Here is a 144,179-nt window from a genome sequence, read left to right on the forward strand (position 1 = left end):
GGCTCCAGCTCTTGCAAATGCAAGGCATCTTTGCTATTGTCATCAGCCTGAGATCTGAGCTCTGAGGAGGAATTCAGGTTCTAGGAACCCTGCACCTAAGGCTCAGAGAATGTCTTCAGAGGCTGCAAGTAGTCTTTACAATATGCATTTCCTTAATGATTCATTTCTTAGTACTTGGTACTCTCTGGTTACGGGCACTCAATTTCTTATGTTACTTGTGTCAGACCCTGGGTCCATCGTGGTGATAACTAGAATGTAGCAGGAGCTTGATACATGTCTGCTAAACGAGTGGCCGCCCAGCACGGGTCAGCCTCCTTTCCTTTCTTTGCTTCCTGTTAACGTGGTGAAGGGGATCTTGACTGCCATCACTGTTGCCAACTTAGGCATGAGTCACATTGAAGACTCACATACATGTACAGCCCAGCTAATGACTGACTCTGAGCCTTCGTGGAGCTGATTTTTCAGTTTGTGGCCTTTAACTCTTTCAATAGTCCCATGAATAAGGTTATGTTATCCTCTTCTGCTGCTCACTGAATTTGGAGGAGGTTTGCTGTACATGGTTTTGCATTAGTGAGACTTTGAGAGAGAGTACCAGCGGGACAGAGGGCTACATGAATAGTTGGCTGTATGTAGAATGGGGCTGAGAATTCAGCAGAAGGGGAAACTGAGAGCTGCGTAGGATAAATGGAAGCCTTCTCTCACCTCTGTATCCTAACTCCCAGAGGCTTCAGGAGGTGGTGTTTCCCATATTATATAAAATGGAGAACTAAGCCAGTCTTGCTAAAATCTTGAATAATAATGAGAATTCTGAAACCTCAAGCAAATTTAGCTGACATTTGGATTGTAACTATTAATATTATAATCAGAAAGTGAAACATTATTTTGACTCCAAAGGCATTAAAAAAAAAAAATCTGTTGGCCGTGCTACACAGCATGTGGGATCTTAGCTCTCTGATCAGGGGTTGAACCCACACCCTCTGCATTGGAAGCACACAGTCTTAACCACTGGACCATCATGAAAGTCCCTTGACTCCAAAGGCATTTTCTTTCAGGAGTGGACAAAGAAGCTTAGCAGCCAGGCACGCACAGCTGCGACTGCGCCAGTGCCGCGCCGTTCCCTTCTATGGCCCAGGACGGGCGTTTCCGATGTGCTCTCTCCACTTGTCACATCTGATACAACTGTTATCTCTGGGAAGCCCTGCTATCTTTCACTTCTTTCTTCTTCTTCTTTTTTTTTTTTTTTTGCTATTTGGTCTCTTTTAGTTTGGTGGAGAGGAATTCAGAGAAGGATTAAGACAGTGTGTGGCTTCCTGAACCAAAAAGAAACCAAGCACCATATGTAAGTAGGTGGTGGCCTAAAAATCGGAAAACTAGAAGCTATATAAAGGAACGCCCCCTCCACCCTGCCCTCGTAAAAGCTTCAGTTTAGCAAAACAGTTGCCTTAGGGGGAAAAAAAATCACCTCCCTAATTATCCTGTCTTTATGAGTGAGACATGCTATTCACATCAGGGGGCTTGTTACTTAATTTTAATTCATTTTCTTTTTTTTTCTCTGTGTTTTCTGGTTCTGGATTAAATTCAAATTGATAAAATGCTTTTGCTAGCCACATTAGTGCCATAAAGACAGAGCTGTCTGCTGTCAGGACACACTTTTATTCTTTTAGAAAAACAAGTAGGAAATGATGAAAACCATTTGGAAACTGAAGTGGGGGAAAAAAAGAAATAAATACAAATAATAAAAACACACTACTGCAGGCGATCCGTGAACAAGAAGTGGGGGAAAACACCAAAAGATCCCTGGCTTTGATTCATACTTTCAGAGAGGTTTCCTTAATGACTGCTCTTTTGTGTCGCCAAAGCAGTGCTCATTTATCAGTCTGTGGTTTAATCCAAACCTATCAGGATGAAAATTCAAGGAGGATGAAGGTTAAATGACAGACATCCTGACTTGGAAACTCCAGAGTTGATAAATGTGTACAAAACTTGACTGAAAAGGCTGAGAGGGAAAAACATCTCTCTTTGGAGCCCTTGAAAAGGAAGAGGTATTTTGGGTGAAAGAATAGGGAGGCAGGTGGAGTCAGTTTTACATATATGAGCACATTTTACTTAATTTAATTTTTGTTTCATATTGGGGTATAGTTGATTTACAATGCATTACTTTCAGGTGTATGGCGAAATTATTCAGTTATACATATACATATATTCATTCTTTTTCAGATTCTTTTCCTATATAGGTTATTACAGAGGTAACTTGACTCAATATTATTTTATTTTATTGTTTGTGTCAGCTATTGAAGTTTAGTTGATTTATAACATTGTATTAGTTTCTAGTGTACAACAAATTAATGATATGTATGTGTGTATGTGTGTAGTCTTTTTCAAATTTTTTCCATTATGGTTTATCACAGGATATTGAATATAGGTCCCTGCGCTATACAATAGGACCTTGTTCTTTATCCATTCTGTATATAATGATTTGCATCTGCTAATCCCAAACTCCCAATCCAAACCCTTCCCAGCTTTCTCTCCTCCTTGGCAACAACAGCTCTGCTTTCTATGTCTGTGGGTCTATTTCTGTTTCAAATGATATCATATGGTATTTGTCTTTCTAACTTATTTCACTTAGTATGATAATGTCTAGGTCCATCCACGTAGCTGCAAATGGGATTATTATACTTTATGGCTGAGTAATATTCTTGCATGTGTATACACGCATGCACACACACACACACACACCATATCTTCTGTATCCACTCATCTACTGAGGGACATTTAGGTTGTTGCCATGTCTTTACTATTGCAAATAGCACGGCTGTGAACATAGGGGTGCATGTATCGTTTCAAATTACATTTTGTCCAGATATGTGCTGAGGAGTGGAATTGCTGGATTAGGATTATATAGTAACTATACTTTAGTGTTTTGAAGAACCCTTCATACTGTTCTCCATGGTGGCTACACCAATTTACATTCTCATCAACAATGTAAGAGGATTCCCTTTATCCACTCTTTCTCCAGCATTTGTTATTTGTAGATTTTTAAATGACAGCCATTCTGATTGGTGTGGGGTGGTACCTCATTGTAGTTTGGATTTGCAGCTCTCTAATAATTAATGAGGGGCTTCCCTGGTGGCTCAGAGGTTAAAGCGTCTGCCTGCAATGCAAAAGACCTGGGTTCGATCCCTGGGTTGGGAAGATCCCCTGGAGAAGGAAATGGCAACTCACTCCAGTATTCTTGCCTGGAGAATCCCATGGATGGAGGAGCCTGGTGGGCTACAGTCCACGGGATCGCAAAGAGTCGGACACAACTGAAGTAATGATGTTGAGCATCTTTTCATGTGCCTGTTGGCCATCTGTATGTCTTTTTTTGAGAAATGCTTATATAAGTCTTCTGCCTATGTTTTGATTGGGTTGTTTGTTGTTATTGTTGTTGGTATTGAGTTATATGAGCTGTTTATTTTGGAAATTAAACCCTTGTTGGTTGCATCATTTGCAAATATTTTCTCCCAGTCTGTAGGTGTATATTTATTTTGCTTATGATTTCCTCTGCTGTGCAAAAGCTTTTAAGTTTGATTAGGTCCCATTTTGGAGAAGGCAATGACAACCCACTCCAGTACTCTTGCCTGGAAAATCCCATGGGCGGAGGAGCCTAGAAGGCTGCAGTCCATGGGGTCGCGAAGAGTCGGATACGACTGAGCGACTTCACTTTCACTTTCATGCATTGGAGAAGGAAATGGCATCCCACTCCAGAGTTCTTGCCTGGAGAATGCCAGGGACAGAGGAGACTGGTGGGCTGCCGTCTATGGGGTCACACAGAGTTGGACACGACTGAAGTGACTTAGCAGCAGCAGCAGGTCCCATTTGTTTATTTTTGCTTTTATTTCTGTTGCTTTGGGAGACTGATATAAGAAAACAGTAGTATTATTTACATCAGAGAATGTTTTACCTATATTCTCTTCTAGGAGTTTTATGGTATCATGCCTTATATTTAAGTCTTTAAGCCATTTGGAGTTTGTTTTTGTGCATGGTGTGAGGGTATGTTCTGACTTCATTGATTTACATGTGGCTCTCCAACTTTCCCAACACCACATGCTGAAGATGTTTCTTCATTGTATATTCTTGCCTCCTTTGATGAAAATTGACTGTAGATGTATAGATTTATTTCTGGGCTCTCTATTCTGTTCCATTGATTCATATGTCTATTTGGGGGGCACATTTTGTTTTCAACAGAGCATTTAATTGTTTGTGAGTCAGATGGAAATTTTGAGCTGTGTCTCTCTTATGTATCAGTGTGGATAAACTTTTGTTGATAAGTGTACTGTAGCCCAAAGAAAAGGGATTAACCATGGAAAAATAAGTTTTAACAAAATAATAAGATGTTTGCATGTCTTTCTTTCTGATCCCCAGGAGGCTTGTTGGATCCCACCATCTCCTCCCTTTCTCAAATGTAGTTAGTCTCTCCTCCCAAAGGTGTGTATGTGTTCAGTCATGTCTGACTCTTTGTGACTCCTTGGACTGTAGCCCACCAGACTCCTCTGTCCATGGCATTTTCCAGGCAAGAATACTGGAATGGATTACCATTTCCTCTTCCAAGGGATCTTTCTGACCCAGGGATCAAACCAGTGTCTCTTGCATCTGCCGTGTTGGCAGGCAGATTGTTTACCACTGTGTCACCCCGGAAGCCCCCATAAAATGCCCCTTGTCTATCACTTTTGCTTGTCCGGACATATAGCACAATGTCTGGTATATAGTAGGTGCTCAATAAATGCTTAATTGACTTAAATTTATTTGGAGATGCTCTTGTATATTGGTTGCCTCCTAGGATATTGCACAATGATGAAAACTTATCATTAGACACAGCTTTTACCTGGCTATTGAAATTGGTGTAGTAGATAAGAATTTGACTCTAAATTCAATCTCAATTCCCCCTAAGATCAGGAACAAGATAAGCATGTCCACTTTCACCACTATTATTGAACATAGTTCTGGAAGTCCTAGCTACAGAAATCAGAGAAGAAAAAGGAATAAAAGGAATCCAGATCAGAAAAGAAGAAGTAAAGCTCTCACTGTCTGCAGATGACATGATACATAGAACACCCTTAAAATAGTATCAGAAAATTACTAGAGCTAATCAGTGAATTTACCAAAGTTGCAGGATACAAAATCAATACACAGAAATCACTTGCATTTCTATATAGTAATAATGAAAAATCAGAAACAGAAATTAAGGAATCAGTCCCATTCACCATTGCAACAAAAAGAATTAAATATCTAGGAATAAATTTACCTAAGGAGACAAAAGATCTGTACATAGAATATTATCAGATGCTAATGAAATAAATCAAAGATGACATAAACAGATGGAGAGGTATTCCATGTTCCTGAGTAGGAAGAATCAGTATTGTGAAAATGACTCTGCTACCAAACACGACCTACAGATTCAATACTATCCCTATCAAATTACCAATGGCAGTTTTCACAGAACTAGAACAAAAAAATTCACAATTCATATGGAAACACAAAAGACCCCGAATATCCAAAGCAGTCTTGAGAAAGAAGAATGGAGCTGGAAGAATCAACCTTTCTGATTTCAGATTATGCTACAAAGCTACAGTCATCAAGACAGTATGGTACTAGCACAAAAACAAATATAGACCAATGCAACAAGATATAAAGCCAAGAAATAAACCCATGCATGTATGGGTACCTTATTTTTGAGAAAGGAGGCAAGAATATACAATGGGGCAAAAACAGCCTCTTCAATAAATGGTGCTGGGAAAACTAAACAGCTACATTCTTTTACAGCTAGATGTAAAAGAATGAAATTAGAACACTTCCTAACATCATACACAAAGATAAACTCAAAATGGATTAAAGACCTAAATGTAAGACTAGAAACTATAAAACTCTTACAGGAAAACATAGGCAGAACACTTGATGACATGAATCAAAGCAAGATCCTCTATGACCCACCTCCTACAGTAAGAGAAATAAAAACAAAAGTAAACAAGTGGGGCCCGATTAAACTTAAAAGCTTTTGCACAGCAAAGGAAACTATAATCAAGGTGAAAAGACAACCCTCAGAATGGGAGAAAATAATAGCAAATGAAACAACTGACGAAGGATTAATTTCCAAAATATACAAGCAGCCCATACAACTCAATGCCAGAAAAACAACCACCCAATCACAACAGTGGGAAAAAGACCTAAATAGACATTTCTCCAAAGAAGACATAGAGATGACTAACAGATGAAAAGATGCTCAACACTGTTCATTATTGAATAATGCAAGTCAAAACTACAATGAGATATCACCTCACACCTGTCAGAATGGCCATCATCAAAAAGTCTACAAACAATAAATGCTGGAGAGGGTGTAGAGAAAAGGGAATGCCCTTGCACTGTTGGTGGGAATGTAAATTGATACAGCCACTATGGAAGACTGGAGAGTCCTTAAAAACTAGGAATAAAACCAACGTATGAACCAGCAATCCCACTCCTAGGCATATACCCTGAGGAAACCAAAATTGAAAAAGACACATGTATCCCATTGTTCATTGCAGCACTATTTATAATAGCTAGAACATGGAAGCGACCTAGATGTCCATCGACAGATGAATGGATAAAGAATTTGTGATACATATACACAACGGAATATTACTCAGCTATAAAAAGGAACACATTTGAGTCAGTTCTAATGAGGTGGATGAACCTAGAACCTATTATACAGAGTGAAGTAAGTCAGATAATAAATATTGTATTCTAATGCATATACACGGAATCTAGAAAAATGGTACTGAAGAATTTATTTACAGGGAAACAATGGAGAAACAGACATAGAGAATAGACTTATGGACATGGGGAGAGGGGAGGAGAGGGTGAGATGCATGGAAAGAGTAATATGGAAAGTTACACTACCATATGTAAAATAGATAGCCAGCAGGAATTTGCTGTATGGCTCAGGAAACTCAAACAGGGGCTCCGTATCAACATAGAGGGGTGGATGGAGAGGAAAATGGAAGGGAGTTTCAAAAGGGAGGGGATATATGTATACCTATGGCTGATTCATGTTGAGGTTTGACAGAAAACAGCAAAATTCTGTAAAGCAATTATCCTTCAATAAAAAAATAAATTAATTAAAAGTAAATTCAATCTCAGTGTGCTCTCAGGTAGTTACTTAATCCTTCTGGCTCTGTTTTCTCCATTTATAGTAGTGCCTATCTCATGGGGCCTTTGTGAAGTCTGAGTTCCTATTTACAAAAGCGCTTAGAAAGAAGAAAAAAATGATTATTCTGGGAGAAAGGGCATGTGTGGATAAAGCTTTTCAGACTGTAAAAGAATAAAACTCTGAAATTCTTTAAAAGGTGAAATTTACAAGTCTCTGTAGAAGTAAGAAATAAGAAAAACGAAGAATTTGTCCTGAGTGATGCAGTCCTCTTCTCTGCCCTTCAAATATTAATCTCAGAAAGTATACTAAAAACATACAAAAATTGCTTAGTATTTAATATTCAAACATTTTGGCCAAAATGTAGGGTCTAGCGTATCACCCACACATCATAACTGGTCCCCCAGCAAGACACATGTAAAAAGGATGACCTGTTTGTAAAGGAGTGCATGGAGGAGGAGGTTTTCGTAACCGGTTCCTTTTTAGAGCCAATACTAATGTGTTTATCTGATTCATGGGTTGGTTTCTTGGTTGGCTCACATCTTGCCAGTGGATTCTCTCATTTTTCCTTTTTCATATTAAGGAATATTTTGCCCAAGGAAAAGACAAGATCTTGAATCAGGATGATGCTTCTTTAGCATGTAAAGCACGATAAACAAGCTTTTCACTGCTAACATGCCACTGCTGCTGTTCCATTTTTTTTTAATTGAGTAGGTCATTGGGTCTGTCATTACCTCTGATTTATAGTAGGAACTTAGATGACAAGTCCTTTCAGAGAGTACCACATGTGCACAAGTTTGAGCAAGATGGTCTGGTGATAGTTTGGAAGTGGTCACTGGGAAGAAAGAGTTGGAGAAGTGACTTACATTCATCTCTCTCCAGATTCCTAGCTCCAAGGCTCTGCCATGGGGTTGGGCATGGTCCCAAGGGAGGTGTTGTAGAATCTCACTGGTCCTGAGCACTGGATTGCTGCAAGAAAAGCGAAGGCCTCCACACTTGGTGATTTTCATGCCATCCCCAAAGGCCAGGGTTTCCCTACAGACCATCAACAGGAAGGGAAACACACTCAGCATCCTGTTCAGTGACTTTCCTGACCCTCACTTGCCAATTTCCAGTCAAGGGAAGAGCATTACTTGAATTTGTCCTCTTTTTCTTCAACTGTGTCATGAGAATCTATTCCTTTAAGTCATTTTCAGGAACATAATGTCCTATATGATTTTCCAACATTCTCTTTTAATTTCCTTTGGAAGCTTTATATTACTTTCCTGTATGCAATTCAGGATCTTAGTATTTAGCTTTTTTAGAGAGAGAAACAAAATATTATGATAATGACAGCCATCAACAAACAAGTGATAATAACAGCAGAGGCCTAAATACAAAAATTAATTAACACAAAACAGGCAAAAGACCCAGCTGTCGTGAGCAATTTTGAAGGCATAACTTGAAACATGAAAGATGTTCAAAGGAAGACTTCAGTGGAGGGGAAAACAACACGTGCCATTAACATATACGCTGCAGATGTGAGCTTTGTTAGCCGCCTCTCTCTCTTCTTACTGTAAATCTGAGCTTAGTTTTATATGATCACATCAATTATGTCAAATTAAAAAGTACCACGTGACCCAAGAGAGCTAGAGGGAGAAATTTCACTGGTAAAGGCATTGGGGATAATTTTATTAGCCTAATCTCCGCATCATGTGATGTATTGTTCTGCTGTCCAGTTGTGAGGCTAAACCTATTTATTGTTTTATGTAACATGGTTTTATATTTAGATGTTTTCTATTTACAGAGAAACTCCCTTTGCCTTTCAAATAAGGAGTAACAAAGCACTTATAATTCAGCAGAAACCCTTTATAAGTAATATGTCCATGTAATTGTCCAAATGGGTCACTTTGGAGAATGAAAGAGGATGCTATTAATAATTATGCTGGGCCAGTAGGCAGGAATGAAAACTGTCTCAGGTAAATCAGGAAGTGTGGTTATCTGACTCATATAGCCAAAGCACAGAGGCTAGATTTATATCAATCTTAGGAAGATAACGAAAAGGTCTATCAGATTTCTATTTTACATCTTACTGTATTTTGGGAGAGATGAGTTGATTTATAGTAGAGCCGATTGATTATATTTCACTGTACTTAGCCACTTAATTGTAAGTAGATAATGGTATATTTCTCTCCACTGAGAACCTTTCCTTGGTTCTTAACCAATTTCTTAATCTTCTGGTGCCTGCACACTTGATTTTACTTTCTTTCGATAATTTGTCCTCTCAGTAGAGAGTACTGGAATATCAATTTCCCCCATGATTCTCTAGCATGCCTGATGGTGTCTGAGGGTCTCACTGCAGCAGTCACGGGCCTCACACAGAGAACTTCTAGAATAATATTTGTAGTCTTCTAAGAATGACAGCAGCTGATTTCTGTGAAGGTGAAAACCTATAGTGCTCTGCTCTGTTTGACCGTCCATCCAGTTGGTTCACTGATGAATGGGGTCATCAGCTCACTCTCTTGGGCCACTGAGAGCAATGCATTTTGGTCACAAGAGTTTGGCTTCTATCTCACCTCCCTGTAAATGCTGAATCCCCACCATCAGCACACGATGAACTTTGACCATTCAGGAGAATGTCACTGGATTAGGCTGAGACCCCGTCTGTGCCATCCACTTAATAAAGAAGTAGAAATCTTCCCGAGATGCTGAATGGCTCGGTTTGACCTCTCTCTCTTGAACTTTGGTCTCTTTCATTATTTTGAATGGAGAGAGTATGGTTGACTGCACACAATTGCTGACCATTTTATGAACTGAGAGACACCTGGCCTTGTTAAAATTGTGGGAGGACTGCTGAGGATGACAGACAATTCTCTGTTGGCTACTCTTGTTCCAGAGCGATTTGATAGTGCTGACTTTTCTGCCCACCTGGAAATAGTTCTCATCTAAACTGCCACCCCAACTAACCCTGAGCTCTGTGCTGTACCTTGGAGACTTCTGGGGCTTCATCTCCAAGGGCCACTTTTTCAGAGAGGTTTCCATCTTGGCTGGAGGGAGGAAATTTTATGACTTTCTTTTTAGACTTCCTGACAGCTGAAAACAGCAAGGGAACATTTAAACTTAGACATAAATAATTCAGCACTGATTTTCCTTGAGTTTCATAACCAATATTAGTTTCTCTTTCTGGTTCTTACTCCCATGTCCTTTACTGGGAGGAATAACTTTCTGCTTGTACCCACCATAGAGTGGGGTGGGTGGCATATTTGGGGCAGCGGCAAGGAGAAATTGATGATTTTTGTCTACAACCTTTTGCGCTCCCCAAAATGTTCATAAGCTTCTTCCTCTGATTTTAAAGCTACATGTCAAAGGGTTTGTTTGATTTTTTTTTTTTACTTAAAGAAATTTTAATGTTTTATTATAGTATGTTGCTGGGGCCATTTTTCCCCAACAAGAAAGTGCATTTGTAATAAAGAAGGCCTGACATCGTTTTTATGGATACTCTTCTCTACTGGGGTTGGGCCTTAGCTATTAGATCTCTGCCAGTTCATTCTTTGGTAGCATTAGTAATGTGGGTAACCAAATATGTTCTTTTTCACCTCTTGAATTTCCTTTTATAGTTAACTGATTGATGAAATATAAATAATTATGAAAATGCGGGCAAAAGAGCTAAGAGGAAGAAAAGATGCTGCCTCCTTTTCATCAACCTGCAATGAACTCTTTCCTTTTATAGATTACCTGTCAGCTCAAAAAAATTATTTAAAAATTTCTGCATGACTCAGTGAGAAAGATGATTGAATTAATGCTTTAAAAGGAAGCTATGCTTTTCTTGGAAGGGGAAACTACAGTTCCAAGTTATTTTCTCTATGAGAGAAGTCAGAGCTGTCTAATTTTTCTGTTTTCTTGATTCTTTCCCCACTGCTTTCCTAAGTTTTCTTCCTCCTCCTTCTTTCCCTTTTTGCTTTTTTTTTTTTTTAATCATTTATTTATTTGGCTCCGTTGAGTCTTAGTTACAGCACTCAGGATCTTTGGTCTTTATTGTGGCATGAGAAATCTTAGTTGCAGCATGTGGGATCTAGTTTCCTGACCAGGTATCAAACCTGGGCTCCCTGCATTGGAAGCGTGGAACCTTAGCCATTGGACCATCAGGGAAGTCCCTCCCTCCTTGCTTCTTATGATTATTGATGGACTTCTGAATGCCAGGAATTCTCCAAGTTATAGAGCAGCGTAGGATCAGGGCTGTAACGATGAAGATGAGAGAAACACAGTCCTTCCATTAAGTGGGTTGTCAGGAGAATGAGTGGAAAACACCCTGCAGTTGTGGCAGATGTGAGCACTGAAGCATAGGGTGGGAGGAGGAGGGTGAACTTTGCCTCAGATGGGGGAAATCTTCATTGAGAAGGTGACGGTTGAGTTGGATTTCGACTAATGAGTAGGAACTACTTAAGGGTTGAGAGACATAGTTTAGAGGATGGAGACCTCATGGTCAACTAATACAGCAAGACATGGTATTGCTGAGTAAGAAGGACTTCCATTTAAGAAAGGCATTGTGGCATGCAGAGGGAATCTTGGCTGAAAGGAGGAACAGGGGCCAAGGTGCAGTGCCTGGAGAGCATGTGGAATGTTTTAGGGGTAACAGGAATGCTAGCAGACATTAGAAATTATTGCTAATGCTTGTGACAATCAGGAAAAGTTGCTCTAAATAGGCACATTTCAAACAAGAGAAAATGGAGGCTCAAGGAAGCCAAGTGATTCAGCCAGAGGGAAAGAGCTGCTAAATGGCAGAGTCAGGACTCAAATTTGGATCTGTCTGACTCCAAAGCTAACCCTCCCTTCATGCACCAGTACAATGAGAGCGGGAACTTGGAAAAGGCAGAAGAGGCCGTTAAAAGTCACTTATTGCATCAGGGGACAGGCCAACTCCAAACCACAGTGGCCCCGAGCTGCAAGAGCTTACTGTTTCTACAGAAACTCAAAGCTAATGGAATAGCCCCTCTGCAGCCTTGTCTTCCTGGCTTGTGTAGTGCACTTCTAGCTTGATTTGGCAGACTGTAGGCAAGGAGGCCAGGGACGGGTTTCTGAGGCTATTAAAAATGCTCTTTTAGGGAATTGTGCCAGGGCGAAGTTAACTATCAAACACTAGTTCTTTAAGACAAAAAAACTCACAAATCTCTCATGCCACAGGTCCAGTTGGGGTTGGAGGAGTGCCTTCCTCTGTAAAGTTGTCAGTCAAGGGCTCAGATGGAGACAGGTGCCTCCATGATCTTCTAACGCTGACTCCTCAACATATAGGGTGTTGGGATTAGCCTGTGCTGGACAAGAGTGTGCTGGAGGGTTGAGGCACGGGTATGAATGAGCTTCAGCTTCTAAGTAAAACACATGATTTCTGCTCGCATATTATTTTCCGAGACCAATCAGGTGGCTACACTTAACTTCTAAGGGCTGAGGGATCATAACCCTCCCTGTGCTGGGGAGGAGACGAGAACCAGATATTGGAGTGTGTGAGTCATGCCTGCCGCAGGGTGCAGAAGTGACAGCGCACTCCAGTATACCTCCTCCAAGACTGAGGCATAGTGAAAAATTAACTCTAGATGGCTTGAAAGCAGGCACGTTTCTTATTTCTATTTATTGTTCTCGTGTTCTCTACTGGCGAAGCCACTAGCTATGTGTGGCTGTTAAAGTGAAAATTAAATTGAATATTTAGTTACTTAGTTGTACTAGCTATGTTTCAAGTTCTCAGTAGCCACATGTGGCCAATAGCTCCTGTGATAGAAGATGCGGACACAGAACATTTATTTCAGAAAATTCGACTGAACATTGCTGTCTTGACCAAGGATCCACAGGCTTACTCTGAAAAGGGCCAACTAGCAAATATTTTGGGCTTTGAAAGACATATGGTTTCTGGAGCAACTACTCACATTTGCTGTTGTAGTGTGCAAGCAGGCGCAGGCAATATGTGAGTGAATAGGCAGAGTCCTGATAAAACTTTATTTCAAAAACAGCAACCGGCATGATTCGGTTCATGTTCTGTTTATTTTCCAACCCTGGCCTAGACCAGTTGTCTTCAGTGGGAAGAACAGCCATTTTTATGTGATCAATGAATATGGTAAAAACACAAAAAAAAGAGAACTTAAGCTTATATCTATATTCAAAATAAAATTTATGCATCTTTACTTACATCGTTATCCAGATTGGCATTGGCTCCTTCCTTCTTTCTTGGCCCGTTTGTTGAGTGGTCACATGTCATGTATGTCAGGTAGGAGTTTCGTATACTGTGCTGCTCACAGGCGTTCTGCTGCTTCTTCTAATACATTGTGATGCAATGCAGACTTTGTAGCCTAGTTATGTGATGCTATGAATTACATTGCTTCATTTTAAGTAAGATAAGCCTCACAAAATGATCAAATGGTTTAAAAATACTTCTGTAGAGACACCACTGGGTATCATGCTATTGTTTCCTGCCTCATACCACACCCTGCTTTGGACCATGGGAGTTGGGAGGCTGCAAATCCCATTTCTGCTTTGTTAGTGTGCTGCTTCAGGTTTTTTGACAACTAGAAAGGCAGGAAGCAGGAGCAAGTACTTGTTCCTTCCAGTTTGTCTGCTGATTTTGCCATCACCACCCCAGTAGGTTCCAGTGGCAACTGGTTTCAGTCCCTAGCTTCTTTCCACACTCCCAAACCAGAAGCTTCATGCCCCTTATTATCATGCTGGGAGTGTGAGTCCTGACCTGTGGATCCTTCCTCCAGGCATCCGAGGAACCAGCAAGCTGTCTCGGAAATCCAGGTCCCCAGACTTCTGGGTCTGTTAAGCTCATTTTCTTCCCTTTGATCCCTGGCTCCGGGAGTGGATGGAAGCTGCTTCCTGAAGTTACTATCTCTGTGAGTAGAGTCTTGTTTTTCCTTTTCAGTCTTCCAATACCCCTTGAACCAATTTCTTCTATTAAATTCTCTGCTAAAATAACTAGAATGGTTTATTTATTGCTTTGACTCTAATTTATAGAGACACCATGAGTTAACTTCATCTTAATAATGCAAACATATTAGTAAAGAAAATAATAGTGTTGACAAAACAATGACCATCTAATCAGATGAGTAATAAATTGAAAAAAGGATGATTGAAAATGGATAGTCATCCACTACTGTTAATGATGAATCTCACCCCAAGGTTGTATTGTTCCCTGAGATATGAATTAATAGTAATAATTCAAAGCACTTAACAAGATGATTAAAAATAAACAACAAAAACATGAAGAAAAACCTGTAGAATTTTTAGTGATATTTAAAATCAAGAGATACTTGATCTTTTACTAAAATTTACTTCATGTTAGATGTTTAGAAACATCTTTTGATGTTTAAAGAACAGTTTTCTGCATGCAGGCATTATTTATTATTCTACTTGGTTCACTGCTACACCCTCAGATCTTAGAGCAGTATATGGCATGTAGCAATTAATAGATTTGTTAAATTAATAGTAAAAAATGAAAATTTCACATATTGGGAAATTCCCTATTCTTGTAGTTGTGGTAAAAATGATTACTGTTATGTATGGCAAATAATATGGTGATAAATTAATATGCATTCATTTGCCTTTGAAAACCCAGAGAAAACATTGCTGATCATTTGAAGAAACAAGTATTAGACCAAACGTGGGATGTTTGTTATATGTCCTGTTTCATAGTGCAATTGGCTATATCCTGTCTCAGTTTATGGTATGTATTAGATTCTCTTTCAGTTAAAAAAAATGACTTTGTAATCCATAGAATAGAATATATTCAGTAAGATATTTTGTATAGATTAACTGATTTCTTTAAAACAATTATTTTCTGGAAAAGCTGTTGCTGCTTTGACTAGAATTTTAGAAAAATAAAGGATTGTGAAGATAAAATCCAGAGAAAGAACCACAGCTGAAACTCATTCTCTGCACCATTCATAAACAGGAACATTGCAGCAAAGACGTTGAAACTAGATATGATCAAAATACTGCATTATGACATTGTTGTGGCTACTTTTTTCTTTTAAGTAAGACTTTTAAATAGTGCACCTATCAGTGCAATTCTAATGAAATGGAGAGTGACTGTGAAAATAATTTAACCGTATGGAAGTTTATTCTTAATTCTGTGGCAAATTGCCTAAAAGAAATGTAAAAGTATAAGATGAGCTATGCTTTATTCTTTCACAAACACAACTGCTCTAGATTTGCTGACTTTTAATATGATAGCAAGTAGCTCTCCTCAGTGTGTTACTTAAAAGATATTTTAAAAATATGCACTCTTAATTGGTCCCTTCAATGGAAAGGTGCTGTTTTAATAGCGAATGAGGAGTTAAATGCTTTTCAAAACAAACTCATGTTATGGAAAGAACACTTTTGAAAATGGCATTTGGGTAAGTTATAATTGTTCTGTGATTTTGTTACTGAAATCATCAAAATAGTCAGTATACTTAAAATTGGAAATAATGTTTTCTGACTTGTTGAACAATATCACATGTGTTCAAAACAATTCTTTAAAAATAAGAATGCAACACTTTTTAGTTAGTTTGTAAAAACTAATGATTGAATTCAGGGAGGATAAAAAATGTACTTGCTAAATGTTCACACAAATCTTTGCCTAATTGAAGGATGAGATTGAAAAACATGTCAGATCTTAGTAAGTGTGAGGAGCTTTTCCATTTGGATCTACATACCATCCTGAAGTTACGGTTTTTAAGAAAGACAGCCAAATATTGAAGTAAACTTGTTAAAAAAATGGTATTTTAAATATTGTATTTCAAAGTGTTAAACCTGGGTTTTCATAGATAGTGAAATATTTTAATCACGTCATTCTAACTAAAAATATCTCTGTTATGTTTAGTGAGAATAAATATACCTTTATATTAAAAATTTAAAAAAATCAAAGGATTAATGTATATTATACATCAGTAATTGAAAATATATGTTGTAACTTCTGGGAGGACCTTCATCTATTAGAATAAGTATATATACTGAACAAGCTAATTGAGAGAAAAATATAGAATAATACAAAATATATGATTAACTTGAAATAAGAAGGAGAGAAAGAGGATCATAAATATAGAGAAATAAATAGAAAGCAAATAGTAAGATGGTAGATGTGAACCCAAATATATCAGTGCTTTTATTAAATGTAAATAGGTGAAATACTCTTCTGTTGACTAGATGCATAAAACGCAAAATAGAAAAATTCTACTTTATAAAAAATAGACTTAAAATACAAGGATGCAAAAAGAATGTCACAAAACAGAACAAATCTAATTTTTTATGCAGTGTATCATCTCTGCCTTTGGTTTCTCTCTCTGTTAGTATATCTCTCTCTATAAATGTCTATCTATCTACCTACCTACCTACCTACCTACTTACTTGCCTAGCAAAGACAAATCCAACTTAGGAAATTTTAGCATACCTATCTCAGTAACTGAAAGAGCAAAATTCCAGAAATCAATAAAGTTATAAGATTTGAACAACATGTATAATATGCCTGATACATGTATATAGAATCTTATACCTACAAATGACAGGATATAAGATAAATTCAAGTGTACATGGGTCACTGACACAATTATAGATCAAGTCTCAACAGATTTCAAGGGATTTAAAACATTTAAATTCTACAGCAAAATTAGAAATCATGAAAAGATAACTAGAGAAGTACTTTTATGTTGCTGCTGCTGCTGCTAAGTCGCTTCAGTCGTGTCTGACTCTGTGCGACCCCATAGATGGCAGCCCATGAGGCTCCCCCGTCCCTGGGATTCTCCAGGCAAGAACACTGCAGTGGGTTGCCATTTCCTTCTCCAATGCATGAAAGTGAAAAGTGAAAGTGAAGTCATTCAGTCGTGTCCAACTCTTCACGACCCCATGGACTGCAGCTCACCAGGCTCCTCCGTCCATGGGATTTTCCAAGCAAGAGTGCTGGAGTGGGGTGCCATTGCCTTCTCCACCTGTACATTAAGCACTTTTAATTATCTGTGGATCAAAAAGTAAGTCACAACATGAACTAGAAACATATTTTAAACAGAATGATAATAAAAATGACATATCAGAACTTGTGGAATATAGCTAGGGCCATATATGGAAAATGTATAAATTATCTAAGAGTGTTCTTTTAAGAAGTCAGCAAGAGAGTAGCAAAGTAAAAGTTACTGGGTAGAGAGAATAATAAAGTTAAACTTAGAAAAATAATAAAAATTAAAGTAATATACAATAGAGAAGAATCACAAAGCCAGTTTTTTGAGGAGACTAATAATATTTGCAAGTCCCCACCAGACTTTTCAGCTGTTAAAAGACAGAACAACAATTGAAGAATGAAAATGGTTCATCAGTATACAGTTTAATGCAGTAGTTTGAAGATAGTGATATGATAGAAAAATTTGTTGAAAAATTCAACCTATAAAATTGACACTAGAGGAAATAGAAAGCTTCACACAGTCTGTTTTTAATAAAACATTGACAATATATGGAAGACCTCAATAGATGAAGGAATTGTTCTCATGAATTGGAAGACTCATGAGATGTCATTCTCTAAGTTGATCTATAGATTCAAGTCTTTATTTGTCAAAACCCAGAATGTTTTTCTTTTTAATGTGTGCTTGTGTGAAAATTAAGAATCTAACCTAAAATCTTTATGGAAATGCAAAGAACCGAAAACAGGGACTGTCCTGAGTAGTTTGAGATTATTTTATTCATATGAAGAAGTCTAGTAATCAAGATAGTGTGGTATTGATATACTGCTATATGAATATGTTAATAGATTAGAACAGAGTCCAGAATCAGATCCATGAATAAATGTAGACTAATTTATTACAAAGTTTGCAGTTAAGGTCTGTGGGGAAAGGAGAGTTTTGTTTTCAATAAATGATGTGCCAATTATATATCCATATGAAAAATAGGAAACCTAACTTCTACCTCATACCAATGCAAAAATCAATCCATGCAGATAATAGACATAAATAGTAAAGCAATAGTCAATAGCGTAAGAGAATAACTTCATGACCTGAGAGTAGGCAAAGATTTTTGAACATGATACAAAAGCTCTGACTCTAAATGAGATTGCCAAGTTTGGTCATAGCACATCAATTTTAAGAATTTCTATGTATAAAAAGTTCCAATTTAGGGATTGAAAAACACCAGCCACATTTGGAAGCAGGTACTTGAAATGCAGATAACCAAACAAGGATTTGTATGATCAGTTCCTATAAATCAATAAGAAAAAGACAATCTAGTGGAAAAATGGCTCAGAGAACCATAGCAGCCCTTCACAAAAGATGATCTTCAGACAGAAAGTAAAGATACAGAAAGGTTCTGAATTTCATTAGTAATTGGGAAAATGCAATTTAAAAATCACAGTATTAAAATACTGTGAATCTTGAAAATCTCAATTCATGAGAAAGTCCAAATTTAGAGACTAACACTAATAAGAGTTGGAGAGGACGTAGAGCAGCCAGAGTTCCTATAAGTGCTGGTAGGAGTAGAAGTTAGTCAACCACTCTGGAAATTATTTGGCAGTATCTACCTATATGTACATAATTGCTGACTGATTAATTTCACTCTCAGGAATAAATGCAACAAAAAAGAATGCTTATGTTAGTGATGGGATATATAAGATATTCATAGCAATATTTTTTGATAATAGAAACTGAGAAGGACTCATATTCATCAGTGGAAGAATAAATAAATACATAATCAAACAAATGTAAGGTTTGGCAAAAGGAATTAGAGTCAATATGTATTATATATTTGAAAGCAAGTTAAAATTAATCTATGGCATCAAATGTCAGAATATTTATTACTTTGGTAAAGAATATACAGAGGTTTCAAAGGGACACAAGCAAGGCTTCTGGGGAGGGGGCAGATACTATTATCTTTCTTGGTTAGGGCAGCAGTTATATGGATGTGTCCAATTTCTGATAATCAAATGATGGACTTGATATTACCATCTATATTCTTTAAAATATTGATTTCAAAAGTAGAGAAATGATGGAGCATTAGGCATTAGAGTGTGCATATGAATTCTTTCACATCCTTGTACTTCTCTTTAAACAATCCTCCTTCAATTTGTTCTAGTTGTTCAGTGTGGATTTGGGTTCTTGGAAAAATGCTGTGCAGTGGTGGTGGGGTGTCCTTTGTGGCCTGATGAAGCCATGACTCCTGTTGGGAGATCTATTAAGAATTCTGCTGGGGAAATTCCCTGGTGGTCCAGTGGTGAAGACTCCAAGCTCCCACTGTAAGGGGTGAGGGTTCCATCTCTGGTCTGAGAACTAAGGTCCCACGTGCCATGTGGCACAACCAAAACAGAGAATTCTGCTGGGAGACATTAGAACTTGGTGCCGAAGGAAGTAAAACTTAACTTGGGGCTGGTCTTTGAGACCAGGTGGTTTTGGTAAAGTTGTCTAAAGACTCGAAATTGAGTTCTGGGAAGTAGTGGTAGGTATAGCAATCACTGCATATAGTTCTCTTGTTCTTGTTCAGAAGTTTTTGATGAGTTAAATATAGGGTGTTATGTAAGAAGGAGAAAACAGCTTGCTATAAAAATTGCTGAAAAAATTGAAGAAAAATGTAAAATTATTGACAAGCTTAGCCTTTAAAAAAAATGAGAGTATGAAGTACTAGGATTATCTTTAAATGGTCTCAGCCTTGAGAGAGTATCATCAAAATTCCAAGTCTGGATGAAATTTAGGAAAACGTGGAATGATAAACTTTGTACTTAAGCATAAAACATACTTCCTTGAAAAAAGTTGAAAGAAGAGAAATCCAAATTCTCAGAAAACAGGTGAGTTGATGGAAGCCATTATAAACATGAAGAGGATATAAAACCCATCATTCAATGAGTGGCTTTCCAAATAGAGCATTTGGCAGCAAGTGTTTTGCCTATGGTCTCTCCCCAGTGAATGAGTTGATCTTCTGAAAGGCAGACTTCTCTTGGCCTCTCACTGTTGCATTCAGGGTATGTTCACTCACCTCCCACTTTAATATGAGGTCCAGTGATGCCATTCCATCCAAAGAAACATTCATGGGAAGGAGGCTTGCTTTTGACTTTTCTCCTCCAGGAGTATATTCAAGGCCTGAATTTGCCACCATTCAAGATTACTTTCCACTAACAGATTTCCTGGGGCATCTTACCCAGTCTTAGCAGTGAGAGATGACTATCCAGCAAGAAGTTTTTCTCATCCTTTTCCCCACTGGCTGGACCTTGCTCTACTGCTGTAATTTAACTTTAGAAGTGAATTGTCAGCAGGGTTGACCTAACCTTCAAACAAACCAATTACAGAACATCAGAGCCCCATCAAGAGACTTAAAGACTTTCTTTCCCCTACCTTGTTTCAAAAGGAATTTTAAATGGCTTCCTTTCATTATCAGCTTATGCAACTGCTGTTATTTAAGTGATTTTTACTTTTTTCTAAACTAAGACCCTGACAGTTACATGAAACATACTACCTTGAGAAAGAGTTATGGTTTTCAGGGTAGATATGCTTGTAAATATGCTTTATAAATGAATCTGATGAGTAAATTTCTGTGTATTTTCTATTGTGAATACATTTGATTTTAATTTAACCAGTTCATTATACTTTAAAAGTTAAATGAGCAAAACATACAGAATTCAACAGATATTTTAAATTCTAACGGCTGCTTTTGTATGTCAAGAGCTATATTTAACAAGTTCTAATATGAATGTGGAAGAAAATTATTCTTAAAAGTCATATAATATAAATTGGAGGTACACATGTAAGAACTTTTTATTTTAATATTTGTTCGGTAAAGTATAGACATTCGGAGATCATGGTCCACATATCTTGCGATATCTCCTTTAAAGCAATATTTCTTAAAGTGAGTTTCAGAGGATACTGGGCCCAAATGATGTTCAGAGAGATTAAAAAAATGCTTTCTGGTCCAAACAATGATGTGCTGGAGCCAGCTCATATTAGATGAATTGATCATTAAATGTTCATGAATTTATTTTTATTTTCCTATTATATAAATTTGATTTAACTTTTTCCAGTTTCATTGAGATATATAACTTTCTTAGGTATACAATGTGATGATTTGATATATATGCAGATTATGAAATGATTAATGCAATGTTATTTAAATTATCCATCAGTTATGAATATTTTGTGTGGTGAAAACTTTATGATCTACTCTCTTTCAAGAGAGTAGAAACTTTCAAGTATATAATAAGGTATTGATCTTTGTATATTGATTTTGTGTCCTTTAACTTTGGAAGTTCACTTATTAATAATATCAAGTTTTTAGTGGAGTCTTTAGGGTTTTCTATGTATAAGGTATGTCATCTTTGAACCCAGTTTTCCTTCCTCTTTTCTGATCTGGATATCTTTTCTTTCTTTTTCTTGACTGTTTGCTCTTTGAGGACTTAGAGGACTAGGTTGAATAGGAGTGGTGAGAATGGACACCCTTGTCTTACTCCTTGTCAACGTTTCACCATTGAGTATAATGTGAGCTATGGGTTTGTCCTATGCATGCCCTTTATTGGACTTCCCAAGTGGCCCCAGTGGTAAAGAACCTGCCTGCCAATGCAGGAGATGTAAGAGATGCAGGTTCAGTCCCTGGGTCAGAAAGATTTCCTGGAGGAGGGCACGGCAACCCACTCCAGTATTCTTGCCTGAAAAATCCCGTGGATAGAGGAGCCTGGTGGGCTACTGTCCATAGGGTTGCAAACAGCTGGATATGACTGAAGCGACTTGGCACACACACACACACACCCCTTTTATTATGTTGCAGCACATTTTTTTCTATACACAGGTGTTTGAGGTGTTTTATTGTGAAAGGATGTTGAGTTTTGTTACATATGTTTTCTGTATCTGTTGCTATGGCTATATTATTTTTATCTTTCATTCTATTAATGTGAAGTGTCATACTTACTGATTTGAATATGTTGAACCATCCTTGCAGTAGGCTTGAGTTCTACTTGTTTATGGTGGATGTTTCTTTTAATGTGCTGTTGAATTCTAATTTGTTAATATTTTTTGAGAATTTTTGCATCTATATTAATCAGAGCTATTGATCTGTGGTCTTTTTTTCTTGTAGTGTTCTTGTCTGAATTGATATCAAGGTAATGCTGGCCTCGTAGAATGAGCTTGTGAATATTTCCTCCTCTTCAGTTTTTTGAGAGCTTGAGAAAGAATGTATTAATTATTCTGGAAATATTTGGTGGAATTCATTTGTGAAGCCAGCTTATCCTGGCTTTTCTCTGTTGGGAATTTTTTTGATTATTGATTCAATGTCCTTACTCATTATTGGTTTGCTTAGATTTTCTCTTCTTCATGATTCAGTTTTGGTAAGTTATGTGTCTCTAACAATTTATCCATTCCTTCTAGGTTGTCCTAGAAGAATTTATTTTCTTCTAGGACAATTTTATTTTCTTTATAGGGCAATTTTATACCAATACCAATCTCTTTTAATCCTTTGTATTTCTGTGGTTTCTGTTGTTATGTCTCCTCTTTTATTTTGGATTATTTATTTGAGTCCTCTTTGTTTTTTATTTTTTTTTCCCTTGGTTAGTCTAGCTAAAGGTTTGCTAATTGTATCTTTTTTAAAGAAGTGACTCTTAACTGTGTTAATCTTTTCTATTGCTTTCCTATACTTTATTTCATTTATTTCTGCTTTAATCTTTATTATGTCCTTGCCTCTGCTAACTGGATCTACATCCAGGCAGGGTGGCTGTATGGGTGCCCTGATTGCATGAGGTTGCTGCTTGTGTTCCCTGGTGGGGTGGTGCCAGTGGTTGGATTCTCTGATAGGGTGGGGCTGCAGGATGTGTTCTGCAATCAGGCAGGCCTGAAGCCTGTGCCCCAGAGTTGAGCATGCCTGAAGACTGGGCTTTGTGATCATGGAGGCTATTGGCTGTGCTCTGCTGTTGGGTGAGGTCACTGAGAAGTCTCTCTGGTTGGTGGAGTAGCACACTCTTCTTTCTGATTGAATGGGGTCACAGGTGGGCTCCTGGCCTGAGTGAGACCACATGCTGTGTTCAACAGTTAAATAGGGCTGTGTGCTGGGCTCCAGTGATGGTTGGGGTTTTAGGCTGCAATCCATGGCTAGGTGGTACTAGAGACTTGGCTCCAAGGCTGCTGAGCATCATTGTTAATGCTCCCTATTTTTATGGGTCCAGAGGATACTATTACTGAGTATTTGGACAGAGCTGCTAACTTAGATCTCTGCCTGAGTGGCCCTAGAATGTGCTGCACAGCTACTGGTCATCTGGAGCAGCACTTCCCACAGGCGTGGAGCTAGAGGCTATGGTCAGAAGTTGAGTGGGATTGGGAATTTGCTTTCTTGCCCTGGTAGGGTTTTAGACTGGGCTTGATGCTGGTATGGTCTGTTGGCTGGGGATCCAAATCAAGCTGAACTGCTTACTGAGCTCCTTGAGTCCACTTGGCTGGCTCTGCAAAAATGCAGACCCTCTGGTTGGAATCTCTACTTGAGTGCTGCTGTGAGCAGGAATACAATCCAGTAAGATCACTGGAGATGGTGACTGCAGCCATGAAATTAAAAGATGCTTGCTCCTTGGAAGAAAAGCTGTGACCAACCTAGACAGTATATTAAAAAGCAGAGACATTACTTTGCCAGCAAAGGTTCATCTAGGTTCAACAAAGCTATGGTTTTTCCAGTAGTCATGTATGAATGTGAGAGTTGGACTGTAAAGAAAGCTGAGCTCACTGAAGAATTGATGCTTTTGAACTGTGGTGTTCAAAAGAGAGAAGATTCTTGAGAGTCCCTTGGACTGCAAGGAGATCCAACCAGTCCATCCTAAAGGAAATAAGTCCTGAATATTCATTGGAAGGACTGATGCTGAAGCTGAAACTCCAATACTTTGGCCACCTGATGTGAAGAACTGACTCACTGGGAAAGACCTTGATGTTGGGAAAGATTGAAGGCGGGAGGAGAAGGAGACAAGAGAGGATGAGATGGTTGGATGGCATCACTGACTCAATGGACATGAGTTTGAGCAAGCTTCAGGAGTTGGTGATGGACAGGGAAGCCTGGCATGCTGCAGTCCATGGGGTCGTAAAGAGTCGAACATGACTAAGCGACTGAACTGAACTGAAGATCTGAGTGCTGCTTATTGTAAGCTTAGCCTCCCTTCTTAACTCTTCAGATTCCTTAGTGATCCCTGTGATGTGATATTTGAGAGGGTCTCCCAGGAAGTATCCTGCAGTGCTGGGGAGGCTGGATGTCCATCCTGGGTTCTCTTTTTCCCATGGAAGAAACTGTAGACTCGGGGGGGCCTTGCCTATATGATGCTGGGCTGATGTGGGGAATGGGTAATTCATTAAAAATGTAGCTGCCTTTCTTACCCTTATTATGTGGTCATCCTAGGTCTCTGTTGTCCAAGGTGGGTACTTCAGCCTTACCGCTATTTCTGGAACTTTCACAATGGTGTCTGTCTATGGATAGTTACTATTTGGTCTTCTTGTAGAGGGGACTGCATTTGGGAATGACCTATGTTGCTGTGTGAATGATATCACTCCAATGTTAGGAGTTTATCGAGCTGGTTGTTCAATATAGTCATTATTAAATGTTAAATTATATAAGCACAATTGAATGTTATATTAAACAAAAGTAATAAAATTTTAAAACTCACTTCTTCCTGATTATTTTTCTGTTTTGTAATTACTTATACCTTGATGTTATTTACATCTATGATGTTATTTACATCTACTATATCTATTCAATGAAAAATACTTGTTATAATTGCATACTGCTGTACATCTCTTTCCAGCTCTGCATCCAGTGACATCATGCTCATAGGCTGAAACGGAGCATGCTGAGAATATTTACACCATAGACAGCAGAAGACACTATAAATCAGGCTTCAGTTTGTTTTGCTGATTGTCTAGACTTAACTAAGTCATAGGGAAAATATTAGCAAAGCAAATTGAACTTAAAAATGTACTGTTTAGGTAGCCATCATATTGTGAAAAGTAGAAAAAACTGAAGAAATAGTTTTCTAGTGTTCAAAACTGTTATCTGTTTGAACAAAAATTTTTGCTCAGCATATTCTGATATATCAATTCATTGTTTCTCTTTCATCTCACTCATAGAAAACTAAAATATCAACCAATATTTATTTTGGAGCCATGCTTGTTCAGTATTTGCAGCCATAGGTTAACTATAGATCTAAGAGTTTGCCAAAAATTAAAGTATTTTGTGAGGATTAATTGACTATATGAAATTTGTAATGAAGTGTTGTATATTTTATTATTTGTTGTGTATTTAAGATAAACTTATGTTTGTACATACATGCATGTATTTTTTTTTTTTTTTGCCTCTCAGGTTTGTTGAAAGTTCACATTACTTGTTATACACCATTTCTGATTATTTACACAGCGTAATTAGAATCGCATTCCATTCTCTGCCTTATGAGATTATTTCTTCAAAGCATACTATAGTGGTGCCTTATTCTAAACATTGAGTATTTTTTGTACATTGTCTTGGAGATTTCAGAGGAAACAGTCAAAACTCTGAGAAGTCCTTCAGTGGGAAGCCAGTTTAGCTTTATGTTAGTACAGTGTTTTCAAAACATTTTAATCACTGTTTCTTTTCTCTTTCTCTGTAAATACTGATTTCACAGTTTGGAAAATGCTGCTTTAGAGATTGATTAACGAGGCTCATTTGATGCTGATCTTTAATGATCAGGTCCCATGGCTTCAAATATGGTCTGCTATTTACCTTGATCTTATGATTAGTGGTTAAAATGTATATTTTTCAGTAAGTGCTCTTATTTTTTTACACAGAAGAAAATATATAATAATGGGTTACAAGTAAGTCAGTTCAATGACTTTATTCATTGGAAGGGCTTAGATTCCCCTTGGGAATTCTGTTGCCAACATCCTGAATTTGGCTTGTTCTAGTGGTTCCAGTGCTTTGGATCTTGAAATCTTCATGTGAATTCATTCCATTCCAGGAAGTTTTAGGCTTGTGCTGAGGAGTGGAACATCTCTATGAAAGAGCAATGCACACACTCATTGCTTGGGTTTTAGTAACATCACCTATGTGACTTTTATTAATATGGAGATATTTAAATAATTCCTCAAAGATGCAGGGAAAGGTACGTTCATTAATGATTTTTGTGATGTAACTGGAATTGTCTATCTCTACCTTCTACCATAAATATTTAGAAAATAGTATCTTGAGGAACTTTTTCTTAACATTAGCAGGTTAATTACAAAGCTCTAATAGTTTATGTAAAATCTCAAGATGAGAAAAGATTGTAAACAACAACTGATCTAATCCTAGTGCAGATAATAGCCTCAGTCTGGTGTCTGATCTGAGTTTGAACGATTCATGTGACAGGGCACTATCTATAGACTGAGGAAGCCTGTCTGTTTTACAATACATCTCATTGTTGGAAAGTATATTAGTTCATAATTCACCTTTAACTTCTACCCATTGCTTGTAGGGCTCCCATCTAAGACTAAATAAAAAGACAGTTTGTCCCTCTTCTCCTTAGAAGTTTTGTAGTATTTGCAAAGGCCACTGTCCAATTCTCTAGTTTCTTTTTTCCAGCTCAGTGACCTCAAATGTCTTTGAATTTCCTCATATGACTTCTTGCAAAACTGTAAATCTTGTCTGCCAGTATTTCAGTTTGCAATCATTACTCTTGATTTGGCCCTGAGGACAAAATTATTCTAGGGAAGATCCAGTCTGTGCATTGTAGAAAGAGATCACTGGCACTCTTCTGTGAGACACCAAAATTCTTCTACTAGATTTATACAAGGTTATATTGGATCACCAGGCTTACAGCTGAGATCTCTAGTATTTAGCATAGTATAATAGCCATTAATTGTACCTCTTTTTCCCATCTGCTGTACTTTATATTCCAGCAGCCAGAGTTTCTTTGACTTCTGGAATGCGCCATGTACTACCCTATCTTCCCTCACTCCCTTTAAGAGGGCAGCAGTATCTCCTGGGCCTGGCTTGAAAGTGATAGTTGCTCAGCTGTATCCGGCTCTTTGCGACCCCATGGACTATACAGTCCTTGGAATTGTCCAGGCCAGAATACTGGAGTGGGTAGCTGTTCCACTCTCCAGGGGATTTTCCCAACCTGATCTTCGACTAAGGATTGAACCCAGGTCTCCCACATTGCAGGCAGATTCTTTATCAGCTGAGTTACAGGTAAAGCTTGGCTTAGTGCTTCTATTGATGAGGATGAGACATATCTTCCTCATCCTATCCTTTTACTGGTGTCTTATTTCCATCTGATAAGGTTTGACCTGTCATCCCTGTACACTGCTCTGTTTTGAAAATTTGCTTCTTCAGTCCCACTCAGTACTTAGCTTTTCGGTTTTGTTTCATCTGCAGATTAGATCAGCCTGACAACAATGTCTTTGTCCAAGTGATTAATAGAAACATTAAAATTGAAAAACTGTAATGATATTCTTTTCTTTCTCATTTTTTATTAGTTGAAATTATAGAAATATATTTATGTGGAACTTTTGCAGCCAGTTGTTTTTATTCTATTTTATGAGATTATATAGGAATTACATTAATAAGTTGAATGGTTTATATATTTTGAACCCTTAATAACTTTTCAGTATAATGCCTCAGAATGCTAATCATTCATTAGTTCTAGAATTTAAATATTGAACTTCCAAAAACTAAATGAAAATGAATAGGTCAAATATTTATTAACAAGTATTTAAAGAAGCATAATAGTTTGGAATCCACATTTTTAAAATAAAGAATATTGAGTGAAATTTATAGTATCTTTGTCAGGCTGTTGATATTTCTTGGTAAAATTTGAATTTGAAAACCATCTTGATGGCCCTCTTGATTATGAATGGAAAATATGATAAGTTTTCCATTCATGATTTCTTAAGTTTTCAAATCAATCCGGGAGAGAGGACTTGGCAAAAGATCTGATGACAACTGTGCTTTATAGTTTGAATTGACTGGATGGCGAGAAACACAGCCTGTTACTGGTCAAGGTTTTCACTTTTATTTTCTTCAAAATAAAAGGACAGTTCTTAGTGTATGAGGCACAAGAAGCAGACTCACTGATAGTGAAAACTGTATATGTTTTAGTTCCTTTTTTTAAAAAAACACAAGATCTGCTCAAGTTTTAGGATGAAGATTAAGTTTATTGTTTTCTAGTAAGAAGTGAATCAGATCACATTGCTTCCTTACTTAAATCCTCTAGTGGCTAGACACTTTGATAAGCAAGAAATATAAACTCATCTTGACTTTCAGGAGCTAATAGTATCTGTCCTTACTTTCTTCTCTTAATTTCCTTTTCTCCCCTCTGCCTCAACCATGCCGCTCCTTCTGAACCTCAAACAGGATGAGTTCATTTTGCCCAAAGACTTGTATCAACTGCCGGTCTTACTGTAGACTAGAGTCAAGAGTTTCGAGTGGCCCCTTTCCACATTTTCGGACTCCGCTCAAAAGCCGCCTCTTCAGAGAAGCCTTCCCTGACCCTGTGTCAGAATAACTCTTCATTCCTCCTCAGCTGCTCTTTGTTATGCTAATTGCTATTAGTATTAAATGGACTACTGCAACAGTTGTCTTACTGGTCTCCCTGTCTATAGTATAAAACCTCCAGTCTGTTCTTTACCTCAATATCAGAGTGATCTTTCTAAAACATTTTCCTTCAAAAAGACTTTTAGTGGTTTCCCTTTGGTCTCAGCATGTTTATAAAACCCTGCATGGTCTTATTCTTCACTGGCTTCTCTCATGAAATTCCATCTTGTACTTTATATTCCAGCAGCCAGAGTTTCTTTGACTTCTGAAATATACCAAGTACTACCCTATCTCCCCCCACTCCCTTTATGAGGGCAGCAGTATCTCCTGGGCCTGGCTTGAAAGTGACAGTCACTCAGTTGTGTTTGACTCTTTGCTACCCCATGGACTGTACAGTCCATTGAATTGTCCAGGCCAGAATTCTGGAGTGGGTAGCTGTTCCCTTCTCCAGGGGATCTTTCCAACCTGATTTTCAACTAGGGATCGAACCCAGGTCTCCCACATTGCAGGCAGATTCTTACAGGTGAAGAGTAACTCGGCTTAGTTCTTCTATTGGAAATTGGGTATGTAGCAGAGTATGTAGGTTGCAAGCAAGAGAAACACACTCTGGCTTATCTACTAAGTAAGAATTGTTTGGATGGGCACAGGATATTATTGCAAAGAAACAAATGAAGGGACAAAATCTCAGGACTTGAGAGGGACAGAATTGAAGGCAGCTCCAGGAACTTAAGTGATAGAAATCAATGTATTGTCTCTTTATTGTTCTGCCATTGGAAAAACTCCAACTATTTTTGATCTCGTATCACTCTACCCGAGATTAACAGTTCTGGGAGAAGACATCTGATGATTGATCTACTTTGGGTTACAGATCTACTTCATGAGCAGAGGAATGCCCTGAGTAATTAATGGAGAGTTCTCCAACTGCAGGGAAATAGAGTTCTCCAAAAGGAAATTAGGTACTGGTGCTCAAAAAGAGAGAAAAGGATGCTGTATGATGAACATAGCAGAGGACCACTGTAGCCATGATTTATGACGCCTCAAATTTGAAATCAGTGGCCTTTCCACTCAGTCACAAAAGTGTCACTTGTTTCCCCCCTACCCCCATTTTTATAATGATCAATGGACTTCTTATTTGTTTGTTCTCCCACTGGGTGGTTGGCTTTGTTAATACAGTGACTGTCACTTAGCAGATAATGCATAAACATCATTTCATATAGGATGGAGCAAATAACTAGATTTAAGTAGGTAAATTAAACAGGCTCTGATGTGGCTTTTATGGCTGGCTGACTGTGTTACATAATTGAAAACAGTGAAATTGGAAATTTTAGAAAGATCATCACTGCCAAGTAAATACACATCCATATGGATATGATATTGTGGAGAATCTAAACTTCTTGAGGGCAGAGGAAGTATTTCTTATTTTTTATGTTTTTGTATATCATATCATGCTTAGTATAGAATTTATACAAAGAATTCTCTGAATAGGCATTTGTTAAATTAGAGCTTTTCGTGGTCCTTTCTTTTGTATTCTTGTAGTACTATGTTAATCTCAGACATATCCTAATGCTTTCTTTTTTGTTTTTCCTTTGAGTGTATGTGCTGTTGGAGTTTTTAATACCACTAATGACTTTGAAATGGGACATTAACTCAGAATTAGTGACAATCAAGTGTTAATGGTCCTTGCCTCTGTGGCCTACCCAGAATCTCATCTTAGCCGATCATTAGTACCCAGGAAATAAGCTGGATGAGGCTTTCCCAAGATGTGGCTATTTAGAAAAGATTCCTGATGGTCATGGAGACCTCTCACTCATCTTTCATTGTTTTTTTTGTATTTTTACATCTTCTTCACTTGGGCTTTTGATCAAAGGAGGAGCAATCTCTGCCAGTGACAATGGGGAGTTAATGAGAGGAATAAGTAAAACAAAGAGAAATAGAATAAAATATTCAAACTGAATTCACATACACCATCATAAAATTATGGAACTTAATTGCCAGAAATGACCTTAGAGATTATCTAATTAAACTCCCTCATTTCTCATTTTGCCAATGAGGAAACTGAGACCCAGGTAGTCTATGTGACTTTCCCAAGGCCTGTAAAAGAAAAAAAAAAAAAATGCAAATAACAGTTCTCTTCTCTAGGCATTTATGAATCCTTTCTGTCATTGGACCTCCCACCATAGACTCACTTTAAACAAATTTATTCAAGTATAGTTGATTTGCAATGTTGTGTTAATTTCTGCTATAAAACAAGGTAATTCATATATCTATATCTGTCTATATATATTCCTTTCATATTCTTTTCCATTATGGTTTATTATAGGATATTGACTAGTTCCTTGTGCTATACTGGAATCTTGCTTCTCCATAGACTTACCATGATGAATCAGTTTGGGAAAAAATGTGATAGTGAAAGTGATCAAAATGTTGTCAGCACCAAAAATCTCTGGTATACTTTGTACTTCTCAATCTGTGATGATCTGGAGATTGTCATCTTCAGAAGACAATGAAAAAGAAAAAAAAAAAGACAAAAATTGGAAATGACACATTGGGATTGGACAATACGGATTTTATCCTGGAAAGTATTCTGTGAGCTTAATTATGATTTGTCTAACTGTGGTTTAGCGAGGAGTCAGCTATAGAGATGCTAAATTCCTTCTTGTTGGAGAGATTTAAGTAATCCTTAATCTGTTTGCCTTTCATTGATTTATAATGTACTATTTCTGGATCTGTTTGCCCTCAGCTTCATTCCTTACTCTTCCTTGGCTCTGTTCTGTGTCATAGTCAATGGACCACTTTTGGGTTGTTTTTCCAGCCGTTGTTGTTAACTAGACCAGGTTTCCTGGACCTGGCTTTCATCAGTGTGAGTACCTAATGTTAAATGTTCAGAATCCTGTGAACTGGCTGTTAACACCAGTTAATATCATCACTAAACGTTCAACTATCAAGCTTTACTTATAGTTAAATTATATTTAAAAGCAGAAATAATATGCATCCCACAAACTCATCATTTCCTAATTATTTTACTACTATTTTTTGACTGTCTGTACACTTGAGGTTGATTATGGTTTTATATCTATATGGAGAAAACACTGTATTGGTGTGTGATTCACATTCAGTGACTGCACAAGTCACTACAAATTTGCCAGGTGAGAGTATGTACACTATAGAAGTTGGCAAGTGCCACAAATAGGGTTTTGTTTTTGTTTCTTTTAGAATTAGTTGTTAACTTACTGTATTCTGGGAGGCACCTGGAGGAGTTTGGAGGGTGGGTGGAAGGGTGATGTTAGGGCTTTTCATCTTTCGTTCTTTGGCCCAGGGACATCTCCTTTGCCTCCTCAAGTTGTGTCTGTCTTATAAGATGCTGGTGGCTTCCTGCTGTTGTTAATCTTTGGGTTGCTTCATTGTCTGCCATTCACCATTGAGTTTCTTAGCTCTTCTGTCCTCAGTGGAACCAGTTCCCTGCATTAAATTCCTCTTGCTTGAAATACTTGAATGGCTTCATTTTTCATTATGAGACCTTGTTTGATACGCATAGCAAGTGCTTGCATAGTTAAAAATAATATGCAACATTAGACATGGAAGTACTCTCTTTATTCAGGTGAAAAACTAAAGACCTAGAAAGGCTAAGCAATTGCTAGCCATAAGCATTCACTCAAGGGCCACAGTAAACTGTTAAGAAGTAGTATGCGCTTCTTCAGTATATGCTAAGGTTTTTAAGCTAACATTAATATTTTTAACTAGAGAAATAAAATATGGACTTCCCAGGTGGCGCAGTGGTAAAGAATCCATCTGCCAATGCAGGAGACACAAGAGATGTGAGTTCGATCCCTGGGTTGGAAAGATTCCCTGAAGAAGGAAGTTGCAAACTATTCTAGTATTCTTGCTTGGAAAAGTCGATGGGCGGAGGAGCCTGGTGGGCTATAGGCGACAGGGTTACAAAGACTCAGACACAACTGAGGGACTGAGCACAATATAAAATATATTAAAATTTCTGATTTATTCCAGTACTGTTTTTGAAAGATGATTTTTCCCCCACTAAACAAATGCAAATAAATCAGTATCAGTTTTTGACTTGATAGCTCACATGCTGCCTTTCTGAACTTTTTCGGGTTTATATTTATTTATGGGTTCCTAAAGGATGCCCAGAATGGGAAATTTGGTAAGATATGCATGATTTTAAAATGTTGAATTAATTTTTGAAAATTGAATGACAGCTAGCTGTTTTGCTGTCTTACAGAAATAGTCCTGGCTGTATAGCAGCTGTGTCTCTTTCTATGAAGGCCCATTCACTCATTTCATATACTGACCAAAACCATATATGAGACAGAGAAAGAGGCAGGTGCCAGGAAAGGACAGCTTCTTCCTTTCCTTATGGATTTGGGTAATAAAGAGAAAATGAATTTCAGTGAGGGAATGACTGAATGGTTTCATTTTTCATCTCATAAGGAAGCACTGATTTTCAAATTCTGCTGAATTGGCTTAGATTACAAACACTGCTCATGTAACTTTATATCTTGTAGGTCTTCTTTAATGCTCTGTTACTATCAATAAAATATTATGAAAGAGAAAGAACACTGATTAAATTTGCCTATATGGATACATTTATACTAAGGTGTGATGATTAATTATAAGTTAATGTACTGGTTCACAAGAAATATTTTAAGGTGGCATGATGATAAGGCTGCATTGATTACCTTGCATGGCCCTTTATTAGCACCATCCAAAGCCAGATGTGAGGCAGTGTTTTCAAGTGGCATGCTGGCAAGTCAAGCTTTTTCTATGGGTGTCATGTTCATGTTTAACCACAAGATGCCGCTCAATAATCCATTATGATTTAGGTCTTTTGTTACAAGCCAGATGACATTTCCATTTATTTTATATGCTCTCCAATTGCATTTTAAAACTGTAGTGGGGGGGTTGAGGGAGGAGGATACCCCACCCTGAAGGCACTTTTTAACTTGTGTGTGGGAAATCTGTGAATAATGTCTTTAAGATATACAAATTCAGGCTGAGAGTTAAGACAACAGAGAATCGTTGGCATCCTCAGTTTTTGTGCTTGTTTGTGCACAGATCTACACCTGCCCTGCAGCCCACCTAGTCATTTCTATCTAGTCACCAACACTATCTACCTCCAAGTGAAATATTTCCTGCTGGCCCCTGCTAGCAACACACAAAACAACCTATTTATGTAACTATTCAAAATGTCAAAAGAGTACCTTAAATTGAAAACACAAGTCAGTTTTCTGCATTTCAGATGGCAATTAAGTAGTCACAACATGGCAGTCCATGCATGGAAGCTCCATAAATTATAGGTTGCAGAAGTAATCACTGGAAGAAGATAATTTTATTTCCCAAGTTCTTGTTTTAAGCTGGAGAAAAACAATCATGGTGTGAAGTTTCTCTTTGATAGAGATGGGTAATACTTGTTCATATAAAACTTGCCCTACATTTAAACTTATACTTTTATTTTTTTAGATAAGAGCTTTTCCACAAATACTTTTTGGTTAATGAGCATTGTCAAAATAGAGACCTATGACCGTAAGACAAGGGTGGCCATGTGATCAAATACATTCTCTGGGAAGTGGAAGGGATCAGACTTAGAGAAGCAGCAGCTACATAACAAAATCTCCTCCATGATACCCTGTAAGAAGGTTACTTAGCACTTTTCTAGTGTTAATTTAGCAATGGCAGAACTGATCTGACCCCTAGATCAAATCAACTGCCTGAGTGATATGATATTTGTGATGCCAAGAAATAACCCTCAAAATATTAGGGCCTTAACAGTCACTTTTATTTTACTATGAGTTGATTTTCAGATACTTCAGTGTCTGTTGGTTGGGTATAGGGTTTCAGAAGATGGGAATTGATAATCAGTAGATGATGGGGAGAGAAGAGAAATAAGCAGCAGAAAGGGACAAGGATGGAACAGGGCTAGACATGGAAACGAGAGGAAATAAGAGGATTGTTTTTTCATCCTCAGGACAGGATCAAGTTGGTGGTGAGAGCATCTAAGTAAGGGAATGAAAAGTGAATGAGAGTCTTATTCCCTGATGAGTCCTAAGAGTCACTTTCCCCATTTTTAAAAATCATTTTGTGTCAATAATGCCTGATTCCTTATATCACGGACAGAAACAGCACGTTTCCGTCTTCATTGTCATTCATTTGTTCATTCTTGTAAATCATTCATTCAACAACTGCTCATCTAGTGCTTACTGTGTGCAAGGCACTGGGTACGCTACTGCAGATGTGAAGATGGAAAGCTTTCAGTTGTCAGATCTACAAGGAGAAAGTCACTGGAACTGATATGCAGAAGAACTCATTTTTTTTTCTTAAAAATATTCTAACCCACACACTGGAAATGTTAAATTTGGCTTTATTTGATATAAGGCTTTATTTATTATGAAAATGTGACAGTGAAAAAAATAGCTTCTTTAAACCAGTGGTTTTCAAACATTTATGTGCATAGAAATCACCTATGAATTTGGTTAAAATACAGATTCTGATTCAGTAGGTCTAGAGTGACACTTGAAACAGTGTTTCTGCAAAGCTCTGAGGTGATGCTGGTTTGGGGACCATACTTTGAGTAACACAAAGCTTTAAGCTGAACCAACTGCAGGGTGATTAGATACCCAGAAAGAGAGAGGTTTCTTATAGCAAAATGAATCTCGCACCATCAAAGAGGGAGGGGGAGGAGGTGTTAAGACAATCCTATTTAAGAGTAGGATGGGGAGAATCTGTACATGATGAACCATTATCAGACACCCAATTCTCGGTGCTGGTTTTCAGGTTCAGACATAATGTCCTGCACACCAGGATACAGATTTTCTCCTGGGAGGGGTACAGATCATCTCCTGCATCACTGTTTTGAAACATCACAACTGAAATGGCTTTTATGTTCCAAAAGGAATAAGAAGAAAAATGCACCGCTTTTGAAGGGAAAAAATAGTTTTCCGATAACCCCCATTAACTACAGGGGTCATTGTGGGCAAAATGAATGGGATTAGAAATCTGCTAAAAGCTGCAGTAGATGGTACACTGTGACTGACAAGCCTTTCGCTGAGTAGTTACAAATGGGACTAATGGTTTAAACTTGTTAGTCGTTGTCAGAGGCTCTGATCCTTGAGTCAGCCATGGAAGCTATGGCAGAAATCGATAAGGCACCACTTTCTGCAGTGAACTGCTAGACCATATAGATTGCCTGGAGGGAAATGCTGTGTTCCCTCCCAGGCTGCCAGATGAAAGCAGGCAGCTAAATCTCCAGGAAGACTGACCACACTGCTCGGGGCAATTAGGCCTTTCACCACTTTGAACGATGATTATAAATGGGGGAGCGGCTTGGGAGAGTGAGGGAAGACAGCTCTGCACGACACACTGAAAGCCGGAAGCCAGTTTGGGGCGCCGTGTCAGTTTCATGGTCTCTAAGGGCATTCCACACCACCCCCACTTCCCTTGTTCAGATTGTTATACAATGAATGTTCTGGGGCTGCCGTTTTTATTTTCTCTTTTCTATTCCTTTATTTTTCTTTAGAAGCTGGAGAGGGGAGGGCTGGCAGCAAGAGCAATACTTGGTTGGTGATAAACTGTAAACTATAGCTGAACTCCATTCATCTAGCCAAGCCCTGAAGCCTGGCCGGGGTTTGCTGGGGACCTGAGAGCTGTCCGAGAGAGGCTTCCTGTTGGGCACATTTCAAAACAATCACATCCCATTGTTCAGTGCCTTTTTGGGTAGAGCCCCGTGAGGGTGCCAAAATCATCAGCGAAAGAAAGTACATGTTCACGCAACAATTACAGACAAGCTGCAGACTATCAGCAGGCTGCAAGGGGCGAGGTGCTGGGGCCCATTTGGCAGGGGCTGTGCTTTGGAGAGGAGCCTTGAGTCTGATGCATGCAAAGCTGCACCCGGCCTTATTACTACAGGCAGCCAAGCGTCCTGGGCTGCCCAGATGGGCAAGAGGAAAGGACCTGCAGAGGACATGTAAGGCTTGTCCTGGTGCTCAGGCTGAAAGGAGGGACAGCTCAGCCTCCTACTGAAGAGTTTCTGGCCTCTTTCTGCTTCAGCAACTTGGCATTTCTGTTCAAATTTCAATGGGGGATGCATTGCCTTTCCATTGCTCTGGTTGTTGAATTCCATTCCCTTTCTATTATTGGCTTCATGACTGATTTGTTTAGTTTTTCTTTTTTTTCCCTTTTCTTACCAGGCTCTGGCTCCTGTTTTACTGTTGACTTTAAGTTATACTGTAAACTGTGTTCTGCTAAGTATTGTTTAACTCTCAAGTAGTTGAAGAGGCAAGATGTGGGAATAATCCCAAACTGCTGCTCTGTGGGGGAGCTGTCAATCAGCTGGACCATTTCATCACCCTAGTGAATCCAGCCTTTAGTGGAGAGCACTGAAAATTCTTCTTTTTGAAATTTGCTTGGCTGCTGGTAACTGGGAAAATGTTTGCATTTTAAAGATGGGTAGACCAAGAATTAAAATGCTGATTTTCATTAGAAAACAAGAGAAGGCTTGGAAGGCAGGAGAGAGCTCTAAGTCCTCAAAGGAGGCAATCTCTTCCACTGGAGTATGATTCAGGATAATTTTTTTGTTGCTGTTTTCTGTTGCATGGAAAGCAGGGGCTTAGGCACTAAATGCCTAGGTAATCGGGCTTTTCTTTCTCACCTTCAATACATTAAACATCTGTGGAACAATGCCTACTGTTAAGAAACTTCAGCCAGTGGCTCCTAGGCACAGGAAACTTCACATTACCTACTTGTGGTCCCACAACGATGGATCAGCCACTTACCAAAACAAAGGGGAATTATAACTGCTACCCAAATCTTAATCACAATTATAAGAGAAGTAAAATGGAACAACTTGTTTGATTTGGAAAATTCTTTTATAAAGTAAGTGAATATGGCCTTCTTCAGCCTCTTTTTTGGTATGAAATGAGAATTCTTTCCGTGAATCAAGTACATTTAAAAGGAGATATTAACTCTTTTAGGCAAGCAGGAAATTACTTGTTGCTTCAAAAAAAAATTTACTCAGAAAACAGTTAGGTCCTGGAAGAATTTATAGAATTCAGAAAATTCAGTCTTTGTAAGAGAATTGCTTTAATTGCTAATATTGCTTTTAGCTATGAAAGTGAAAGTGTTAGTTGCTCAGTTGTGTCTGACTCTTTGAGACCTCAAGGACTGTAGCCCACCATGCTCCTCTGTCCATGGAACTCTCCAGGCAAGAATACTGGAGTGGGTTGCTATGCTCTCCTCAGGGAGACCTTCCCGCCATGCTCCTCTGTCCATGGAACTCTCCAGGCAAGAATACTGGAGTGGGTTGCTATGCTCTTCTCAGGGAGACCTTCTTGATCCAGGGATCAAACCTGCATCTCCTGCATGGCAGGCAGATTCTTTACCATCTGAGCTACCTTCTTCTTAAATCATAGTTCTGCAGGTGACAGGTTGGTATTCTCTATCACTGGGATGGAAGCTGGGAGACATGGATTCTTGTTTTGATTGTACCCTGGGGCATTAGAGTGAACTAGTCCCCTTTTTATTTACCCATAAGATGGAGGACTTCATTAATCAACTCTAAGGTCCTGTGGTCAGCAAAATGATGGACCCTTCAAAGACCCCACGTCCTAATCTCAGGGACCTGTGAATAAGTTATGCTGTGGGATAAAATAGACTTTCCAGATATGATTAAATTAAGGATCTTAAAATAGGGAGATCATCCTGGATTATTTGGGTGAGCCCAGGGTTAATCACAGGAGTCCTTAAATGAGGGAAGAGGGAAAAAGAAGACTCAGAGAGGGAGAGGGGACCAAGCAAGTTTGAAGGGATGCAGCGTGTGAAGGACTCAACCTGCTGTTGGAGGCTTTGAAGATGGATAGAAGCCCTGAGCCAAGGATGTTAGAACAAGCAAAGAAATGACTTCTCTAGAATCTCCAGAAGGAAGGCAGTCCTGCCAATGCCTTGATTTTAGCCCAGTGAGACCAATTTTGAATTTCTTATGTGGAGAGCTACAAGGTAATGAATTTGTGTTTCTTTAGGTGGCTTGGTGATAAAGAATCTGCCTGCCAATACAGGAGATGCAGGAGACTTGGGGTTGATTGCCGAGTTGGGAAGATTTCCTGGAGAAGTAAATGGCAAACCCCTGTAGTATTCTTGGCTGTAAAGTCCCATGGATAAAGGACCCTGGAGTGCTACAGTCCAGGGGCTTGCAAAGAGTTGGACATAATTGAGCAACTGAACACAGAAGAAGAAAGCTACTAGATGTTTGGTAATTTGTTACAGTAGCAATAGTAAACTAATAAAGATCCCTTTCAGCAACAGCTGTCCATGAAATTGTATACATACGCAGTGTATGGAGGGTCACTGGAAAATTCCCAGTTAGGTAGTGATGTGTGCTGAAACGTGGCTACGAATGATGATATGAGTGTGAAATCTAGGGCCTGCTAGGGAGACGACCTGTAGGAGCAGATCCCAGTAAGGAGGGGAGACGGGATACTGAAGCCCATGGAGGAAAAGGACAGTGGAAAAGATGTGGAGGAGGAAGTATACTTCATCATTTGCTCAAGCCTGAGGTATTTGAAGCAGCCCTAAGTATTTTTTCTTTGATTGGCAGAATGGAGAATGTTGACAGATATGGCTTTAGAAGGAACAGAATCTTAGAATTAGAAAGGGCCATTGAGACTGATCTCCTTGTAATGAATGTCAGAAGGCATTCTACTGCATCCCTGAAAAATATTAGAATAGAACTAGAGAAAAGGTCCTCGCCGCTTCCTGGAACAGCTCTTCTATTATTGGAAGCCTTACTTCTTAAATAATTTTACCTGTATAAAACAAATCCAGTCTTCTCATAGTGTGCATTCTTCGATCTTGGTTTCCTTTTTAATGGATTTTTGATGCTCAGAAGACCTCAAGACCAACATCTGTTAATGAAGGGGATATGGGCATGGAATCTGGGGCACAGTTCAGAACTAGAGAGAGATGGATCAAAAACTCCAAAGCATTTGCATATAGACAGAAGCATTCAGATTGGGGTTGGGGGATTTAAAGTTACTACAAAGATTGAAATATCTCTGAAATATTCTACTAGCATTTATACTGTTGTATTGCCAGTGCTACCAACAGTGCTAGACATAGTAGTCACTTAACAAATATTTGCTGATTCAATGAATCTATTTCATTAATGACGATAAAGGACACAAGTGGTAAATAAATTAGAAATGATGAAAACCCAACCTGAATAATCAGTTCAGACTCATTAAACTGGGAACAAGGCATATGTGGGATATGACAATAAGCTTTTGCTTTTTTGTTTTCTGGTTTGAAATCTGCAAGCTGTGTCCGTTTAGTATCTTTAAACCGACTTTCTGTTTTCCACTGGACTATATATGAAATGCAGAAGCTCTTCTATACTTTCCTCTAAGAAACTTGTGAGGTCACCATGAAACCAGGAGATCCCTGTATTCCTGAAGAGTATCCAACACTTCCTCCTCTCAGGCAAATCTAATGAAGTCATGTGGGAAACTGCAGCCTCCCAGTAACACAGGATGTGGAGGTTACATTGGGCATTGAACAATTAATCAGCGTTATGGCATAACAGCTTGAATATGGAAATTCTGAAGGGCCTACACACTGATTAATGGCCAATTTATGCTAAGATCCATCAAGTGTGTTGGGGCATTTGGAGTCATCACCACACAATCATGACATGGTCGTTATCAGACTACAAATCGTCCAAAGAAATGACATGCCTCAGGAAGCAAGATTTGCCGGCAGAGCCTGCCTCTTTCTAAACTCAGTGTGAGGCTGGCTTGCTGTAAACGCAGCCATCCAGCATGTAGATGAGCTCATGTGTGGCAGCTGCATGGTGGAAAGCAATTATAACACAGAGGCAACTCCGCATGCAGGAACTAGCACCTCCTGAAATATGATCACCTCCGCTTTGTGACGGAAGGAGATGCCAAACTGAAATACACTCCCAGCCATAATCGAAGAGACCTGAATATATTAGAGCAGTGAGGAGAGGAGCTGGGGTGGAAGCGGAGGACTTGGCTGAGGTCGCGGTTGGAAACTCTTAGCTTCTCTGCCTTTGAAGTAGGATTCTTCAAGTGATACGGCAGTCCACTGTTTGCTTTGCTTCATGGGGAGGATGTTAAAGAGAGGGCATTGGGGGCTTTTCTTTCTGTTGATTGCCCTCAGCATGAAAATTTCTTCCTCCCCATTGTCATACCTTGTTCCTAGTGGATCCCTCTCTCAGAAATGAGTGGGTGATGGGGCAGGAGGGCTGACCCAGTGGATTGGATGGTGGATTGACACTAGACCCAGGTTCGGACCAGTTCAAAGCCTTGTTCAGTGTTTGAGGATGTGGTGATGTAAACTGGGGCCTGGGATGGTCACTTCTGCCACATGCTCAGTGAAGCAGGAGAGGTCAGTTTGCAGACCGTGGAGGAGCCAGTAGATACACAGACAGGTGGACTGGAAATAACATGGGCAGAAAGAGATCATTCAGTCGTCATCTAACTTTCCTTGTTAGCAGTCTCTTGTGAATTCCTGCTATAATTCCTTTGCCTGGTTCCTATGAGATATTTGTATATCCTTTTGAAAGTGCTCCCTTTCTTGATTCTACTTTAAGTGGCTTTCTGTTTCTGAGGCTGTGATTAAATGAACCCTCCCCATATCTTGTCACCCTTGACTGAGCACTTACCTTGCACCCAGATTTGTTTTGGTGATTTAGGAATAGCATCTTGTTAAATGCTTTTGCCAACACTCAAAGGCAGATATGGCTATTTCATTTTTTTTTTTTTTCATGAGAAAATAGACTCGGAAAGGTTAGATAATATCTCCAAAGTCACACAGTTGATAAGTGGGGGAAGTGGTGACTCCTATTGAAGTTACATTTGCATTGAAATTGATTTTACATTTTCTGTGAAATCATTAAACCACCTACTATATAGTAAATGATTTATGCTATAATTTGAGAACAGAATCTATGTTGAATTACTGAATCAACTTGGGAATATGACTAGAAACCAAATCATCTTTATTTAAAAAGCTAACACTACCTGTGTTTACTTGAGGGTTGAAAACTTGCATAAGCCTTAAAGAAAGCAGGTTATGCATAAGGAGCTCACTGGGGTAGAGAAAAGGGGTAGCAGTTTTAGGAGTGTTATCTAGATTCTTTATAGTCTATTTTTACTTATAGCTTGCTGAGGTATTAACTTTGTGATGCCAAACAGTGTGAAAGAGGCCATTGGATGTTTAGTGAATTGCTCATCTTGGCCACTTTTATGGAGGGGATTATTAGAGATAATTAGATTAACATTATTTTACCCAAATCAATGTTTCTGATACTCCACTTTTTCTTGGCTTCATGTTTCTTTTGAGCATAAGGAAATGAACATATCCTTTAGTTTGTAACATTTGGGATCTTTGTCCTCTTAAATTTTTATTTTGCCTTTCCCCGCCTTGATTTTAGCTTTCCTTATCGTCATCTGGCAAAAATCAGGGTCGTCTTTGTGGCTGTGACTACCTCCCATATATCAGTATTCCAGCCAAGCTAAACTGCGTGCAGTTCCTCATACATCCACATGCTCAGTCCGCCCTGTCTGGCATTTCCCACCTCTCAACCCATGCCACTCCTTAGTCTAAACAAATGAATACTACCCATTCAAGACTCAGTTAAAATATTGCTCCTTCATAATCAGTCTTTCCTCGATTACCAGAGATTGCAGCAATATATTCTTGCTCATCTGAATGCTCACAGTATTCTAGCTGAAGTACTATTAAATACTCAAAACCCCGGTATTACTGTAATTTCTTATCATATCAGTTCATTTGTTCAGTTCATTTACTGTAATTTCTGCACATATCTTATCATTCAGTTCAGTTCAGTTCACAAAGAGTCGTGTCTGACTCTTTGTGACCCCATGAACCACAGCATGCTGGGCACCCCTGTCCATTACCAACTCCCGGAGTCCACCCAAACCCATGTTCATTGAGTCGGTGATGCCATCCAACTATCGCATCCTCTGTTGTCCCCTTCTCCTCCTGCCCTCAATCTTTCCCAGCATCAGGGTCTTTTCCAATGAGTCAGCTCTTTGCATCAGGTGGCCAAAGTATTGGAGTTTCAGCTTCAACATCAGTCCTTCCAATGAACACCCAGGCCTGATTTCCTTTAGGATGGACTGGTTGGATCTCCTTGCTGTCCAAGGGACTCTCAAGAGTCTTCTCCAACATCACAGTTCAAAAGCATCTATTCTTCTGTGCTCAGCTTTCTTTATAGTCCAACTCTCACATCCATACATGACTATTGGAAAAACCATAGCCTTGACTAGACGGACCTTTGTTGACAAAGTAATGTCTCTGCTTTTTAATATGCTGTCTAGGTTGGTCATAACTTTCCTTCCAAGGAGTAAGTGTCTTTTAATTTCATGGCTGCAATCACCATCTGCAGTGATTTTGGAGCTCAGAAAAATTACTGCACTGAAAGCAACTTGAAGGCAGGGTGATTTTGATCAAATCTGTCTGTCTTCCCTAAGACTCACAGAGGCTCTTTTATGAAATAAGTATTCAATATATATCTGCTAAATTAACAAGTCCTTTTCTGGGGAGTCATCTGAATGTAGTTCTTAACTCTTGGAATACTAACAGTGTACACATTCGTCACATTTAGCACACTTTTGTTTTATTATACAGGATTAGTGCATGGGGGAGAATGGAAAGAGTCATTGAAAAATGTTTTCTTAATATGATTCATTGAGAAAGAAGAAGCACCAAGTTGCCCATTTTTCAGTAGCACCTGTATTTTGTTATTGTATGGAAGCAGTCTTGATCAAACAGGTTCCTATTTGCTGGAGCTGATGGCCACTATATTGATGAAGTCCATTGTAACATGAACTTTCTTAGGATGCTTAGCTCTAATTAATATGAAACCTGGACTAAACTGGCTTTTTAAAAAGGGTAGTTTATTAATACACTTTACAAGAGGTCTAGAGGTAGGGTAGTTCCAGGATCACTTAAATTCACTTCTCAACAGACCTAGGTGCTTTCCTCTTAGCTTGTAGCCTTTGTTCCCATGCTGGCTAACATGTTCATGATTGTAGTGGTTCTAATAATTGTGCGCTAGCATAATTACATGTGATGAGAAAAGAGGACAGGTCGTTCTTGGAGTATATTGGACAGCATGAAACCCATGACAAGCCCTGCAGCAGTCCCCTCCTTATTTCTTATTAGCCAAAGTTCAGTCACATGACTGTTCCTAAGTCAGTTTTGGTAAAAGCATGGGGGTTTCCACAGTTGGATAAGACTGAGGATTTACTTCTGATTTTGAAATAGGATCACCATTACGTCTGACTGCTTTGTAGCTCAGTGAAATCAGGAGTTTGTCATCAAGGACAAAGTGTATAATGGCTTTTGGAAGGCAATGCCAGTGTTTGCCATAAAATAAAAATATACCTTTATATAGATCAGTGATTCTCAACTGTAGGGCAGGGAGATATGTAGATGATTTTGCTCCCTGTCACCAGGGGACATTTTTGGTGGTCACAGCACAGGGGTAGGGGAAATGCTGCTACTGGCTTTGGTAAGTAGAGGTCAAGAATGTGTCTGACAATGCACAGGGCAGACCTCTACCAAAAAGATTATTTGACTTCAAATGTCAGTAGTGCTCAGATTGAGAATCTTTGACTTGTATATAATTGCCCTCCAGGGCTGACACATTGTTGAAAAGTCTTACTGTTTACTCATAACATTGACCTGAGACATTAAGGACCACTGCTTATATGTGATATTTTACTTTGGGGGAATAATATCATAATGAAGTATCATCCATTTAAACAGTAGCAAATATATTTAATTGAATAACCAGGCTAGCCACTTAGCAAGACCCTAAGGAAATGAATGTGATCTATACCCCAGTATGATCAGACAGTGAAACTGAAGTCAATGAAAGTATGAGTCCAAGAGACCAACCTGTGGCAGGTACAGCAAGTATTTTCTTTACTGAATGCAGTAAAAAATTGACCAAGGGTCAGGAGAAAGAAGAAATACTATTTAGTCGAGTGCCTACCAACTACTATAGTGGGAACCACCTGAGAAAATTTATGATATGTATTCTAATAATTTTCCAGATGAAAAAATTGAGTTTCAGTGATGTTGAGAGAATGGTTGAAAAAATATTATGTTTATGAGAAAAAGCTGAGTTGCCTTCGGACTTTATAATAAGACAATCATTTTTTCTCTTTAGATGTTTCCCCCCATTTCTGAGTGAGAATTACTTGACCTTATCACTTGGAAGGAATTTGACATGCAGCAGTTGTAATTTTGAGACTGGCTAGTTTCGTAAACAATACTCATCACGTTTCCCCTCCATTGTTTTTCTTTTGTGTATTATCACTGAAATTATAGCTGATTCTGTACATCAGTCTCTCAGACCATTAGAATATCATTTTCTTTCAAAACTCCAGTTATGCATAACTTATTTTGTATTCTATACAGCTTCTAGCACAGTGGACTGCACATGGTAGGTATAATGAACACTTTTTAATATTTTTAGCTATTCAGCTTCCAATTCTCCTTTCTTTGGGGGAGAATCCACCCTTGTGTTGAGATACAGAACTCTGTCTCCCATCAAGAAAGATGAAAGATTCATGCTGTCCCTTTCCTTGCTCTTGGTCACTAGGGCAAAGTCATGTGACTCAGCATCACCTCTTGGTGATGCTCTCCTCTTGGTGGTTGTACCCCAAGACATTGGGAGTCAAAGGTTCTAGATGGCATAGTTACAGTGTGGAGTTGTATGGGTCCTTATGTCACTGCTTGGAGAAGAGCTTTTGGGGATAAATCTGTGACCCATACTGGACTCTGACATGCCAAGCCAATAAGATTTCAGGTATTGTTACTACAAAATAGCCAAGTCTATTCTGACTATTGCATCAGTGAAAAAGTATCTGTTAGTCCAAGTGCTTAGAAATAATTACCCAGTGGGTTAGAGTTTGAAGAGTAAAGAATAAAAGTTTTATAGTCTGATAGGACTGTTTGGGACTTTAATTCGATCACCTACTAATCGAGTGACGTTTTAGACATTTATGTCCACCCGGGGATGCCTTCCGTTCACCTTTTGGGCTTCCCTTGTGGCTCAGCTGGTAAAGAATCCACCTGCAATGTGGGAGACCTGAGTTTGATCCCTGAGTTGGGAAGATCCCCTGGAGAAGGGAAAGGCTACCCACTCCACTATTCTGACCTGAAGAATTCCATGGACTACAATCTATGGGGTTGCAAAGAGTCAGACACTACTGAATGACTTTCACTTTCACTTTCAGACATTTGTGTGAGGGAAACTAGAGGTAAATACTAGGCAGTGTTTTTTGTTTTTTTTAGTGCTAGAAAGAGGTTATATGGGTCCCATCTCTAAGACTACATATCCACCAAGAAGTTTCATCTCATTTTGGTTTTCCAAAATTGCTTCTCTGTTTTTCTCTGCAAAGTGTTCTACTGTGTTTCTCATGCAAACTAATCTCTTATGAATTTGGATGACACAAGCTTTTTAAAGAAAATAGGCCTTATTCATGCCTTGATAAACTGGAATGCTGTGCTTTGAATCTGGCAGCTGGAAGTTAAAACTCTCAGGTCATAGGTGACCTCGAGCCTTCCCTTTGCCTATCTGCCCCTCCTCTAGACTTGCTCCCGGACCCTCAGGCGGTTGCCTGGTTGGTTATCCAGAGTCAAGCAATACGATTGCCTTCTCATTTTGCCTCCTCAAAGCAGCATGATGGAAATTCAGCATCAGATTACTTGAAACTAGCATTTCACAGACATTATTCTTCTGCGCCAAAAAGCCCACTCTAATATAATGTCCAATCTTCTCACAATTATCACATTTTCTTTCCCTGCTGAGCACTCTGAAGCATTTTTGCTAAGTAGTTACAGAACCACAGTAGAAATACTCCTGGTCTCCAGTGGTCAGATTTGCAAATTTATCCCAAACCATTGCAGACCCCATACACATGCTTCGCATTTGCAGAAAGCCTACTGTTACGCCAAACAGTAAGAGGGTTATTTTGGGATGCCCTCTTTGCCATTAGTCTTACTGCAGTGGGATTGTGGTGCACTGGGCTAGAACTCCCAACAGCTTCAACTGCCTGCTGCCTCAATGAATTTTATATTAGCAAGCAAATGAAACACTCAACCAAGTGAAAGGAATTCATAATGCCAAGGCTTCCTTGGATTGGAATGTGCTGTGCATTTTTAAAAAAGGAATTGTGGCTATCGGTGTGTGATGACTAATCTAGATAAATCATTCCTTTACAACACATCTGGCCTTAAGTTGTTTAAATTAGTGGAGTTCAGCCCTAGAACAGCAGCTGAACTGGAGCCTGAAAATTCATATGGTTCCTACACATGTATAAATGCTAACTGATGAGCTTGGTAATGACTGGGAACCCTCATTTCTTAGACACTGGGAAGTCTGATAGTGCTTCTTTGTTGGACATAAGTATAGTGTAATAAAGCTTCAGAATTAGTCTCCCAAGCATGATAGTTTGAATTAATGTTTATGCAGGCTCTTTATTAACCTAAAAATGGTTATCACCTTATCACTTTGAAGGTGATAAAAGAAAAGCTTTTTTCCTCTTAATTGGCATTTTAGTAAATATCACATATCTTTCCATCTTATACCTATTCTCATTATGACCATGGCCAAAGCTTTGGTTATCTAGCTTCCAGTCTTTATATTGGAGGAGAGTTGACCGTTGTGTACAGATGCAGAACTCATCTCCCACTGAGAGAGCTGGAGGATTCATTCTTTTCCTCTGGTCAGAAGAACAAAGGGCAAGTGACCTAAGCATCACCAATTTGATACTCTCCTTTTGGAAGTTGTATCACAGAGATTACAACAACCTGCCCAATGTGTTTTCCATTATTTTCTTTCAGCTGGAATTTGTTGATGAGCTTATCGCCTTCAGGAAGTCCTTTCTCCTAGACTCAGGGAGTTTAGAGTTGAAAGAACTTTGAAGTCTCTACTCCAGGCATCTTAGTTTACAAAACAGAAAAGTGGTTAATCTTTTAATACAAGACTGAGTAGCCAGTGTGGTGGCCAAGGAGCTCATGAAATAACAGGCTGTATTAAATCTGAACATGAATGGCCTATGTGCTAGGATTTCACCATACTCTGGACCTTTCAGATTGCTCCAGTAGCATTTTGTTTACTTCAGAGTGCAATCCATTAAGAAAAAGATGGGAAAGATGAGCTGATTCATAGAAACAGGCCCACGATAGAAGAGCTCTTAAAATTATGCCCCCAACAGTTGATGGAACTCTGTACAAAGGAAAGCTCAAGAGGAACTTGAATGCTGCCTTTGAATGAAGGAGGAGTGGTCTTGTGGAGGCTTGGTCACCAGGAGTTAAGGGAGCTCTGAGGAGCTCCTGAGGTTATATGTAGAGTTTATATATATGGCAGCATTCATACTTTGGGGTGAAGTAGGTCCATAGAATTAGTCAGATTCTCAAAGACTAAAGACAAACATGCTATACTTATTCTCTTTGATTTAAGGGATCAGAACTAAAACAAATAACTCTCAGTTGCAAGGAAGTAAAGTCTGGTTATATCAGGAATATTAATTTTTAAAATTTTGATTGTTTCTTTGTGGACTGGTCTGCTTCCAGGTAGAGTCAGTTTCTCATCAATTAATATTTCTAAGTTCCAGACTTAGCAAGAATGATTTAGAGAAGACAGTGCTTCAGTGCAGGGTTGGGTTAAGTTGCTTCTGTGGTTCATACCCATTCTGAATTTCAGCACTCCTATACATCATAGATGGAGAAGGCAATGGCAACCCACTCCAGTACTCTTGCCTGGCAAACCCCATGGACGGAAGAGCCGCTAGGAGCTGGACATGACTGAGGCACTTCACTTTCACTTTTCACATTTATGCATTGGAGAAGGAAATGGCAACCCACCCCAGTGTTCTTGCCTGGAGAATCCCAGGGACGGGGGAGCCTGGTGGGCTGCCATCTCTGGGGTCGCACAGAGTCGGACACAACTGAAGCAACTTAGCAGCAGCAAAGGATATTTAAAACTTTTACTTAGCATACTTTATGTGATAAACTCTGAATATATGGGAATGTTGAATTTGGAAACCTCGTAGTTATGTTGTTCTTCATGAAGTATAAGAACTCTGGCTGAGAAAAATGCATCTTCAATTGATCTGGTTATTGTATGATTTTAACAAAATTAGAAATTATTAATAAAGGCTATCATTAGCCTTATTACTGTATATTTCTGATAATGTATATGTTACTTTATGTTTATTAGAAAAATTATAAATATTATGGGTGAGATATAGAAACTAGTGCTTTTTAAGTATGTCTTACTCAGTCTTTACTGTGTTCAATGAAGATTGCTGTATTATCACTCCTGTTTTATAAACACAGTAATTAAAATCTCTAGAAGTCTCACTACAAGTGACTGGGGCTAGGATTTGAACTCAGATTGCAACATCTATGTTGTAACCATTCTTCTTTTCTGCCTCCCACATTTGCCAAGTGGCAAAACTGGTTAGATAATGAGCTGATCCCACTAAGACTGCAGCAGCCTGTTAGGTCACGTGGTGACTTTGTAAAGTGTCGATTTCTGAAGATTGGACCACATTTCCCACAGCTCCCTTCCTGTATGCGTCCAGATGCGGTAGTCCCTGCAAGCTGTCCTCACAGGAGATTTGGAGGCCGGAAGAGTAGCTCATGTGCAGCGTCTCTGTTGGCCGGTTCACCTCGTTGGTGGGAGACAGTGGCTGGGCTTACCGCTGCTTCCATTCCTGAGATCCTCCTTTAGCTCCTCTAGTGCCAGGGCTTAGCTTTACTATGTGGCCTCCTCCCTCTTTCCACCTTCTGAGGACACTCAGCCCATCAAGGTCAGAGCCAGTAAGAACTCTCAGGGGCTTTCTGTCATCCTTCTGGGGTTCCAGCTTCCCCTTGATCTCCCCCATCTTATCTCTTCCCTTCCCACAGCCTTTTCTGGTGACTGCACTGCTCAGCGCTATTCCCGAAGACAATGGCTTTGTGGACGGTGCTTAACCTGCCCCTGTGATTGTGTAATTCAAGTCTCTATAACAAAGAATAGATATGTTCTCCCCAGTCTACTTCTGTCAGTCAGGCAGGGTTCAATCTTACTCATACTTTCTAGTGCTTCTCTGATTGAACTGAGCGACTGAAATAGGTATGTCAGGGAATGACCTTGATTTACAGATTGAAGCTGGCACGTGTTTCCTATCTTTCATTGTTGTAGACCTTATTTCTGGACCCTGGGAACATTCAGTGCAATTGGTGAAACAGTAAATGTTTCTCTTTCTCCATATTTTAACCCCAAGACAGAAGAAATATGGGGTGTAACAGTGGGAGGGAGGAGAGTACAGGCAGAAATGAACATTTCTAAACATTTCTAGCATATGGAGATAGCCTAGACAGAGCAGAGCTAGAATACCAGGTTCAAGTCCTTGTTCTTTGGCAATTTACATGCTGTGTGATGTTGGACAAGTTATTGGCCATCTCTGGGCCCATCTCTTCATCTGCTTAAAAGGAGAGTATTAGTATTTATGTGTGAAGATTCAGTGAGCAAACTTATGTGAAGTGCTTAGAACAGTGCAAGCTTTATGTTAGCATTTGCTGTTATTATAGTTACTTTATCATAGGAGAGGGAGTGGTGTCTGTGTTCTTTTCCAGGGGTGTTTTAAATTCATCCAACTTAGGGAGTGAAAACCCATGGTAGGGGGCCTCTGTAGATTTTCTCCATCCTGTCCCATCTCACCACCCACTTCTCTTCCCTTTAAGTCTAACTTGCCTTCCTCTTTCCATTTTTCTTTTTTTCTGATGGTCAAAAAAAGGAAAGAGGTGTTCAAGGAAGACAATAGGGCAGGGATGTAGGGGTATAATTTCTTACCTTATACGGGGTAAGAAATTAGAGTGTTTCAGATTTCGAGTTCTTTCCTTACATCACGGCTTGTCAAAATCTAGAGAATAGGGTGCGTGACATACACAGGAAACATAATGGTCCTGACTGAACAGGTCTCGTGCCGGGGGCAGACCTTACAATAACCATAGTCTGGGTCACGTTTGTAGATTTAGTGTGTGCCCTGTGCTCATACATACTGAAGAAGAAAGAGGTGGGCTGGTGGTGGGAAGTTCCATTCTCATCCTGCAGTTGAGCTCTAGCAGTCTCTTTTAAGAAATGTGTTTTTTGCCCACATGCATTCTAGTAGGGTTTTGTTTTGTTTTGTTTTTCTGGCCCTCCCTGGAACAGCTCACCTTCTCTGGCTCTACAAGATAGGAGAAACCTTTCGAATGCAGCTGCTTGTTTGGGCTGATAGGAGCCCTGAGCAGACATGTATTCATTTCTTTTAGAAGACAGCCTCTTCCCTTCCCCCCTGGAGCTACCTCTTGCCAAAGTGGCTGCTGTCTGACAACTAGGTGGTCCAGGATGGTCAAGTTTCAAATGTCACCACGCAAATGGCAGTTCCAGGGACTAAAGTCAAGGAGTGAAATGCCAAGCCTTTAATGTCTCTCAAATGCATGTTTTCCCAAGTAGTGATTTGCCACAGAAATAAACAGCAGTTATGCAAAAGTCCTCCTTCTCCACACCTCCTTTTCCCTCCCAATGTTTCAAAACCATTATACAGAGTACTTTGCAATAAAAAGATGTCTTGGTATGGCCCACTTAGTATTTTGAAGTGTGGAAATGGAAGATGGTAGGGCACGTATGCCACAGAACCACTAAATGACAGAATCATCATTGGCCTAATTTTCTGAGTCACGGTGACAGACACAAGGGGATTGCTTTTAAAGCTACTGATGACACATCAAGAAGAGAGAAGAGGATGTCTTGCTTTAGAAAAGAGACTTACAAAATATTCTTCCTGATTTGGAAATAAGTTTTTTTTTTTTTTTCTTTAGGATGATGCACAGAGAATAAAAGGCAAATGACAGGGAACTTACCTGAAAACCCCGATGGAGACACCTTAACCAATAGCCTGTGAATGCACCAGTGGAGAGAATGGGTCACACTTTTTGCTATTTAGGGTGCTGGGGATGGCATCAGTTACTGCAGGGGAGATTTCACCACAGAGCAATGAGCCAAAGAAAACATTACTATTTAACTATTGCAGGCTGCTGTAATTCCGCCTCCTCGCCATGAACAGCAGATGAGTCAAGCTAACTAATGCACAAGGTTGGACTCATTTTCTTTTGAGGCGCCCCAGGAGAGTTTCCTTAGTGTCTTTTTGCTCACACAACCTATTTCTTCTTTTCTTGCTTGTGAGATTACTAATCGATCTCTGGATCTGGGTGGGATCAGGAGAAATGAGAGGGTGAGCTCTCAAGAAGAGCTGAGCCAGCTTTTGATGATTCTGAGAGAGACAGGTGAACTTCTGGGGGACCACTAATGTCTTTAATATTTGCCCCTTGGAGAAAGCTGGTAGCTCAAGTAGTTTTACCCTTACATACCAATCCCAGATGAAAGGAAAAAGGAAAAAACCCACCATCGTTCAAGGTCTTTCATCGAAGCAAACAAATCAACAAACAGAAAATAAATCCACAGTATATTCCCTGATTGAATCATTGTATTGGTAAAAAGTCCCTGGCATAATTCCCTTTTGAGATCATTGCTTTATATCAGATTTTTTTTCTGTAGTTACTAAATTGTCTGCTAAATTAGTTGACACTAGTAGACTTTATTTTTTAAAGTACTCATTTATGTTTATTTTTTTGGCCACATGTGGGATTTTTGTTCCCTGACCAGGGATGGAACATGGACTCCTTGCATTAAAAGCATGGAGTCTTAACCACTGGACCATCAGGGAACTCCTGAAACATGAAGACTTTAAATGAAAAGGCAACAGTTGGAATTTTGATGCCATATGGAGTTGACAGCTTTAGGAACTAAAAATATGGGACTTCCTAATAAGGAATTCAAGATAAACTGAATAATATTTTAGTATAAGTATATCCCAAATATTATATAAGTCATACTTACACTAAAAATGTTCACTCTTCAGCTGAAATACGAAAAGGTTTTATTCACCTGAAATTCATTTTCAGATTCTAACTCCCAGTTAAAACTGAGAGTTCAATATTTCATCCGGGAAATCTAGTGCCATACTAAGTTAACGTAGTAAGATTGTAATGGTCTTAGATGAATAATTTTTAGAGATGGATGGGAGTGTGTGGGGATGCATTTACTTGTGTCTGGGTGTCTTGACTCCTGATTACCAGGCTATTCTTGTTAAGAAGGCCTCTCTCGTTGTCCTGGTTACAGAAGCACCAGTGGCCATCCCTCCAGGGCAGCCTGAGGCCTGGGGGCTGCTGTTACCCCTAGAAAGGTCTGATGGAGAGGAGCTGTGTCTCCCCAGGCCCCAGGGAGACTGGCAGACAGCTGAAATAATGCCCTCTCTCCTTCTGTCAGGGTGTAGTATGTTCTTCCAGGAGTGATGAGAACACCTCCTTTTTGATTAGGAATCTTCTTTCTCTCGCTGGGACTAGAAACAAAAGAAAGCCGTATTAGGACTTATTTTTGGATGTACTCACATACTGTGTTTTTCATTGTAATGGTGGCCAACTTTGCAACCTGGAGTTTCACCTTTAATTAGGTAAGTGCAGACATTGATGCGGAGCAAGTAATGTAGGTACAGGAGTGAAAGGTGAAACTGGGCCACAGAGGAGTTATTGAATATAACTTCTTTTGACTGTAAGGAGATTATTTTGTGCAATTCTGAATTAATTTTTAAGAATAACTTGGGAAAGACTTTTTTACACTTTATTTTTTTTTAAATTGAAGGATAATTGCTTTCCAGAATTGTGTTATTTTCTGTCAAACATCAAGAATCAGCCATAGGTACACCCATGTCCCCTCCTTTGCGAACATCCCTGCCATCTCCCTCCCCATCCCCCCTGTCTAGGTTGACACAGAGCCCTTGTTTGAGTTCCCTGAGTCATACAGCAAATTCCCTTTGGCTATCTATTTTACATACGGTATTGTAAACTTCCATGTTACTCTTTCCATACACCTCACCTTCTCCCTTCTCCCATCCTTCCATGTCCATAGGTCTGCTCTCTAGGTCTTTTTCTCCATTGCTGCCCTGCAGATAAATTCATCAGTACCATTGTTCTAGATTCCACTTATATGTGTCAGTATATGATATTTATCTTTCTCTTTCTGAATTACTTCACTCTGTATAATAGGCTCTAGGTTTGTCCACCTCATCAGAACTGACTCAAATGCATTCCTTTTTATGGCTGAGTAATATTCCATTGTATATGTGTACCATAGATGAATGTTTACCCATTCATCTGTTGATGGACATCTAGGTTGCTTCCATGTTCTAGCTATTGTAAATAGTGCTGCAATTAACATTGGGGTATACATGTATCTTTTTAAACTTTAATTTTCTCGGGAGTGGGATTGTTGGGTCATATGGTGGTTTTATTCCTAGTTTTTTAAGGAATCTCCATACCATCTTCCATAGTGGCTGTATCAATTTATGGTCCCACCAGCAATGTAAGAGGGTTCCCTTTCGCACCCTTTCAGCATTTATTGTTTGTAGACTTTTTGATGATGGCCATTCTGACCTGTGTGGGTGGTATCTCGTTGTAGTTTTTTTGCATTTCTCTAATAATGAGTGATGTTGCGCATCTTTTCTTGTGTTTGTTAGCCATCTGTATGAAGAAGACATTTTTGACAGGTCTTAAAGTGAGAAAATGAAGTTGAAAGTGGAAGGTTTCTGACTGTTCAATATTTTCTTCATTCACTAGCTCATTGATTCACTTTGCAAGAGTATACTGAGCATCTACTGTGTCCTAAGCATGGCTCTGTGCACTTAGGGTGAACATGAGATGGCTCCTGATGACAACTGACTGTTGCAGTTGGTGGAAAGTCTGACATAAGACACATATAATTAGTTGAAGATAATGAGCTTCCCTGGTGGCTCAGATGGTAAAGAATCTGCTTGCAGTGCAGCAGGCCCAGATTTGACCCCTGAGTTGGGAAGATGCCCTGGAGAAGGAAACGGCAATCCACTCCAGTTCTTGCATGGAAAATCCCATGGACAAGGGAGACTGGTGGGCTATATTCCATGGGATCGCAAAGATTTGTGTCTGACTGAGGGGCTAATACTTTCACTCTCAATGCATTATAACAAATGCTATGAGAGAGGTAATTTGGAGTTGTTTTTCAGTGGTAGAGGAAGGGCTGGTCACAGACTGGGTGGCAGGGGGAGAATAGAAGATTTATTGGAGAAGGTGGTAGGGAAATGGCCTTGGAAGGGAAATAAGGATTTATGCAGATGGAGATTTGGGCGGAGGCTGTTCCAGGTAGAGAATGTAGCACATGTGAAGGCCCCAAGGGGAGGGCTCATTGTGTGGGAGGTGCTAGTGATAGCAGTCTTGCTGTAATATGTGGGGAGGAGTAGGGTGGAGAAGAATGAGGCTGGAAAGATAAGATGGGTCAGATCTCCAAGGGCTGGAGATTTGCATGTCAACCTGAGAGCAGGGTAGTGCCAACAAGGACTTCCAATGTTGGGAGCAACATGGCCAGATCTGCATTTTAGAGACATCACTCTGAATGTGGGTTGGAGAAGACAAGCGGTGGGAGGCAAGACCTGAGTCAGGTGACTGGTTTGAAGACAGTGTCAGTCATCCAAAATGGTCATGAGGCTGGCCAGAGCAAGGTGTCAGATGTGGAGAGGAAGAGAGGTGGGGCACTTTGGCTTGGGGAGTTTAGAATGGTTGGTCTTGTGTGGCGGTACGGATTGGAAGCGTGGAGCAGAGGAAGGTGTCAGTGACTTGGGCAACTGGGAACTAGGAGGGCTGACCCAGAGATGGAAGGGAAGACAGGTAGGGACTATGTGTGAAGAAGCTGAGAAGTCATGGCATTGCTTTAGCACTTCCTCAAAGTAAGTGCAGTGACCACCTATTGCTACAGCTTAATGTGGGCCAGAGATTGGGGTCACAAGGATTATGTCAGGGCTTTCCCCTGCTCTTTGGAAGCTCTTGGGAAACCATGAACCTCATAGTCTGCTGAGGGAGAGGGACACACACACACACACACACACACACACTCATACACTCACCATAATAGGCGGTGTGGCTTAGGTATTGTATTTGTATCCATTAAAGTGGTTTTCCTTACTTCTAACAGAAAACCCACCTCCACTGGACTTGAGCAATAGAGATAACTCTTTTCTCCTAAATAACATGTCCATCTCGCTCGATGGAGATCATGCTTGATGTGATTAGTGCCTCAGAGATGTCATTAAGAGCCTTGTCCCAGTCTTTCATGCTTCTCTTTTTAGTGTCAGCGTCCTTCTAAAACTGTCATCTTCTCACGTTTGCCAGAAGTTTTGTTCCTGTACTTCCTTCTCTAGCAGCTTTTTTTACTTTGTTTATGATAGGTTTCTTTATCACCTGAAGGAAACCCTTCTCTCAAAATCCATGCCTTGGAACAACTTTGTAGGTGTTGTAAATATAAAATTAGCATCACTTTTGGTACATGACAACAAAGTGCCTTGGATAGAGGTCAAGGAAAAATCATCTTTTAAGAACAAAAATCTAAGACGTCAGAGGAAAAGCAGTGGTACAGGGGAAGAACGCTACATTTACAGTCCAAATTCCTGGCTTCAAAGCCTGTCTTCTTTATATACTAACTCTTTATGATGCACAAATCCTTTTTTTCAGATATTTAAAATGCTTTATTGAAGTATAGTTGATTTTACAATGTTGCATTAGTTTCTGGTATAAATCAGTGATATATATGTATATATGTATAAATCATACATATATACATGCATATTAAATCTTTTTCATATTGTTTTTCATAATGGTATATTATAGGATACTGAATCTAGTTCTCTGTGCTATATAGTAGGACCTCATTGTTTATCTGTTTTGCAGATGGTAGCTTGTATCTGCTAATCCAAAACTCCTCATTTATTCCTTCCCCTTTGGTAACCATAAGTTTGTTTTCTATGTCTGTGAGTCTGCTTATGTTCCATAAATAAGTTCATTTGTATCATATTTTAGGTTCCATGCATAAGTGATGTCATATAGTATTTTTCTCTTTTTGACTGACTTCACTTAGTATGATCTCTAGATCTATCCATGTTGCTGAAAATGGCATTACTTCATTCTTTTCCATGATAATACTTCATTATATACATGAGCCATACCTTCTTTATCCATTCCTCCGTTGATGGACATTTAGGTTGCTTCCTTGTCTTGGCTATTGTAAACAACGCTGCTATGAACGTTGGTGTGTTTCTTTTCAAATTAGCATTTTCTCCAGATATATGCCCAGGAGTGGGATTGCTGGATCATATGGCAACTTTATTTTTAGTTTTTTTAGGAAACCACCATACTGTTCTCTGTAGTGGCTGCACCAAGTTACATTCCCATCAACAGTATAGGAGGGTTCCCTTTTCTCCACACCCTCTCCAGCATTTACGATTTGTAGAATTGTCTATGATAACCATTCTGACTGGTGTGAGGTGATACCTCATTGTAGTTTCTTAAAGCTTAATTTGAGTAGTTTTGGCTTTGCTGGGTTTTCATTGCTCTGTGGGCTTTTCTCCAGGTGTGGCAAACTAGGACTACCCTATAGGTGCAATGTGCGGGCTTCTCATTGTGGTGGCTTCTCTTGTTGTGGAGCAGGGGCTTTAGGACGTGTGGGGTTCTGTACTTGCGGGACCTGGGCTCAGTAGTTGTGGCTCCCAGGCCATAGAGCACAAGCTCAATAGTTGTGATGCATGGGCTCAGTTGCTCCTCAGCATGGAAGCTCTTCTGGATCAGGGATTGAACCTGTTTTTCCTGCATTGGCAGGTGGATTCTTCACCACTGAGCTACCAGGGAAGCCCTTCATTGAAGTTTTGATTTGCATGTCTCTAATAATGTGGATTCCCTTGTAGCTCAGGTGGTAAAGAATCCGCCTGCAATGCAGGAGACTCTGATTTGATTCCTGGGTCAGGAGGATCGGCTGGAGAAGGGATAGGCTACCTATTCCAGTATTCTTGGGCTTCCCTGGTGGCTCAGCTGGTAAAAAATCTGCCTGCAATGCAGGAGACCTGGGTTCTATCTCTGGGTTGGGGAGATCCCCTGGAGAAGGGAACAGCTACCCACTCCAGTATTCTGGCCTGGATAATTCCATGGACTGTATAGTCCATGAAGTCACAAAGAGTTGGATATGACTGAGTGACTTTTACTTTCTCTAATAATGAGCAATATTGAGCATCTTTTCATTTGGATGGGCAAATCTTATAATCTCTTTGAACATCCATTCTGTCCCTTGTGAAATGGTGACATCAAGATCCAGTGAGACTTAGGTGGTTGTAATGAAGATTGTGTGAAAATATTCGGGAATCTTCATATTGCTATAGAGATGTTGTTATTGGGATTATTAAAAATGGGGGCTGTGCCTTCAGGTGATGCCCATCTGATTGACCATTTTATGAACAGTAATATAATTATAGGTACTTAAATGTTTGAGAACTCAGTGCATGAAGTGATTCTTAACTAAGATCAAAGCATCAGGTAATTTCTGATACTGCTCTCATTTGGGTTAATTGGCTAGAAATACCTCATCCTTTTGGGATCACATTTTCTTTATCTGTAACTGGGGACCAGAATGCTGACCTGCCTTCTGAGTACGTTGTATGCATTAATTAACTGCGTGTGATTGAGTAGCATCCTCAAGACGAGCATGTAAATGCCAAGTGTTCTCACTGATAATAAAGCAGATACTTTCTCGATGGGGTTGTCATTAGGATTAATGATTTAATTGTGACAGAGTGCTCTGATATTCTTAGATGAAAAGTGCCATATAACTTTGAACAGGAATTTTATCAAATTGCTTCTGCTTTGGTTCATGAAAGAGTAACTGAAATTAAGGCAATGCTCATCTATACATGCCTGTCTAAATTTTTCCACCTCCTTTTAGAAGACCAAGAGTTTACAAATGGGGTTCAGAAGAAGGTCTGTAACACAATAGTTAGGAATTTCTGATATTTTGTTCTTCAGAAGACTCATGGGGTCACTTCAAGATGATTTCGTCAAAGTTATCAACAAATATTATTACTGGGAATTTATCAGTGCAAACATTTTTCTATTGATGAAAACAAAATAGAGTCTTATAATTTTGTAATTATAATTCTCATAATTCTGTGATTACAGAGCTCTATGTGACTCTGTCATTTTCTAAATTCCAACCATACCAGCTTCCTTGCTTCTCATCCTAGTCGCTAAACTCTTTTATTTTGCATTGTGACTTTTGTATTGTGATTCCTAGCTTTTCAAAGGGCTGGGCATGGTCATTTTTGTCTTTCCGAAGCCAGATCATGTACCCTCCTAAAAGAGGCCACTCTCTTAGGACTCCCCTTGATCCCTAGACCCATTCCTGTCTGTCACACTACTCTGAATTGTCATTTATATGTACTGGTAAATTAATTTATCTTTTTCTTGACATGTTTAATGATATACTGTTTCTTTCCCCACTGAAACATAAATGTGTGGAGGTGGATCTTATGTATCCAGTGCTTTTTCCTGGTGTCTAGATCAGCTGGGTGTGTATGGAGTTTATTGAATGAATGAATGATTTATGCTATTTTTGATTTGAACAAAATTGTCCAGTTGGTCATCAGCAAATTAGGTTAACTTTGAATTATCTGTAATAGAGGCTTAGAGTGAAAAACTAAAACTTCCTCTGGCAAATTTCTATAAAATTGTGTATAACAAAATAGTGAAAATAGATAAAATAGTAGGAGATACAGTATCCAATAATTTAAGACTTGCTCAATCTAAAGGGTCATATTGTTGACATTTCCTTTTTCTGCACTTGATTTGTGATTCTGTTCACTGGAACTTTTGGTCCTTGAGAAATGCAAACATTGTTATATTAATGTTCTAAATCAGAGGTTAGTCTGCAAATTAAGGCCTACAGCCAACTGTAGGTTTATTTATTTTTTTTTGTAGTTTTTATTCTATTTTATTTTTTATTCTTTTTCAAATTCTTATCCCACTTAGGTTATTATAGAATATTGAGTAGAATTCCCTGTGCTATACAACAGGTCCTTGTTGGTTGTTTTAAACACAGCCGTGTGTACATGTTAATCCCAAGCTGCCAGTCTTTCCTTTCCCCGTGCTTCCCCCTAATAACCTTAAGCTCCTTCTCCAAGTCTGTGACTCTGCTCCTATTTTGTGGACAAGAAAACTGCTTGATTTCGTGAATAAAGTTTTATTGGAACATAATGATGATCATTCATTCCATATTTTCTATCTGTTTTTATACAAACAATGGTAGGATTGAGCCAGCAAAGCCAAAAACCTTTTTAGAAAAGATTGCTCACCCCTTTCCCAGCATGATGTTTTCCCAACGCCCTTTTTAATGGAAATTTATTTGACACATAACATTGTGTAAATTTAAGATGTACTTGTTACTTTCATACATATATATTTTAATATGACTGCCATTTTAGTGATAATTTTCCCAACTCTTTGATAGCTAACAAAGGTACTGGAATTTTCAAGTAGGTACATTGATCCAAGGAATCATAATGGCAGGTTCTGTTTAAAGGAGTTTAGTGCTATACCTTTCTACTCTTTTAAGAATAAAGTGTTAGTTGCTCGGTTGTATCTGACTCTTTGTGACCCCATGGACTGTAGCCTGCCAGGCTCCTCTGCCCATGAAATTCTCCAGGTGCAAAAAGTCAGAGCAGACTGAGCAACTAACACTTTCACTTAAGAACAAGGCGGTAAATAAACATAGGGGGGAAAATGAAGCCAGCAAGCCCCCAAAACCTCTTCAAAATATCCTCAGGCAAAACTTGGAGAGTTTCACTCCAAAAGGAGCTTTATTGGAATAAACAAAATACTGTACTTGTTTGTGCTTTTATGCCAACTTTTATTTGTAGGAAGGAAGTTGTTTTATTAGTATGCAGATTGGAGTCTTTTTAGATTGCAGAATTTGAAAGAGAGAGGAGAGGAGATTGGCCCCTTTTTACTACAAAGCAAGTTGTTAATTGTAACAAATGATTGTCATTGTAAGTCTACTATGTAATCTACAAATTGTGTTAGGTGCGTTCATTATGATATTTTATTCTTGTAGAGACTCCCAAGGAAGAAACTAATAGCTCTGTTTCACAGGTAAGTGTTCTGGGGCTTAGAAAGTGAAAAGTGAAAAGTTAGTCACTCAGTCATCTGACTCTTTGTAACCCCTTGGACTGTAGCCCACAAGGCTCCTCTGTCCAAGGAATTCTTCAGGCAAGAATTCCGGAGTGGGTGGCCATTTCTTTCTCCAGGGGATCTTCCCAACCCAGGGATGAAACTCAGGTCACCCACACTGCAGGCAGACTCTACCGACTGAGCCACCAGGGAAGCCTCTGGGGCTCCGAGGGCTACAGTAACTGCTCAGAATCCCATAGGCAATCAGAGGTGGCCTAGAATTAGAATCCGTGTCTACTTGCTCCTCCCTGGGAGAGCAGCAGAGAAAAAGGGGCTGGAATGTAAATGAAGGAAAGGCCAATTGTACATTTTATTGCACTTTAGAAATACATAGATTTATTTCTCAATTATGCTTCAAGAAAGCTGGGGAAAACTACATATGTATATACATACAGGAAAAGCAGAGCTTCTACAAAGAAAATGTTAATTCTCACACCCTTCCCTGATGAGTGAGCCCAGACTGGGGACTCCCAGTGGGGTGTGCAGGCCAGCAGGCTGCTGACTGAGCCACTTTGACTTGAAGGGGGAAAGGCAAAGTACCTTTCCCGTGTTGACTCCCAGATCTTTCTTTTGGAGGAGTAGGCGCGGCTTTGATAGAAGTGGGGACAGACTAGAAGAAAGCGCTCTCGCCAGCATTTACCTGTAAATTTGAAATGCCTTCAGCATTTCAAACTGACTACCTGCAAGTTTTTAAGGTGAAAACTTTGCATTTTCCTTTCCTTTGCATTTTCTTTGCAAAGACAGCTTTTGAGAAAAAGTCTCTTTTTGAACATTTCATGACTTTGGTCAAAGAGCTGGGAACCTGGTATTAAAGGTTTCAGCACTGTCAGAAGCTTTCACCAATGAGAGAGCTTCTGCCATTCACACTGGGGCTTGCTCAATATTTCTTGTGTTCTTTGCTTTCACCCTGACAGCTCCTAAGTCTCAGGGGACTAGGGGATTTTTCTTTATCTTTTTATTTCCTCTCCAAAGTGTATATATTTATGGGGAGACCACTTTGAGGGGGTGAGGAGCAGGGGGAAGGTTAGGGAGAATAGGTAAAGGAAAAGAACAAAGGTTGAACAATTTTTGTGCCTTTTTTGGGTTACTCGTGATGAAATTTTAAGTAAAAATACTGGCAATTTGTTCAGCCTTTCCCTTCTAGCTAATATTTAAAAGCATTCAATTAAGATTTTCTAATGTGTCCAATGAGTTAAACTGTCCTATGGTATTAGAAAAATATTACACATATAAATAAAATACGTCAAAGCATTAAAAAGCTATTACACACACTGAACATAAAATGGCAGAATAATGATGGATCCCGCCATGCAGGAAACATATTCAAAAATATTATCTTCCTGGTAATGAAATGCCATCCGTTTCATTTTAAGCTAAATACGTTAGACATATCAGTGGAGTCTCTGCTGACACAGCAGTGAGTTGAAATTGAAAATCTGAAATTATATATATGATTGGACACAGTGTTAAAGTAATTTATAGGAAAAACCACGAATGTGCTGGGTTTGCACCTTCTGGTGAACTCATTTTATAGAATCAGATAGAGGAAAACTCTACCATTTCTAATGTGCAGTTAGAATGGCAGGCCGCCAGGGCCCCAGTATATTCAGTATGAAAAGGGAGAAGAAAGTCAGAGACAGGGGATGGGAGGGGCTGGAGGGGGAGCAGCCAAGCATGGAGGGGGGGGGGGACGGGGAAGGGTGGTGGTGGTGGAAGGGGGTGGGGGGATGGAGACAGGAGAAGAAGCAGGGCCAGAGAGGCTTGCTTCAAATTATATCAATTCTGCATAAGCCATCAAGAAAATGGCATTCATTTTCATTGCTCTGACCTAATGGGATGTAGCGACTGCGGGGAGCTGTATTAGTTAACAGGACTAGTGGGAGATAACAGGAGGACTAGGTAGCAGCAGGTATCAGCCAGGCTGTGACCAGGTGCTCTGTGACACCGCTCGCTGAGGTGACAGACAAGCTCCTGGTAGGGATCATCTGACCCCCTAAGTTCAGAGGGATCCCGCCTGCTAGTAGGGAGGAAGGCAATGGATGGCACTCAGAGCCCCACAAAGCTTACCTGTCTGGCTGGCTGGCAGCTCGCTCTCTTGCTCTCTCGGGCCCAATTTTAAAAATCTTTTCCAGGGTTGTGTATGTTTGGTCACAAAGTGCAGTGGGAAGTGGGGTAAGCTGGGGATAAGCAGGAAAACAAGGCTGCACTTTTGTGTGTAGATGTGTGTCGAATTGGTACCCTGATGTGCTTTTCGTCTTTCATTTATAGTCGTAATCCTGCTTGAAATGTGGATTATTTATTCATACCGGTCTGGTCTCCTCCTGGAACTCCAGGGAGCCGCCGCTCTGAATTTTCATTCGGTGGCTGCACTGGCTGAGGCAGGGGTGGTCTCGTTTCTCCAGAAGGGTCCTTTCCTACCTTCTCGGATTTGTAAAGAGAAGAAGGAAAGGGTTGAATATGAAAGCAAGTAGGAAGGATGCTTTCCATCCTATACCAGATAACTACCTCTAAGGAAGGAAAGGCAGAGTGGGAGAAGGGAGGCTACCCTCAAGTAGGATCAGGTGCTGCTGCCCTTTTTGGCTGTCTTATCCATGCTCCCCACCCCCAACCAAACAGCCTGGGGACTTTGGAAACCTGAGATAACTAGAAAAGTAAGAATAACAGATTGAGGATGTAAATGAAATTTCTTTTCTTCTAAGTACTTAAGGCATTTCCTGTTTATTTTAATAACACTACTCATCATTTCTGGAGGATTCACTCCAAGGCAGACACTGGGTTCCCAAGCAGGATCCTGCAGCATCAGGATGTAGGGGCTAATATGCTTCCCTTTTGGGAGAGGAGGAAACTGAAATTTTCAGAGGTCAAATGACCTCCAAGAGTACAAAGACAATGGGTCCCCAAGGTTACACACTAAATTCCTCAAAGTCATGGTGTGGTAAAAATCTTCTGTCCTGTTTAACAGAAATCATCGTGGATGAACAGAAAGATTAAATGACTTGCATCAAGACAGACCTTTCTGAGCCCTCCAACTATCACAGCTGGTTCTTGTAGCATCCCATGCCTTTCTTCATAGAATTCACCATGGGTTGTAATTTCTATGTATGTGCGCTTATTACCACCTGTCTAGGCACTAAGTTTATGAACACAGGAACTGGTCTATTTTGCTCAATGCTATATCTCTAGGACTGAGGACAGTGCCTGACACTCAGCGGGTACTCATGAAATTTTGTTGTTATGAAGTCACATCCAACTCTTATGTGACCCATGGACTGTATAGCACAACAGGCTCCTCGGTCCATTGGATTTCCTAGGCAAGAATACTGGAGTGAGTTGCCACTTCCTTCTCCCAGGGATCTTCCCGATCCAGGGATTGAACCCACATCTCCAGCATTGGCAGGCAGATTCTTAACCACTAAGCCACCAGGGAAGCCCACTGATGAAATTTAGTTGGTTGGATAAATGGATGGATAGATGTATCTTTAGTGATAATCTGTAGTGGATCTAAGGCTGGACACTTTCAGGTCATCTCCTGGAATACTTGTCAGTTTTCAGTTGTGCCTATGGTTTTAGGGGTTCTCTCCAGAAAAGGAATCAATGTTGGTAGAGTTAGAGAACTTTAAAATTTCAGGAAGCCCAGTGGGACATGTAGTCTACCATTCTATCTAGTGCTGAGTAACTCTTAGTCATTATGGTTCTGCTGTGATATACCCTGTGTTGAGATGCTCACAATATCACAAGACAGTATGTTCCATTGCCTTATAGCAGCGGTTTGTAAAGGCATTTTGTATAGAGAATCAAATCCACTTCTGGAACTGTCATCAGACTGGTCTTTGCTTCTCTGGAACTTCATACACTGGGCCTTTTTATACCTTCAGAGATAGTCCTTCAGGTGTGTGAAGACTGCTATCATGCTTTTCACTTGCTTCTCCTTTCAAGGCTACATCTACTCAATTCTATCTGCCTTGGTCTATATTAATGTTTCTGGGCCTAATACCATACTGGTCATCTTGAGTGGTCAGTGTCCTCTTTAAAATATTTAACACAATTAGAAAACGTATGCTGTAGGGAATTCTCTGGTGATCCAGTGGTTAAGACTCTGAGCTTCCACTGCAGGGAGCATGGGTTTGATACTTGGTCAGGGAAATAAGATCCTGTGTGCCTCTTGACTTGGCCAAAAAAAAAAAAAAAAAAAAAAAAAATCTGTAATCCAAATGGAACTGAATCTTTCTGTGATTATTGCTTTCTGTAATCTGAACATCCTATAAAATACAGTTAGTGCTATATTATGTAAGTTTTTACAGCAGAGTGTCAAACCATAAACCATTTATAGCCAGCAAAAACTTTATCTGTTCAATTCGTTCATTCACTCCACAGATATTTCTTGACCAGTACTATATACTAGCCACTGGGCAAATGTTGGTAATAAGATGAATGAGACATGATTCCTGCTGATGTCGGAGGACCTGCCAATCTAGTGGAATAAGGCATACAAGTTAACAATTATGGTATTCTTTGATCATGGGATGCAGGTTTTTAAGTATTTTATTTAGAATCATTGTGTATTTTACAACTAATAAGCAGAGTTAATATAGCATTTGGTTTTATAGCATATTTATATATCATTGATGTTTTTAAGAGCATAGTTTTTAAACTGAGGGATTATAGCAGTTGCAATATTTTAACTTTATGTAATAGCAGGTTATGTCATGTAAAGGTGTTATATGAAGTATAAAGGTCATCTTTACTGGAAATGGACACAACAGCTTCACAGAGAAGAATACAAATGTATTTTAGGTCTTAATGGATGGGCCATGGCTTGTCAGACTTTTGGCAAGAAGCTCACATGATTTGAGAGGAATGTGACTTCCAGTCTAGTTAGTAAAGCTGGACATTCCCACCCCCCTCCTTTTTTTTTTTTTTTTTTGGCTGTGCTGAGCAGTATGTGGGATCCTAGTTCCCCAACTAGGGATTGAACTCCTGCCCCCACCACAGCCCCTCATCCCCCATCTCCCACAGTGAAAGCATGAGGTCTGAACCACTGGACCACCAGGGAAGTCCCTGGGCATTCACTTCTTGTGTGAGCAGCAGGAAGAAAACTGGGCCTCACTCTTTAGGAAGGCTTCCTCTGCAATAAAGAATGATTATCCTAAAGAAGCATACACAAGTGGTATATAAGTTCACAAATGAAAAAGAAAAGGGAGTATCCATTTGTAGTTATAAGAGAAATCTGGAAAGATATGTCTTCGGGGCAGCAGCATTTGTAATGTGCCTTGAAGGGAGTAGGTTTTCAGAAAAGATGGGAGAAGGGCATTCAAGGAAGAGGAATCAGCTGGAGCAAAGGAGGTGAGGGAGGTCAGGAAAGTTCAAGCAATTGCAAGTGATGCAATTGGAATGAAGTTTGACCTTGAATCAAAGAAGTGAGAAGGGGAAACTTGGAATGAATGGAAAAGACCTGAATGTCCATGACCCTTTCAAACTCTGTGTGTGTGTGACAGTCCAGTATGTTTGGGCTCATAAACCTAGTTTCACTCTGGAATATAATATGAGGGGCAGGCTATTGTTTAGTTGCTGAATCATGTCCTTCTTTTGGACGTGGTCCCAACTCTTTTGGAACTCTGTGGACTGAAGCCCACCAGGCTCCTCTATCTATGGGATTATGCTGGCAAGAATACTGGAGTGGGTTGCCATTTCGTTCTCTAGGGGATCTTCCTGACCTAGGGATTGAACCTAAGTCTCCTGCATTGGCAGGGGGATTCTTTACTGCTGATTCACCAGGGAAGCCCCGAGGGACAGGCTGACCCTCTCTTTAGTCTTGGTGTTAGTTTGCTATAAACAGAAACAAATGGGATCATTGATGTTGTTCTTTACCAAAAGCTAAGGAGCTGGGAGTGGGGAATAAATGAGGGAAATAGCTCATCATGCTGGGGATTTTGACTAGCTCTGTAGGTTCCTGCCTTGCGTCATTTTCTTGTCTGAGGATTTCCATTGATGACCCTGCTTTTGGCATGCCTTTCTTTCCATGATCTCCAATTTCAGTGGATTTCCCCCACTTCTGTTACATAGTTTATGCTCGCCTCTCTCTGTGCGCAGGATCCTTCCTCCAGTGCAAAACCTCTCAGTGAGCAGAGTCACATTTAATTGTGTTGGCTTTGTTTGTACATGCCATTCTGTCAAGATCTCTTGAGATCTTGAACTTTCCATTCAGTATATCCATTATCTCTCCCAATGGTTTGTTACTAAAAATTTTATAATTATGTTTGAAATCTTTATTCAAATTAGTGATACCAAATTTCAGAAGAGACAGAAGCAAGAGAGGAACTCTGTAGCACTCAACTAGGGACATGCTGGAGCCTGGCACTGGCAATGAGAACGAGTGTTTGAGTGCTCTCACGGTAATCACAAAGTTGCCATCACGGAGTCCTTCTGGAATGTTTTGCTAATATCAGGACAAACAATATTCATGGTAAATGTCTACACACCTTCAAAATTCTATCAAGAAGGAAAGTTAATGAGGCTTGGCAATATGACTGACAATTATTCTGTAAGATAAACCCTCTGCCTCCAGAAAAACTATTTTCTCTGATTTAGCTCCTCTGTTACCCACCCCCCCCCCCACCAGTTCCCTTTTATGAACATCTCCAGAACCTCAGTTCCCTGTCTTCCCTGTGGCTGAACTTCGATGAACTGTGCACATTGGCCCTCAGCTGTCCAAGAAGTCACTCAACACTCAAGAACAAGTTTTTTCCTGGGGAGGCAGAATCCCATGTCCATTTTACCTCTACTCTAGTAACCAGTTACAGACTGTGTGGTGTCCTCTCCCTCCCTTAACAAGTTTACATGTTGAAGCCCTAATCCCTAATGTAATGTATTTAAAGATAGGTCTTTTAATTAGGGAAGAAAGAAAGTAGAAAATGAAGTCGCTCAGTCGTGTCCGACTCTTTGTGACCCTATGGACTGTAGCCTACCAGGTTCCACCATCCATGCGATTTTCCAGGCAAGGATACTGGAGTGGATTGCCATTTCCTTTTCCAGGAGATCTTCCCGACTCAGGGATTGAACTCAGGTCTCCCACATGGTAGGCATTGTAGGCAGATGCTTTACCATCTGAGCCACCAGGCAAGATCCTTTAATTAGGAAGTTGAGGTTAAATGAGGTCATATGAGTGGGGTCCTAACCCAAAGGAACCAATTTCCTTAAGAGGAAAAGACCTCAGAGACTTCTTTCTCCATATGCACACAGAAGAAAGGCCACATGAGAACGCAGCAAGAAAGTGGCTGGCTTCAAGCCAAGGAGAAACCAAACGTGAGGCCTTGGGAGAAACCTAACCTGCTTACACCTTGCTTTTGGACTTTTGGCCTCCAAAACTCTGAGAAAACAAAATTATATTGTTTGTTACCCAGTCTGGTATTTTGTTATGGTATCCCTAGCTGACTAAGACACCATATTACTATTTGAATGCTGAATACCACATTTCCTCCATCTACGGAACTAATCTTGCTTTAAAAGCAGCCTTTTTTTTTTTTTAGAAAGATAAGTCACCATATTTTAAGAGTATACACCATTTTTAAGACAATTCTTAAGTGCAAATATATTAAAATATTAAAAAAAAACCCTCAAAATTGTTGATAGGCAATGCTTCTGCATTTGTGCACATTCGTGTGCATTCTTACTTGGGGATAACTTGATTCAGAGAAATGGAGTTTTAAGCTGCCTCTCATTTTTTAAACATGTGGTATTTAGTGTAGCATTAACTATAGTGAGTTTCTTCCTAGTTAACAATCACCAAGCAGGCAGAAAGATCATTAGATTTGTTGAGTGTCATAGTTGATTGGCACCCTATAAATCATCTCAGGATGATTACCTCATTCTACTCTAATGACAAAGTCTATGAGAAGACACATAAGTAGAAGGAAATAATATTAATTCCTGGTTTCCAGAAACATGGTTTTGTTTGGAGTTCAAGCATGTTAGAGAACACTGTAGCTTTATGATAGGGGTGCCCTCAAATCTCTGCTGTTATTGTCCAGTCATGGGCCTCCAGTTCTCTTTTTTTCCAACATATCTCACCAAGCACGAGTTTTAGGGTTAGGTTGTATAGTTTTCCTGGAGAAAGCAATGGCACCCCACTCCAGTACTCTTGCTTGGAAAATTCCATGGGCAGAGGAGCCTGGTGGACTGCAGTCCATGGGGTCGCTAAGAGTCGGACATGACTGAGCGACTTCACTTTCACTTTTCACTTTCATGCGTTGGAGAAGGAAATGGTAATCCACTCCAGTGTTCTTGCCGGGAGAATCCCAGGGACGGGGGAGCCTGGTGGGCTGCCGTCTATGGGGTCGCACAGAGTTGGACACGACTGAAGCGACTTAGCAGCAGCAGCAGCAGCAGCAGCAGCAGCAGTATAGTTTTCCATCACTGCCATAATATTTCCACAAACTGAGCAGCCTTCAACAGCACCGTTTATTACACACCCCCTCACCCCGCCCAGTTCAGCTAATGCACAGTGTGGCCTAGCTGGGTCCTGAACAGTCTCATAAGGACAAACTTCCTTTCTGGAAGCTCTAGGAGCAAATCTTCCAGCTCATTCAAGGTGTTGGCTGAATTCCACTCTTTGTGGTTGTGGGGTGGAGGCCCCTGTTTGGTTTCTGGCTCTTAGCCCGAGGCTGGTCTCTGCACCCATAGGCCGCTTGCTTTCCAAGTGGCTGCTCTCCAGGAAGGTGGATGGAGTCCCTCTCGCTCTTCAATCTCTCTGACTTCCGCTTCTGTAACTGGAGAACATTTCTTGGTTTTTAACGTCTCTCTTGGTTAGATTGGGCCCACTTGGGTAATTCAGGCTTCTCTCTCTATTTTAATGTCTGTTACCTAATTACATATGCTGTGTCCCTTTTGCCATATAAACTAACATATCCACCGAAAGGTTTCAAGAGCCATTGTTCTGCCTACCTTAGAGTTTCTAACTTCCAATTTTCCCCCATTTTTTTTTCTACCTGGTGTTTTAGAAAAGCTATAGCATTTTTGTTTTTTTTGAAAATCCTTTAAGGCTACATAGGTAGGTGGGACACATTCATTCATTCAACAAATATCTACTTGGCCTCTGTGATGTGTCAAACACTATTTATATGGGCTGCTGCTTAGCTGCTAGGTTCTGTTCGACTCTTTTTGACCCCATGGACTGTAACCCCATGGACTGTAGCCAGGCTCCTCTGACCATGAAATTTATAGTAGTGTGTATATGGTAATCTTAACCTTCTGATTTATCCCTGCCACCCACCTTTCCCCTTTGGTAACCATAAGTTTCTTTTCTATGTTGTGCAAAAGCGTACTCTTTAAATTTACAGTTGGAGCATATGTCTATTAATGTCAAACTGATTAAACCTCCAAAGTCAATATAAAGACTAAATGTATAAATATTAGTTAATACTCTCATTTTTACTTCTATATTCTATTTTTTAATGAACCTACCATCTTTTGCTAACTATAAAAAACAGTGTAGTAGGGAACATACTGTCACTATTTCTTCTGAAATATACATTTTTGTGTATATGTATTTAGTTTTACATATTATAGACATAATGCTGCTGCTGCTGCTAAGTTGCTTCAGTCGTGTCCGACTCTGTGCGACCCCATAGATGGCAGCCAACCAGGCTCCTCTGTCCCTGGGATTCTCCAGGCAAGAACCCTAGAGTGGGTTGCCATTTCCTTCTTCAATGCATGCATGCATGCTAAGTCGCTTCAGTCGTGTCTGACTCTGTGCGACCCCATGGGCAGCAGCCCACCAGGCTCCTCTGTCCACAGGATTCTCTAGGCAAGAGTACTGGAGTGGGTTGCCATTTCCTTCTCCAACAGACATACTAACAGGCACATAATTATATACAGAAATAGGAAGATACCAAAATGCTTCTAGTAGCAGTTTTGAGTTGGGGAGGAGATTGTCTTTATATATATTTTTCTTCTCTCTACTATTTAGGGTTTTATAATCTTTATAGAATGAGCAGGAATACTTTAAAAATCAATATTTTAATTTTATTATTATTTTCAGATTTTTATATTATGTAAGTATAGTTAATTTACAATGTTGTGTTACTTTCTATTATAACTACTTTCTATTGTAGAGCAAACTAAAACCATAGTGGAAAATAATAAGAATACCTTTTTAAAAAACTGACTTGTCAGTCTTCTTCTAAGTTTTACATATACGTAAAACATTGAAGATGATTTTTTCAAAGTAAAATCCAATAGTATGATCACCATAATGGCTTTGTTGTAGTCTTTATAGTATTGCATTCTATTTGCCATCTAACTATGAAATGCTATAAATTTATGTGTAAGTTTTAGAATGAGTAATATATTCATGCAACACAAAATTAAAAAAAAACCAAAGGATTTATGATAAAAATATATATGTGTGTGTTTAGTCACTCAGACTGTAGTGACCCTTCGGACTGTAGCCCGCCAGGCTCCTCTGTTCATGGGATTTTTCAGGCAGGAATACTGGAGTGGGTTCTCATTTCCTTCATCTAGGGGATATTCCTGACCCAGGGATTGAATGAACCTGTGTCTCCTGCACAGCAAGCAGATTCTTTACCCACTGAGCCATAAGGGAAGCCTTAAAACTATCTGTATATGATACAATTAGAAACAACCCAAATGCCCATCAAGAGGGAACTTGATAACACAATGCTGCCATAAAAAGGAATGAGAGAGACTTATATTGAGATATAGAATAATGTTCCAATTATATGAAATGTATGTACATATGATACAATTATTTTCACATAATTGGTACATTCTTCTGTATCTCAATGTAAGTCTGCCTGTATTCTCTTTAATGACAGCATTATGTTATTAAATTCCCTCTTGATGGGTATTTGGGTTGTTTCCAACTTGTGTTAATAATCGTATCATGTACATTCTTTTACATGCTATCTTGCACACTTGTGACTATAACTGTAGCATAATTTCTTAGGAGTGAAATCTCTGGGTCTCAATATGTATTGATAGATGTTACTAAATTGCTATTTTACAATTTTTACATTTTACAAAAAAGCTATGCCATTTTACAATCTCACAAAGAATGTGTGAGAGGTTCAGTTTCCCCCATAGTCATACAACTATGTGTTATCAAACTGATCTGTCAGTTTTGAGAAGTTGAAAGTTCTATCTACATTTTATGTATGTTTATGTGATGGTATACAGCTTCCCTGGTGGCTTAGATGGTAAAGAATCTGCTTGCAGTGCAAAAGACCCGAGTTTGATCCTTGGGTCTAGAAGATCGCCTGGAGAAAGGAATGGCTACCCACTCCAGTATTCTTGCCTGGAGAATTTGGGCGGAGGAGCCTGGTAGGCTACAGTCCTTGGGATCACAAAAAGTCAGACATGACTGAGTGATTAACTTTCACTTTTTCATTTGATTATATGTATATTTTCATGTGTATTTATATTATTATCAAAGAAGTTTAGCATCTTATCATATTTTTAAAGACATTTCCTTTTCTGTGAGAACTATCTGTTATCATATTTTCCCATTTTTCTGTTGAGTTGTCTTTATTTTAAGAACTTGAAAAGTATGCATCTCCTTTTTATCATTTTAAGAATAATTTCTTTTCACTTTGTAGAAATGTTCTATTTTATATTTTCAGATTTATCAATAACCTTTTATGGCTTCTAGGTTTTGTATCAGACTTTAAATGTTTTTTCTAATTGTAGATTTAAAATATTTAGTATATTTTATTTATTTACAATATTGACAACTCAAATTTATTTTGGCTTAGGTATAAGGAATGACTATAACTCCAGTTGACCTTTGATACCTGTGGGTTCTGCATCCACAGGTATCCAGGGCCAACTGCAGTTCAACCAATGTTTTTCAAAAATACTTGAAAAAAATTCCAGAAAGTTGAGTTTGCCAATAGCCTGACAGTTATTTACACAGCATTTACATAATATTCACAACTACATAAATTTATATTGTTTTAGGTATTGTAAGTAATCTAGAGATGATTTAAAGTATTTGGGAAGATGTGTGTAGGTTATAAGAAAACACTATCCCATTTTATATAAAGAACTTGAGAATCTGCAGATTTTGGTAATGGGGAGAGGGTGGCTGGAGCCAATTTCCTGCAGATACTAAAGGACTACTGTACTGTCTTACCATGTGCTATTAAGTAATAGCCTTTCCTTTATTGGTTTATAATTCTACCTTTATCAGCATGTAAATTATTTACAATAAGAAAAAATGAGATAAAATTGAATGTATGAAGTAAACATTTTTTAAATCCCTGGAAGAATAATTTTAATAATTATAAGTTAATTTTTGTAAAAGGTGTCATTTTTAAGATAAAGAGAACTGACAAAAACATTTTAATTTGAATACAGATTATAATCAAGGAACATTTTATTTGCATTTTCTGAGAGCTGATCTGCTGGATTAACTACACAAGACTCACTTGGGGCAACTTAAAAAGTTAGACAATGAAATTCTAGACTAAAGGGTGGGCCCCAGGCACTTAAAAAATAGTTTTTTGAACTCTCCCTAGATGACAGTACTTAGTACAGCCAGGTTTAGAAACCACTGGCTTGCATAGCCACAGAATCTTGTTTATTCTACTTCTGTTCTGTCTACTATATATAAAATCCAGGATTTTCTTGAAAAAAGTTTCAGAATCACGTAATTTACAACTCCAGTATGTGTATGTGGCTAGCATCCATTCCTCAAAAGTACAGGATTCCCCAGTTCTCCTGTCCTCTGAAGAGCATAGTTGGCAATATGGTTTAGCAGGTATTTTTACTCCCTTCTTTCTCATGCTCTTTGTCCGTGTTGACCGGGCTGGGCTTATGTCCAGTCCTCTCTAACAATCCCTATTCCTCTTCTTCAGTCCTTCTTTGGGCAATGGCCAAGAGGAAAATCTTTCTTAGTTGCTGCCCCCTGCCAAGATACTAAAGAAGAACAAGTATTAGGCCAGAAATGACCTTTTTTTTCTTTCTTTTTTTACCACTAAAGCCTATTAATTATACATGTCTTTCATGTTTGAAATGATTAAGTCAATCAAAGGCAGTATTTACTATATAATCATTTCATATTTCCATGGTATGATTCAAATTTTATATAAAAACAAGATATATAATCTTCCAATCAGAATTTCTTCCACTCTGCATTGGTAGGAGACTTTCATAAGATCACCACAGCTGGTCTGTCTAGCCCCATCCATGTCACATCTTTTGTTGTACAAATGTCTTTCACTCTTCTCTGTTTTCAGAAAATGCCAAACTTGTGTTCAGTTTTGCTTGTGAACTTGCTCTTCTCCCTGCCTAATATTTTGGAGCTTCAGCATCAGTCTTTCCAATGAATATTCAAGACTGATTTCCAGTAGGATTGACTAGTTTGATCTCCTTGCAGTCCAAGGGACTCTCACCAAAGAATTGGTGCTTTTGAACTGTGGTGTTGGAGGAGACTCTTGAGAATCCCTTGGAATGCAAAGAGATCCAACCAGTCCTGAATATTTATTGGAAGGATTGATGCTGAAGTTGAATGTCCTACGCTTTGGCCACCTGATGTGAAGAACTGACTCATCGGAAAAGACCCTGATAGTGGGAAAGGCAGGAGGAGAAGGGGGTGACAGAGGATGAGATGGTTGGATGGCATCACCAACTCAATGGACATGAGTTTGAGCAAGCTCCAGGAGTTGGTGATGGACAAGGAAGACTGGCATGCTGCAGTCCATGGGGTTGCAAAGAGTCAGACACGTCTGAGTGACTGAACTGATACTGTACTTATTTATGTTTCACTGGAGTGTGAATGTGCTTTGCTTTGGGAGTTGACAAAGGAGTACGACTCAATGAAACATGCACTGAAAATTGGAGCTCTAGTGGTAGGGCTTGTCTACAGCCAGAATTAAAGTGTGTTTCATTTAATGGTGAAGGAGAAGCCTCTTAGACCCCCAGTGTAACCACACTTCTGTTAAACCTATGCTTTTTCATACTACCAAATTGATAAACTGATGTAAAGTGGTCCCCAGGCAGGTACTATCCTTAGAATACCAGGAAGAAATAAATGAAAGTATGCTTAAAGGTTTTTCTCCATAATCCAGGTAACGGGGAAAACTATTTCCACATAAGATGAACTTAAGTTCTGTTATAAGTTAGTGTCAGCAGACAAAAGTTTAGCAAGCCAAATCCTGAGATAAAATAATCTAAATTTATACAATAAATATCTTTTAAATAGCTAACAAAGGAAAAATAAAAACCAAGAAACATAAGAAAAAAGATGATGCTTAGGCAGATTTGGGAAAAAATGAAATTGAACTTCTGAAAATGAAAACACTTAGAAATTTGAAATTAAAACCTAATGGAGAGGTTAAATATCCCATTAGAAACAACTGAAGAGAAGACCCATAAAATAGAAAATACAGATATAAGTAAAGTACCCAGCTTTAGCACAGTGAGATACAGGTGAAATATATGAGAATAGAATTATATATTGTAATACTCTTAATTGGGAAAAACCATAGATTAAATGGAGGAAAAACTGATTAGATATTCATTACCTGTTGGGTTAACTAAACCTCCATTTCTAGAGTATGATTTGTCATTGAACTAATTTATAATTTTAGTTACTGTGAAGTGAAAGTCACTCAGTCATGTCCAACTCTTTGCAACCCCATGGACTATACAGTCCATGGGGTTCTCCAGGCCAAAATACTGGATTGGGTAGCCTTTCCCTTCTTCAAGGTATCTTCCCAACCCAGGGACTGAATCCAGGTCACCCATATTGCAGGTGAATTCTTTACCAGCTGAACCACAATATTCATTAACTTTTATATTGATCATGGAAGCATTATGAGGCTTCCCAGAGGGCCTTTGTGTTACTGACACAGTGACACAAAAATCCCTATTTTCCCATTGTACAGAGGCAAACCAGTTTCCCCTTGACTATTAGAATTAGTCATCCTAGGCAGAACAGAAACCTCATTCTCTGAAGGGTTGCTTTCTAAGATTATGCCTGATATTAAGTTTTTCACTTAACAGTGGTAGTGGAAGGAGAAAGGCCAACTAGATAAAGCTTGATTATTCAATGACAAAGCATGGAAGGATAAAATGTAAGGTATGAACAAGTGAAAGCACAAAATAGTCCAGATATATCTAAAGTAACAAAAATATAAATGTATGGCTTTTTACCAGTTTAGATGATTTTATATGGAAAAAGAACAAACCTACTTATATGTTGCTTCAAAGAGAGACACCTAAAGCATAATAAAACAGGTTGCAAATTAAGGAAAGGAAGTGATATGTGAGACTAATACTGACTAGAAGAAAACTGGTGTACCTAGATTTATCATACTACGTAGGGAATCATTACATAATGATAAGGAGAACAATTCTTCAGGAAGCTGTAACAATTTGGAACCTCTAAGTACCTAAAAATGTAGCTTCAGAATATAAAATAAAAACTGCAAATTTCATGAAGGTATATCAAATATTGTCATAGAGGTATCGTACACTGCTCTTAGTAATTGGTAGGCATAAACAAAAGAATTCACACATGGATAGTAGGTATTGGAGATCCATCACAGGAAAAATGCAGATTGGAACAGGTGAGAATCTTCTTCAGGAAGATAAAGTTGATAGAATATCTGATGTATCTGATCATCTTAAAAGGAGATTTAGGGAACTGGGTAAGAGTTTGGTGTTATTTGTAAACTCAGAAAACAGCAAATAACAAGATAGTGCAAGCCGAGAAAATGAATTTGCCAGCAAAGGAAAAATAATCATAGTGTACTGTATGGTTCAGCTGTGAATAGTGTTTGTATAGTTATAGTAATGTAAACACAGAGTATTTATTAGAGTAAAATAAGTGTATGACTCATTTAGGAGGAGAGTGAATGTGTGGTCAGAGCTGGGAATAAAAGATGATTATACAGTGAAAATAGAGGGCTAAAGTTCTGAAAAATCAAGAAGTAACAACACAGTCATCTCATTTAGAGATACAGAAAACAAGCACTGAAAAAATCAGTTAAAATACACAGAAGCTACTGCATTTGTGGGTGAGGAAATGGTAAAGGAAGAGAGTCTGTGTTTCACAATAAATAGGTAGAATCATTTGACCCTTTAAAATATAGTTATTGATAACTTTGATAAAAATTGAAACTGTCTTAAGTAAATTAGTATAATTTACCTCATTAATAACTTAAAAGATAAAAATCATATAATCCACAAATAAACACAAGATACACATTTCATTAAGTTCAATATTTACCCATGATAACCTCTCTCAGCAAACTTTCTTTACCTGGTGAGTTAAAAAGCAATAGCAAATATTATACTTGATGGTGACATAACAAAAGCAATATTTTCAAAGCTAGGGATAAGACCAGGATTCTCATTTTCAGAAGCTCTCATCAGTGTAGTATTGGAGATCCTAGGTGCCATGATAAGACCACTAAGCATGAGAAACTGAAAGGAAGAAACATGTATCTACATGTTGCCTATTTAGAAAAACCCACAGAAATCTACAAAACTACTGGAATGAATCAGGAAATGCTACAAGGTGGCTGCTGCTGCTGCGGCTGCTAAGTCGCTTCAGTCGTGTCCGACTCTGTGCGACCCCATAGACGGCAGCCCATCAGGCTCCACCGTCCCTGGGATTCTCCAGGCAAGAACACTGCAGTGGGTTGCCATTTCCTTCTCCAGTGCATGAAAGAGAAAAGTGAAAGTGAAGTCGCTCAGTTGTGTCCGACTCTTTGCGACCCCATGGACTGCAGCCTACCAGGCTCCTCCGGAGTGGGGTGCCACTGCCTTCTCTTAAATTATTCCTGAGTAAACTATAAATAGAAAATAACTACAAGGCTACTGGATACAATATCTATGTACAAATATTATTAGCATTTCTATAGAGAAGGAGCAAAGAGTCGGACACGACTGAGCGACTGAACTGAACTGAACTGAATTAAAAAATGCAAATAAAACGTCAAGAATAGCACAAAATTTTAAGGACCTAGAAACAAATGTACAAAAAAGTAATGAAGACATTTAAGAATAAGCTTTTAAAACTTTATTAAATAACTAAAAGACTTAAATAAATGGACAAATGGATCATGTTACTTGGTGGAAAATCTGATGTTATAATGATAGAAACTGATCTTTATAATTCCTATGCAACATATATAAAAATGCTTCTTCCCCATAGAACTTGAGCTGATTTTAAATTTTAATTGACAAGATAAAGAGAAGAGCAATGGCAGTTTTTGAACAAGAATAAAGGAATATTTAACCTAAAACATGTTAAGACCTGTATAAACCTCTATTAGTTAAAACTATGGTACAAAAATATTCAATAGAATAGAATAGAATAGAATAGAAAGCTGAAAAACAGAATCACTCATATATGCATATATATGGCAGAGGAGAATTACAAATCATGAATCCAACTGCCCGGTAAATAAGGCTGAATCAACCAGCTATTCCTATGGGATGAATTAAAATAGATCCCTGCTTCATATCATATACAAAAATAAATTTCAGTTAAACTAAGTGTGAAAATATATAAGGCAAAATTTGAAAAAATGGAGAGAAATGTCTCTCTGACCTTGGGGCAGAGAAGGATTTCTTAAGATAAAAAAATTTAAAAAACCATAAAAAAGGAGGATAAATTTGACTACATTAAAATAAATATCTTTTTATCAAAAGAAGCAAAGGGGAAAGTTCTAAAAACAAGAAACATACACTTGAAATGTGTAAAACTAACAGAAATTCAATATCTGAAGTATAGAAAAATTTCCATAATTACTTCTGTAGAACCTAGACAGCGTATTAAAAAGCAGAGACATTACTTTGCTGATAAAAGTCTGTCTAGTTAAAGCTATGGTTTTTCCAGTAGTCATGTATGGTTGTGAGAGTTGGACCATAAAGAAGATTGAGTGCCAAGGAATTGATGCTTTTGAACTGTAGTGTTGGAGAAGACTCTTGAGAGTCCCTTGGACTGCAAGGAGATCCAACCAGTTCATCCTTAAGGAAATCAGTCTTGAATATTCATTGGAAGGACTGATGCTGAAACTCCAATACTTTGACCACCTCGTGTGAAGAACTGACTCATTGGAAAAGACCCTGATAGTGGGAAGGATTGAAGGCAGGAGGAGAAGGGGACAACAGAGGATGAGATGATTGGATGGCATCACTGACTCAATGGATATGAGTTTGAACATGCTCCGGGAGTTGGTGATGGACATGGAAGCCTGGCGTGCTGCAGTCCATAGGGTTGCAAAGAGTCAGACGTGGCTGAGTGATTGAACAACAACACCATCTCTGTAGAAAACCAGAAAAAAAAAAAAAGAAGGAAAACAGGCAGCATACAGGATAGTGAAAGTGAAAGTGAAGTCACTCAGTCTTGTCCGACTCTGCGACCCCGTGGACTGTAGCCCACCAAGCTCCTCCGTCTATGGGATTCTCCAGGCAAGAATACTGGAGTGGGTTGCCATTTCCTATAGGAGCCCCAAATGGATAATAATTGTATGATAATATGTATAACTTTGGTACTGTGGGAAATATAAAGTAATAGGCTATGTGATGCTACTTTAATCCCTCACTTTTGCAAAAAAAAATCACAGCCTCTCTACACCAATTGGTCAGAGAATATTTTTATTTTGAGAATAATGAATTCATTCCTTGAGGGTGAGTGAAATTGTTATTACCAGTGTGGTGGCAATTTGATAATACCTAGCAAATCATTAGCACCGCACTCCAGTACTCTTGCCTGGAAAATCCCATGGACGGAGGAGCCTGGAAGGCTGCAGTCCATGGGGTCGCTGAGTCAGACATGACTGAGCGACTTCACTTTCACTCTTCACTTTCATACATTGGAGAGGGAAATGCAGCCTACTCCAGTGTTCTTGCCTGGAGAATCCCAGGGATGGGGGAGCCTGGTGGGCTGCCGTCTATGGGGTCGCACAGAGTTGGACACGACTGAATGACTTAGCAGCAGCAGCAGCAGCACATCATACTTGGCATCATACTTCTAAGCATATGTCTTAGAGAAGTGGTTCTCAGAGTGGTCCCTAGACTGGTAGCTTCAGCATCACCTGGGAACTTGTTAAAAACTCAGTATTTCAGGATCTCTTGAATCAGAAACTCTTGGCCTGTTCCCCAACAATCTGTGTTACAGGGAGCTCTTTAGGTGGTTCTTATCAAGTTAGAATCAAGTATGTTAAAGAGCAAGAACCATTGCTGTACCATAAAGAAATTCTTCAGTCATGCTTATGAGGAGACATGTTCAGATTATTTATGAAGCATTGTTCATAATAGAAGAAAAACAGAGGAAAAAAAGCTTTTATTCATTCAACAAAATATTTGAAGCAGTTGAAATTAATGAATTAGGTGTTAATGTTGTGACATGAATAATTCTCAAACATGATATAGAACTAAATATACCAAGTGATGAACTGTTCTCAACATGATGTTGCCTCCTCCCACCCCCAGGAGACATCTGGCAATATCTGGAGGCATTTTTGGTTCTTAAAACTTGAGGGTTGTCTCTGGCATCTGGAGAATATAGATTAGGGATTCAGTTAAACATTCTGCAAAGTACAGGACATTCCCCTACAGAGCGTAGAATTATCTGCCCTGTAGTAGGCTCAGTAATGGTCCTCAAAGATGCCCATATTCTAACCACTGAAAACTATGAATTCTATGTTCTATGGCAAAAAGGACTTTGCCCGTGTGATTAAATGAAAGGTCTTAAAATGGTGAGACAGTTCAGTTCAGTTCAGTTGCTCAGTTGTGTCCAGATCTGTGTGATTCGCATGGACTGTAACACGCCAGGTTTCCCTGTCCATCACCAATTCCCAGAGCTTACTCAAACTCATGTCCATTGAGTCGGTGATGCCATTCAATCATCTCATCCTCTCTTGTCCCCTTCCCCTCTTGCCTTCAATCTTTCCCAGCATCTGGGTCTTTTCCAATGAAAAGTTAAGTTCTTTGCATCAGGTGGCTAAAGTATTGGAGTTTCAGCTTCAGCATCAGTCCTTCCAATGAATATTCAGGCCTGATTTCCTTTAGGATTGACTGGTTGGACCTTCTTGCAGTCCAAGGGACTCTCAAGAGTCTTCTCCAACACCACAATTCAAAAGCATCAATTCTTTGGTGCTCAGCTTTCTTTATAGTCCAACTCTCACATCCATACATGACTACTGGAAAAACCATAGCTTTGACTAGATGGAGCTTTGTTGGCAAAGTAATGTCTCTGCTTTTTAATATGCTGTCTAAGTTGGTCATAGCTTTCTTCCAAGGAGTAAGCATCTTTTAATTTCATGGCTGCAGTCACCATCAGCAGTGATTTTGGAGCCAAAGAATATAAAGTCTCTCACTGTTTCCAGTGTTTCCCCATCTATTTGCCATGAAGTGATGGGACAGATGCTGTGATCTTAGTTTTCTGAATGTTGAGTTTTAAGCCAACTTTTTCACTCTCTTCTATCACTTTCATCAAGAGGCTTTTTAGTTCTTCTTCACTTTCTGCCATAAGGGTGGTGTCATCTGAGTATCTGATGTTATTGATATTTCTCCCAGCAGTTTTGATTCCAGCTTGTGTTTCATTCAGCCCAGCATTTCACATGATGTACTCTGCATATAAGTTAAATAAGCAGGGTGACAATATACAGCCTTGACATACTCCTTTCCTAATTTGGAACCAGTCTGTTGTTCCATGTCCAGTTCTAACTGTTGCTTCTTGACCTGTATATAGATTTCTCAGGAGGCAGGTCAGGTGGTCTGGTATTCCCATCTTTTGAAGAATTTTCCAGTTTGTTGAGATTCACACAGTCAAAGGCTTGGTGTAGTCAATAAAGCAGAAGTAGATGGTTTTCTGGAACTCTCTTGCTTTTTTGATGATTCAACAGATGTTGGCAATTTGATCTCTGGTTCCTCTAAATCCAGCTTGAATGTCTGAAAGTTCACAGTTCAGGTACTATTGAAGCCTGGCTTCATACTGAGATGATCCTGGACTATCCTGATGGGCCCTAAGTAAGTGTAATTGCAAGGGTCCTTATAAGAGTAATACAAGGGCAAAGAAGGAAGAAGGCAATGTTATGATGGAGCAGGTGGAAAAAAGGCTATGAGATGCAAGGCCACAAGCCAAGGAATGAAGATACCCTTTAGAATTTGGCAGAAGCAAGACAATAAGTTCTCTCCTAGAGCCTGCAGAAGAAACCAGCCATACTGACACCTTGAGGTCAGCCCTGTAAGGTTCATTCACCCTTCTGACCTCCAGATCTATAAAATAATAAATTGGTATTGTTTCGAGACACTGATTTTGTGTAATTTGTTATGGCAGCGGTAAGAAATTGATACATGACCCAAAATGTCAGTAGAGCCAAGGTTGAGAAATCCTTGTATAGAATGTATATCTATAAGTTAAAAATTATACAAAGGCATACTATATATTTTTTAACGATTTCCTACATATTTACTTAATGTTGAAAATCATGCATGGGAGTGATACATACCAACTTCAAGATTGTAGTAACCTTTAGAAAAGTAGAAGGAAGGGAGGGTAGAGAAAATATGATTGAGCTTTAGCTGTGTCTGTAAAGAAAGAGAAAAGAAAGCTGCAGAAAATAGAGCAAGATGTTAAAATGTATTGACTTTGATTGCTGGGTATGTGTTTTTGTAATATTTTTTATACTTTTATAAAATATTTTAAAATTGGACAAAAATAATTTTTCAAAATGTTGAATTGTTATCATCTTAGCTTTCCCTCACCTCTAGTAACTAAGACTGATGATAAACTTGGCTAGAGTGGGGGCTGCACCCCAGAGAAAGGCCATGGCATGCCAGTAGGTGTTGAATTGTATCAGAACTGAGTTGAATTGAAGGACATTCAGCTGGTATCTGAGAATTGCTTGGTGACTTGGGGCAAAAACACGCTGAAATTGAGTGCATAATTATTAATCCCCCAGGACAGTCAAATAGGCTTTATAATTGACTCCTAGGAATCTCAAGTTTTCCATTTTTTATAACTTTCAAGGGAAGCAAAACTTATATGCTATTTCAATCCTATAAGGATTAATTCCCAGTTAGACTGAAGTGGGATGTTCCCAAGTTTTAGTGGTCATTTCTTTCAGACTTACTGATGCAGATTCATTCCAATTACACTATGGTCTCTATAAGGTAGAAAGGAATGACCATAGTTTCACGAGAACCTTTGTTCTTTTGGGGTTTGTTTGTAATGTAAATTCCCCTGTAGAAATTCTACTTCTGTAAACCCTTTCACTGTTGTAAGAAAATATTTATTGTTTTTTTTAAAAAATCATATGTTCATGTTGCCAGTTAATAAGTTCCTCTCTCAAAATTATGATTTATATTTTTGTTATTAATTTTCACTGAAACATATAAGAGAATTGATGTTTTTATGGACACATTTTCATGTATTTATATACTAGTGGTTGAAGCATGGTCTAATTTTCAGCCAGCTGTGTTTTCAAAGTACTTTTCTGGATAAAATTCTAACATCAAAATGGTACAAATTATCAAAATCCCATGGGGACAATGAGTGCTTCTCTAAGAGTATGGAGAGAAGAAATCTGTAGTTTTAAGTTTTGAAATTCCCATAGTTTAATCTTTCTGGAATAATAAAGGAAAAGCGGGGTAATGTTAATCAGCAAACTATGTTTCACCCCATACAAATGATTCCCATTTCTATTCAGTCTCATCTTAGGAAATAAATACTTTCCTCTAGAAACTGAGAATGAATCAAAATGACTTATTGATTCTTGCAGAAGCCCACTACAGATAAATTCATTCAAATGTCGCTCCAGGTTGAAGTTTGCTGGAAACTATTAGCAGAATTATTGGAAAGGATTTTCCTAATAGTCCCTCCAGTTGAAGTGTTGGAAGAGACTTGAATTACACCAGAAAGGGATCTTACAGCACACAAATAGTGAAATTGAGTTATTTCTCTTAGGCCAAAGCACATCAGAGAGATAGTTACACACACAAGAACAAATCTCAAAGTCGTAAACCTGGCTCAGGAGGTGCTCCATGGTATGTCCCAGATCCCTGCATCACTGACTATTGAAGGTGAACCTCAGTTTGCTAGCCTTTGGAGTATGTTGTGACAGAAGGGCACAGAATTTAGGCAGAAAGCCCTCATCAAGAGACTTTGCTTAACTTGCACAATCTCTTCTGTAAGATTTATTTTCTTATACTTGGGCTCAGTGATTTCTAAACTTCTTTCTATCTCAAAAATTCTATTCCTCAATCAATTGCACTTTCTCAGTCATGAACCCAAAGACTTCTGAGCAAAAGCCCCTGATGAAAAGAGCACTTAGTAAATGTCTAAACCTTACAAACTGCCCCAAGGAGCATAACTAAAGATGCAGTACACACAGCATATAAACTTCTGGATTCTCTTTATCATGTTCCCAGGGTTTGAGTTCCAGCTTCAATACTCATTTAGGAATGTGATACGGGAAGGGTCACTTGGTCCTGGTGAGCCCTGTTTCTTCATCTCTAATGGGGATAGTAGTATTAATAGTACACATTTCATGGTTGCTATGAGGAGTGAATGAGATAAATCTTAGAAAACAATTAGCAGTATGCCCTTTCTATAGATAATATGCACATGTGTATGGTAAACACATGGGTTTGATCAAAGAAATAGAGTCTTAGAAATGAGAAGAATATGGGCTTTATCAAGGAGGATTGACTTAGTATAATTTCTGAAGTGCTGTTGCTTCTATATCTGATGTTGGCCTTCAAGTCATCAGGTAAAAAATATCACAGAAAGATGAGCTGGAAACCTTGTTACTATCTGCCTGCCTCCAGTCCTCCCACTTCAGTGATGTGGGTGTCCTGTGGGAGCTGAAGGAGCAGCAGGCTAGACCACTGCCGCACAAAGTGAGGCAGCGAATCAGCAACAGCGCGTGTGAGCTGCCAAGTGCTCTGTGTCCTGCACCACCCTCTGACCACAGAGAGAATATGGCCACTTCATTTCCGCCTTCCAGATCTCTGTAAAATGTCTCTTGGGTCCCATGTTAACCTGGAACTATGCAAGAAAGGGAACTCTGGGAAATGTAGTTTTAAGCTCAGTTAAGCTGACACAGGGACTTCCCTGGTGGTCTGGTGGTTAGGAAACCACAGCTATAGCAAAGCCCAACACGTGAGTGGTTTCTCACATGTTACTAAACAATTTTGGCATAGTGATTCTTCTTAGGGAAGAAGTTGAATATGTAATATATGTCAAAGGACTGTCTGAAAATCTATGTGTAATATATAGGTTCATAACTTAACAGATGCTTTCTAAACTACAAATCAGGACCTCTGGGTTCAAGACTGTGAGGATTTCTAGAAATTCTTCTATGCTTCCTTTTTTAGAAACCAAAAGGAAAAGAACATATGTGAAATCTAAGGGAACACCAGAATAAATATTTATAGTCTGGAAATGTACACATTTATTTTTCATTCAAAAATTCAAACTGCCATAAATAACAAATATTCAAGACCTTTAAGTTGCTTCGTGTTGTGGGCTTGGTTTATTGGCACAGCTTTTGTGACCTCCTAAATAAGCAAAAAGAAAGAGAAATCTAGAATCAAAACATTATTCTGTAATGAGAGAATACGATATTTTGTCTAGCAAATGAGAGTGAAATAGAAAAAGAAAAAGATAAACAAGTTAGAAGAAGAGGCTATATTAATGAGTCATAAAAATCATCCAGGAGAATCCAAATATGAGATACTTGTTAAAATTTTGCAAGGATCTTTAATCCTGTGGAGTTTATTGTTGGACTAATAATAATGTTAATTTAGCAGAAAACTTGATTTTTATAATGCATCTGTGTACGATAGTGGTAGGGAGCATGGAATTAATGGTGAGAATAGATCATGGTTCAGATTCTAGCTCTGCCTCTGATTGCCTGTTCGTCTTTGAAGAAGTTTAGTCTTTGTAAGTATTAAGTTACTTATCTGGAAGTGGCAAATGCGGGTGTGTGTGTGTGCATATGTTGGACTGATTAAATCAAATAATCATTTAAACTTTTCAGTAAAGTGCTTAACACATATTAAATGTTCAATGAATGATAACTGAATTTAATTACTTTCTTTTAATTAAGTATTACATAAAATTGTGTGCATGTTTTAAATAAAGTAAAACCAGACTCTACAAAACTCCCTGTTTTGTTTTACAGCATTGTTGTAATTTTCTGGATACTAAAGTTTTGATACAGCTTGTCCCTTTTGATTTTAATCCTGTTCTCAATCAGTCTCCTTTGTCAGGTTCACTTCATCTGGGCATTCTCCTCTATTTGTTTGAAAGGACGCTAGAAACCTGTCTAATGGAGAGGTTAGGAGATGGGAGGGTGGTTCTGAAAGATTTGCCTCACGTATAGGAAAGGCTGAGTATTCACTAAGTGTCTTAGGTTAGAACACTGAGTGATTTGGAGATTAGGAGAACGTGAGATACAAGAGGTTAAAGAAATAAAATTCCATTGCTTTTATTCCAGCCTTATTGTCCAAATGAATCTCGTGTGTTTTGAGCCTAGAGAGTTGCTAACTATGAAGCTTCTCTGCTCATAAATTTACTCACAGGAGAGATTTGCAAAAGCTGAACCAAGATCATCATCAACAAGGATCTTACTAATTATCAGAGTTATTAGCCTTCCTGAATCTCATTTTTGCATGTCTAGCCCATCAGTCTTCTATTCCTTTGCTTTAAAACTAACAGCACATCACCACTGAATTAAAATGCAGCAATTACTTATGACCTTTCAGTGCATTTATTATTTTTTTAAAGGCTTGTCTATGCCTGATATCACAACTTTTGATAGGTAGGCAGTTAAATGAGAAAGACAATCTCTTGTATCAAGATTTAGACTGAGGCAACTTCCATTCCTAATGGTGTAAGCACTTTTGTCTGGTACTAGTAGAATGGATACATATGAGGGCTGTTAATTTAGCTCTAATGTGGGCTGCATGGGAAAAGCTATAGGGGTTCTATTTAGTGGGTAGTAAACAACTTTGGAATCAATGTGTTTTTCTTCACTGAAGACTTGCTTAGTGCCTCGGAAAAAAATTCTATTAGTTTGCCTCATTTAGTAGTCACCACGCAGCCCGATGTGCGAGCCAGTGGCACCCATTAAGGCCTGTAGACTGTTTGTTGCAAAATGAACCGAGCCATCTGAATTCAACCCAGTTTTATCATTCAAGCAAACCAGACAGAGCCATGATTTAGGATTTTCCCAACATTTTGTGGCAATTTGTTTCATTTGCCACAGGCCCATAGTGATGCAAATTGCTGTGAAGTGGGATAATCAGGCAGCAGAAACGTCATAAAACTGCAGGAGAAACAAATTCCTATTTTGGAACTTTGCATGCCGATGAACATGGTGGAGAATAAATGTGGACCTGGCTTTGCTGGTGTTATCTGGTTGCCAAGCTCAGTGCCAAGCAGAAATGACTCTATTTTGTCAATTTGTATATCATTTTGAAGCCAAAGAATGAGAGTGAATGAGGACTTGAAACTCTAAGGATGCACTGGGCCAAAGTCTTTCCTCAGGTACCCTGGCAGTGAGCCTGGGATGGTGGTCCAGAGAAGCAGAGGCCAAATGTGTATTATTAGATAGATGGAGGATAAATAAAAGGGCTGTTAGGGATTGCAGTGCTTTGGCCTTCTGGTGTCATGGTCCTTTTCCTGATAGGTTTTTGGGATCCCTGCCCTGTCTTGAATGGCCCTGCCTCTTCTGCCATGAACAGCCTGTACAACAGGCAGGAAGTGGCACTGTTAGACTGAAGCTCTTTGGGCCCTGCTCTGAAGTGGGACATGGTTGAGATGGAAGAGTTCATTCTCCTAGGTTCATCGCTTGTGCTTGGAAGCAAAAATGGAATTTCCTTAAAATTTTCTGAGAAACAGATATCCTTTGTCTCTCTGCTTTTTTAGTTTTGCTTTTCTTTTCTTGGCCACATTTATACGTTTCAGGTACCATGAGTCACCCCTTAAAGGATCACAGAGCCTGAGATTTATGGGCCTCACTCTACAGCTGCTAATGGGTTTTTTTTGTCCTCACCCTTTATTTGTGTGTTGTCCATTTTGTTTCCTGTTTTGTAATACTGCATTAATGGTATCAGTTTGAAAGTCCCCTAAGAACACATTCCATAACTTTAACTCTCACTAACTGAGCTGTTTCTGACAGATATCTTAATAACATTCTAACCCATTGCCAAGCCGCTAAGGGTAAGAGCTACAATCAAAAAACCAATTTCTTCCTTTTTGAAAAATGAACTGTATCCCAGGAAGAGCTTCTCTAGAATTCTTCTGATTTTATTTTATACACTAAATTTATCATGGACTCCCCCAGTGAACAAATCTGTTTCTCAATTTTGAAGCTCTTGCATCCTAAAATTCAGGTAATAAGGAAGATGGTCTCCTTCTAGCTGTCATGGTGGTGGTATTTCTAGCTTTCACATGTAGTCATTTTCACATTCTTATGTTTTCTATGTAGTTTAGTCTGTGTTCTGTGTTTAGTATTTTTTTTAAAAGAATGTTTATCTGTTTGTGTTAGGGCTTAGTTGAGGCACATGGGTTTTCCCTGAGTCATGCAGGATCTTTCATTGTGGTGCACAGACTCTCTAGTTTTGTCATGCATGGGCACACGGGCTTTGTTGCTCTGTGGCATGTGGGATCTTAGTTTCCTCACCAGGGTTTGAACTTGAGTCCATGCATTGCAAGGCAGATTCTTGACCACTGGACTACTAGGAAAATCCCTAGTATATTTTTAATTTAATTTTTTAGAATATGAAAGGTATTTTTTTCTTTTATTTTTAATTTTTATTTTTACTTTAGTTTGCTTTATAATACTGTATTGGTTTTGCCATACATTGATATGAATCAGCCACGGATGTAGATGAGTTTCCAATCCTGAACCCCCCTCCCACCTCCCACCCCATATCATCTCTCTGGATCATTCCCGTGCACCAGCCCCAAGTATCCTGTATCCTGTATCGAACATAGACTGGCGATTCGTTTCTTACCTGATAGTATACATGTTTCAGTGCCATTCTCCCAAATCATCCCACCTTCTTCCTCTCCTACAGAGTCTAAAAGTCCGTTCTATACATCTGTGTCTCTTTTGCTGTCTCACATAGAGGGTTATCATTACCATCTTTCTAAATTCCATATATACGTGTTAGTATACTGTACTGGTGTTTTTCTTCCTGGCTTACTTCACTCTGTATAATAGGCTCCAGTTTCATCTACCTCATTAGAACTGATTCAAATGTATTCTTTTTGATGGCTGAGTAATACTCCATTGTGTATAGCTACCACAGCTTTCTTATCCATTCATCTGCTGATGGACATCTAGGTTGTTTCCATGTCCTGGCTGTCATTCCTCGTTTCTATTAAGAACAGCTGATGTTGATCATCAACATTTATTCAGAGTGCATTAGATACACCTCATGTTGTAGTAGCCCTTAATGTGTGTTTAAAAAACAAACAAACAAACAAACAACTGTTAACCTGAGTAAATTGTAAGATCTAATTGACTTTATTGCATGATTTGGCAATATCTCATCTGGCAAGCAAAGAGATGCTTGAAGAAGTTACGTAAGATGGAAGACTCATAAAAAGGTGGGTGGGACAGGGAAGTCCTCAACAAAAGAAAAATGAAAATTCGCTGGAAGAAAGTAAATAGTTCAAGGTGATAACAGTTTCTTACTGAGCTGTAGATTTTTCAGTTGGTTGAACTGGTTGCTGGGCAAGAAGGAAATCTTCCTTTGACCTGAGGGGTAGTAAAGTAGTGCCACTTCTGGCCTGATATGCAAGTTACATTTCTTCTTGTTGGGGCCTGCAAATGACAGTGAGTGATAGGGCATGAGAGTTGCCTTTCCAGGCCTTCCAAATGTAATGTTAGTTGAGGTTTCTTTTATTAATTTTCACATATACATTATCTCAGTTCAGTTCAGTTCAGTCGCTCAGTCCTATCCGACTCTTTGTGACCCCATGAACCGCGGCATACCAGGCCTCCCTGTCCATCACCAACTCCTGGAGTTTACTCAAACTCATGTCCATTGAGTCAGTGATGCCATCCAACCATCTCATCCTCTGTCTACCCCTTCTCCTCCCTCCTTCAATCTTTCCCAGCATCAGGGTCTTTTCCATTGAAAAGTTCAGTTCTTCGCATCAGGTGACCACAAGTATTGGAATTTCAGCTTCAGCATCAGTCCTTCCAATGAACAGTCAGAACTGATTTCCTTTAGGATGGACTGGTTGGATCTCCTTGCAGTCCAAGGGACTCTCAAGAGTCTTCTCCAACACCGCAGTTCAAAAGCATCAATTCAGTAATGATTTTAAAAACTTAAGAGGTGTTTTCTTCTGAAAATATTTCTTTTGGTGCCTTTTTTCAATTTTAAGCAACAAAATGTGCATTGGTTATACAGAATACTGAATGGATTGATTCCCTTCCCAACAGAGGGCAAGATATGTTGTGTTCTGCCTTCTAAAGATGGTATCTTGCAGGATCCATTGTCATAGTTGATGATCTTACATTTAAGTGTAATGTAGAAATTGACATTTAGTAACTGGAAAAGGTTGGTATTTAGTGTACCTAAAAAAATTCATTGGAAATGCATTTGGTTTTGGTAAAATGACTGAACTTGATATTTGGTGGTACTCGTATGCAAGATTTTTCTTGAATGACCTGGTCCATGGTCTCTCCTAAGTTAAAGTGCAAAAAGTCAACATTTGTCTTTGATGCCTCTTGATACTTCCTTTAAAGTCCTCTTTTTCCATGGTATCCTTCTCCTCTCTGAGTTTCTACTATTCTCTTAGTGCTTGATGCTGTTTTCCTCCAGGGCTTGCTCCAGGTCTAGCAGGACCTTCCTCCCCCTTTTCTGCCTATGAAAATTTACTCAAGCAATAGTCCTGCTAAATGTCAGCTGGCTAGATAAACTCAAGGGTCTTAAATGGCAAATGGAACTGTAGACAGACAACATCTTAATGAGACTCAAAAATAAATGTGGAGAATGGCTTCAGGTGTAGAAATAAAAATACCATGCGGGGACATTCTTGTTATGTACAAGAAAAACAACTTGAAAATGGGTATAAGATATTAATTTGTAATTCAGTTGTCTACCAATGGTCAGATGAATTTGTGATATTTAACACCAAGAGGTAAATACAACTTTGTAGATATCAAGAGATCAGTGAGGTGGGTTGTAGATGCCATGCCAATGTGATGGAAAGATGTATCAGAAAGCTGTGGGAAGAGCATTCTAGGTCAAGAAGATTAATATTTAAATGTAAATATTGGGGCCATTTATAAATTCTAGGCTGAAATCTCATTATAGAGTATCAGGGTGAAGACAAAAGGCGAGAGAGGAGGAAATACTACTTCTGTTGGATATACTACAGGTTCTTTAGGCAAACATTCCAGAATTAATCAGAGACTATGTGTAATAGTGGTGGGAGGCTGTAATGATTGGGATTGTTAAAAAACAAAATTCAACCACGTAAATTTAAAGATTTCATTCTTTTTGACAATTTGCCCCTTTTGACCATACTGTCAACTTAACTGAGAGGTGAAGTTAAAATTTAAGGCATTAGTACCACTCTCAGCTACTATTCTGAACTTCTTTCAGTTTCTATTGTTCCTTTGTGTGGCATCCATAGGTTATAATGTTTTCGCTTAACCCCTTGATATTCACAGGTCACAGCTTTAAATCAGTCTTTAAATAAATCATTATCTTTGTTCCTTTTCTGATGTTCCAGTGTTAGTGGGATAATTTGCTGGATGGTCAATGGCTGCAAACATATTTAAAGCTTTTGAAAAAATACAATATACCAGAGTGATTATTATAATTATTAAAAGCAGGATAATTCCCAATGTTTGGAGTGCACTTTGGAGCCATCATCCCTCAGACTTAAATCAATCAAAATCAAATAAGTCAAAGACATTACTGCTGAATAAGTCACCTTTTAAAGCCAAGTGGCTTGCTCAGTAATCTTATATAACTGAGTTTCAACATTCCCAGAACTGTTACTCCAAGTCTAGCAGGTGGTCTTGGCCACAGCAGAGAACCTCCTTGCTCCGCTAAAATATAACCAAGAGTTATCCTCTTATCAAAAACAGCTTTGACTGGAGAGTCTAAGGTTCTTTGTGGGGCAGCTATTGTCTTGGCATTTGAAATCTGCAATATCTTTGAGTTAAGGAGAGGTTCCTCATTTGCATTTATTCCAAACAAGGGAAGTAGGGACCTGTCAAAGAGAGCTAATTTTGAACTGTGAATGCTTTCTGGTATTATGGGTCTATAGACTACACTGGTGGTTTAATTCTGGTTACTTTTGCTTTATGTCCCTTTCTTTGAGTACATCTTGGACTCTTAGTTCTCCAAGTTTGAGGTGTTAACCAGAGACAGGGAAATGAACCAGGGTGTTTCTATGGACAGATCAGAGTTTTTGATGACATCCTGCAGTCTGAAAGGTTACCCCTGCTATCAATGGCCTGGAAGATACAGATGATAGCATTATCTTTTCAGACCAATGCCAGAGTAAAGGAAAGAAAGAAAACGAGAGGGCTTCATGTTTAGTTACGGTATGAAGTCTTGATTTGGCGTCTTGGGAGGAAGCAGTCAACCTTGATGTCAACTACTTTACTTCCTAGTCAATTTGATTTGGAAGTCTGTAGTGTTTGTGTGGGGTCAGATGTCAGGAGGAGTCTTCTTTAGCTGTGAAATATGTACCCAAGGCTCAAGTCTCTGAAGTATAGCTGCCATCTGGGTAGTTAGGGGGACCTGGTATCGTGCCATTCAAGGTGATTCAAGGGCAGCCTTTGCTCTTACCAGTTAAGTTTTAAATCTTAAAGTTATCAAAAACAGGCACCTGTCAAAAAGCCCTTTTTAAAATTTTTTTTGAAGTTGAAATACTTTTGCAGGAACATCTTTGCAAAGTATCAAAGTAAAATAGTAACTCTCGGTAAGTGACAGAAGACTTAAAAATGCCCATTATTAAAATCTGATAGACTTGATAAGGAAATCTTTGACATACAACATTTTAAGACCATATCTGCAATTATGACTGATAACATTATACCAAAATATATCATATTTTAGCAATTTCACACAATTTTTGCAATACTTCTAATATATGTGTTTCTATATATTTATATAAATGCAACATAATAAGGGCTTTATCTTCCTATTTGATAATGCTTCTCATGTAATTTAATAAACATAGTAAATAAATCTAACTAGTTAAATATATACCTTTTTATAGGAAGAGAAAACAAATATTTTGACATTTTCCAGAAGCCCTCTGAAAAACTCCATAGTTAATTCAAGGTCAAAAATACTCAATTTAGAATTTTGTTTTGGGGAAGTTTATAAAAAATAAATATTAAAAGGTTTTAAGACACTTGATCAAATAGGATCATCGGTCACTGTGAAACAATAGTTATCTGTTTAGCCAAAATAACAGTTAAAGCCTTCACAGGCAGATTTAGAAGGTTACTTAAGGATAAGGAAAAGCCTTTAATAATTTCTTATTATCACAGGCAGACCAATTAAAAAAAATGTACTTTTACTAGGGACAAAACCGATTTCCAATTTTGCACCAGTTAACTTTTGATATTAAAACCCATTTACTTAGTTAAACTCATTCTCTTTATATATCAGTCCTGACCACATAAAATTCCTTTTTCTTGTTATTTTTAGCAGTTTTAATTACATATATTGCAATTTTAACCCTTAGAAATTTAAAGTTTTAGTGACAATTAATAAATAAGCAAGTATGGACTTTTATATTAGCCTTCTCCATACTGGCAGATTAATAAACATATCTTTGTGTAATTTATAATTTGTAATTTATGACATATTTAAATGTACAATTTAAGTATATAACTTATGATAACTTTTTATAATTTCTAGAAAAATGTTTCTCAGCATGGCACAGAACATTGTTACTGATAGAGCCAAATATCTTTAATTCCTCTGTGAAAGGAAGCAAAAATTAGAGAAGCCTATGTTCAGTAATCAGTGTTTCAGTATCTTATCTTATTTGGAAAACATCTGGATATCCATCATTTAATTTAGCAAAACTGTAAAGCTTCAAAAATGATTTGGGGCAACTTTTAAAAACGTTTGCATAGAAACTTTTATTTTTTATCCATTTAATTTACTTCTTTTCAAGAACTATGTTTAGATCACCCCTGTTAACTTCATGAGACATCAAGCAGTCATCAGTCTAGGTTATTATTATGGTCAACAAATTTAGTCAAAGATAAAAGGAACCTGTTTCACTAATAAACCCAAATAGAATAAAATGTTGTATGTCTACATAATGTTCAATATGACAACTCTAAACACAAACCTATTTTAATTAAGCCAAGAAACTTGTACCTGCTTTTATTCACCAAAATTTATGCAAGATCGCATGAAATTGAAAAGCATTTGAGTTAGTTTGAATGCTAAATATATAAAAGTACTTGTTTAAGCCGATCAATTTGAACTGTTTCACAAATTAATGTTAGCAATACCACCTGAATGTAGAAAAATACCACATATCTATTACATAAATATGCAGACAGATGTAAACAGAGACCTTATAGTTATCATTTTAAATTTTTTCTTGAACTTGATTTTTGAGCAAGGGTACTTCTTTAGCAGTTTGTCTTTAAAAAGTGTTCCCCTCTTTTTATTTTGCAGTCCTCTAGAAGAGTCGGACACAACTAGCGACTTCACTTTCACTTTTCACTTTCATGCATTGGAGAAGGAAATGGCAACCCACTCCAGTGTTCTTGCCTGGAGAATCCCAGGGATGGTGGAGCCTGGTGGGCTGCTGTCTATGCGGTCACGCAGAGTCAGACACGACTGAAGTGACTCAGCAGCAGCAGAGCTGCATTAATAGTTCTGCAAATATTTGTAAGATAAGAACAGTTGTTCTCAGCCTCTCATGGAATTGGATGATAGCCTGGATGCTAAAGGACTGATGCGCTCATCCACCTATGTTGGAATGTTTCCCTCTGGTTATCTATAGCTTAAAAGAGATAACCTAATTTTTAAAATCAGATTATGATTTTAAAAAAGTATTAAATAAATATTATTAAAAATAATCTCAGTTCACTCAGTTGTGTCCGACTCTTTGTCACCTCATGAACTGCAGCATGCCAAGCTTCCCTATCACCAACTCCCAGAGCTTGCTCAAACTTAATGTCCATCGAATTGGTGATGCATCTAACCATCTTATCCTCTCTTGTCCTCTTCTCCTCCCACCTTCAATTTTTCCCAGTATCAGAGTCTTTCCCAATGAGTCAGTTCTTTGCATCAGATGGCCAAAGTATTGGAGTTTCAGCTACAGTATCATTTCATCCAATGAATATTCAGGACTGATTTCCTTTAGGATTAACTGGTTGAATCTCTTTGCAGTCCAAGGGTCTCTAGAGTCTGCTCTAACACCACAATTCAAAAGCATCAATTCTTTGGTGCTCAGCTTTCTTTATAGTCTAACTCTCACATCTATACATGACTGCTGGAAAAACCACAGCTTTGGCTAGATGGACCTTTGTTGGCAAAGTAATGTCTCTGCTTTTTAATATGCTATCTACGTGAGTCATAGCTTTTCTTCCAAGGAACAAGCATCTTTTAATTTCATGGCTGCAGTCACCATCTACAGTGATTTTGGAGCCCAAGAAAATAAATTCTTTCACTGTTTCCATTGTTTCCCTATCTATTTCCCATGAAGTATTGGGACTGGATGCCATGATCTTAGTTTTCTGAATGTTAAGTTTTAAGCCAACTTTTTCACCCTCCTCTTTCACTTTCATCAAGAGGCTCTTTAGTTTTTCTTCGCTTTCTGCCATAAGGGTGGTGTTATCTGTATATATGAGGTTATTGATATTTCCCCCAGCAATCTTGATTCCAGCTTGTGTTTCATCAAGCCCAGCATTTCATATGATGTACCCTGCAGAGAAGTTAAATAAGCAGGGTGACAATATATAGCCTTGACATACTCCTTTCCAAATTTGGAACCAGTCTGTTGTTCCATGTCCAGTTCTAACTGTTGCTTCTTCACCTGTATATAGATTTCCCAGGAAGCAGGTCAGGGAGTCTGATATTCCCATCTCTTTAAGAATTTTCCAGTTTGTTGTGATCCACACAGTCAATGGTTTTGGCATAGTCAATAAAGCAGAAGTAGATGTTTTTCTGGAACTCTCTTGCTTTTTTGATGATCCAATGGACATTGGCAATTTGATTTCTGGTTCCTCTAAATCCAGCTTGAACATCTGGAAGTTCTCGGTTCACATACTGTTGAAGCCTGGCTTGGAGAACTTTGAGCGTTACTTTGCTAGCGTGTGAAATGAGTGCAATTATGCAGTAGTTTGAGCATTCTTTGGCATTGCTTTTCTTTGGGATTGGAATGAAAACTGACCTTTTCCAATCCTGTGGCCACTGCTGAGTTTTCCAAATTTGCTGACATATTGAGTGCAGCACTTTCACAGCATCATCTTTCAGGATTTGAAATAGCTCCACTGGAATTCCATCACCTCCACTAGCTTTGTTCATAATGATGCTTTCTAAGGCCCACTTGACTTCACATTCCAGGATGTCTGGCTCTAGGTGAGTAATCACACCATCGTAATTATCTGGGTCATGAAGATCTTTTTGTATAGTTCTTCTGTGTATTCTTGCCGTCTCTTCTTAATATCTTCTGCTTCTGTTAGGTCCATATCATTTTTTTTTCCTTTATTGTGCCCATCTTTGCATGAAATGTTCCCTTTGTACCTCTAATTTTCTTGAAGAGATCTATAGTCTTTCCTATTCCATTATTTTCCTTTATTTATTTGCATTGATCACTGAGGAAGGTTTTCTTATCTCTCCTTGATATTCTTCAGAATTCTGCTTTCAAATGGGTATATCTTTCCTTTTCTCCTTTGCCTTTAGCTTCTCTTCTTTTCACAGCTATTTTTAAGGCCTCCTCAGACAACCATTTTGCCTTTTTGCATTTCTTTTTCTTGGGCATGTTCTTGATCACTGCCTCTTGTACAATGTCACAAACCTCTGCCCATAGTTCTTCAGGCACTCTGTCTATCAGATCCAATCTCTTGAATCTATTTGTTACCTCTACTGTATGATCATACAGGATTTGATTTAGGTCATACCTGAATGGTCTAGTGGTTTTCCCTACTTTCTTCAATTTAAGTCTGAATATGGCAATGAGGAGTTCATGATCAGAGCCACAGTCAGTTCCTGGTCTTGTTTTTGCTAACTGTATAGAGCTTCTCCTTCTTTGGCTGTAAAAAATATAGTCAGTCTGATTTCAGTATTGACCATCTGGTGATGTCCATGTGTAGAGTCTTCTCTTGTGTTGTTGGAAGAGGGTGTTTGCCATGACCAGTGTGTTTTCTTGGCAAAACTCTGTTAGCCTTTGCCCTGCTTCATTCTGTACTCCAAGGCCAAATTTACCTGTTACTCCAGGTATCTCTCTGGACTCCCCTGGTGGCTCAGACAGTAAAGCGTCTGTCTAAAATGCGGGAGACCTGGGTTCCATCCCTGGGTCAGGAAGATCTGCTGGAGAAGGAAATGGCAATCCACTCCAGTACTATTTCCTGGAAAATCCCATGGACAGAGGAGCCTGGTAGGCTACAGTTCATGGGGTCATAAAGAGTCAGACATGACTTCACTTTCCAGGTATCTCTTGACTTCCTACTTTTGCATTCCAGTCTCCTATAATGAAAAGGATATCTTTTTTTGGGTGTTAGTTCTAGAAAGTCTTGTAGGTCTTCATAGAACTGTTCAGCTTCTTCAGCATTACTGGTTGCTTCATAGGCTTGTATTACTGTGATGTTGAATGGTTTACATTGGAAATGAACAGAGATCATTCTGTTGTTTTTGAGATTGCATCCAAGTACTGCATTTTGGACTCTTTTGTTGACTATGATGGCTACTCTATTTCTTCTAAGGGATTCTTGCCCATAGTAGTAGATATAATTGTCATTTGAGTTAAATTCACCCATTCCAGTCCATTTTAGTTTGCCGATTCCTAAAATGTCTATGTTTACTCTTGCCATCTCCTGTTTGACCACTTCTTATTCGCCTTGATTTATGGACCTAACTTTCCAGGTTCCTATGCAACTTTCCAGGTTCCTCTTTACAGCACTGGACTTTAATTCCATCACTAGTTGTATCCACAACTGGGTGTTGTTTTTGCTTTGGCTCTATCTCTTCATTCTTTCTGGAGTTCAGTTCAGTTCAGTCGCTCAGTCATGTCCGACTCTGCGACCCCATGAATCGCAGCACGCCAGGCCTCTCTGTCCATCACCAGCTCCCGGAGTTCACTCAGATTCACGTCCATCGAGTCAGTGACGCCATCCAGCCATCTGATCCTCTGTCGTCCCCTTCTCCTCCTGCCCTCAATCCCTCCCAGCATCAGAGTCTTTTCCAATGAGTCAACTCTTCGCATGAGGTGGCCAAAGTACTGGAGTTTCAGCTTCAGCATCAGTCCTTCCAAAGCAACCCCAGGGCCGTTAGTTCTCCACTAATCTCCCATAGCATATTGGTCACCTACTGACCTGGAGAGCTCATCTGTCAGTGTCCTATCTTTTGGCCTTTATATGCTGTTCATGGGTTTCTCAAGAAAAGAATATTGAAGTGGTTTGCCATTCCTTTCTTCAGTGCACCACATTTTGTCAGAACTCTCCCTCATGACCTGTTCATTTTGGGTGGCCCTACATGGCATGGCTCATAGTTTCATTGAGTTAGACAAGGCTGTAGTCCATGTGATTTTTTAGATTTCTATGATTGTGGTTTTCATTCTGTCTGCCCTCTGATGGATAAACATAAGAGGCTTATGGAAACTTCCTGATGGGAGAGACTGACTGAGGGGGAAACAGAATCTCATTCTGATGGGCATGGCCATGCTCAGAAATTTTTAATCTGATTTTCTGTTGATGGGCTGTGTTCCCTCCTTGTTGTTTGACCTGAGGCCAAACTATGGTGGAGATAATAAGGGAGTTCAGTTCAGTTCAGTTCATTTGCTCAGTCCTGTCTGACTCTTTGTGACCCCATGAATCACAGCACTCCAGGCCTCCCTGTACATCACCAACTCCCGGAGTTCACACAAACCCATGTCCTTCGAGTAGGTGGTGCCATCCAGCCATCTCATCCTCTGTCATCCCCTTCTCCTCCTGCCCCCAGTCCTTCACAGCATTAGGGTCTTTTACAATGAGTCAGCTTTCCAATGAAGTGGCCAAAGTATTGTTTTAGCTTCAACATCAGTCCTTCCAATGAACACCCTGGACTGATCTCCTTTAGGATGGACTGGTTGGACTCCTTGCAGTCCAAGGGACTCTAAAGAGTCTTCTCCAACACCACAGTTCAAAAGCATCAAATCTTCAGCGCTCAGCTTTCTTCACCATCCAATTCTCACATCCACATATGACTCCTGGTAAAACCATAGCCTTGACTAAACAGACCTTTGTTGGCAAAGTAATGTCTCTGCTTTTAAATATGCTTTCTAAAAGGAGCAAGCGTCTTTTAATTTCATGGCTGCAATCACCATCTGCAGTGATTTTGGAGCCCCAAAAGATAAAGTCTGACACTGTTTCCACTGTTGCCCCATCTACTTCCCATGAAGTGATGGGACCAGATGCCAGGATCTTCGTTTTCTGAATGTTGAGCTTTAAGCCAACTTTTTCACTCACCTCTTTCACTTTTATCAAGAGGCTTTTTAGTTCCTCTTCACTTTCTGACATAAGGGTGGTGTCATCTGCATATTTGAGGTTATTGATATTTCTCCTGGCAATCTTGATTCCAGCTTGTGCTTCTTCCAGCCCAGGGTTTCTCCTGATGTACTCTGCATATAAGTTAAATAAGCAGGGTGACAATATACAGCCTTGAGTACTCCTCTTCCTATTTGGAACCAGTCTGTTGTTCCATGTCCAGTTCTAACTGTTGCTTCCTGACCTGCATACAGGTTTCTCAAGAGACAGGTCAGATAGTCTGGTATTCCAATCTCTTTCAGAATTTTCCACAGTTTATTCTGATTCACACAGTCAAAGGCTTTGGCATAGTAAATAAAGCAGAAATAGATGTTTCTCTGTAACTCTCTTGATTTTTCTATGATCTAGCAGATGTTGGCAATTTGATTTCTGGTTCCTCTGACTTTTCTAAAACTTGCTTGAACATCTGGAAGTTCAGGGTTCATGTATTACTGAAGCCTGGCTTGGAGAATTTTGAGCATTACTTTACTAGCTTGTGAGATGAGTGCAATTGTGTAGTAGTTTGAGCATTCTTTGGCATTGCCTTTTTTGGATTAGAATGAAAACTAACCTTTTCGAGTCCTGTGGCCACTGCTGAGTTTTCCAAATTTGCTGACATATTGAGTGCAATACTTTCACAGCATCATCTTTCAGGATTTGAAATAGCTCAACTGGGATTCCATCACCTCCACTCATTTTGTTCATGATGAAGCTTTCTAAGGCCCACTTGACTTCACATTCCAGGATGTTTGGCTCTAGGTGAGTGATCACACCATCATGATTATCTGGGTCATGAAGATCTTTTTTGTACAGTTCTTCTCTGTATTCTGGGCTTCCCTGGTGGCTCAGATGGTAAAGCGTCTGCCTGAAATGTGGGAGACCTGGGTTCGATTCCTGGGTCAGGAAGATCCCCTGCAGAAGGAAATCCAATCCACTCCAGCACTCTTGCCTGGAAAATCCCATGGACGGAGGAGCCTGACAGGCTACAGTCTATGGGGTCTCAAAGAGTCGGACACGACTGAGTGACTTCACTTCACTTCACTTCTGTGTATTCTTGCCACCTCTTCTTAATATCTTCTGCTTCTGTTAGGTCCATACCATTTCTGTCCATTATCAAGGCCATCTTTGCATGAAACGTTCCCTTGGTATCTTTCCTTTTCTTGAAGCTATCTCTAGGCCTTCCCATTCTGTTGTTTTCCCCTATTTCTTTGCATGATCGCTGAGGAAGGCTTTTTTTTTTTTTTTTTTAAATCTCTCCTTGCTATTCTTTGGAAATCTGCATTCAGATGAGAGTATGTTTCCTTTTCTCCTTTGCTTTTCACTTCTCTTCTTTTCATAGCTATTTTAAGACCTCCTCAGACAACCATTTTGCCTTTTTCCATTTCTTTTCCATGGGGTGGCCTTAATCCCTGTCTCCTGTACAGTGTCACAAACTTCCACCCATAGTTCATCAGGCACTCTGTCTATCAGATCTAGTCCCTTAAATCTCTTTCTCACTTCCACTGTATAATCATAAGAAATTTGATTTAGGTCATACCTGAATGGTCTAGTGGTTTTCCCTACTGTCTTCAATTTCAGTTTGAATTTGGCAATAAGGAGTTCATGATCTGAGCCACAGTCAGCTCCCAGTCTTGTTTTTGCTGACTGTATAGAGCTTCTCCCTCTGGCTGCAAATAATATAATCAGTCTGATTTTGGTGTTGACCATCTGGTGATGTCCATGTGTAGAGTCTTCTCTTATGTTTTTGGAAGAGGGTGTTTGCTATGACCAGTGCATTCTCTTGGCAAAGCTCTGTTAGCCTTTGCCCTGCTTCATTCTGTTCTCCAAGGCCAAATTTGCCTGTTACTCCAGGTGTTTCCTGACTTCTTACATTTGCATTCCAGTCCCCTATGATGAAAAGGACATCTTTTTGGGGTGTTAGTTCTAAAAGGTCTTGTAGGTCTTCACAGACCTGTTCAACTTCAGCTTCTTCAGCATTACTGTTTGGGGCATAGGCTTGGGTTACCGTGATATTGAATGGTTTGCCTTGGAAACGAATAGAGATTGTCGTTTTTGAGAATGCATCCAAGTACTGCATTTTGGACTCTTTTGTTGACCATGATGGCTACTCAATTTCTTCTGAGGGATTCCTACCCACAGTAGTAGATATAATGGTCATCGGAGTTAAATTCACCCATTCCAGTCCATCTTAGTTCGCTGATTCCTAGAATGTTGATGTTCACTCTTGCCATCTCGTGTTTGACCACTTCCAATTTGCCTTGATTCATGGGCCTAACATTCCAGGTTCCTATGCAATATTGCTCTTTACAGCATCGGACCTTGCTTCTGTCACCAGTCACACCCACAATTGGGTATTGTTTTTGTTTTAGGTCCATCCCTTCATTCTTTCTGGAGTTATTTCTCCACTGATCTCCAGTAGCATATTGGTCACCTGCCGACCTGGGAAGTTCCTCTTTCAGTATCCTATCTTTTTGCCTTTTCATACTGTTCATGGGGTTCTCAAGGCAAGAATACTGAAGTGGTTTGCCATTCCCTTCTCCAGTGGACCACATTCTGTCAGACCTCTCCACCATGACCCATCCATCCTGGGTGGCCCCATGTGCCATGGCTTAGTTTCATTAAGTTAGATAAGGCTGTGGTCCATGTGATTAGATTGGCTAGTTTTCTGTGATTATGGTTTCAGTGTGTCTGCCCTCTGATGCCCTCTCGCAAGATAATGGAGACCTCCTTCAAAAAGTTCCATGCAAGCACTGCCACACTCAGTGCCCCCGACCCTGCAGCAGGCACTGTCAACCCACGCCTCTGCTGGAGACTTCTGGACACTCAAGGGCAAATCTGGATCAGTCTCTTGAGGGGTCACCTCTCCTTTCGCCTGGGTCCTGGTGTGCACAAGATTCTGTCTGTGCCTTCCAAGAGTCTGTTCCCTCGTCTTGTATAAGTTCTCGTGGCTCTATGGTGGGGTTCATGGTGACCTCCTCCAAGAGGGCTTATGCCATACCCAGGTCTGCCGCACCCTTAGCCTCTGCCCCTGCAGCAGGCCACTGCTGATCCATACCTTCTCAGGAGACATTCAAACACAGTTCTGGCTCAGTTTCTGTGGGGTCTCTGGGTCCTGGTGTGCACAAGGTTTGTTTGAGCCCTCTGAGCATCTCTGTAGGGTAAGGAGTTTGATTCTAAATGCCATTTTGCCCCTCCTACCATCTTGCTGGGGCTTCTCTTTTGCCCTTGGACATGGAGTATCTTTTTTGGTGGGCTCCAACATCTTCCAGGTGACTATTGTTCAGCAGCGAGCTGCAGTTTTAGAGTTCTCACAGGAGAAGATGAGCGCATGTCCTTCTCTGCCATCCTCTAGAGATGTTAGCCAACTTCTCGCTATGGCTGAGCTGGTGCCAGATGGAGCGTGGGAACTCCAGAAGCCCCTCCTTTAACGAAAGGCCCGTGGCTTTGCCTCCTGCCTCATGCAGTGCATCCACCCAAGGTTATCACTGTCTTCAGGTGTGTGACTTTTCTGGACGGATCTGGTGGGCTTTAGCTGAGGATGGTACAACTAGATGTGCCTCAAGATCCTCTGCCCTCTCTCCTTTCCAGGGTGGGCCTGGGGGTACTGGCGGCCCGACCCTCCCCTGCCTCTCAGCTTCGGGGGCAGCAAAGTCCCTCCCTGATGCACTGAGCTCACCCGGCTGGAGCTCAGGTTCCCTGAAGCCAGTTTAACAATGAAGGGCCTGGATGCCCGGAGCCTCCAAGGCACGGCTCAGTGGGGTGGGCCCTGCACAGAGTTCCCCCAGGCCAGCCACCCAGGCTTCCTCTAAGGGAAGCCTTTGATCTTCCCCCGGAACTGGCAAAGGCTGCGTTTTCCTCCAGGTTTATTCCTTCTTAGTTTATTTATTGTATCTGCTTTCTCTTCTCTTTGGCTTGAAGACCAGCATGTGGATGTGCAACAGGACTGGAGTCCTGGGGTCTGTCCACTCACCACCTGGAAATCCGGCAACAGGTGCATTTTCCTGAGTTCTCCGAAGCAAATCCGAGAAGGGAGAAGGGGTCTTTTTTGGAAAAAGGGAGCCAAAATCCTGGTCCCAGGATCAGTGGCCAGGACCCCCTGTTGGTCTTCAGGCCCAGCCCAGCTGGCACGTGCCCCCTCCCAGCATGTCTTCTCGGTCTACAAGGAAGCTCGAGCTTGCTTCCTTACACCCAAAGCTGGGCTTAACCTAGAGCTTCATCTCCTCCCCTGGAAGGTCTCCAGTTGCCTTCCTCTACTGGGAGGGCACCCCACTTCCCTGCTCTGGGCTCTAATCTCCACCCAGTGTTTCCAATAGAGTGGCTGGCTTCAGCTCAAAAATAATTTAAAAATTGTTAAAAACAATTTTATTATTTTTATTATTCAGAGTTTGGTAGAAAAAAAATTGCCTAATTTCTTTTTCTATCAACTCTAAATATTAACTTCCAGTTTGGTCAAACTTTGGTTATAAAGTTATTAAATCCTTTCAGATGTCTTGTCAGGTTTTAGCCAGGCCAAGCAGTGCATGTTTCTGGCAACGTTGAACAACGACTTGAATGTAAGAGGTGTCCTCAGAAAGGATCCACAAGATATTACCTTCTTAAGACCTTGAATCACTCCCGAAGGCAGTCAAAGGAAAGAAGTGACAGTGTGCATGTCCTGGGCAGGCTGAAAGCCAAGCCGGGTAACAGGACAAGCAGGAAAGCGATAGATATCCTTGGGAGAGAAAGGATCAATAACTGATGTGTTTCAATTGGAAAAGAAGGGACAATGTGAAATTTTATTTTCTTTATTTGACTGTGCACTACAGAGACATGGGAGAGCTGGCTCTGGTAAGAATTCTCATATTTTGTTGGTTTCAGACTCCAGTTTTTTAAGTTAATTTTAATTTTAGCTTCCCTTGGCTGTTTAAGACTATAATGTAGCAGCTTACTAGAAAATTCCTGAGTCCTGTCAACCCTGGGAGGGGCGTTTATGGGGGTCCTCCTTCAAGGGTAGACATGGGGGGTGTCTGTAAGGCAGTTAACTTGGACAATTTTTGTTTATGGTCTTGTGATCTCTTCATTGTAGAAAGACAATTCAGACAGGATTACTAGAATAAGTATAATAATTTAAAGAGGAAAGAGAGAAGCAGTAAGGATTGTGTCCCTCTCATAATCTTTTGTTTTTGGTACCTCTTACATCTTTAATTTTTTTCATTAGCTTTATGCAGTAAAACCTCAATGAAGCTATTTTGGACTTTGGAAGCCTTTTAGAGGCTTTTGTATAGCAATGAAAAAGGGTATTCCTTGCTTCTAAGTGTACTTCTTAAATGATCTTGTCTAATTGGAATATTCCTCATACTGATTATTGAACTTTCCCTGAGGGTGAGGAGCAGTTTGGTAGAAGCCTAGTCACAAAGGGACGACAATCCACATTTCAGTCCAGCTATATTTAACCACATTTGGGATGCAAATCAGGTTTCTGTCTGGCCATATTTTGAGGATCCCAACCTGATGGTTACTAGGCCAAGCTCTCAGGACACAGTAAGATTTTGACATTTTTGTAGACATCTATAGCTCTCGGGATTATAGATTTTAGGTATAAAATAAGCAGTTGTGCCAGAAGGTGGCATGCTTGACTCTTTAGAAATTAAAGATCCCACCTCTTTTAGCTAGTCTTTTCCTACACAAAGCAAGACAAACAAGCAAGTGCACCTTAGCACGCCAGCAGCAACCAAGGCAATGTTGCTGCAGACTGGCCAACAGAAGACCATGTCCACCACTAGTGGTTCCCAGCCTGGGCTGGGCTGGCAAACTCCAGTCAATGGGAACTATGGACTGAAACTGGGAAAAGGACTAAACCAGCAAGCCCCAGTAGCTGGGGACTGTGCACTGCAGCAGGGTCAAGGGGTTTCAGACAACTGGGAAATTACGGACTGAACCTATTGCTAGGGCCTCAGGTTCCAGATAGAACTGTCTCCCAGTTCAAGCTAACCAACCTGGAAAGCCAGTTCAGATTGATGCCCATATTCTTTGTAGTTTCTGAAGCCATCAGAAGTTTGCTTTGTATCTTGCCACTGTCACCAAATCTGTTAAAGAAACAAAAATTTAAAGGAGTAAATTTTAAAGATTTAATTGAACATAATTAAACATAATTGAACATAATTGAATTGTTTTATTGAACAATTAATGAATTGGGTAGCATCCTATCTAGCAAGCAGAGAGCAGCTCCAAAGAAAGGAAACATTTTTTTAAAGGCAGGACAAGGAAGTAAGTCATGGTCTTCCCAGGGGTTCAGTGGTAAAGAATCCGCCTATCAATGCAGGAGATGCGAGTTTGATTCCTAGGTCTGGAAGAAGGGAATAGCAACCGGCTCCAGTATTCTTGCCTGGAAATCTCCATAGACAGAGGAGCCTGGTGGGCTACAGTTCACAGGGCCTCAAAGAGTCAGACGTGGCTGAGTGACTGAGCATACACAGAAAGAAGTTGCAAACGAAAACAACTATTTCAGGATAAGAGAACCTACCTATGAGGGGTGGAAAGAGTCTATACTGTAGATGACTTCATCATCCTTTGTTGCATGGCGTGGACCCATGTGACAAATGACCTCATGGGTGCTGACCAGACTCCTGACTGACTGGCTAAGACTGCTTTTTTGGGGGAGGTGGAAGCTACAGTTAGGTTAGGTATTAAGCCCTGGTTTTGTGGTGTGGCCTAGCATAAATATCTGCATCGTGGGCCTATGGTTTTCTTTTTAACAGGATATTGTTTGAGAGGCTCATTCAGCCAAAGCAGAGCATATAATTATTTTTGGCTTATCTTACCCAGTAAAATGATCTCTTCACAAGTAAAGAACTGACAATAAGATCACCGCTACAGACCTAATCCCAATCAAATTAGAGGAACAGTGTGACAGTATAATTTATTTATTAGGTTCCTGCCTGCTGAGTTCCAGAAATTGTGTGTGATAGGCATTATCAAGAGACAAACATATTTTTAAGGGACATAGGGGGAAGAGGATCCTGGATTTAGGAAAAGTAGATTTTAGAAATTAGGGGCAAACCATGAGCAAGATGAAGTTCTGAAAACTAGATTCTTATCATCCCATGAGGGACTTTGACAACACAATGTGTATTTCGATCATTTTCACTTTGAAAAAGAAGTAAGATAAATAACATATTTTGGTGTAATATTTTTATTTCAGGTAACTGGATTCCCATTTACCTTGATATTGATTAACACTGTGTGGCTATAAAAATTTGTAGTATTTGATCGACTTTATCTCCCTAAACAAGCAAAAGCAGATGCATCAGCCATTAGTGAACTGCTACTGTTCAGAGTTCATCTGACGGGTAAATGGGCCAATAGAAGGCTCTCCTTCTTATTATGCAGCAGTCTTGGGGACAGTTTTCTGGTAGGATCTGGCCCTGCTCTGATGCACAGAAGCAGGATTGGAAAGTGAACAGTGAAATAAGCATACAACCCAGCCAAGAGCAGGGCTGCATTCAAATTCTAGATTCATCATGTTTGAATAATGTATTATCATTCAAAGTGATTTCTCTCACTTGCTCCAAAGTGGGACTAGCAACTCTCCGAAGGGAGAAAATGCTCATTGTGTAAGAATTTTTTTGATTTGGAACCAGAGATGGAGAAATAGGAGGGAAAGGATCAGGGCTACATCCTTCATAGCCCACTGCATCAGTAAAGTTGCCCCTCTTCCTCTTTTTTGAGTCTGATTGTACATGGGCTCAAATGGGTTGATTCCTATTAGTAAAATGGACTATTTAGAATTCTTCATAAACTATACCCAACTCTATAAATTTGTAAAATGGAGGATAAGAATGACATAGGTGATGGAAAGAAGGCCATTCAGCTACTGCTGGCCAAGAAGAGTAACAGGAATCTGTGAGAATAATTTCAAGAGAGAAATTACTAGAATTAGTTGAGACTGACAGAAAAATAGGAAGGTCCATAACAAAGAAAATATTTAAAATTTTATTTGATGCATAGATTATTTCTGTCAAGATATGAAAAACTGGTTATCTCTGGGTCAGGGAGCTGAGGAATTGGAGGGTACTGGTGACAGGACAACTTATTTTCCACTATATATTCTTGTATTTTGGAATTTTTATCATATGCACTTGCTAGTTTTTCAAATAGTTAAACAGAATTTAAAAAGACATGGGCATGTGGTAGACACTGCTCATAGTCTCCTGATCCCCACTTCTTAGGCAGGGATCAGGTCCTGCTAATAATATGTAACCAGAAAGAAGTTATACTTCCTGATTTCATTATTCAAGGGAGGAAGCCCTCTCCTTCACCTCTTCCTTTTCCTACTGGCTGCAGCGTAAGTTGTCTTGGACCATCTTGTGTCAGTACTTCAGGGATGGTAGAACGGTAAGATAGAAGGATCCTGGGCTGCTCTTGACTTTCTGGATCAGCACTGTCATACCAGCAGGACTTTTATGTAACAGCAAGAATCACTATCTTATTTAATCTGCTGTTATATCATGTGTCTGCCATAACTGTCAAAGGTATATTTTAAAAAGATGACTACTTTTGATTATTCATGGTGGCCAAGATACAGAAACAACCTCAGTGTCTAACAATGGATAAACGGATAGAAGTGTGTGTGTGTGTGTGTGTGTGTGTGTGCATGTGTGTGTGTGCACATATAATGAAAAACTAGTCTTGAGAAAAAAATAAATCTTGCTATTTGTGGCAACATGGATGGACCTTGAGGACATATGCTAAGTGAAATAATCCGGATAATAAGTGCATAGTATTATTTATCTATGGAATATATCTTTTAAAAAGTCAAACTCATGGAAATAGAGAGTGAAAAAGTAGTTGCCAGGGGTTGGGTGTGTGGGGATTAGGCAAAGATTGATAAAAGGGTATAGACATTTAGCTGTAAGATGAATAAGGTCTGAGATCTTATATAAAACATGATGATGGTTGTTGATAACTCTATATTGAAACCTACAGACAGTAGAATTTAAATTTTCTCAGCCCCCCAAAAGATGAATATGTGTGGTGATGGATATATTAATTAAATAGTAATTAATGATGGTAAAAAGGATGATGGTAATCCTTTCACAATGTATATATATATTGAATCACCATGACATACACTTGAAACATCTTACAATTTTGTCAGTTACACTTTAATAAAGCTGGAAATAAATGACTGCTTTTGTTCTTGTACCAAAAGCTAAGGCATTTTCCACTCCTATTTTCACCTTGACAGATAAGGAACAAAAAAAAATAGAAGATGAAGGGGGAACAAACAATGACAACAAATAGTTTCTTAGGGGACTCAGTGGTCAGAAAGAGCAAAGCACTGAGGAATGTTGATAGATTTCCATTACTGTAACCTCTGCCAGATTCATGGGTAAATACTCCTGAGGGAGCCATTTGCAAGCTACCGCTATGACATCAGAATTGGGAAGAGATGTTGAGTTTCCTAGAACTGACACGTGCCGAGTCTAGCATCCTCCTGTGCACTAACTAGCAAAGCAAGAAGGCCAGTCAACACGGCCTAAGGGCAAATTAACAGTGGCTGGTAAGAGAGAAAAAGGGCCTACACTGTTCTGGAGGAAAGAAATTTTATTCAAATCACAAAGGCATTAAAAAAAAAATATATATATATAGTTAGAATTGTCAAATGCTGTGAGAACAGTTTAGGCCTCAGTGGTTGAATTTCTTTAAAAAGTCTTTAGTATTTTAGAGGATAGAGTTAACTTTTACAAATGTTAGAGATTCTTGAGCAATTGATATTTATATTTTTGGTTTAACAAAAGGTTATAATTTCATGGAAAAAAAAGCACTAATAAAATACCAAGTCTGCAATACAGTCGCAACTTGTAGTAGATATTGTTATGTTAATGAATGAAATAAAAAGATGCACAGCAGCCCAAGGCCAATTTTCTTTCCATTTCTTTCCAGTAGAATGAACTTTACACCTAAAGGGGCTATACAAATGTTTGTGAGAAGACACTGGTGTCTAAGGTAGGTGCAGCCTTTTCCTTGCCCATGTGTATATCAAGGCCAACATAAATACATTCACATCAATTATGTGGCTTTCACAAAATATTACTTAACAATGAAAGAGTTAAAAAAATATCTAGATCTGGAAAGATGGAATGAATCTAACAAGACCAAACTTAACGGGCAAAAATGTTATGCCATGAAGTTTGGGTCAGTACTTTAACTGCCCAAATATGGATGATCAGGTGACTATAAACTTATAAATCCTCTGTATTATATGGATACTTAAAAGCAGATATAATCCAATGATGTACTAATTGGAGTGCATTGTACTATCTATTAGGAGAAGGCGATGCCACCCCACTCCAGTACTCTTGCCTGGAAAATCCCATGGATGGAGGAGCCTGGTAGGCTGCAGTCCATGCGGTCATAAAGAGTCAGACACGACTGAATGACTTCACTTTCATGCATTGAAGAAAGAAATGACAACCCACTCCAGTATTCTTGCCTGGAGAATCCCGGGGATGGAGGAGCCTGGTGAGCTGCCGTCTATGGGGTTGACAGAGTCGGACACAACTGAAGCGACTTAGCAGCAGCAGCAGCAGCAGTACTATCCATTAATAGAGGAAAGGAAATAATTATTTACCTGTACTTTTTATCCATTCATTTATCATACTCATCACACTTTCCTATTCACTCATTCTCTTTCATTGACTCATTAATACTAGTTGCTGATCTACAAAGTCAGGTAAGTGATGGACACATAGTCATAAAACAGGCACTGTGTATGCCCACATGGGCTTCTATTCAGTTATTGTTTAAGCATGAAAAGTACAGTGATTGGCTTTGGATATGACTTGAAGGGAATTAACAAGAATGTAAAATCTATCCACTGCTGCTGCTGCTGCTGCTGCTGCTAAGTTGCTTCAGTCATGTCTGACTCTGTGCAACCCTACAGATGGTAGCCCACCAGGCTCCCCCATCCCTGGGATTCTCCAGGCAAGAACACTGGAGTGGGTTGCCATTTCCTTCTCCAAGGCATGGAAACGAAAAGTGAAAGTGGAGTTGCTCAGTCGTGTCCTACTGTTAGTGACCTCACGGACTGCAGCCCACCAGGCTCCTCTATCCATGGGATTTTCCAGGCAAGAGTACTGAAGTGGGATGCCATTGCCTTCTCCGAATCTATCCACAAACTTTAATAAAGTTGGTCTGGTGTGAACTTCGTTATGTAAGAAAGGGTTGAAGTAATTGGAGGAGAGAAGAATTTAAGAGTATATCACAGCTTTCTGTAAATATCCGAACAGTTACCACAAAACTCTTCTCATACAGTATATATGAGAAGTGAAAAAGAAGTAAATAGTCAAATCCAGTAAAATTGGGAGAGAAAGAGGAAATTTAAGAGGGTTTAGCCAGAGATGTGATTCTTTTTTTTTCTTAAATTGGGGTATAGTTTCTTTACACTGCCGGGTCAGTTTCTGCAGTACAGCAAAGTGAATCAGTTATGCTGTGCTGTGCTTAGTCACTCAGTCATATCTGACTCTTTGCAATGCTATAGACTGTAGCCTGCCTGGCTCCTCTGTCCATGGGGATTCTCCAGGCAAGAATACTGGAGTGGGTTGTCATACCCTCCTCCAAGGGATCGTCCCAACCCAGGGATCGAACCCAGGTCTCCTGCACTGCAGGTGGATTTTTTATTTTACAAGCTGAGCTACCAGGGAAGCCTGAATCAGTTGTATATATGCACATATTCCCTATTTTTGGGGTTTCCTTCCCCTTTAAGTCATCACAGAGCACTGAGTAGAGTTCCCTGTCTATACAGTAGGTTCTCATTAGTTATCTACTTTGTACTTTGCAATGTGTGTGTGTGTGTGTGTGCGTATGCATATATATATATGTATATATATATATATATATATATGAAGGATGTGATTCTTAAGCTGAGTCTTGAAGGATAAATGGAAATTCATTAGGAAGAAAAGAAATAGGGGGTATTTCACCAAGTGGAAAGAAAAGTGTGTATGAATTCTCAGAGCCACACAATGGAAGGGTCTTTTGTAACAGCATGTATTTTTGAGTGTTTGTAGTATAGAGAGTAAGAGTTTGGAGGGAAGAGGTGAAGAGGAGTAGTTAAAGATGAAGCTGGTGAAAAAGTCTGGGATCAGATCATGGGAGTCTTTTATATCAGAGAGTTTAAATTCTATTTGAAAGCACTGCAGGAGTGGGTGTATATCAAAGTGATGTAGGCAGGGGAGTAACTTGCTCACATTTGTATTTCAGAAAGATCACACTGGTGGCAATGTGGAGGAAGAATTTGAGGGAGGGCAAGATTCCTGATGGGAAGGGAAGGAGGAGTTTCTGACATGTCCTGACATTGAGACTGTATTTTTGAGGTTGAGTTTCTCTGAGAGTCTGAAATAGATTGTAACTGTGGTTCTTTTTCACTGAGCTGGATTGAGGGTCAATACAAAGTAACTCTTCATTCTGGCTACTTTGTACTTAGGTTACAAAGTATCTATCTTTCTCTTGGCCTATTTGGTACTTCTTGGCATTTTCATTCATGCATGCATTGGTTCACTCATTCATCAAATATGTATTAAATACCTAGCAGGTGACAGTCATGTTTTTGGCCATGGAAATACAGGTGATACACAAATAGGTTCTCAGGGAAGCGAGGGGAAAAATACAGGCAGACAGTAAAGAAGAAAACACATGAAAGGAAATTTCAGATGCTTTTAAGTGTTGTGAAGTTACTAAAACAGAGTAGCATGCTTAGCAGTAACTTGGGTAAAGGTAAGTTTGTCTGGTGAGGTGGTTGGAAGGAAAGCTATGACAAACCTAGACACTGTATTAAAAAGCAGAGACATCACTTTGCTGACAAAGGTCCATATAGTCAAAGCTATGGTTTTTCCAGTCGTTGTGTATGCATGTGAGAGTTGGACCATAAAAAAGGCTGAGTGCCAAGAAATTGATGCTTTTAAATTGTGGTGCTGCAGAAGACTCTTGAGAGTCCCTTGGACTGCAAGGAGATCAAACCAGTCAATCCTAAAGAAAACCAACTATGAATATTCATTGGAAGGACTGTTACTGAAGCTCTGGTATTTTGGCCACCTGATGCAAAGGGCCAACTCATTAGAAAAGACCCTGATGCTGGGGAAGATTGAAGGCAGGAGGAGAATGGGGTGACAGAGGATGAGATGGTTCGATGACATCACCGACTCACTGTACACAAGTTTGTGCAGACTCTGGGAGGTAGTGGAGGACAGAGGAGCCTGGCATGGGCTCACATAGAGTTGATATGACTTAATGACTCAACAACAAAAACAACGGTTCAAGAAGCCTCTCTGAGGAGTGGATATTTGAATTGAGACCTGAATGATGAGAAAGAGGCAGCCATCTTTAGATCAAAGACAATACCTCCAAAGAGAGTGAACGAGTGAACCAAAGACTCAAAGGACGTCAGTAATTATTTTTTCCATGTTCAAGCGTGGCATATATCAGCGTGGCATAAACACAGTCAATGAGGGGGGAGGGTAGTACTATACAAGTTCAGAAAGGGAGGTAACTGACAAGCATAATATCATTATAATCTTATAGGCCTTGGTATGAGCTGGGGGTTTCACATCATTTGTGTTACAAAGAAACCACTCTGGTGGATGCTAGTGGGAAGTGGATTGGAGTGAGACAAAAAAAGTTGTAGGGGGACTAAATGCAGTTTATTGCAGATGTCCAGATGCAAGCAAGGGTGGTGGCGGCGGCAATGACAGTCAAGAACAGTTGGTATATTCTGGGAGGTCAAGTCAAGAGAACTTGCTGATGGATTGGATATGGGGGGCAAGGGAAAGAAACCAAGAAAGAGGCTACCTTTTGTGCTCACCCGAATGTACTGTTTTGGGGCATGTGAGAAGCTGAGATCGGAAAATAATTGCACGGGAAAATTAGAGTTCTATTTTATCCACATTAGTTTTGAGATGCTTGTTACACTTTAACGTGAGGATGTCAAGGTTGTGGTTGGGTGAATCTGAAACTCAGTGGTGAGGTCGAAGCTGAAGATGAGAATTCAAGAGTTAGTGGTATGAAATTCATGATGCTATGAATAACTGCTCATAAGATGTGCCCTTGGTTAAGTGATAATGGTCTCTACTAGCTCACTTTGCCAGCATGATGCCTGATATTTGGTACAATCTCAATAATTGCATATTGCTCTGAGCTATACTACAATGCTCCAGCAGATTAAAAATAAATATATTAGTTCCAACTACTTTGGCAGCTTCCTACCAATAAGATATCTTTGTATCCAAGATAAAATTCTGGGAGGGCATATAGATAAGAAATAAGAGTCTTCTCCATTTTGTGTTTGGTAGTCATTGATGTCCTCATGGACACCTGGAGAGAAGTTTAGAAGAGTGTCACCACCACCTTCATCCTCAACCCCACCTCCAACTCTGTATTTAGACATGTATACTGTCATGTAAGAATTGAATCGCCAGTCCATGTCTGACATAGGGTGCAGCTTGCTTGGGGCTGGTGCATGGGGATGACCCAGAGAGATGTTGTGGGGAGGGAGGTGGGAGGGGGGTTCAAGTTTGGGAACGCATGTAAGAATTAAAGATTTTAAAATTTAAAAAAAAATAAAAAATTAAAATTAAAAAAATAAAAATAAAAATAAAAAGATTCTAAAAAAAAAAAAAAAAAAAGAACTTACTGGCTTCTAAAGAGAATTCAAGCATTGAATTTGTCGTTGTACTACATGATTTTAAAGGCATTTCACATTCTGAAATGTTAAGCCATATAAAAAAATTGCTCTGCTTTATAACAAAATAGTGTCAGTATTCCTACATAAATTTACATCATAATGGGAGATAGTATCATGAAACTGCAGTGAACTGGGGCTTGTAACCAAATGTTGTTCATTTCCTTCTGACTATCTTGTGTTAGAAATTTTGATTTCTGTCTTAATCAAGAAATATCTATAGTTTAATATATCATTTAGTATTTGTTCAGTAAGGTGAACTTTAGTTTGCAGACTTTGAAATAAAATCACAAATAGTTTAAAGGCATAAGAAATTAATTCTTCCCTTTCCTTTCTTAAAATACTGATTCAAACCATCTCTTAATTTCTAGATAAATTCTGGAAGCAAACATTGACTCATTTTTCCTTTTGTTGGCACTCTCTAAAGTCAGGCTAATCATATACTCCTTAGTTCTCTTTCTCCTTTTATTTTCAAATCATTATTCCCTTGCATGAATGCTTTGGAAATCCAAGTAGTTGGGAGAGCTTCATAGGATGTGGAAGGGGCAAGAGTCTGGTCATGACTGTATGGCTGGTCCCAAGGAAAAGTGAAAACACTGCTTTCAGTTGCCTTAATTTTATTTCTATTATGAAAAGTTTTCTCATGGCTCTGCAGAAAAATTTCCAGCTAAAGTCTGCACTCAAGGCAGCATTATACAGACTCTCACTGACTGGGCTGAGATACAACATTTAAAAAAAAATTCATTACCCAGGAAAGAAACTAAGACATCTTTTCAAATTACCTAATCATGAATGTTAGGATAAAAATTACCAATTCTGTGAAACTTTATAATAACAATCTAGATTCCATTTAAAATTAATATCACAGATATATTAGACAAAAATGTTTAGCCATTTTTTTATATGTTAATTACATTGCATCTATTTCACTATGTGTAATACATTTAACATCATGTATAATGCATTTTAATTTATTCAGTGTGTTGCAATTGAGTTATTTCTATGGATTTCATAATTTATGTTATAAAAAAGCCTTATAAGAAGGTGAATTATTTGTTCCTACTCAGATTTAAAACTTATTTATGGCTTTCAAATAATAGCCTCAGAAATTAAAATTTTAGTATCATTTTAATATATTCTGTAAACAATACTTCAACACTGTATCTTGCTTTTAATTCTTGTATTGTCCTATTTTCCATCATACTTTACTAGTGTTTGGTAATGACCAACATGTGCCTCTAATACTCCCTTACTCTCTCTTCAGAGAGATCTTATTTCATTTCATAAATGGAAAAGTTAAGGCTGAAGGGAGCTCCCATCTGTATCTGAATCGTTTTGTTACATACTCTCATCCTTATAGACAATGCATTTTCGACACTGACTCCCTCAGAAGTGACAGAGAATCGAAACAACCTGGTTGAGTTTGCAAGCATATGCATTCAACCCCAAATCCCCGGAAGTGAGCATTCACCCCAAATGGCCATGCGAAATGAATGAGAAGTTACCCTAAAGGGACCTGACCTCGTGCAGGTAGAGCAGAGGGTGTTTCCAGCTAAGTCTGAATTTAAGCTGTGAGTTCCTTCATGAATGCATTATTCTTTTATGCCAACCAAGATTTCCGTTCATCACCATTTTTTTTTCTGTTCATTCCTATTAGTGTGGCCTTCATAAAGAGAGCATGCTAAAAATTGTTTAAATTACGGAAAAGACAATGAACAGAAAAGTTGGTTTCAATAATATGACTCAGAGTATGACAAATTTTATGACTTTAAAGCATTGAGAAAAAAATTTTTTCCCCATTGTTCTCAGTCTTCACTATTCTTCTCAAATTAAAAAGCTAAGAGCAGTCACACAATAAAGAGACTCCTAATAGTGAGAGTAGGCAGAAGACACGCTCCCCTCCCCTGAGATTAGGAGAGGCATGGTGTACAAATGTATATATAAATTTCTAGCAGGTACACAATTCTGTGCAGTGTATTACAGAAACTTGGATAGCTGCAACGGTAGAACTGTAGTTGTCTTTAAAGTCTTTGAGAAATTGCAGAATTCAAGACTGAGATTTTTTGCCGCTACTATTCAAAGCTTTGATTTAGGAAAATGACATTACAGCTCAGATTGCTTAGAAAACAGCAGGTAGACAGGTACATCTCACCTGCCAATTGTAGTTATGATTTTGATGCTGAGCGGGAGCGCATTTGTAAATAACCCCTCATTATTATAAGGTCTTGCCAAGTTGTGTTTTTTTCTGGTGGTGACATGTGTCATACTGGCTCTAGGACAAAGTGTGAGGCAGATGATACTTGTTATTGAAGACCCAGCCATTTATTAAGAAGCCTCTTTCCTTCTGCTTCAAGTTCACTTTCCAAATCTGTTCTCAAAAAAGGGACTGTACCCTTATGGCAGCTAAAAGTGTAAAAACCTGACAATAGCTAAAACTCTTAGACTTCTTAGGACATTTCCATTTTTATCAGAAATTATAATCTTGAATCAAGGAAATAAAATGCCAGAGGTGCAATTTTAGAGCAATTAGTAAGCTAATGAAGAATTATTTTTAAGGATCAAGAAAACTTTCTTCTCCTCTTAAAATGGAATCATATTAAATAAATAAACTAAAGTCAGAACAATTCATGAACATTTGATTTATATAAAATTTATATTTTTGTTTCAAACATTTTAACATTAGTTCCACTTCCAGAAATGATATCTATGTGAACCTCAGAAGGTTAAAGATACAGTTTTTGTGTTACAAATTTGCATTTTTTCAGTTTATCTGAAATCCATTTAAATTGTATGTTTTTCAAAATCCTGACCCTGGAAGGGAATGCAAAATTTCCTTTACATATTGTATTATTTCAATTATCTTTGTAATTTTAGTCTTAGGACTAGAATATCATTAGGTAACCCTAAACCTAGGTCTCCTTAAGTCTAGGTCTAATGCTGTCACTGACTTGATGTCTTTGTTTTTGGAAATTCTTAACCTTTTGTGCCTCAGTTACATCCTTTACAAAATAGTTTATTTTGTGAGGATATCCCAAGTAGGAGATACCCATGTGGAGGCCTTGAGGGGGAAAAAGCAGACTGTGGTTACAAGAGTTCATCTGTGAGTTAGGGCTGAGTGGAGGTGGAGCATTGGTGGCTATGAACAATCATAAAGCAGAGAGAGACTTTATTTTTATAATGATGTTTTCATTGTTCTAGAAAATGGGAGAATTTGTAGTCATTCAAACTCTAGGTTATTTTCATGAAAGTGTCAATATGAGGAATGAGATGATTTCTATAGACTAGAATTCCATTTCTGCGGTCAGAGATTTATTGCAATCCCTTTTAGTAGATCTTATGTCTTGTTCTCAGTAGAAAAATGTAGGTTTTGGGTTTCAAGACACAGGCTATGGGCTTCCCAGGTGGCTCTAGTGGTAAAGAACCCACCTGCTAATGCAGAAGACAAAAGAGATGGGGGTTAGATTCCTGAGTCGGGAAGATCCTTTGGGTGAGGGCATGGCAACCCACTCCAGAATGCTTACCTGGAGAATCCCAGGGAGAGGAGCCTGGTGGGCCCCTGTCCATAGCGTTGCAAAGAGTCAGACACGACTGAGGTGACTTAGTACCCATGAACCGCAGGCTCCATCAGGAAAGTTGTAGCTACTTCCAATTCCAGACCTGGCAAGTGACTAAAGTTTTTTTTCCACTTTACTATACCTGTGAAGATTGGGATAGTTAGCATAGGCTTTGTGTAAAAGTTGAAGCTTGAATATCACTATAAAGATTGGTTCAGTTCAGTTCAGTCACTCAGTCGTGTCTGACTCTTTGCGAACCCATGAATCACAGCATGCCAGGCCTCCCTGTCCATCACCAACTCCTGGAGTTCACTCAGACTCACGTCCATCGAGTCAGTGATGCCATCCAGCCATCTCATCCTCTGTCATCCCCTTCTCCTCCTGCCCCCAATCCCTCCCAGCATCAGAGTCTTTTCCAATGAGTCAACTCTTCTCATGAGGTGGCCAAAGTATTGGAGTTTCAGCTTTAGCATCATTCCTTCCAAAGAAATCCCAGGGCTGATCTCCTTCAGAATGGATTGGTTGGATCTCCTTGCAGTACAAGGGACTCATGAGTCTTCTCCAACACCACAGTTCAAAAGCATCAATTCTTCGGCACTCAGCTTTCTTCACAGTCCAACTCTCACATACATACATGACCACAGGAAAAACCATAGCCTTGACTAGACGGACCTTAGTTGGCAAAGTAATGTCTCTGCTTTTGAATATACTATCTAGGTTGGTCATAACTTTTCCTCCAAGGAGTAAGCGTCTTTTAATTTCATGGCTGCAATCACCATCTGCAGTGATTTTGGAGCCCCAAAAAATAAAGTCTGACACTGTTCCCACTGTTTCCCCATCTATTTCCCATGAAGTGATGGGACCAGATGCCATGATCTTCGTTTTCTGAATGTTGAGCTTTAAGCCAACTTTTTAACTCTCCTCTTTCACTTTCATCAAGAGGCTCTTTAGTTCCTCTTCACTTTCTGCCATAAGGTTGGTGTCATCTGCATATTTGAGGTTATTGATATTTCTCCCAGAAATCTTGATTCCAGCTTGTGTTTCTTCCAGTCCGGCGTTTCTCATGATGTACTCTGCATATAAGTTAAATAAGTAGGGTGATGATATACAGCCTTGACGTACTCCTTTTCCTATTTGAGTCCAGTCTGTTGTTCCATGTCCAGTTCTAACTGTTGCTTCCTGACCTGCATACAGATTTCTCAAGAGGCAGATCAGGTGGTCTGGTATTCCCATCTCGTTCAGAATTTTCCACAGTTTATTGTGATCCACACAATCAAAGTCTTTGGCATAGTCAATAAAGCAGAAATAGATGTTTTTCTGGAACTCTCTTGCCTTTTCCATGATCCAGCGGATGTTGACAATTTGATCTCTGGTTCCTCTGCCTTTTCTAAAACTAGCTTGAACATCAGAAAGTTCACGATACTTTACTAGCATGTGAGATGAGTGCAATTGTGCGGTAGTTTGAGCATTCTTTGGCATTGCCTTTCTTTGGGATTGGAATGAAAACTGACCTTTTCCAGTCCTGTGGCCACTGCTGAGTTTTCCAAATTTGCTGGCATATTGAGTGTAGCACTTTCACAGCATCATCTTTCAGGATTTGAAACAGCTCAACTGGAATTCTATCACCTCCACTAGCTTTGTTCATAGTGATGCTTTCTAAGGCCCACTTGACTTCACATTCCAGGATGTCTGGCTCTAGATGAGTGATCACACCATCATGATTATCTGGGTCATGACGATCTTTTTTATATAGTTCTGTGTATTCTTGCCACCTCTTCTTAATAGCTTCTGATTCTGTTCGATCCATACCATTTCTGACCTTTATCGAGCCAATATAAACCCATGTTTGTGGGTTTTCCTATAACATACACATTTTTTGTTCCTTCAGCTCAACTAATTAAAATTCTAATGGTTAAAGATGTATTTCCAATGTCACCTTCTCCATGAAACTTTTCCTAAAAATCTTGTCTGGAAGTGGCCTCAACCTCATTTCACTTTCCACATGCTTTATTTATGTCTCTTTTCATATAGTCTTACATTGTTGGCACATTTGTTTTTCTGCTTGAACAAGTATGAGCATTTTGAGAGCAGCGGTGAAATCTCATGTATCTTTGTATCACTCCTTAGCATACTATTTAGCATATAAGATTCTTAAAAATATTTGTCATATTGAAGTTTTTCTGTTCTCCAACTTATATATCTTGAATATTTACAGTGTGCCAAGAGCTATGCTAAGCATTATGTAATTCAAATCAATTTCCCTCTTTGGGCCCAGCAAAAATCAATAAAAGAAAATTTTCTAAATTATAGTCCTTAGAAGAGAGCAATAGTCACCATTTGGAATTTCACAGAGAATGCTTCAGTTACAGATCCGTGATTGGTTTGAACAGATTTATGGATTCTTTTAGCCTTTGTTCCAGAAGCACTTCTGCCCCAAGTCAGTTTTCTCCACTTCTTACCTTCGAGCTTTTCTTTGCTTGCTATCCTCGGAGGATTCTCTGATTTCAGACCTTCCCAACTTTCTTCAGTTTTCCAGGCTACTTATATTTTATCTCCGTAAGTGCTAAAATTTGTGTAAATTTCAGATGGGTAAGAATATCAGCTCTAGTTCCCATTTTCTTTTTCGGGGGGAGGGAAAATTTATTTTGAGAATGAGTATATGTTTTCCAACAAATATTAGTTGAGTGGTGAAAAGCTGCATTTCAAATTCAGTTCAAAATGTCACCTATTATTTAGAACAGTGTGGCCCAGTAAAATTTTTTGCACTGGTAAAAATGTTTTATATCTGCACTTTTCAGTATAGTTGCCACTAGACACTTGTAACTAATTGAGTGCTTGTGTTCTGACTTGTGTGACCAAGGAGCTGAGTTTTAAATTTGATTTAATTTTAATTAATTCAAATTTAAGTAGTTATGTGTTGTTAATGGCTGCTATACTGGAAAGTGCAGACTCAGAACAATGGCAGATACTATCTCACATATTTCAATAAATAAATAAAATGCCCATGGGTAAATTCTTTTGGGAAACACTACCTATGTTATATCATCCCCCTTTTGTGGATTCACAGTGTTCACAAACATGGTAAACCCTCTAAGAAGTCTTGTTGCAAAAACAAAACAATTTGTTTATATATACATTGCTTTAACCCAGAATTTTCCCGTTTCATTGGACCATGGAATTCACACTCCCCCTCCCTCACTAATAATGTCTGTGAACAACTCATGACCTCATTCTGCAGAACCCTCTCAGAGAAAGTCTCATTCAGACCATCTATCCCATCCAAAGCCTATGTTGCACCTTAAGCCAAATGTATTCTCTCCTCTATTTTAGTGGAAACATAAGATGGCTTAAGTAGAGATAAAGGGGAGCCTTCTCTGAGCTTTATAAAATCTGTTCCCAGGAGAATGGGGCCTGATGTTTGCCCCATGAGCATGAAGCTATTGAGATTGTGAAATTACCTTTCGCAGAGGGGTGGGGTGGTATGTTTTCCAGTTACAGTTGTGGCTGAGGCTGGATCAAATATGGTCCCTCAGTTTGACCTAAGCCACAGATAGGTATTCCTTTTCAGGGCTGGTCAGAAACAATGCCTTATCCCCACTAGAGTCACTGTCATCCAGAGTCTACCCTCTAACGATAATACAGGAAGGAATATGATAATGTTCAGTTGCCGTTTCCCCTTTGTCTTAATAGACCAGCTAGTGATGCTTCAGATGAAATTGGTCTGAAGGCTGAGAGCAGATCCATTATTGGGAGCATTTGCTTTAAATTATGAAATTCAGGAAGGCTTGTGGCAGAGAGGCGGCTAGTTCTGCCGCAAAAGGCGCTCGCTTGTCTGTTTCTTGCATTCTGTTAAATATTTCTTATTTCCTCAGAATACACCGCAAGGACCATTTGACTGTCCCCTCTGGCTTCTGCATCTTGCTTCCAGCATGAACAGACAGGTAATAACCGTTCAGCAGGGCCATTACCTCTTCTAAAGACTATTATCAAAATGGTCATTATACATAATGGAGATTATTACAGGCAGCCTGAGAGATTTTTTAGATACATCTCTCCAGTAATAGGTGGCCTTTTTTAGCCTTATATATCTGTGGGGATAATATCAGGGCACAGAATACATGACAAATGGTTATTTTTTTAGCAAAAAATCTGTCAACTTTTAATGTGTTAATTGGATTGCAGGCTTAAATTGTATTTATGCAGAAACTCTTAAAATTTAACTCTTGACAAATGACACAGCATGGCAAGAACATTCTGAGAACAGGAGTTAAAATGTATAGAATGCATTGTTCATGTTTATATTATGCAATCACATATGCAAGGATATTGGCATTAATGAATTCTTTGAGAACAAACTCTTGTATAATGAAGTAACTGGTCTGTAGTCAGCCAATCAATAAGTTTTTATAGACCTTGGGCTGCATGCCAGGTCCTGGAAATACGGCAGTTAAGAAACACAGAAGTGCTTAGCCGCTTAGCAGCTTAGAGTCTAGTGGCCTGTGTACAAAAATTCAAATGTTAACAGCACCTATTTACTTTCAAACACCCTCCAAGACAATAAAACTTCCTAGCATAGTTTCCATTTCCCCCAGTTGTTTGAATGTAAATAGGTACTGTCCTAGGTAAAAATGTGAATTCTGCTCTGAGATACACAGTTATCTACCAGATGGCCTTTCTCCCTGAAAACCATAGCTCCACCATTGTTTTGTTGGTAAGATATTATTCTCAGGATAAAGTGTTATTGGGCTAAACCAGTCAAATGTAATAGGATGTTAATATGGGATTCTTGGCATCTCAGGAAAAGTAATAGATGGCAAATTATCACTCCTAAGGAGGGAGGGTCCTGGTAAGTCACTATGGCCCAATTTGTGAAAGAGGTATCACAAAATTCAGTTTTATAAACTCTCACTCAATATTCCTTTATGAGAAAAAAGGTTGATATTAAAGTGAAGAGAGAGAGTATTTTTAGAAAAGCTTTTGGAGGATCTATGGCATTTTGTTTACTCATGGTGGGGGGAACTTGCCCCTCAGTTTACACCAAGGGAGAGGATTTTGAAAGGAGCATGGATCTCTTGTTGTTGGTCCCCATGAGGTTGGAAAAGCAGAAGAGACTAGGATTTGACCCTTTTCTGAGAAATGGAAAGGCCAAGGGCTTTGGCTAACAAGCTACTCTGACATCCAAGCGAGGAAAGATAGCATGGTGGCAGTGTGCGGCACTCATGGACCTTCTGGTGCCATTAATGCGTGGATGTTTGGCCTGAGCTAGGTGGAGCCATCCAGGAGAAGGAGCTGCCCATCCCTGGAAGGAACATATAAGGGGGTTTGCCAAAAGGGCCACCTGGAAAGGCAGTGGGGCTCTAAGAGAAGAGTCTCCGTAAAGAAGACCCCAAAAACCAGGTGATGAGAGGCAGGTTTTAAGGCCATATGTGGAAGAGACTTTGCATTTGCGGGTGCCTCAAAGATGTCAGCATTAGAAATTTCCTTTGCACATATTTTATTCAGTTCTTCTGTGTCTTTTAGTTGAAATCTGCCTATTTGATACATGTGCTAAAACAATTTTCTGTTACCAGTCTTCCCTCTCTGGGCCTACCTTGTTGGAGGTTAATCCCTACTTGGATGTCAGGTATAGTCCAAATCTCTGCACTCCTCAAACTCCCATTAAAGAAGAAAGAATCTGCAGATGGTCATTATTTTACTCATATATCTACCCGCCTCCCCCCGCCCCCCCCCAAAAAAAAACCCTTTCTGATTATAATAACCAGATTTACCATATTTTCCTTCTGTTAACCTGTGAATAACCACCCTTAATCACTTTCAGTCAGTAGAGCTAACCCCACCCATGATTGTAAAGGTTAGGCACACTTCTCAAATCTTGCCCCTTGGCATTTTCGACCTTTTAATACAATGGTTTATATCAGAGGTGTGATATAAACTAGGCTGAGGGATTTTGCTGGAATTACTTGAAAGAGGCATTCTTTTTGTCAGGACTGCTAAACAGGTAGGATGTAAATGGGAAATTTCTAGTGATTTCCATTCACCTTGTAAGCTTACCTCAGTGTAAACAGAGCCAAGAGATGGGCCAGAAAGGTTTCATATCTGAAATTACATTTATTCGACTAATGAGAAAGAATAAATGCCTCCCCCAGTCCCAAAACATTTTGTATTGGATTTTGCCATTTGTATCAAATAATTACCTATGGTTAAGTTCCTTTAAAAGGAGCTAAAAAATTATTTTCCCCCTGTTCTTTTTTAAGTAGGGAAAGGTTTAAACATTTAATGAAGGGAAAGAATAGCAAAATAGATTTAAATATATTCTTCACCTAGATTTCAGCAACTCAATCTATGTTTCCTGCATCATTGGAAAGTATATTTTAGACATCATGACATGTTATCCTAAATATTTCAGCAGATATATCCTAAAAACAAAGAATTCTGCTACAATATACAATGATATCATCACACATAAGAACATTAAAATAAATCAATATATTCTGATATTCAGTCCAAAATTTCTCCAATTTTCCCAAGTATACCTTTTATAGATTTTTTTTTTTAACAGACTGATGTTTCAACCAAGTTACACACACTGGCTTTGATTATTCTTTAGTCTAGAACCATTTCCTACTAAAAAAAAAACGACATGGACTTTTCAAGAATCCAGGCTAGTAGTAGTAAGGTTGCCCTTTGTTTTGAATTTGTTTGATTGCTTTTCCGTACATGATCTCATTTAATTGTTCCTCTAACTTGTGAAATTCTAGTAACTTGTTAGTTATGTCTAGAGACTTGATTTTTATTCAGGTTAGTATTTTCTTTTATAAGGATACTTCGTAGTATCCTTGCTATTATGATATTATGACATTATAGGTGATATTATAGTACATTGAGAGGCACATAAGGTGGGGTTGCTTAATATTAGTGATTCTCAGCTTGACCATTTGCTTGAGATGGTGATTGCCAGATCTCTTATTATATAGATAATATAATATATTTTTCCCTTTATCATTGATAAGGAATCTGTGTGGTAATGGGGTGATAGCTTCAGAATTCTGAAGTGCTTCCACATTTGTTGGCATATTAAGAAGAGTTTTCTTCTCTCCCTTCCTCAGTGTGTTTTAAATTCGAGGTTGGCAATTTTTTTCTTTCAGAACTTTAAAAAAAAGCCACCATTTCATTATCCTGGGGCTTGTATTATTTCCATTGAGAAGTCAGCTGTCAATCATATTGTTGCTTCTTTAAAGGTAAAGTGTCTCTTATCTTTGACTGCTTTTAAGATCTTCTTTTTGGTTAATTGTTCTTTATATATTTTTAAATTATTTTACTCTGATACTCATAGGTCTAGTTTTTCTTGTATTAGAAAGCATGGCAAAAAATTGTGGATGACTCAACCTGGGATTGTTGAAATTCTACCATGCCACTCTTTCTTTTGACTCATCTTGCTACCAATTTCTATATTCTTGGCATTCTCTAATTGAAAATAATAAAATCTTATCAAATATCTTAAATAAAAGGTGGAAACATTTTTAAAGATCATTTTGTAATACAGGTTGCTGCTGGTCCTCAGAAACAAACTGGAATCAGAAATGTGAATGCCAGATAAGATTTTCTCTCCTGCTTTCCCTTCTTATTTTCAATCTTCTATTTTTTCAATTACCTAATATACATAGCAAGAAATAATTCTTGTTGCTCTTAAGCTTATATCTTGTTCATTTAAGAAACCAGCCAAACCATGTTTATTATATTGTGGGCTTAATTCCAAGTCCCCTGGGAAGAAACTCATTGTCCTACTGGGATAAAGGACCCAACTCAGGTACAACCAAACCATCTCAACCCAGGCCAGATGAGTAATGATGCATTTCAAGGGCACGTCTTCTGAGGGACCAATGCTGTAAGCGCATGAATTGATGGGTAGAATTGAGATAGACAAACAGGTAAGTGTTGGCTACATCTACCCATTTGCTATGGAAGATAGTCCCTATATTGCTTTACTTTTAGATGAGCTTTTCAGAATATAAAAAGCTTATGTATGTAGGCTAGCTGGAAGTTGTCTTAAATACTACCAAATTGTAGAATTTAGGATATATACATATATATACATACAGATATTTACCATACTGTAGGATCCTAGAATCCAGAGAAATGTTCTTTTGGAAAGTCAACCTTAATCTGCATTTGTGGATACTCAAGCATTTGTTCTAGAGTACGTGTTTCTTTTTTAGCTTTTTTTTTTTTTTTTTTAAACGGTGGCATGCTATTCTCTAGCCTCAAGATACCTGCATATATATTTGATGAGTACTGTCACATTTAACAATATTTTATGTACTGGTAAATAATCCCTTTATTTTTCCTGTTATCTGTATTGCAGAAGGCAACTCTCTGGTTCTTTTGTTGTTTTGCTTTTGATTAACAGATTTACTGACAAAAAGGAATATCACAGAAATGAATCCTCTTCATTAGGAAAGGAATGATTCTACATAGATTTGATATCTCAGCAATTTATTTGGCATCATTTATATAAAAGTGAAATATATGTTTAAAATGCAACATTTCTTTGATGTTCTTAAAGTTGAAAGCTTTTTTAATTTTAAAAATTTATTTTACTGAAGTATAGTTTATTTACATTCTTGTGTTAACTTCTGCTATACAGCAAAGTGATTCAGTTATATATTCATTCTTTTTCATATTCTTTTCCATTGTGGTTCATCACAGGATATTAAATATAGTTCCCTGTGCAAGACAGTAGGACCTTGTTGTTTATCCTTTCTATAGAGAATAATTTCCATCTGCTAATCCTAAACTCCCATTGCATCCCTCCTCTACCATCCCTCCCCCTTGGGAACCTCACATCTGTTCTGTAAGTCTGTGAGGCTATTTTTGTTTTGTAAATATGTTCATTTGTGTCGTATTTTAAATTTCACAGATAAGTGATGTCATATGGTATTTGTCTTTCTCTTTCTGACTTACTTCATTTAGTATGATGATATCTAGATCCATCCATGTTGCAGCAAATGGCATTATTTCATTGTTTTTATAGCTGAGTGGCATTCCATTGTATATATGTACTTATTTCCTTTATCCCTTCATCTGTCAGTGGGCATTTAGGTTATTTCCATGTCTTAGGTATTGTGAATAGTGATGCTATAAACATAGGGTTACATGTATCCATTCAAACTATAGTTTTCTTTGGATATATGCCCAGGAGTTGGATTGCTAGTTATATGGCAACTCTATTCTTCATTTCTTGAGGAACCTCCATACTGTTTTCATAGCGGTTGCACCAATTTATGTTCCCACTAACAGTGTATGAGGGTTCCCTTTTTCTGCACGCTCTCTCTAGCGTTTATTGTTTGTATATTTTTTTATAACAGCCATTCTGACCAATGTGAGATGATATCTCATTGTAGTTTTAATTTGCATTTCACCAATGATTGAAAATGGGAGTTTTAATTTACTTCAGAATATAGAAATGTAAAAAGCAAAGGAGTAAGGAAAAGATATACCCACTTGAATGCAGAGTTCCAAAGAATAGCAAGGAGAGAAAAGAGAGCCTTCTTCAGTGATCAGTGCAAAGAAATAGAGAAAAACAATAGAACGGGAAAGACTAGAGATCTCTTCAAGAAAATTAGAGATACCAAGAGATCATTTTATGCAAAGATGGGCTCAATAAAGGACAGAAATGGTAAGAAGAGGTGGCAAGAATACACAGAAGAACTGTACAAAAATCTTCATGACCCAGATAATCACGATGGTGTGATCACTCACAGTGAAAACGGTGGAAACAGTAGCTGACTTTATTTTTGGGGCTCCAAAATCACTGCAGATGGTGACTGTAGCTATGAAATTAAAAGAGGCTTGCTCCTTGGAAGCAATGTTATGACCTAGAGCCAGACATCCCAGAATGTGAAGTCAAGTGGGCCTTGGAAAGCATTGCTACGAACAAAGCTAGTGGAGGTGATGGAATTCCAGTCGGGCTATTTTAAATCCTAAAAGATGATGCTGTGAAAGTACCACACTCAGTATGCCAGCAAATCTGGAAAACTCAGCAGTGGCCACAGGACTGGAAAAGGTCACTTTCATTCCAATCCCAAAGAAAGGCAATGCCAAAGAATGCTCAAACTACTGCACAATTGCACTCATCTCACAGGCTAGTAAAGTAGTGCTCAAAATTCTCCAAGCCAGGCTTCAGCAATACAGGAACCGTGAACTTCCAGATGTTCAAGCTGGATTTAGAGGAACCGGAGATCAAATTGCCAACATCCATTGGATAACTGAAAAAGCAAGGGAGTTCCACAAAAACATCTATTTCTGCTTTATTGACTATGCCAAAGCCTTTGATTGTGTGGATCACAACAAACTGAAAAATTCTTCAAGAGATAGGAATACCAGACCACCTGACCTACCTGTTGAGAAATCTGTATGCAGGTCAGGAAGCAACAGTTAGAACTGGACACAGAACAACAGACTGGTGCCAAATTGGGAAAGGAGTATGTCAAGGCTGTGTATTGTCACCCTGCTTATTTAACTTATTATGCAGAGTACATCATGAGAAACACTGGGCTGGAAGAAGCACAAGCTGGAATCAAGATTGCTGGGAGAAATATCAATAACCTCAGATATGCAGATGATGCCACCCTTATGGTAGAAAGTGAAGAACTAAAGAGCCTCTTGATGAAAGTGAAAGAGGAGAGTGAAAAAGTTGGCTTAAAGCTCAACATTTGGAAAACTAAGATCATGGGATCTGGTCCCATTACTTCATGGCAAATAGATGGGGAAACAGTAGAAACAGTGGCTGACTTTATTATTTTGGGCTCCAAAATCACTGCAGATGGTGACTGCAGCCATGAAATTAAAAGAGGCTTACTCCTCTTTTAAAGTTTTGACCAACCTAGATAGCATATTAAAAAGCAGAGACATTGCTTTGCCCACAAAGGTACATCTAGTTAAGGCTATGGTTTATCCAGTAGTCATGTATGGATGTGAGAATTGGGCTATAAGGAAAGCTGAGCACCAAAGAATTGATGCTTTTGAACTGTGGCATTGGAAAAGACTCCTGAGAGTCCCTTGGACAGCAGGGAGGTCCAAACAGACCATCCTAAAAGAAATCCAACCAGACCATCCTAAAGGAGATCAGTCCTGAGTGTTCATGGGAGGGACTGATGTTGAAGCTGAAACTCCAATACTTTGGCCACCTGAGGTGAAGAGGTGACTCATTTAAAAAGACCCTGATGCTGGGAAAGATTGAGGGCAGGAGGAGAAGGCGATGACAGAAGATGAGATGGTTGGATGGCATCACTTACTCAATGGACATGAGTTTGGGTAAACTCTGGGATTTGGTGATGGACAGGGAGGCCTGGCGTGCTGGGGTCTATTGGGTCGCAAAGATCGGACATGACTGAGAAACTGATCTGAACTGAACAGAAATACCAAAATACACTTGATTTAAAAAATTTATTTTTCCTCTTGTTCTTTTAGTTTTTTTCCCCCTGTATACCCTTAAACCCTTTATATATCTTTTTAGAAAGACTGACTCTTAAAAACATTACATTTCACTCAAATTTAAGAGAACATGCAGTTTTGTTCCCTGGTAATTTATGAAGTGCCCCCCCTCCCCCAATAGCAATAAATGGCATCAAATAATTACTTTAAAAATGTTGTATTCCTTCTTCCTAATACTGGGAAATTCCCTGTAAAATTATACTTAGTGTTTGCTAAAAGAAAAGATTTCATTTTTGAGGCTAGGCTTTTGACAAACTTGTGAATTCATCACATTTCAAGAAAAATTGCATGCAAAGATGTGATTGTTATAATTGGAAAAGAGGGTCATCGTAGTTCAGATTTGTCCAAGGATAGTGATATAGTTAACAGCATCTGTGAGAAGCTATTGTTATTGAACAGCATGGTGATAACAACCTATTCCCTAAAGAGTCTTTTCTGGCTTACGCTTTTCAGTTATAATAATGTGTACTGCCATGTCCTAATGAACTTGGTGAGGGCATGTTCAGATGGCCCAATCTTGTTGGCTTCCCAACAGCTGCTCAAGGTGCTGAAAGGCTGGCCTGGTTTTATTTTCCAGGCTCCCTGAATACCACTCATCAAGGCCACATTCACCAAGCATTATGGATGGTGCATTGCTCATCTCATAGGGCTTGAAAACAAGGCGGCTGGACCTTGTCTCTGCTCTGTGTGCTCCTGTGCTAATAGACTTCAACCCTCCTGTAGCACAGGGTATCTGTGGTGGGTGTGGCCTCATTCAAATAAGAGGTACTCATGTTGATGTGACATTCTCCAGTCTACATGGATTCTCTTTCAATGTAACCCTTTATAAAAGTTAGTTTTTTTTGTTATTTGTTAAGCACTTTGTAACGCAATCAAAGATCAAGTGAAATGCAGTTGGTGTATTATTAAGTTTCCTAGTGCTGCCATAAGAAATTACCATCACCTTGGTGGCTTAAAACAACTGAAATATGTTCTCTCACAGTGCTGGAGGTTAGAAGCCCCAAATCAAGAGGTTGACGATGTTGGTTCCTTCTGGTGGCCCTGAGAAAGAATCTGTTCTGTGTCCTTTTTCCTGGCTTCTGGTAATTGCTGGCAATCCTTGGCATCCTTCAGCTTGTGGCTGCATCACTGCAGTCTCTTCCTCCATCATCCTGTGACCTCCCCTGTCTCTGTCCCTCTCTGTGTCTGTCCTAATCTAGTATAACTTCATTGTAACATCTTTATTGTATATGCAAAAACTATTTTAAGTAAGGTCACATTCAGATGTGCTGGGGGTTAGGATTTGAACAGATCTTCAGGGGAACATGATTCAACTGATATGGTTTATTTCTTCCCTACAGCCCTGTTTTAACTCACATGACTTCTTTCTTCCCCTGTGTATTCACTAAAGTCCAAATGCTGCTTTCTCAAGAAATTTCTTCACTAAAATTGATTATTAGAAACAGATCTTTGATCCCTACCCAAAGCAAACAACAGTGTTAAAATCTGGGGATAATTAAACAAGTAAGATACACATTTTGATTTCAACCTATTGGTACAAAATCACAGATATCTGTTTCTGTATTATTTTTAAATTTATGTATAAAATCATGACCCAGATTATACCATTGTACCATTTTCCAAGCCAGTCCCACTTAGAGAAAGTTAGCTTGGTGGCCTCTGTTCAAGTAGTTAAGCTTCTGAGACATCTCTGTTTTCAGCTTAGCTCATAAACATCCAATATGGATCAGATTTTTCTTCACTACCTCACTTTCTTTTACAGCTTAATCTTCTGTCTTTCAGCATGATCTTCCCTTAGTTGGTTTCATAATTCCTTTATTTTTAGTTAGGGCACCAGATTCTCAGTCTCATAAGTCTTACTTTCTCACAGAAAAATGCTAGTCCAATAAAAAAGAGATCCCTTCTGTACCCTTACATGTGTACTTGACTTTTAGCTCCTCTGCTGACACATTTATATACTCTTTTTACTAGCAGTATGGCTAGTGTCCTTAAACCTGACCAACCTGGAACTGTTACTATGGGAGCAAAGTGTATGTGTGATTGGTGTGTGTATGCAGAAATTCCTTAGTTTAAAATACACATTAAAACAAACAAAACAAGACAAAATAACAACAGGATTTCCTTGGTGGTCCAGTAGTTAAGACTTCACATGTCCACTGCACTGGGCACGGGTTTGATGTCTGCTTGGGGGCAGTTCTGCATGTGATGGAGGGCAGCCAAAAAAATTCCCCAAATGAAAACAGATTGTAGGTACAGAAGACAAAATAGGAGGTGGCTAGAGGAGAGATAGGTGGAGGGTGTAAAATAGATGAAAGGAATTAAGAGATAGAAACCTCTAGTTATAAATAAATCATGGCAGGGAATGTCATATCTATAGTATAAGGAATACTGTCCATAGTATTGTAATAACTTTGTATGGCGATAGTTGGTTACTAGAGTTATTGTGATCATTTTATAAAATGTGTGAATGTCAGATCACTATGTCAGTCAGTAGAGTTGCTCAGTTGTGTCAAACTCTGTGTGACACCATGAACCACAGCACACCAGGCCTCCCTGTCCATCACCAACTCCCAGAGTCCACCCAAACCCATGTCCATTGAGTCAGTGATACCATAGAGCCATCTCATCCTCTGTCATCCCCTTCTCCTCCTGCCTTCAATCTTTCCCAGCATCAGGGTCTTTTTCAATGAATCAGCTCTCCGCATTAGGTGGCCAAAGTATTGGAGTTTCACCTTCAACATCAGTTCTTCCAATGAACACCCAGGACTGATCTCCTTTAGCATGGAATGATTGGATCTCCTTGCTGTCTAAGGAACTCTCAAGAGTCTTTTCCAACACCACAGTTCAAAAGCATCAATTCTTCGGCACTCAGCTTTCTTTATAGTCCAACTCTCACATCCATAAATGACCACTGGAAAAACCATAGCCTTGACTAGATGGACCTTTGTTGGCAAAGTAATGTCTCTGCTTTTGAATATGCTATCTAGGTTGGTCATAACTTTCCTTCTAAGGAGTAAGTGTCTTTTGATTTCATGGCTGCAATCACCATTTGCAGTGATTTTGGAGCCCAGAAAAATAAAGTCAGCCACTGTTCCCACTGTTTCCCCATCTATTTGCCATGAAGTGATGGAACCAGATGCCATGATCTTCGTTTTCTGAATGTTGAGCTTTAAGACAACTTTTTCACTCTCCTCTTTCACTTTCATCAAGAGGCTCTTAGTTCTTCACTTTCTACCATAAGGGTGGTATCATTTGCATATCTGAGTTTATTGATATTTCTCCCGGCGATCTTGAGTCCAGCTTGTGCTTCTTCCAGCCCAGTGTTTCTCATGATGTACTCTGCATATAAGTTAAATAAGCAGGGTGACAATATACAGCCTTGACGTACTCTTTTTCCTATTTGGAAGCAATCTTTTGTTCCATGTCCAGTTCTAACTGTTGCTTCCTGACCTGCACAGATTTCTCAAGAGGCAGGTCAGGTGGTCTGGTATTCCTATCTCTTGAAGAATTTTCCATAGCTTATCCTGATCCACACAATCAAAGGCTTTGGCATAGTCAATGAAGCAGAAATAGATGTTTTTCTGGAACTCTCTTGCTCTTTTGATGATCCAGCAGATGTTGGCAATTTGATCTCTGGTTCCTCTGCCTTTTCTAAAACCAGCTTGAACACGTGGAAGTTCACGGTTCATGTATTGCTGAAGCCTGGCTTGGAGAATTTTGAGCATTACTTTACTAGCATGTGAGATGAGTGCAATTGTGCAGTAGTTTGAGCATTCTTTGGCATTGCCTTTCTTTGGGATTGGAATGAAAACTGACCTTTTCCAGTCCTGTGGCCACTGCTGAGTTTTCCAAATTTGCTGATATATTGAGTGCAATACTTTCACAGCATCATCTTTCAGGATTTGAAACAGCTCAACTGGAATTCCATCACCTCCACTAGCTTTGTTCATAGTGATGCTTCCTATGGCCCACTTGACTTCACATTCCAGGATGTTTGGCTCTAGGTGAGTGATCACACCATCGTGATTATATGGGTCATGAAGATCTTTTTTGTACAGTTCTTCTGTGTATTTTTGCCACCTCTTCTTAATATCTTCTGCTTCTGTTAGGTCCATACCACTTCTGTCCTTATTGAGCCCATATTTGCATAAAATGTTCCCTTGGTATCTCTAGCATTCTTGAAGAGATCTCTAGTCTCTCCCATTCTGTTGTTTTCCTCTATTTCTTTGCATTGATCACTGAGGAAAGCTTTCTTATCTCTCCTTGCTATTCTTTGGAACTCTGCATTCAAATGGGTATATCTTTCCTTTTCTCCTTTGCTTTTTGCTTCCCTTCTTTTCACAGCTATTTGTAAGGCCTCCTCAGACAGCCGTTTTGCTTTTTTCATTTCTTTTTCTTGGGGATGGTCTTGATTCTTGTTTCCTTTAGAATGTCATGAACCTCCATCCATAGTTCATCAGGCACTCTGTCTATCAGATCTAGTCCTTAAATCTATTTCTCACTTCTACTGTATAAGGGATTCCATGAGGGATTTCATTTAGGTAATACCTGAATGGTCTAGTGGTTTTCTTCACTTTCTTCAATTTCAATCTGAATTTGGCAATAAGGAATTCATGATCTGAGCCACAGTCATCTCCCAGTCTTGTTTTTGCTGACTGTATAGAGCTTCTCAATCTTTGGCTGCAAAGGATATAATCAGTCTCATTTCGGTGTCAACCATCTGGTGATGTCCATGTGTAGAGTCCTCTCTTGTGTTGATGGAAGAGGGTGTTTGCTATGACCAGTGCATTCTCTTGGCAGAACTCTATTAGCCTCTGATCACTATGTAGTACACCTGAAACTAGCATAATACTGTACATCAAATGTATTTTTAAAAATTTCACATTATTGACTTCATTCATGAATATGCCATGGTTTAAATGGTCATTATTATTGGGCCCACATACTGTTTATAGTTTTTCCCCATTGCCGGCTTCTTTTTACTCTCATACATTGTATCAGTTAGAATTCTTGGTTGCAAACAAAGAGAAAGCAATCTTAGATAATTTAAGAAAAGTTATTGGATGTGTGATAGATTGAAGAATTAACCCTAATAATTTATGGCCTTGGAGTAGCTATATGTGTCCATAACTTTGCCATGGCCTATGGTAGACAGGTTATACATTCCTACCTCTTGACTTTGGGCTGGACACATGACTTGTTTCATCCAATGAAATGTTAGCAATCATGATATTAGCCAAAAGTTGACATGTACTTGTGTGTCTGGGCTTGGCCTTTCAGTTTTTGATGTTCTGAGAATATACCCCAGTTAGCCACCGTTTCTTCAGCCTGCATCCTCAGATGCAACATGTGGAGTAGATAACTTGCTCCAGGGAGCCACTGAACTGTTTCTTTCACAGATTCGGTGGCCCTGAGAATGGTTTAGCAAGATTCTCTGGCTCAAAATCTCTTTGCAGTGTTGTGTTCAAGGTGCTGGCCAGGCACACAGAAATCCTAAGACTCAGATGGGGAAGAATCTACTTTCAGCCTCAGCGGCATGGCTGTTAGCAATATCCAGCTCTTTAAGGACTGTTGGGTCGAGGGCCTCAGATTCTCAGCTGGCTGTGGCCCCCCTCAGTTTCTGCCATGTGGGCCTCTCTGTTGGGCAGATTACAAGGTGGCAGCTTGCTCCATTGGAGTGAGGAAGTGCAGAGAGGCAGACAGAGAGACAGAGTGTGGGAGAAAGATGGAAGTCATGATCTTATATAACATAATTTAGAAAGTAATATCCCATTGCTTTTGCCATTTTGCTCATTAGAAGTAAGTCCCAAGGTTTAACCTGTATATGAGGGAAAGGAATTGCCCAGGGACATTAATATGAGAAGGTGGCAGTCATTAGGATCCATTTTAGAAGCTTCCTACTAAATATGGTTTACAGAATTGATTAGAAGGCTGAATACCAATTTGGACATTGACTGGAACCACAGGAGTCAGGAGGAAGGATATTTAGACATTACCAATGACACTTTTTACCAGAATTCCAACCACTTCCAGCCGTCTAGTTCTCATTTCTAAGAGATATTAAATGAATGGGTTGTTCCACATAAAATTGATGCACGAAAGATTTATGAGTAATTTCATAAATTACTGGTTTATGGTTTTCTGAATTGATTAATGCTTATCATGTGCCTTCGTTCAGTTCAGTTCAGTCACTCAGTCATGTCTGACTCTTTGTGACCTCATAGACTGTAGCACTCCAGGCTTCCTTGTCCATCAACAACTCCTGGAGTTCACTCAAACTCATGTCCATTGAGTCGGTAATGCCATCCAACCATCTCATCCTCTCGTCCCTTTCTCCCACCTTCAATCTGTCCCAGCATTAGACTCTTTTCCAATGAGTCAGTTCTTTGCATCAGGTGGCCCGAGTAGTGGAGTTTCAGCTTCAGCGTCAGTCCTTCCAATGAATATTCAGTACTGATTTCCTTTGGGATGAATTGGTTGGATCTCCTTGCAGTCCAAGGGACTCTCAAGAGTCTTCTCCAACAACACAGCTCAAAAGCATCAATTCTTCAGCACTCAGCTTTCTTCACAGTCCAGCTGTCACATCCATACACGACTACTGGAAAAACCATAGCCTTGACTAGATGGACCTTTGTTGGCAAGGTAATATCTCTGCTTTTGAATATGCTATCTAGGTTGGTCATAACTTTTCTTCCAAGGAGCAAGCATCTTTTAATTTCATGGCTGTAATCACCATCTGCAGGGATTTTGGAGCCCAGAAAAATAAAGTCAGCCACTGTTCCCACTGTTTCCCCATCTATTTGCCATGAAGTGATGGGACCAGATGCCATAATTGTAGTTTTCTGAATGTTGAGCTTTAAGACAACTTTTTCACTTTCCTCTTTCACTTTCATCAAGAGGCTTTTTAGTTCCTCTTCACTTTCTGCCATAAGGGTGGTGTCATTTGCATGTCTGAGGTTATTGATATTTCTCCCGGCAATCTTGATTCCAGCTTGTGCTTCCTCCAGCACAGGGTTTCTCATGATGTACTCTGCATAAGTTAAATAAGCAAGGTGACAATATACAGCCTTGATGTACTCCTTTTCTATTTGGAACCAGTCTGTTGTGTATCCTCCTTACTGTCTGGTCAAATGCCCACTCTTACAAGGTCTTCTTTGATAGATTTCACTACTGTAGCCTCCTTTCCTGGCTTTTCATTAGCAATTCATTTTTATTGCCTTTATAGCGATGATCACAATGCTTACATACTTGTTTATTTATTTGGTTAATTATTTACTGCCTGTTTTCCCTACTGGAATGTAATCCTCCTTTGGGCAGGGACATGATCAGCCCCAGCATTTAGCTGCATTCCTGGAACATCTTATGTGCTTCAAAGATACTGTCAGATGAATCAATGGATTCTGATATATTTTCTTACAAGGGCCTGGGAGGTATGGAGGTCAAGACTAAGCTAGATATTACTGGGCAGTTGAAGGCAGCATATGTACCCGTTTCTGGGGTTAACCAGGTAAAAGAAATACGTCCCTAGCTGTTGACTATATGTACCCATTTCTCTGGAGTAGCTCCACTGGTGTCAGCTAAGTGTAATCACCCTTTTCAAGATGTTGATTCTGAAAAATAATGGCCAAAATGACATACAGTGGGCATTAGAGAGAAAGGTAAATGCTATATGATCTCTATGTGTGAAATAAAAACAATAATTAGAAACCAAGCTTACAGAGAACAGATTGGTGTTGCCACAGTTAAGGGGTTGGTGGTGGTAGAAGTGGGTGAACTATTTATTTTCATTTTTTAATTTAAATAAATTGAATTCAAAAATTATGCATAATTATTGAAAAGAAAGGTATTCCCCAGTGAATTAAGAGAGATATGATGAAAGTATTTTTCATAGTATAAGTATTTTTAAAAGACTGTGTGTATACACACACATACACACACATATAAATCCAAAATGATATGCACTAAAATATCAACAGGTGAATGAACACAGTATAATTTTTATTTTGTTATCTTTATTTTTCTATAGTCTTTGAAGTCTTATAGTTTAATATATTACTTTACATACGAAAACCTTAATTTTTGTTGTTACTTTCCTTCATGAAATCCATATAGAATTTAGGATTTCTGTATTTGAAACCCTACTTTCAGGAGGTTACTAGGTGATTTATTATTTCTTCTTCCCAAATGTTTAAGTGGTAACTATTTCACCCCAAGAAATAGCTTTTTGATTATGTGTCAACAACCAAAATAAGTTATAGAGGGGAGTTAATATGAAAATCTTAGATTTATAACTTTATATGATACTTAAAAGTGGCACTATTCTCTTCTACTCTGAAGAGAAAAATGGCTATCAGACTCGAAGGCAAGGTGTGATTTAATTTCCCATGGTGCTTGGTTTGTCCCAGACCTTTCCCCTTCGTTACCGTGGCAGTGGCAGGGGAAGTCTGGGGGCTTCATTTGCTCCACTGATAGGGGCAGATACAGAATTAGGTGTGGCAAAAGTTTGTTGCTATGTGTTCTTCGGTGACTATTTTAGTGGTAGTGGTATGTACCACATTTAAAAAATCTCTAGCAAAATATTACCCAGAGGACTTTAAAAAAAATGTTCCTTCTCACTTAAAATGGTGAAGGTCAATACAACAAGAAGATTTGGCATTTTGGCCTCAGAAAATGTGAAATTTAGGGGTAAGGGTCATGGCTAATTAGTCCTGGAATTTAATTCTCATGTCTGGTCATATTGGAAGCTATATGACAGCTGGCTGAAAAGGGCAAAACTATTTCTGATGCTCTGAAACTGCTAGTCTTGAGCAAAGTTGACCAAATTTAGTCAGAAGTTTTCCCCACGTTGGGATCTGAGGCTACAAATTACCTCAATTTGTGGCTCTCAGATAGATGAATTTGTGTGCTGTGATTAACCGATAATGGATCCCATTTTTGTCTTAGATTCTGCTGGTCTGATATTATATTATTCCCTTTGGACAGATTCTCAAAGGCAACAAACCTGTTAGCTATCCATTCCTTGGGCCAAAAATTACCACTTTTAATGTGTGTGTGTATGTGTGCATGCACATGGAGCTATAAATATATGCAGAAATGATTGCATTTGCTCATATTTGATATGTCTATTTAACACAAACCTATAAAGTTTAATAAAAATTCAGTAGAGGTTCACCTATGCAAATCAAGACCAAGATATACAAAGCATAGAAAGTGTTGGAACTGACAGAAAAATGTGCTATTATCTGAGCAATGCAATCAAAGAGAAACTACCCCTTTGCAAGGGGTCCATATTAGAAAGGTAAAAATTTAAGAAAAGGCAGCATTACCCTACCCTAACTATAAGGGTAGAGAAAGAAAGAAAGAAAACCTGTCAGGTATTTGTGAAAGTAAAAAGTTCCCCTTTCTTTTAAGACACAATAGCTTGTGTAATTTTGTCACATGTATCTGTTGCTCTCATCTCTTACTTTGTGCTGAAACGCTCACCGGAGCATTCACAGGAGCAAGTCTCCCTCCCACCCCTGACACCTGCCACGGAGAATGTGTTGCATTATTCATTGGGAGCTAATGGCAGGTGATGAGATCTGTTCATGCTACATCCCTCACAGTAGGTGTTTATCACTCTGTTCACTCACAGCCCTGCTATTACTAAGGGGCCAGAAGAACCCTACACACTCGCTTGAAAGGTAATGGGAAACGTGCTCAGCTTCCTGGGCTCACAAGTGCAGATGAAGGTTATCACTAGGGCAGCTGCAAAGCCCAGGGCGGGAGGAAGGTGGTCACTCTAAAGCGAACAGCTTAATTTTGGAAATCCATACAAATCATGTCAGAGCCACGATAATCCATCTTCCTTAGCTTCCAGCCTTTCAGCAGTCATTGCTCTGTAATAATTTCCCCCGATTCACCTGTGATCTCTATAAATAACTGGAGTGAGGGAGGAAAGGAGAGGGGGGAAGAGATGGGTCTGGCTTAGTGTCTGATGAGCATGCCAGCGAGGAATTTATCTCTGTCTAGTAAGCAAGGTGCAGTCTCCTCCGAGGGTGGGTGGCGGCATGGCCACATAGAGGAAGCTAGTAGAGGGACAGTCCTGCGACCCCAGCTCAGTGCTCTGGTGTCATTTGAAATCAACTTGATGGGAGAGGTAGTGGTTTCAGTGATTTATCTGGATGCTTGTGACAAAAGAAAGATGGAGCACTACCAAGGCAGCACGTGGGAGGAGTAGAAGGGTGACTATTTTATCCTCAAGTGCTTAATTCCTTCCAGGAGCACGAGTTAACAGAGATGTCTTTGGTCTACCATTTTTGCCACAATAACCCCCTTTGATTCTAACATCTTTATTCATTGTATTCTTTTTTTTTTTTTTGTATTTTTTGCCTTTTTAGGAGTAGGAGAACTTTGGGCATAAAATCTGGGTTTCAAGGAGGTTAGGCAAAAGAATCGGGACAGAAAAATCACAGTAGTCAAGATAACCGGGCAGAAAGGCAATTGAATTTTTGTTCTCCCAGCTCAGTTGTGTTGACTTTACTACTCGTCCAAGATGAGTACTATCTCTTATCCAGCGTGTCCTATTGGTGTCTTCCTGTGACATCATAGTCAGTGTGGTGTAATGGAGGCCAGACAGAATAGATTTAAGGTGGGAAAACTTAGGTTTCAATCATAGATCAACTAGTTAGGAGCTGTGGGAGTTCATTTAAACTTTGTGGGCCTTGTTTTTATTAATAATATAATAGGTATAATATCAAGTCTAGGGTTACTTAGAAAACTAAATGATAAACATTCAACAAATGCTTTAGCAGTTTCTAACTCCTTCCATTCTTTTGAACTTACTTCCATTCTTTTGAACTTCTTTTACTTGGCCAAAGTAAAAGGCAGGCTGACAAATCTTTTTTCACAAAGTGAACAAGTTCAAACCCTCTAATAAGTGTTTCGTATTGGCTCTTAGTCAATGGGTTAGTGGTTAAACAAACTGATTTATAGCTGTATCATGGAATATTATTCAGGGATAAGGGGAAAACAGTTCATGCAATAACTTGGATAGATCTCCATGGGAATTATGCTGAGTGTAAAAAGTCAGACCCAAGAGGTTAAATACTATATGATTGTATTTATATAACATGGCAACATGATAGCAATGCTTGTGTGCATGCTAAGTCGCTTGAGTCATGTCCGACTCTTTGCAACCCTATGGACTGTAGCCCTCCAAGCTCCTCTGTCTTGGGATTCTCCAGGCAAGAATACTAGAGTGGGTTGCCATTTCCTCCTCCAGGGAATCTTCCCTAACTAGGGGTCGAACTTGGGTCTCTCACATTGTGGGTAGATTCTTTACTGATTTAGCCACCAGGGATGGCATCATGATAGCAACAGGGAACAAATTGGTGGTTGTCAGGAGTTAGGTAAAAGGAAGGAGAGAGGGAGGTGAGTGTAATTATATAAAGGGTAACATGAGGAATCCTTGTTGTGGTGGGATGTTCTGTGTCTTAACAGTGGTGGTGCTTCCCTGAACCTACATCTGTGATAAAATTGCATGAAACTGAGTACACACACACACACACACACACACACACATGCACACATGCACACACACACACGCACACACACACACGCACACACACACACACGCACACACACACGTATGCAGGGGTGCAACTGAAAGTGAATGTCAGCAAATTGTATCAGTGTTGATTGGTTTTTATATTGTCCTGTAGTTTTGCAATGTATTACCCCTGAGGGAAACTGGGTAAAGAATGTGGGAAATCTCTCTGTTATTTCCTATAGCTGCATGTGAGTCAAATATCTAAAAAAAAAAAAAAAGTTTAAAAAGCATAAAAAAATTGTCTTTAGTCTTTCCATAGTAGCCATATGCAGGTATAAATATAATTATCTCTCAGTTGGTAATATGACCATGAGGGTCATATTCCTTTAGTCTGATAATTTCTAAAAAAAAAAAAATTCTGAAGAAATAATAAAAATGGTACACATACTTATGTCCAAAAATTTTCATCACAGCATTATTTAGAGCTGTGACATGCTAAAAGCAACTTAAATTTCCAACTTAATAATGCTTTTGCACATTTCTAAGATGAGATAAAAACTCTACATTGAAGTAAAGCTTTAACGCACTAACCATTGACTACATGCCACAGATGAGGGATCTTTCTTATTTATATCGTCTCCTCCTATGTTTCCTGTCTTCTTCCAATTTTTGATACTATTCTGTGTTTTTCAATTTATGTATTGTTTTGTTAATTATATTTTATATTATTTTATGGGGTACTGTTGTAAAGAATTTATTTTGTCTTTTAATCCACCACAATTAGAATTCCTTTGAATCTTCCACTTTTTTTCCAGCTTTGCTGAGCTGTAATTGACACAATAATCCCCCACTTCTTAAGACCAAAATATTTCAGCCCCTCCATTCTCTACCACATATCTCTAATTCTGTCAGTTAAGCCATTGCTCTTCCATTGTCAGTTTTTACAATGTGTGTCTATAATTAAGTCTTCTGTAATTACTCTCTAGGTTAATTCTGCACATTGAAAACCACTAAATAGGATTTCCAATATTATGTTCATGTAAATATTTTGCAGTTTGGAACCAGTTAGCATAATTCCATTCCTAGAGAAAGAGATGACACCCTATGCCACTGAAACAGTGTTGCTTGAAGGAGAAAATTCCTCAGAAGGTCAAATGAATTCTTATCTACTATTAGTTGCTCATGGAGAAGGCAATGGCACCCCACTCCAGTACTCTTGCCTGGAAAATCCCATGGACGGAGGAGCCTGGTAGGCTGCAGTCCGTCGGGTCGCAAAGAGTCGGACACGACTGAAGTGACTTAGCAGCAGCAGCGGCAGCATTAATTGCTCAAAACTGTGTCATGTATTTTTGATTGCAACATATGTATACTGTAACTTTCTTGAGTGTACTCTGTATTACCTAGAATTTCTAATTGCCTTGATGTGCTCATTTCTTTACTATGTTGCCAAACTTATCCGATTCCTTAATCATATTATTTATAGAACACTGAATTTTAAAGTTAATTTTGAAGCAGTTGCTATAAACTTTAACTGTTTGCTGGGTTAGCTTTTTTTTTCTTGTACTCCTTTTTCATGAGGCCACAACTTTATTCCACTGTATCTCCCCCTCTTCCAAGAAGGTGAACGGGAGGCAAAAATTTTTTCATTCTTGAAAGGAAAAACTGATTAACTGAAAAGTGTCAGTTTAGTGGATAGATACATATGATGGATTTGTGTTTTGCTCATTAATGTATTGTCAGAGTTCCTTTTCCTACCCCTGGGTGGAGTCTTGGAGAACTTCCATAGTTTCCTGGTTACTTATGGTTAAAAGCTGTCTAGTTCATTATCATGGAGAAGGCAATGTCACCCCACTCCAGTTCTCCTGCCTGGAAAATCCCATGGACGGAAGAGCCTGGTAGGCTACAGTCCATGGGGTCACGGAGGGTCGGACATGACTGAGCCACTTCACTTTCACTTTTCACTTCCATGCATTGGAGAAGGAAATGGCAACCCACTCCAGTGTTCTTGCCTGGAGAATCCCAGGGACAGGGGAGCCTGGTGGGCTGCCGTCTACGGGGTCGCACAGAGTTGGACTCGACTTAAGTGACTTAGCAGCAGCAGTCCATTATCAGATCTTCCATCTCGTCTCCTCCCCTTTCTCCAGCAAGCCTTAGATTTTGTTGTCTTCACCTGTGCTGTGTCTGACACAGCTCTTTCATGCTGGGACCTCTTCTTCCCTTCTTTGGGCCTAACCTTCTGATCTTCCTTTAACTTCTGTCTTGTTTTAGAGGAATACCAAATACTGAATGGCTACAGCAGAGACTGTTGCTGATGATGGGGAAGGAATAACAGTACACTAGCCTCAAAGCCCATCATTTGAGCAGACTGACACCAATCCATTCATATCCTGGTATATCTGGGTTCGGGGTTCTCAACCAGATAGACTATGGGGAAGAAATGAGCCTTCTCCACTTCTGCAAGTCAACTTTACTTCTGCCAGTCTAGGTCAGCTACCATTGGAAATTTTCCATTCATTGCTATTAATAAGGGAAATGTCTTCTAAGATTCTGCCAGTAGTCTACGGCTCCATTTTGATTTTGATGCACTCATGAGATCTTTATATTTTTCCACTTTGAAAAGGTATTTTAGTGGTAAATTGAAAGAGAGAGATCTTTGCTAAGCAGATTCTATTATAAAATCAGAACACATACAGGTTTGTGTATAAATATGAATAAACAGAATGTCTCAGGTAACTAAACTTTGGACAGATCTCTTAGTTCCTGCTAAGGTAGCTGATTTGAAGTATGCTATTTAACTTTATCCTAATGCTGTCATTCTAGATATAACAGAGCAATGATATCAGCATTTTATAATTAATAGTTTGTCACACCTTATTCTTTGGAGCAGTTAAAGTTTGGCTAAACCATATTTCTTCATCAAATTTCTCTGTCTGACCTCCTGGCATGTTTGGTTGCAGTGAATCTTAGTTCTGTTTGGCAAATTAAAAAGAATATGACAAGACATTTTGAAAAGATTAGGTAAAGAAGGATGGGTTTCCCAGGTGGTGCTAGTGACAAAGAACCCATCTGCCAACTCAGGAGATGCAAGAGGGAAGATCCTTTGAGTAGGAAATGGCAATCCGCTCCAGTATTGTTGCCCAGAAAATTCCATCGACAGAGGAGCCTGGCTGGCAGTTCATGCGACTGCAAAGAGTCAAGACATGACTGGGTGACTGAGTGCAAAGAGGGATATGAATGTTAAGCGATTAAAAAATAGAAGTATTTAAAGTCTCTAATATGCAGAAGCATTCCATTTTACGAAGTGGTCAACTTTTCAGCA

Source organism: Capra hircus, chromosome 8, assembly GCF_001704415.2.
Source record: "Capra hircus breed San Clemente chromosome 8, ASM170441v1, whole genome shotgun sequence".
Lineage (NCBI taxonomy): Eukaryota > Metazoa > Chordata > Mammalia > Artiodactyla > Bovidae > Capra > Capra hircus.